Source organism: Tauraco erythrolophus, chromosome 1 (assembly GCF_009769465.1).
Source record: "Tauraco erythrolophus isolate bTauEry1 chromosome 1, bTauEry1.pri, whole genome shotgun sequence".
NCBI lineage: Eukaryota > Metazoa > Chordata > Aves > Musophagiformes > Musophagidae > Tauraco > Tauraco erythrolophus.
In genome coordinates this window covers 3,655,088-3,799,266 of record NC_141465.1, presented here as the reverse complement: position 1 = coordinate 3,799,266, position 144,179 = coordinate 3,655,088, and positions in this window count along the sequence as shown.

The window sequence follows — 144,179 nt, the reverse complement described above, 5'->3', positions numbered from 1 at the left end:
GCAGACTATGGGCAATATATCTACAGAAAGTTAGAGACCTACAGCATGCTAACATAAGAAAACAGGTTTTATTAGTTGCCTATGGATATGTTTCTTGTTCTCCTGTAGCATGAGGCAGGGTCTTTGTCTGAGAACCAACTGAGTGTCTCCTGATTTCTTCTCTGCTAAGCTTCATTTGGGACTTAAAACTTGGGCAACGCTCTCAGTCTTTAACCTTGTTTTATGTGGCTGGCTGTAGTTATTGGTGTGGTTTGGTCTTTGGTATGGCTGATCTCCTGTTTGATAAAGTCTTCTGGAGAGTTCGGAGACTGTTGTTGTTGAAGGAGTGGAAATACAGCAGGAGGATGAGAGGCTGGAGTACACGTTCTCTGCAGCCACCCATACTTGCTGCTCACCACGTGCTTTGCAGTGAGTGCAGGAGCTTTGTCAGTGGTTTAGGTCCCCCCTTTCACTCATCTGCATCTATCTGCTTTTTCCTGCTTTAGGAACTTCACAAAAACTTGGTGCTGTAAAAAAGCCTGCCCCAGCCCATCTGGGGTATACTTCTAGCCCTTAGTTTTCCTGCCAACTTTCTGCCCTTCTACCTCGTCTCCTCTTTCATCTCCCTTTTCTGCCTTTGCTCTACCTTCTGCTCTTCCAGATGACAGCAGCCATGAACAAGGTCAGTGCAGAAACCGGAGACACGTAGCTGCATCCAGGCAGCTGGGTTGGTTTAGGTCTCACTTGCTGTGTTCATCAGAGATCTCTTTATTTCCCCTCGCCAGCTCCTGAGTCTCTGGTTGGCTTTGGCCCTGGCCTTCCAGATGCAACTCCACTGAGGTGTGAGCATGCTTTCCAGAAGAGGTTGATGCTTTTCTTCCTGTTGGCTGAAGGGGTTTGCTGTAGACTGACACAAGGGCATCCTATGGAGGGGGTTGGTAACAGCTGTGCCTACTGAGTTAGTATGGTTGCACTAAATAGTCAAATAGTCTTAAGCACTGAATGGTGATGACTCCAGTCTTCCTTCACGAGTTACATATCTTGCTTCTGCTGCAAACAAGTCACCAGATTGTGGCTCTGAGCATCTGCCAGAAAAAGCACTGCTGAAGGTTCAGGGCTGCTCCTTGGGAAGTGTAGGGGGCATTAGCCACATAACAATCATTTTCAAGTGTTCTTCTCAGACAGCTGAGTCCCAGACTACTTTGGTGGTCATTACCAGTGCATGGTAGGTGCAGACAAGAGGCAGTGGGGGAGGCAGGGAGCTGCATTATTCACTGGCTGAAGGATCACTTAGGAAGTTTTGGACCTGGGATCCCAGAAGCTTTGGTAAATCCACATAACTGCTCATACAGAGGATAGTAGGAAATGGGAGCTTACCAGGCGATGAATGCACAAATCCCTTTCTCTGTTTCTGAAATCATCCATCTGCAAATAAGCACTAGCTCCGTATTAAAAAGTACACAACTTTTAGGTGTGGACTGGACCTTTTCTCCCAGTGTCCAGTGGAAATGAAGGACCATGTGGCATACGGTCTCGGAGCATGCATCTTAAGATGCAAACTTAGGTCCTCCTACCAAAGCCTTACTGGTTCCCCCAGTGGCTTTAGTCCTTGCTGATAAAAGTGCATAAAGAGATGGAACCTCCCAGAGGAGAGTGGGGAGCTGGAGGAATGGCTACGGGTACGTGATATACCATAACGTGGTACAGTAAAAGACCTCTGTGCTACCTCTAAAACCTTGGCTAACAGAAAGAACCTGCCTCCTCACTGTCTCATTTATTCCACTCACCATCGTGGGTAGACTTGCTTCTCTAACCTAAAGCAATCCCTTTCCGGCTGCTCTGTGTAGGTCTACGTTGCTGTATGTTGTAGACATACCTATGGCACTAATCTCTTATTTGTGTATAATCCTGAGTGTGGAAGTGATTTGACTCCTCAGAAAATCAATCACGGAGAGAATTGGGCAATACTGTAAGCAGACGCACCCTCTTTATTTAGTATTTTTGACCTATAAAACTGAAAATGCCATGGAAAGCCAGTGAGCTTTCACATCGGACTGCTGTGCAGGACAGAAAGGAGGCAGAGAGATGAAGTACCTTCTGCAAGGCTGGATCTCAGCTCTCTGACAAGAACAGCTCATGCAACTCAGTTCCCCTCTCTCTTGTTTTGGGCCATCACCTAGATCACACCTGCTGCTAATGATACGCAGCAAATAATAAGACAATCGCCTCTTATCATCAAATGCATCTGAAACAGAAATCGGATTCAGCAATATCAGCCTGGCTATTTTATTTTATTGGCCAGTGGCTCAAAAGAGAGCATGAACTGTTGATATAGAATCATGGAATGGTTAGGGTTGGAAGGGACCTCAAAGATCATCTGGTTCCAACCCCCTGCCATGGGCAGGGACACCCTCCACTATGCCAGGTTGCCCAAAGCCTCATCCAGCCTGGCCTTGAACACTTCCAGGGATGGGGCAGCTACAACTTCTCTGGGCAACCTGTTCCAGTGCCTCTATCACTAACACAAGGCTCAAAGGTTGAGAGATTCCTGGTGAACAAAGCTAAAAAAGAGAGAGTACCTTTCACTTGATCACCAAAGGCTTATACCACAAATAGCAGGTTGTGAATCAGTTCTCCCTGTGCACATGTGAAGGTGAAAGCAAGACAATTATTCTGGAAAATATCTCGTTTCCAGGGAAGTTTGTGTGCAACCTCCAACGTACTTTGGGAAATATTCACAAGAGATCTAAATAATAATAATGATGATAATAATAGTAGTAGTAATAATAATAAATTAATTTAGATTTTCAAAGTCATTGTAAAGTCACATGCATATGCAAATACAGGCACACAGAGGACAGCAAGTGTCTGAGGTGGAGGGACAAACAGTGATGGAAGAGCCCTTTGTCTACTCTACTATGGCAGGTTCTGATCACAGGAAGCAAATTTTAGTTGGAGAACATCTGATAATTCTTGCTTCCAGTTCAAACTTTTTCACGCTATCATGTTTGGTTCTGGCTGGAAGCAAGGAGGAAAATTGAAAAGGTGAAGAGGCCAAAGACATTTTCCACTCCCAGACTTCCAAAGCTTTCTAAAACAATTTCAGGTGGAGCACTCAGTGGTTTAGACAAAGGTTTTAGTCCAATTTAATACAAGAATTTCCTTGTGGTTCTAAAATCAGTTTAATTTGACCTTATGTCACTCCTGACGTATTTGAGGACATGCTGTTCATTTCAAGTTGGGACAGCTCTCTGCAGAATCTAGGTTTAGTTAAAAACTTCCACAGGATGCTTATGTCTCGCGGCAGGTACATCTATAGATTGTACCAACATCTCCTGCTTATGAGGAGGAGCATGGGAGAAGTGTCACCAGCAAGGGAAGAAATTAAGCAACGAAGAAAACTAACATGTGGCTGTCAGTCCAGCCACAGAAACTCATATATTTCCAGACTTAGCCTGGTTACAAATTGCTGTAAGTCTACTCTAAATTTAGAACCAGATCTGGGCCCTAGTTAGGGTGCAGCGGTGATACAGACATTTTTCTGGGTAGAATGGCAAAGCTTTTAGTGTGCAGTGTTGCCTGAAACCTTGGCTTCTTGTAGGAAACATCCAATAAAGGTGCTGCTGAGCAGATATTGCAGTGATGTGGAAGTTACATTTTGAAATTTACTTTCACTGCTCCCATCCGTGCACTCAGACTCAGAGACCAGCGTGTCTGGGAAGTGGACCTGATAGATATACGTGTTTTTCTTTGCTGATCAGGAAATAAAAAAAACAAACCCCAAACCCCACACTCCCACCCAGCATGGAAAGAAGGCAGGGATAACAGTGCGTGAGAATGGCTGCCAGAAAAAAAAACACAGTCGCAGGAAATTACCTTAATAGAGTGAAAATTAAGAAACAACCAACAACGCAGCCTGTCTCCAGGATACGAGCAGTATTTTCACGTCTTGCCAATTATTCTGTTTGCATCAATTTGGGTTTATTTTTATTAAGTTTCATGTTTCTTCTTCTGTTTTGAGAGGTGTTATAATAAAGACGAAAAAGGATGAAAGCTTAGAAAATATTTAATTTTTGTTTTAATAAGGAAATAATTATTCATTTTATTCCATGAACGGGAAAGGAACCAACCAATTGTTTTTTTCCATCTTTATCATGTTGTTTTATGCCTGTAGAAAGGTTGGGAACTCTATTTAAGTGGATTATCTTGCCACTGAAAGGAAAGTGGGAAATGAGTTAGAGAGGTAGGGTTAATTTCTTTCACGAATATCTAAGTGTGCGCATACATATATTTGCGGCGTGCTGTTTGAGAAATGCACTTATTTAGCTTTGCAAGGTCACCTTAACCTTAAGAATTAATGGAACAGACCATTAGCTATGAGAGGATACGTAGAAACAAAGTCCCCAGCAAATTGTGCGCAGATAATGCAAGCCTATTCCCCGCTGGCCTACCAGGGCCCCATTTCTAGCTCAGAAGGGAAAGCAGGAGAGGACTTGTCTGGCTTAGCATTGTGGGTATCCACAATGCAGGTGTCTGTGTCCTAGATATACCCCTGCTAGACATCTGTGTGCCATTATTGTTAATGGATGCTGAGGAGAGCGCTGCAGCAGATAAAACATAGGTGTTTATTTTAGGATGCGATGAACTGCACCCTGAACAGCATTAGTTATATTGATTAGAGCTTTGCTGGCTTAGGATGGCTTCCCCAGATGCAAATTCCTACAGCGCGTGTCCCTGTATTTACTTGGGCAAATCCCGCTGTCCATACTGCCATTAATCCTTCTCCTAGTCCAAAATGGTCAGCGAAGTGCGAGCTGTAGTGATTTCTCTGGTGGTCCACTCATTACTTACTAAACTGAAAGAGAGGAGATTTAGATTAGATCTAAGGAAGAAATTTTTCACTCTGAGGGTGATGAGGCACTGGAACAGGTTGCCCAGAGAAGTTGTGGCTGCCCCATCCCTGGAAGTGTTCAAGGCCAGGTTGAATGAGGCTTTGGCCAACCTGGTGTAGTGGAGGGTGTTCCTGTCCATGGCAGGGGGGTTGGAACTAGATGATCTTTGAAGTCCCTTCCAGCCCAAACCATTCTATGATTTCCAGCGGAGATTTCACCTCTTACAGCAAGCTCAAAGCTGGCAAACGACACTGTGTTTCACAGGTGTCTTACACTGACTCTTAAAGACAGGCTGCGGACCTGCAGCAGTCTGTAGGTCACAAGTGTGAAACCACATGAATTTTAGCATGCTCTCTTGAGGGTCTGGCCAGAGAACTGCTGAGGTTGGTGCTGCTCACACCTAGAGGGCTGGTTAGTGACACAAATGACAGTGATTGTACTTCCAGTGCTGAAGGTTAGAAACTCAATAGGAAAGTTACTTGATTTTTTTTTTTTTTGAGTATAACAATTTTACATTCATAAAGGCTCATTTTATGAAAGCTTCAGGGTCTGCAGAAATGTGCCCCATTTGATGAAATTTCACTCAGAAAACACATCAACACTTCTAGGAGGTTGATATGTTTCATTTAGGCTTTTTTATGACTTCTTGCTTGGATTCTTATTTTCTCTTTGAAACTACAGTGTAATGTAACATTAAAGTTAAAATACAGACAAAACATTCTGATTGACCTAAAATGAACGATTTTTCAGTAAGACCTCTGATGGGTTTTTTTTTGTTGGTTGTTGTTTTTTTTTTTTTAAACAAAGGCAAATTTGAAATTGCAGAACTTCATTTGGCATAGAGATTCCAAATTTTGTTCAGGTCTACTAAATTAGACATGTACACAGCTAATGTTTGTTGTACTCGCACCTTATTTGAAAAAGCTACCACCACAGAGTGGTAGAGATTCACAGTTGCCTTGTGAAATGGAAAAGATCATGGGAGCTGCAAGCACGTAGGGAGTCAAATCTGTGTAGCTTCCCACCAGGTATGGTATTTGGAAATCTCCCTTTGAGGTAGCATAATCGACTTCTGTGTCTGTCGTTCCTTGGAGACTCAGAAATTCTAAATATAATTTTAATAACACGTCTCTGGGGCCCGATCTCCCTCTGATATTTCTGCCACTCTCACTCTCCCTTTTTTTTTTTTTTTCTTTTTGGTAGATTATGGATGTCATGTTCCAGGTGCTATAGGAATATAACTTAGTTTCCTTGCTGAACTATTTTTCTAGATATTTTGTGTGATTTTTCCCTGACTTGTAATAATATCTTCATCTAATAATCTGTGAGGCTGGACATTTTGAGAGAAAAATTCTCCTCCTTTAATTCTCTCTCAATAATATTTATAATTGCTCTTAAAAATTCTTGATGTCCTAAATCTCCAAGCTTTTGGAGAAGCTCTTGAGGTGACTGCATACTTTACTCTCCAAACCATCACGAACTTCACTCCAAACCAGTTCCCCTGCCACTACCAAGCTTCACTTCCATTCAGTGAATATTTCTCCACAAGGGTAGGATATGGTTACATGGCAGTGTTCCAGATCCCTGGTACATCCAGTGGTAAATCCCATGAAAGTCTGAGGGACTGAACCCAAAGACTATCCTGTGGTTGATCTTCATGCTGGGACAAGCGTTACTGCCAGAATCTCACCAGAGAAGGTAAAAAATATCCAAGGGAAGTGCTCAGAGCAGTAAGTGAAGCTCAGGTGAACTACAGTGGGATTCTTGTGTGTACAGAAACAGCAAGAAAGGCTGTCACAGGGCTGATGTTATCGGGGAGGTTTGCAGACAGCCCAACACTGAGAGGCATTCCCAAAAGGAGGGCCATCCTCCAGGGAGAGACAACTCCTGTATGCCTGAGAGACTGATTTCTAGCATTGAAGTAGCACAGTTAGTAGCAACAGACAGAGTGGTGGTTTGGGAAGGGCTTGTTCAATATTTATCTCTCCGTTTGTTTGTTTATTACACAGAAAAAGCAACACCAGGTAAAAGAGTATATAGCAATAGGTGGATGTGTAGCAAGGAATAAAACAAAAAAGAGATGAAAATAAGAGTACAAGCGTTGACTGGAACAGTAGAGAAACTAGTGATACTGTTTGGGGAATACTTGAAGACAATTAGAAAACTGGGCAAGATTAGACTGAAACAGTCAAGGTACATTATTAGTCCAAGAAATAAAAAAAAACCACCTATTTGTTATTAACTGGTTATTTATATATAATATATTATTTATATATGGTTATTTATATATAATATTGGTTATTATATTTATATAATACTGGTTATTTTTATATAATATTTATATATTTTATATATATTATTATTGAAAACATCAGAAACATGTTAGAGTAGCAGTCATGACTGGAAATATAGGTATTGAAGAGCCCATGATTTTCGGGAAAGACAGAAACAAAGATAAAGTTGGCTGGGATTATGCACGTTAAGGGTGCGATGGGCAAATAAATAGGAGCTAAGCTAAAAGAGAATTGACTTGCGTTCAAATCGCTTTAGGGAGGAACTGGGACAATGTTACCCCTGTGTGTCTGCTCTAGCCCATGGAATCATAAAGTGCTTCAATATGTATGAGAGAGAGAGAGAGAGAAATATAAGTAGGAATCGAGTCAGTTTAGAAGTCTGTATTTTCTGAAATGTGGATTGTAAAATAAGTGCTATTAATAAAAGTAGGGCCTGGTTCTTTTTGAATGTGATCGCTAAAAGACTTCATCACCGAATAATCACTGAGCCCCATCAAAAGTGCTGCTCTTCTAGCCTTGATTTCAGTTAGAAGAGAGAATTTTACAGAGAGCTTTATGTGGGTCTTAACAATAGATTGATCATGAGTTGGATAGCAACATGGTAAATAACAGGCAATTTGATTTTGTCAGGAACAAATTGTATAAAGCCAACCTGATTTCCTACTCTGACAGGTAACAAGCCTTGTAGATAACGACAAAGCACCTTAGCTTGTTAGGTTTTGACACTGCCTCATGTGAGACTCCCATTAGCAGGCTAGAGCAATGCAACCTGGATAAAATTACTGTGATATGGATTCAAAACTGTTTAGAAAACAGTTATCGGTGATTCACTGGGTGACTAGAAGATGCATCAAGTTGGATACTATGGTCACTGATAACTTAGGTATGGAGTAACGCGTAGATGATAGACTACCCTGTTGAAAAGCACGTACATGGTACAGTGGACAGGATTCAAATTCAAAATTATCTAGGTGGATTGGAGAAGGAATCTGCAAAAAATGGGATGCAGCTCAACAAAGACGAGTACAAGGTGCTGAACTGAGGAGCCATCAATAGTACCAGCACAAAATGGGAGCAGCTGGGTATAGCTCTGTCGAGAAGGATATAGAGGGTTACAGTGGATCACAAACTGCCTGCAAGCCCATAATAGTAAATCAACTGTTGCAAAGAAAGCAAACATCATGCTGGGATGTATAAATAGGAGTGTCATGTCTGAGGTATGTGAAGTAATCCTTTTTCAATTCAGCCTCAACTGCATCAGGTTTTAGACGCTACATTTTAAGACAGATGCGGGTTTCCTGGACTTGGTCCAGAAAAGAAAAACAGGAGTGCTCAGAGATGTAGAAACCACAACCAGTGAAGAAAGATTGAATGAGCTGGGAGCTGCTTAGCCTGGGAAGAGAAGATTGAAAGGGTTTATGAGGAAGGAGGAAGCTGCCATGAAGACAATAACCTTTTCTTTGCGTCCGTGGTAGAGAGGACAAGCAATAATGGTCTTAAATTGCAGGAAAAGAGATTCAGATGAGACATCGGGGAACACTTTTTGAAGGCAGAGAGAGTGATACAAGGAACAGATTGCTTGGGGAGGTTATGGAGTCTCTGCCAGTGGAGGTTTAAAAGAACAGGTTAAACACATGCCTGTCAGGAGTGATGGAGGTCTGGGCAGCTGATCATCGCTTGGGGCAGAGATGGACTACTTGAGCTCTCCAGGTCCCTTCAAGTCCTACAGCTATATGGTTCAGTTCAAACTGAGTGGTTGGATAAATAAGGATGAATCATAACTGAGGGTTTCCTTTTATTTCCAAAGTGCAGACTTTGTGCAAGCAAAGGAAGCAGTAAGTCAGCTGGACTTGGGAACTCAGAGATTTTGAAGGAGTAGGAGGAGTGGGGGAATACATTTAAGTGGGTAGTGCAAGATAATTTGGAATTTGCACCTCGGGAAAAGGGAGCAATCTTGGAGGAGACAAATGACCAACTTCTTTTAAAAGCTTAACTTTAAAAACATCTCAGCCACAAGCAGAGAGCCTAGAAGGAACAGAGGAGGGCAGAAGCAGCACGTTGTCTACAGTATTAGCAAATTTCCAAATGCTGCCATCCCTAAATGTGAAGATCAAAGAAGCTATTTGTGGTGGCAGTGCAGAGCAGATGTGAGGTGAGCGAAGACAAGATGAGCTGTGAGGCTGCAGAGGAGTTGTGGAAGGTTTCAGGGAACTGTAGTTCAGAGAAAGGAGTCTTCCTCTCTTCCTCTGCCACTGAATACCCGTGTGACCCCTGTCCTCTCAAAACGCAGATCTGCTTCCGAAGGAGCTATGACAGTGCCCTGTTTGTACTCTGAACCCAAAGCAGCTGCCAGTCTGTGCCTCTTGGGCTACTGCTTGTGGTGGAGCATGGGAAAGCGAGATCCGTGCCTCTGGGAGGGGGAGGGAAGAACGGGGAGTGAGATGGGAGAGGAAGGTCTTCCTTACACTTCTCTGACTGCTCTCCAGAGGAGCGGAGGATAGGAGCAGCAGTTCCCGTTGCTTGGAGGGCATGTTCCAACAGTAGTAGCAGCCACCCTGACCCTGCCTGTGTTGGCAATCGCAGCAAGGTTAACTCTGCAGCGCTTGGCGTAGGGCAAGCGAGCCGTAGGTCTGTGGCCCTTTTATTACCCCCCAACAGTCTGCTGCCCTTGATAGCTGCCTAGTCCACCTGCACATCAAGGCAGCCTTGGAAAGGGGATTAAGCAACAAAGAAAGGTATGTCTTGGGAGGTCAGGAAGTGCAGGGATAAAGTGAGAATTGCCAGAAGTCAAACTGAGTTAGTCCCTGCAAAGGAAATGAAACAACAGAAGGATCCTTAACACTATAAATGGGAAAAAAAAAAGAAGTGGAGCCTCTGTATGTAGTGAGAAAAATTTGCACAGCTCTAAACTAGAAGGATACTTTGCCCCTAAGAGCAGAAACACAGAGTGTGAGGGCAAAGTCAGGTGGACTAATGGGAATAAGTGTAAGGAAAGGGCAATGATTGCATGCAAGATGGAAGCAATCCAGAGAGCTTACTGTGCGCAACCCAAGGAGGCCAGGAAATCACCCTCCCCAGCATGCTAAAAGAACTGGCCCATGAAATCACAGGTCTGGTAGATGGGATTTTTAATAAATCTGTCCAATCACTGGGGGTTCCTCCACCTGGATAATAGCAAATGTAGTAACCATATTTAAGAAAGGGAGGAAGAGCGATCAAGGCAGCTGCGGGCTTGCTATTTTGGCCTCAAGGGCATAGATGGATTCAAAGCAAATTATGTCGGAAAGAATAATTGAAGACATGGAATAGAAAATGGGATATAGTGCAATATGCCATTATCAAAAAGAGATTGTGCCAGACTAACTCAATATCTGTCTTTGATAAGGTAACTGATGTTCTAGACAAGGGAAAAGTAGTAGATCTCTTCTATCTGTACTTCATTAAAATTTGGTATGCTGCCACCTGGGAAATTATTAGTTAAATGAGAGAAGATGAGAATTAGCACAAGAATTGTGAGGTGAGGAAGGAACTGGTGAAAGAGGGAAAGGAAGGTTGCTAGGTAACTTCTTAAGCCTTGGTCTTGGGAACAATGTTTTCAACAATGACTTTTGGCCTAAAATTAGGAGTGGGTTAACAGGCAGCTTCATCAACGCCTGGAATTACCAGAGAATCCCACAAGGTTTTGTGGGGATTGGGCTAACAGGGAATGCCTCAGCATGAAATGCAGGGCCACAGATTTGGGCACTGTGAGCAAGAGTTTCACCTGTCCACTGAAAGCTTATCAGATTGAAACAAGAAAACAGAAGACGGTTGTAGCAGTCAGTCACGGTACAACTATGAGCTCACAACTTGAAGTGGTCATGCGAGAGGTAAATGAGACCTTAGGATGTGCCAGGGGAGGAGCACATGCTAGACATAGGGGACTACCATGGTGGTTGTACCAAGGTGTAGACATTACCTGGAACAGTTGGTGTCGTTCTCGTCAATCATTTTCGAGAGAGAAGAATTAAAACTGGAGCAGATATCAGCATAGAAAACCCATATGATCAGGCGAGCCCCTCGTGTCGGAGGAGATGAGCCTGCCATGTTCAGGCCCTTAAAGGTTGCTTACAACCCAAACCATTCAATGGTTCTATGAAATGGATACTGGGACAGGGACACACAATTACTCTCTGTAAACATGTAATTGGATCAAACATGAGGGAAGGAGAAACATGCTTAAACTGAAGTTTAAGCCTTCCAGTACCTAAAGGGGGCCTACAGGAAAGCTGGAGAGGGACTTTTTACGAGGGCGTGTAGTGATAGGACAAGAGGCAATGGATTTAAACTGAAAGAGGGGAGATTTAGATTGGATCTAAGGAAGAAGTTTTTCACTCTGAGGGTGGTGAGGCACTGGAACAGGTTGCCCAGAGGATTTGCAGATGTCCCATCCCTGGAAGTGTTCAAGGCCAGGTTGGATGAGGCTTTGAGCAGCCTGGTGTAGTGGAGGGTTTCCCTGCCCATGGCAGGGGGGTTGGAACTAGATGATCTTTGAGGTCCCTTCCAACCCAAACCATTCTATGATTCTGTGAAATTCATCGTTTCCATAAAACTGGTCAGCTTGTACCTGGGAATAGGTGGCTTCTGTCCATCAGAGGAGAGTAGTTCAAGCACGGCTTTTTCAGGGGCTACAGTAGGGGCAGACGGTATAAGGTACTATGAGCATGCTGTGTTGAGGGATGAGATCGTATGACATGGCTTTCTGTGAAACCAAGAGGCTGAGCTTAGTGCCTCGGGAGGTCACCTTCTGCTGTTGTATCTCATAGAGGCTGGCGAGCAATTTCAGGGCAGTTGTAATTAACGCTTGGATCCTGAGGAGCTGTAACGTTGTCAGTAATATCTAGTGGCATATACAAAGGTGCTGTTTCCCTGTCTTATCTCCTCAGGCTGCAGCCCTCTTCCCCTTGCCTGAGTGTACAGTATAGATTTGTAGGGACAGTGGAATGGGTGGTGGTCTGAAGCAGTGCCAGTGGGGTGGGCACAACAAAGCAGACACCCCAGACAAGCTCAGAGACCCTCCTGACCATACCAGAAGGAAGAGGCAGCAGGATCCACCTCCTGGGATCTCCATGACACCTCTTCCTCATCCCAGTAGTGAAAAGAATTTCCTCCTCATGGGAGGGGAGTGGAGGGTGAGGTTGCAGCCCTCCCAGCTGGTTGAGTAAATTCTCCTAAAAACTGTGCTGGTTCCCTGGGATGTGCTGTGCTTGAGGAGTTGCACGCCTGTGATGGTATGAATGGCTGCGTAGAGACCGGGGTGGTGTGAGCAGGTCAGATTTCTAAAAAGGACCAGGAGCAGAGATTGAGGCCTCCTTCTCTCCTGAAATCAGGCTCTGCATGTGTGTGGAGCAAGGTTATAGTGATAAGAGGGCTGTTGATGGAAAGAGATCCACCATCCCTTGTGGGGATGGCGGGGACAATATCCACACTATTGCCTTGTGCACTCGGAGGGAAATCCCACCTCAGAAAACCTGTCACTGCCAATAGTGACTGATGGCTCTCCAGTACTGGTTGGTGGCTCTTTGCTGAAACCAGTGTAAACATCACAGGTGCCATCGCTGAGAGCAGTCGCTCCTTCTCTCCTTCATCCCCCCGGGATTTGCTCCTGTCATCCCCTTGTTTTAAGCTGGTGAAGAGAGTATCACAGCCGCTCTTAGTCAAAAGAGGAGGGGGTGGAGGCCCATCTGGGCCCTTGGTTTGATTTCATATTTATGAAACAGCTTAAATGTCAGCTTGAGTGAAAAACGACACCTTCCCAAGCTTCTCATATTAATGCCCGTGGCTGCCACTGGTTTCTTTAGGAAGGCAGCTTGTGGTTTTTCCTCTCGCTCTCCCCCAAAGGCTGCAGGGAAAGATGAATTGGACTGATAGATGAGACTGCAACTGCCGATAAACTGCTTTGCTGACAGGAGAGGGAGATGGGGGATGGCCTGTGCTGAGGAAGAAGAGAGGGAGGGAGAAAGGGAAGGAGATGGAGGGAGGAAAGAGAGACAGGGGAGGATGGCCTGTATTGCAGAGAGGTGGAAGAGTGGTCTGAACTGAAGGGGGAGAGAGATGGGGAGGTAAGATGGTTGACTGCGAGGAGAAAAATAAGAAATCAACTGTCACATGCTAAGGGGAGGGAGATGAGATGGGGGGAACAAAAAAAATCACGCACAAGATCACCACTGCAGAAGCATTAATTATACATGGCAATGTATATATGCAACAAGGAGTTAATAAATATACACCCACCACCAGCAGAGGAACCTTCTCTTGGGTCTCTGCTGAGCTGCACGGGGTTACTGGAGGCTGTAGATCGTCAGAGGGTCTTCTTCTGCAGGTGCGTTGGCATGACACTGCTGAATCCTGAAAGAGATGCCCAAGGCAGAGTCAAGCCAGCTAATTCTGGAAGGTGGCAAGCCCCCTGGGTGCTGCACTGTAAGCAGGGTTAGCTAGCCAGGGCTCGTCTCCCAAAAGTGCCTCTCTATGTGGCTATGCACTGATACAGATACCTGGGCTTGCTTGGATCTAACTTGAGCATCTGCACATAACATGGTGCAGCTGCACTCCCAGAGGTCTGATAGAGCTGGTTTATCTTCTTCTTTGTCTGCCTGAAGGGGCTGGGACAGAAGATGCCCCCACCAGGACTAGGTTAGGAGGCTTCTGCCTGAAGCCAGCTGGACAAGCAGGTTATATGGGCCAGCAAAAGGTGGGGGCTGAACCTCTCCAGAAAGTTAAGTGAAGAATTAGGAAAGAGCCTTGAGTTCCTTGGAAAAAGAAAATTACCTGTTATTCTCTCCAGGAGAAGTCTGATACAGGTTTCTTTTAGTAACAAACCCAGAACCTGTGGGGTTGTCTCTGAACAACATTGTTGGAAATGACAAGGATACTGGAGCAGAGAAACAGTGGGAAAGCAGAGAGAGAACACCCTCTCTCTTGCATGGGTATGAGGGGCCAGGAAGAGAAAGAGATTTTTTTTGGCCCTTCTGGGCTAGTTCTTGAGGGACATCACTGGTCCTAGATAAGAATAGAGAAAGGTGAGGGCTCCTTGTGTGTATGCTGGGGTAAGGACAGGCTCTACTACATTTGCATTCCGGCGGAGAGACGCACATGCCTTTTTCACCGGGAGTCGCTGACGGCAGCCTCCACAGTTGCCTGTGGAATTTAGTGCGCTCGGTGTTAACATCTGCTTCCTTTTCTGCTGCTGAAGGCTTTCACTTAGTTTGTTGGTTGTTTTTTTCCTTTAACCGAGAGATGTCTCTGAAGTCTTATTCTGTCTGGGTTCATGACGCTCAGTACCTCTATCAGCTGTTACAGTGTTTTGAGCATTATTCTTGGCAATAGCGTATCACTCACTTTTCAGCATCTCAGTCAGGTCTTGTCACTTTTTTCTCCCTGATTGAGATAGTAAAAAAGTCTGTTTCCATTTCATCTTTATCCCCCATGGTCAGCTCTGTTTACAGACTCACTTCTTGCTTTTTTTCCTTGGCAAAGGTTTTTCCTGTGCTCTAAAGCCCCTGTGCTGCTGGGGATCTGAGTCCCTCTGTGCTGACTCTTTTGTGACATTACTCGGCTCTGTTTCATTTCCCTGTTTAATCATCCTCCTTCTTGCCGTGGGTCGTGCTAGATTGGTTCCTGACATCACATTTATATACCATCTGCTGACTAATGGCATGCAAGGGCTTGGTTTCCACTAATAACAAGCCAGGCCAGTTTAAGACTGTTAAGAGATACTGAACCTTGCTCCCCAGACAAGGGCATGTAAGCCAGACCTCAATCCTTCTCTTGCCTCCTCGTTCTTTCCACCAAGGCTCTACAGCACCCACGTTTTAAGAACATAAAGGACTTTTCCCCTGTCTTCTAGATTCTTTGTTCTACTGTTAAACTCAAGTAGATCTGTTTATTCCCTCCCAGCTTGAAAGTCTGTATCCAAGTCCAGGAGACTCAGCCCAGCTGGGGAAAGTCTACCTCGGAAGGGGATTGCCCTTTTCTCTATTGAGTAGTGCTGAGTAGACTTTTGGTGAAAAAGCCTACTTTTGTACCAGGGAATTAGATATGTCTCAGAAAAGTTCCCGAATATTGAGGCTGCTTGGCCTGCAGTGCCCTGCTTTCATGCAACAAAGCTCTCCTTCCCTCCGGACCAAGGCGGCTGTGTGCAAGCTGCCTACGGGGAAGGATCCCTGGCCCATGCTAAATCACAGGCTGTGCCCAGGAGTCCTCTGGGATGCTGCTGGTTGGCCTGGACCAAAACCATGCCAGGGGCCATGCCAGCAATTCGTCAATGTGAATGGCTGAGTTCCATTTACCGGGAGCACACTCTGTGCCTATTTAAGTCAGTAGCCAGAAAGAAGATAATCCATTTGCTTCACGGCACCCAGAACCCTAAGGTTTAATACTAGTTTACACCTCAATCCTGGAACTAAAGCATTACATCAAGCTACAAACTTCTACTCGGGATCAAGATTTCGAAGTCCAACCCAGACAAGGACAGGTGAGAGGTTCTCAGGAGCTATGTCTCACCTCCTTGTTCATCCTGCTGTACCAGTGACCTCAGCAGCTTTCTTGGGAAAGCAGTAGTTGAGATGATGCAAATCAGACAGAGGAGTTGGAAAAGGAGTCAAAGCAGAGAATCACATCTAGTTTTATTTCCTCAGAAAAGCCTCTCTTGTGACTGCAGGGAAGAGTGGGATCCTCTGCTTGGAGACAGCATCATGTTGGCTACTAATGGATTGTAACACGAGGAAAGGGCACACTGTACATGGAGATGGCTGCCTAATCCCATGACACGGAGAAACCGGCAGCGAGGCTGCACGTGGTCCATATCCAAATGTAGCTCTGAGGCACCAGCCTTCTCCCATGGATGCTGGCCAGGGGGAGGCAGGAGGTTTTGGCTCCAGTTTTCTTTCTTTCCTTAGCTTCGCTCTCCTCTGTACCCCTGCTACAGACCTGCAATTACTCACTGTTCCCGCACAGCATGTGCCGGGCTCCCCGTGGGACTGGGGAATTAGAGACACTAAATGCTGGAGGGATGAGAATTGCCGGGGCTGCGGCCAGGGAGCGAGCGAGGAGCTAATTCCGGGGATGAGTGCTCCGGGACCCCCTGCTCTCCCAGCAGATCCTTGCCAGCAGCCTCCGCCTGCGAGTAGCCGGGGAAGCAGGCGGGCTCCGGCTGTCTCCAGGTGGAGCTTTTCCTACAGTTCCCGCAAGGCGCTGGCTGAGCTCGGAGAAGGACGCAAGCAAAGCACAATGTGAAATTACCTCGGCACTTGAGCACACATGAGCCCTGAACAAACCTCAGCCTAATGCTCAATCCCCATCGCTCAAATCCTAATTAAACATCCGCCAGTAATTCTGCTGTTAACCCTCTCCGGTCAGGGCCGAGTCAGGATCTTTTGAATCGGGCCTTTGGGCTCTTTAGGCTTCTGCTCCGGATCCCCAACCTGCAGGATTTAATTAAAGTGACCCAGTTTATGGCGAGGAAGGCAATAAAGGAGTAACTTTCTGCTCTTTCCCACATCGGCCCTTCTAATAACATTTGGCAGCACTGGCAATATTGCTCTGCACTTTGGGGAGGTGAGGAGAGGCACTAGAAGTTCTGCAGGTGGACCTTTTCCCCTCACCTTGTGCATATTGCTCTCTTTTTTTAAAAAAAAAAGTTGCTATGTGGCTTCTTACTCTCAGGGCAAGTTGGAGCTGGGATGGGAACTCATGGGAAAGAGTGAGGCAGCACCTGCTGTCTAAAAATTGGTTTACAGATGGGGAGGCCCCCAGGGTATCAGCTGCCTCCTGTTTCCTCTAGGTAAGCGAAGGAACACGGGTGCCTTGTGACGAGAAGCAGGTCGGGTATTTTTGTTACGATAGCCCTCTGTCAGAAATGAGCTTTCATGTGTTTCCTGGAAATTATGATGTCAACAATGATGTTTTTATTTTGTTGATCGGGGGAAGGGACATGGATGAAAGTGCCAGCAGAACAGACCCAGGACGGAGGAAAGAGGTAAGACAATGTTTAAATGGTACACATGATGGTTTTCCTTTTTTAAAATCACTCAGACATTGAGAAATAAACCTTTTTTAATAAAAATAATCAAACTGAAATATAGCTATAATTCCATTATAACTTGTGCTCTTATTGACCCAAAACATTATGTCTGCATTTTTCTGCTCTACTTAAAACCAGATTAGATTATGTTTTTCCCCAACACCGATCAACTTCTTCTTGGTGGACCTTCTTTTGTGGTGTTCATTCCTTCTCCTCTTTCTGTGGCACTTGGCTCTGGAACTGTTTGTTGTAGGAAGCCATTCCCCTGCTGTAGAGAACAGACCATGTTTAAAGATGTGTTTGTTAGGACATTTGCAGCAGCTAGAAAAACATATAAATTAACAAGGGTGTTGTACTAAAGCCTGGGCTGGATTAGCCCCTTGCAAGCACAGGGGAGAGAAGAACACGGTTGTGTTGGGAAAGGAGCAAAGAAACAGCCTGTAATTTTGTGGCCTGTAGGAAGGATCCAGGAACACCAAGTCTCTGACAAGGAGATTTTTGGGATCTTTTGGGATCGCTGTTCAGCCCTGGCTGTAAGTCTAGCTACGATCCAGCATGTTCGCTAGGTTGAGAGCCTGTCCTCTGCCAGCCTCGGCACTGCTTCCTTGCACACAGGGATGGGGCTGCAGGGTGTGTAATTTCATTTGACTTGCTCTAGGATTAATATCTCCATGTGCAGCAGTCTTTGCAGTGAGAATAAACGGTTATTTTTTATTTTAAATGGTTAATATTCATCAAATGTTTATGAAAATACTTAACCCATAATGATGACAAACACAGTGCCTAATAAAGATGGAAGTGAAGATCCTCTTTGTGAATATGTAATCAGAAGAGTAAAGAAAATTATATTAAAAAGACTTCATTATGCCATTAAATGTGCGAAATGACTTTTTCTTCTCCATTTTAATTTTAGCATTTTTCTTTTTTTTTTTTTTTCCTTTTTAAATATCTCTGACACTTTCATGAGACGGGTACATAAAGAGACATCGGCTGCTGTAACAAGAACGCTGACTGGCGGCATCCATCATTCTCATACGAATTTTCATTTCATTCATCATTAAGAAAAATCAACACCATTTCTACCAATGATTGTCATTTTTTTTCCTTTATTTTCCTTAGGGAGAGAGAAAGATTCTTATTACTGCTCAGAATGCAACACGTTGTTTCAAAACCTTCTGTAGAGCTGCAGGCCCAGAATCGTTCCCCCCAAAGCAGGGGCTTACTGGTGTGCAGGTACGTGTGTGTCTATTTTTGTCTAACACTCCAGGGCTTGTAACTGGCACCTCTGGAACTAATAGGGTGAATCTCTGCTGCTTGAAATAAAAAAAGTAAGGGCTCTTGACTCCTTTAGGGCTGTGTACCGATACATGCAGGCAAAAATGGGTCAGACTGTAGGTGGCATGTGTTTCACCACCTGGGAAGCTGCTCAAAACTTTACCATCCTAAATGATGTGCAAGCTCCCGTTGTGATTGATAACATAAACTGAATTTCACTATGATGGTAAGTCCTTGCAGCTTGAAGGAGGGAACGTGGTTACCTAGATAGGGGCTGTGACGGACTTCTTTGCGGAGAAAGGGCAGTAGATGCCCCTGAGCACAACCCTGGTGACAAAAAGTGTTGATGAGAAAGCACAAAGCTAGGTGCACCCGAAGCACCCAGGCACTGCCCAGCCTCAACAATCAGCCGGGTAGACGAGGCTGCGCGGCTCCGTTTCGAAGGGCAGCACAGCACGTGTGCTCCCAGGCGAGGCTCGCGGAGCGATCAGTTATGGCTTGCTTTTAAGAAACTAGGAAAAGAAAAAAGAAAGTATTTATTTTAGTTGCGTGTTAATTGCAGTGTTAATTTAAACAATTAATGTTAGCTTTTGGCAAGAAACTCTAGCGGCTCTGTATTTAACGGGCACCTTTATTGCAACAGCACTTCAAAACAAAACATGTTCTCTTCTATTTAGGCTCTTCTGCCGTACTTGTCTCCATAGCAGCCAAGTTAACATACTTCTGCATCACCCGAGGCATGTCCCATATGCAGATGTCTAACGAGTAAGTAAGTCTGCTCTTACCAGGACTTTTTTCGGAGAATTATCACAGCTGACTCTGGACCTCTTCCCCTCCACGGAAGAGATGTCTCTTTAGTAAGCTAGGCTTACCCAATGCCAAATCCAGTGGCTCCCAATTTGGGGAAGATTTGAAGACCACCGCAGTTTTTGTCAGCTGTGTATTTTCAGAAACATGGCCTCAGTTGTGTGGGGACATTGTGTCCTTTCACAGCGTTGTCCTCAGGAGGGACTTCGATGGGAGGAGAGTCAAGCACAGGTATTCTTTTGATAAAGCTTGTGAAGAGGGCTTGAAGAGTTATGAGGGGGAGGAGGGTCCACGAACCAAACCTGTAATGAAGAGACTTCCCAATCAAAATGTGATCAAAGAGGCTGCTGCCTTCTCTCAGCCTACTCCTTTCCATCTGAAGCAGCTGACAAATGGTTGTGTTGTGTTTGCAATTACAGTTCTCTGAAAGTGATAAATTATTGCGATTATTCCTAAATACAGAACTTTTACGTGTATAATTAATACATAGAAGAAAATATCTGATAAGTGGTAGGGCATGTTCCAGTTCCATTTACACCATAATAGATCTAGAGTAGCTCCAGCTGTCCTCGTTCATGGAAAGCTGCTGTTAATTTGGGCTTGCACACTTGGAGTACCTTGGAGAAATCTTCCCTGTCGTAGCAACAGAGAACATAGCGTGGCTCATACATTTTAGTCCCCACATCTAAAAATCTCGGTTCTAAGATCTCTCTTTCCCACTGATCTGCTGACAGCCTTCTGCAGCAATCAGAGGGGGCTCATCTCTTACATACTGCACTGATATGTCCAAGAGCAAGTCCTAACCTCCCAGCTTCAGGCTCTGAGTGCAGTCTAGCCCTGAAGTCACCTTATTGCAGATGAAAAACCTAGGTGTGGAACACCTACAGAAAGCCTGTTGGTTGTGCTAAGGACAAGACGCACAGGCTCCATCAGGAGAACCTGCTTGCTCTCCCGTTGTCTGTCGGCAGAGAGGGAAAGCCAGTCCTGCATTTTTTCCAGCCGAGTGCTTCCCTAGAGAACAAGTACTGTGCTCAGAGCTCAAAGTCTGTGATGTAAGGCTGGCACTCAGCAGCAAAAAATACTCCAAAGACGGAGCCAGCATCAGAATAGGAAAAGGAAATGGTACAGTAATATAGTGTCCTGACACGGTTGCCCATTAATGCCAGCTTTAAAGGTTAATGCAATTTAACTCGCTCTCGGCTATTACTCTGAAATAACATACCAAAGCCTCCTCTGTAAGCAGATAACAGATAAGGATGCTTTATGATAAACACCCACAATAAAACTGCAGAACTTTACAGCGTTCTGCTTGCAGGAGTGGCAGATTTGCCTTTATTTGTGCGTGCGTGTATACGGAGGAAAGCGGAGAGGAGAGGAAAGAGCTGGAAGAAGAATTCTCAGCTCTTTCAGACTTTGAGATAGCTTGATAAATCTGTCTTGTGTGTGTTGCTTCTTGCCAGTGCGGTGGAAACAAATTGACATATCGCGTGTCTGCTGCAAGTTGAGTTTCCTTCTGCATTGACAGAAGCAAAGGTGCTGCTACACAAACCACCCATGAGAAAATTTGTTGAGTTTTATTCATTTATTTATTTATTTGTCTTTTGACAGGGCAAATCCCATCAGCTCAGCTGTGTAACAGCAAATGTAGAGCTTTTTCTCCCCTCCCATTTTCTGTTCTAAAGTTCTGCAAAATATTCCGTGTTGAAGTTTTTCTTCAAAATAATAACTGAAAAAAGGCATAATCGCGTTTCACTATGGAAAGTGTGAGGTAACTTAGTGCAGGACTGGCTCTGTCTCCTTGTGGAATACACGGAAGGTACATAAACCTACACTGCCTGGGGATTATTTGAACTTCTCATTAATATTCGTAAAGCACTTTGAGATCTTTCATTATATTCTTTCGCAGGTTAAAGGACAATATTTACATGTCTATGGGACAGTGAAATATTTTTATTAAAAAATAGTAGCCTTAAAATTTTAGGGCTCAAGAAAGGGAGCTGGAGCACCTCTCCTATGAAGACAGGCTGAGAGAGTTGGGGCTGTTCAGCCTGGAGAAGAGAAAGCTCCAGGGTGATCTTATTGCAGCCTTCCAGTACTTAAAGGGGGCCTACAGGAAAGCTGGAGAGGGACTTTTTACAAGGGCATCTAGTGATAAGACCAGGGGCAATGGATTTAAACTGAAAGAGGGCAGATTTAGATTGGATATAAGAAAGAAATTTTTCACTCTGAGGGTGGTGAGGCACTGGAACAGGTTGCCTAGAGAAGTTGTGGCTGCCCCATCCCTGGAAGTGTTCAAGGCCAGGTTGGATGAGGCTTTGGGCAACCTGGTGTAGTGGAAGGTGTCCCTGCCCATGGCAGGGGGCTTGGAACTGGATGATCTTTGAGGTCCCTTCCAACCCGAACCATTCTATGATTGTATAAAGACACCGTAGGTTTTCTATGTGAAACACATACACACACAAACATAAAGCACACACAAGCACACAGGGAGTGCTGATTCTTGAATGACTAGGCAAAAAAGCACTGCACCCTGGAGAGACAATCTACAAGCTCTGCTGTTCAGGACTCATGGGACAGATCCACTCGCCTCAGCCTTCGCGCTCCATGTCCCCTCCTCACCGGCAGCCCTGCTTTTGCTGGAACGCTGACGTTAGCAAGCAGTGTCAGGGACTCGGCATGAAGCTGAGAGGTCGTGCAAAGCTAGAGCGCCGTGATTTTGTACAGATGTGCCTTGCCTCAGCTTTCTGACTTCCCATTATTCCTTTGAATTACCTTTTCTACAAAGCTGATTATGTCTTTACGCTTGCAAGGTAGTCAGGGATTTTTTTACTCCCTCCAGAATTGTCTGTTGTTCCTCGGGATGCTTTCATTTCTCTGTTCAGCATCTCTCTTTTCTGCTTCGCATATTCTTTGCCTTTTTGCTGGAATATGACATTGCCTTGAAAAGGATTAATGCAATTCGAGGATGTATCAGGCAAGGGTATTTGCAGGAAGGGAAGTATTTCAGTAGTATACTGATATGAGGGACTGAGGAGGCCTCGCTTAAAATATTGTGGCCAATTTGGGTCGCTTCTGATCAGAAAATGGAAAATGACATATAGTAAAGAGTTGTGGGAATGATTAGGGGAAGTGACAGACCTTTAAAAAGTGTGTGTGGGAGGGTCGGTTAGACTAGCAAAAGAAAGATGGGAAGGAGCACAGTTTTTCTTCATGAACATGCTCTTTGTAGATACCAGGATGGAGAATTGTTTCGGCTGAAGAAGAGCAGTGCTAAAAGATCAGATGAGTATAAATTAGCTTAGAAATCAGGAGAAGGTTTCTAAACTTCAAAGGAGAGAAGTTCTGGTCTTCCATACAGGATAACAAGGGCAAGGAACTTAAATAATTAAAAAGTAGAGCTTGCTGAGTTCATAGAAGGAATTACACTGCATTTATATTTTAATTAATTAATTTCATGCTTCAGAGCTCCCACTGACCACTATTGGGTTAAAGAAGGAAGTCCCTTCATTTCCTAGTCTTTTATTCTCTTGGATATGTATGTAAGGGTGGGAGGAATGAGGACTGGGGAGAGGGCAAATTGATCTTCCTTTGAAGCATTAAATTACCCACACAAGAAATTGGCCAAGGCTAAAGACAGGATAGTAGGTGCATTATGCTGGTGCTCCTAGTGGTACTGCCTGACTGATGTGTCTTGAATTAAAAGCATCGATTGGATGTGAGATCGAGAAAGAATTTTCTTCTGGACTGAAGAGCAAGGACTGTTTAGAGTGATTGCTCATCTGGTCGTCTTCTATAGCCATGTGGAGCGTGATCCACTCTCAAGAAATAGCTGCATGTGCCCACCTGCATCCAATTGCATGAGTCTAAGATCTTCTCAAGGACCTTCATCCATCCCATCATCTTGGTTGGACGTGTTATAGTCACTGCAGCATTTGCTCTTTTGCATCAAGTGTTGTGAGGTTGCAGTGTCTTCTGACTTAGAATTGGAACAGGGATTGAAGGAGAGGTTATGGATGTTTCTCAACTTAATGTCTCTTCCATTGTTGCCTGTAATATTTGCAGGCTGGAATTGATAACCTATATGGTTGCCTTCTGTTCAGTGAGTATTTTCTCTCCTCTTTATTTTTGCCACTACTTTAGAATTATTTATGTTATTTCCCTCTGTTTTCATTCTTTCTCCTCTTTCTCTTTCCTGCTTTGTTGACCTTCCTCTTTTGATTTCTTCACCCGTTCTCTGTGGGTTAATCTTGTCTTGTCCTACTATTCCTCCTTCTCTCCTTCTGCCTGTCAGCCCATTTCTCTAGAGTTGTCTCAGTGGCAGCTAAAACATAGCTTCTGGCACCCAGTAGAAAGAAAAAAGACATAACTTTCATTTCCCTTTTTTTTTCCCATCCCTATGGAATAAGCCTTTTAATGTGCGCCCACTGAGTGGAGGCATGCCACACCACTGCCACGTCACTCCTTTGACCTTCACATCTGTCTTGACAGTTATGAAACAGGGAAACAAGAAGTAACCCTTGTACATGTGTCCTGGCTAATGACAAGCATCAGACAGAGAAGACTCTGGATCTCCTGCTTGATCTTCCTATGTCAAGAAGTTCTGCTGAGTAGCAGCAGGCTGGTATATTTATTCATCTCGCATCTGTCAAAGTGGTAGAGCTGTGGGCTTAGATATACTAGGCTTCTGATGATGCCCATGAACTCTGCTTTTCCATGCTAACCTTTTATTTTGGGAATAAATCCTCCTTCTGCAGTGCCTTTTCTAGAGAGCAGCAATGCAAGAAGTATCCAAAGGACCTGCTGGTTATCTTGGCATCCCATTGCAAAGACCTTATCAGTAGAACCAGTTCTGAATTATTCCACAAAAATCTTTCTATTATATTCTATGGGAAGTTTTGAGTTTGTAAACACCAGGTGGGTTTTTTTTGTAATAAATAGGGTTCAATGAAACTTCTGTTTAGAAGTTTTCTCAGGAAAGAGCTCTGCTGCAGAATATCTATTAACCAAGCCCTCATTTTATGAGAGAGAGACGACCTCAAGTCCCCATTCTTCTTCATTCAGACCAAGGGCTCAAACCCTACGTGAGCTGCATCTCACATAAGTTCCCCAATTACACTTATCTGTGAGTAGCTAAACTCTTGCTCAGAATGACAAAACACGTCATACAGCAAGAAACTAAAGATGTCATAAAACACAGACATCTACTTTAACCGTAGGACTGTGCATGTTGTGTCAGAAGCAGTACTGAGGAAAGAATGAGTGAGACACATACTGTTTCGACAAGAGAGAAAAGGAAAAGGGAGAATAAAAGCACTTTCGCTCAGACAATGCCAAGACCTAGCAGCATAACAGCCAGCAAAAGGATATGAAAATGCAGTCGCTTTCTGATGGGAATCCAGGCTACAAGCAATGGTGAAGGTAGATGAGTAAGAGATGCTGAAACAAAGTAGAGCCTTCGTTCCTTGATGGATAATACTTCCTTTCACCACAGAAATCTGAATGAAAAAGACGGGGAAAATAGAGCAGTACCTGAAGTAAGTTGGGTCCTATATCTAGTCTCACCACTCCATCCCTTCTTTCTTTTCGAATGAGAGTTTCAGTCTTGTGAAAGGCTGGCTGCTTTAGGAAAGTTGTTTCCAGAGTTTTTATCTGACTTAATTTAAGCAACCAGAGGAGAAATGCCCTGCGAGATCCCACACTGCGTGCAGCAGAAGCCTTGGAGCTACTCAGCTGAAACAGTTCAATTCAGCAGCCGAAGGAATGGAGGAGAATCTCACACCATCCTTCAGGGTGATGGTTCATAAAGTGGATTTTTGAGCTGGCCCAACTTCACATGTGCAAATAAGCGACGAGTGAGTCAGTGCGTGATTTCTCAGTGCTCCTGCACAGCCTGTGCCAGCTCTGGCTATGGAGAGCAGGGTGAGAAACGTCCTCTGGCTCTTTGTATTGCTGAGAGGCAGCATATCCTCAGAGGGACTCCGAATCTAACGAGACAGCCCAAAGCAATGTCTAGGGAAAAGGCAAGTGCAGGCAGTGCACTAAGCTCTGGAGTCAACTCGAGAAGGGATGAAATCACATAATTTCTGTCCCTTCACTGGAACGTTTATGCCTTCGAACGTCAACGTCAACGTGGCTGCTGAGCCTTCAGCTTGCACATCCCTCAGGCTACAGCAACCACCCCTCCAGAGACTCTTTAAAGAGCTGAGTGATTTCTTAGGGCTGTTCTGAAGCAAATTGATTTAACTCCTTTGTGTCTGAAACTGAGACCCCGTAATTGATGAAGCAGCAGGAAAAAATGTTAGGTCAACAGAAAATTCTGTCATTCTCTGGCTGCCCAATGCCAAAAGTGCAAAAACGATGACAAGAAAGTAAACGCCAGGCATATAACCCATTCCACCATATTTCTGTCTCTTTGTCAGACCTTTTTCCTGTGTAATGTCATGAATTAGAAGAGAAAATATTCTGGAGGAGCTAGGGCATAGAGAATCAGAGGAGGATGGGCATAACTGGCAGATAAGCATCAGGACAGACAGCCTTTTAGAGATCCTCTTTTAATATTTTTTAAAGACCCTGGCTTGCTTTGCCTTCAGTCTTTGTGACAATTTCATACCTGATCTGTGATGACTGCTTTCTCTGTCCTCTAAATCCTGTTGATGACAGGACACTGCGTATTGCATTTCCACTGTGAATCAGGAGCTTAATGCCCTGGTGAATGAACTTGGGAATTGTTCTCTCTATATAACTTTTCTTCTCCTGCGTGGCCTCAGGTGAATTTAAATTTTTTTTTAAGTCCTAGAAATTGCCTGCTTACAGACTTGTAGCTTCCAACCACCAAAGTCCCGTGTGGCTCTTCTTAATTGTCCATATAAATTGCTTTCTATTTTGGACACCATGAATGTCTCAACAGCATCTGCTTCTCCCTTCTGGGCACCACCAACTGTGCATGAACCTCCCCCCAAAGAGGCCAGGTAAGAACTCTTTCCCATTGTTGAAAAAATAAAGAAATAAAGGAAGTTACACAAAGGACGAGCTGACTTCCCAGCACGCTAAGCAGGTGAAAATGCAATAGGGTCTGGTATTAAGCCAAGAGAAAGAAGATGCCAAACAGGAGTAATCCATCTGTTCATAGCCACCTTCCAGCCAGAATGAGGACCATCGGGCTCAACAGATTTCTTCTCCAGGAGCTGTTTTGGTACATTGCTTAGCAGCAGCAACTCTGCACAAGACATAGACAGGAAATGAATGGCTGTAGAGGCTGACACTGGGAGAGGACTCCAAAGGATGGCTAGGGAACCTATCTCTTCAACTCTATTTTAGGACCTTCTGCTCTGCGAGCTCAAAGCACATTTACAATTGACATTGACTAGTCTAGAGTCTGCTGCCTGGGAGAGTTGGATATTATTCACTTTATTTCACTGATGAAGAAAATGAAGCAGAGAGGGGGAGATTAAGTGATGGCTTTGGTATCTCATAGCAAGTCAGAGGCAAAGCCAAGAATAATCCTGACTTGCCAAATTAAGCAGAAGACCACCTTTCCTAATGGAAAGTCTGCTGAGAGTCTCTGCCAGAAGGCCTGGAATAGACAATGCTTCTGGTTTTAAAGTCGTTGAAAATGGCCTCTGAGCACACTTGCCACCATCAGGCACTCTAAAGCACCATAGGACTAGGTCTGCACTGGAAAAGGTCGAACTTACCAGTGGGCTTGTGTGAACCAGAGATTTCTGCTCCAAGCAAGAATGAAGACAGAGCAATTTGGATTAGCAAACAGAGTGAAAAGCACGTCTTGTTTTTTTCTTCAACATAGGCATCTCTTTGAGAAAGTGCCTTCTGCCATATCCCTTTCTGGAGATTGCTGAGTATCTCTCAAGGTTTCCTACTCCAATATTACATCTCCCTCAGTCTTCCCCTTCTATCTGCCAGCCTGACATTTTTTTAGGAGATATGGCAAAATCATTGCCCAACTGATGTGGCTGCAGGCATGAAAACGAAGTGTGAAGAACTGCCAGACACAGCGCCAATCTTATTATTATGAGTCAAAGCTGCATTTTCCACTCAGCATATAATTGTGCTTTGGACTAGATGGGTATAAATTGAAGATTGGCTACAGCATAAATGTTCATTATATTGAAACTAAAACAAAGCTAAATTATTGGAGTCAGGGAGGGAATGTGTGTTCCTATGCACTGTGTTGGCAGTGCCATCTGAGTGCCTCTGCATTATGCTGTTTTCATGTCTCGGTTTGGAAGGGAAGGAAAAAAAAAAAGACGTGACATGGAAGAAAGACATGCTCAAAAGGTGATGTTGATTTTCTTTTCATTGGCCACACTGTTCTCTCCTTGCACTCTCTCTTGCTATCTGTTCAAGCTCTGAGTGTTAAAGAAATTGCTGAGGTTGTGGGTTTGGGACCACAAGTGCCAGAAGAGGGAAAATCGGGTGACTTGCTGAAGATGATGGAGAGAAGTTGTGTTCACTGTTTGTCTGCTAAGAACCCCTCAATGCCACTTTTTTTTCCATTATAGCTTGATATTAGCCAAGGAGGTCATCTTAGCTTCCTTTGCTGCTCCTGCTTATGACATGGACAGCTTTTCTCTCTATTTCTGACCAGGTAGTCATCTCCCCACAGTTACCTAGCATAACTTAACTCTCAACATGCAGCACAGCTGCTCCTGCTTCCTACTTTTGACATCTTCTTGGTTTTTCACATGACACAAGATGCAGTGCCTCGTATCCCTTCACCTTGCTAGATTTGCTGTTCAGTGTGCTGAGAACCTTTTTCCTGTTCCCTTTGCCCTCACCCTTCCCATCATCTGGCTTGGTTCAGTCCAGCAGCTGACAGTAGGCCACATTTGGAAAAAAGCATGTTTTCTTTCCTCTGTCTCCCTTACAGCTTGAAGGTCCCCACCCTGAGCACTGCATCTGAGGCTCTTTTGGAGGCTGCTGTGTTTTTGAAAGCATTGTGTGCTACAGCTGTTGTGCTCAGCCAGGCATTCGACTAAGCATTATTTGGGGTTGGAAAGGGGCTATACTTTCTTTTCTTGCTTTCATTGGATACTGTGAGTCAGAGAAGCTTTTATGAAGGGTTGGACGTGGTGAGTCATTTCAACTTCTATGTCTGCAAGTATTATTTTATAGCATCTAGTTACTTTTGTTATAGGTATTATGAGATAATAAATAAATAAAATATTATGACTTAGTGACTGCAATGCTGATTCCGTTAACAGGCTTATTCTCCCTCTGTTACCTGTATTTGTTTAAAGTGGCTTCATTTAACATTTATGTAGGCTTTGGTGCTGAGAAAATGTGTTACAACAGGAGTTTGTCCTAAGGGATCCTTACAGTACTAACAGCTACATCATCTGCGGAGGCAGATATTGCTGAGCACTGATATGAAAAGACATCATCTAGGTCACTTACAATCATTTTTTACACACTTGTTTTGCAACAAAACCCTGTGAAAGTTAATCTGAGCTTATCCTTTTGCCTTTCTGTTGAAGGCGAAGAGGTACGGGCATTACCTGGGCACTGGGTGGAAGATGAATGCCATCACGTTGCTCTGATACAGCTCCAGCAGAATAGATTGCATTACTCCAGTCATGGTGCATGAAGAAAATTCACTTTCTTTGCTCATCTGACTTCTCTGTCCTGCTCAATCAGTGGATTCCAGCCTGAACCTGGGCTTAATCATCTTCCCCTAAGGTCAGAGAAAAATTCAGTGCCCGAGTCTGCAGCCGGAGGGAGAAAAGAAAAAAAAGGAAAATAGGGAAATCTTCTTTTCTAGTCTGCCTTATGTTTATTTCTCGTTATGTGGCTTTGGGCTTCATCCTATTATTTCTTTGTACTGTGCTTTTCCCATCTGATAAGTAAGGTTGATGCTAATAATAACCTCCTGCATAATGCTAAGAGCCTGCAACATGAAATTCCTAATACTACAAAATGTTTATTTTCTGCTAGATGCTTCAGAACTGTTCCCTTTAATGGAACCCTGCCTTAGTCTGCTGTAACTACTAAGGCTCTTGGGATCAAAAGAAAAATCCCAAAGAGAAAAGCATGTATATTCACCTCAAGTTTGGCTTCCAACATGCTGTTGTGATCTAGGGGTATTAACTTGAGGCAGGAAAGGTCACTTGTTTCTGAAAGAGTGAAATCAGTCTCTATGCTCACTCTGTTTTGGAATCATGCTCCATATTCCATACTGGTGAGTAAATAATACTTGGGGATATCCAGAAAAATTCAGAACAAACACAGTCTATAGGACAGCAACAGAAATCATTAGGAATGCATAAAAGTCGGAGTCAGAAATAGACTTGAGAAAAAGACCAGTGAGATAGTTACAGGAGAACTGGGTTTGTTTAACTTAAAAAAGGGGGAACTGAGAGGATAGCAACAGTCTTGAAGACAAAGCAAGGAAGTGATTCCCCATGGCCAAGATGGATAGGACAAAGAAGTAATGGGTTTAAAATGCAGTAAGAAAGGTTCAGGTAAGAGAAAGATTGCTTCAGGAGGTCGTGCAGCCTCTGTCATTAGAGGTCTTTAAGAACACATCAGATAAATAAGTTTCAAGAATGACATAGTTGTATTTGATTCTGATCTGAAGGCAGAAAGATGGACTAGATGACCTGTCGTGGTCCCTTCGAGCCCTCTGAATAAGACAAAAGAATTTGATACCCGACATAGTAAGAATGTTGTTGCAGCTGGGATGGCCTAAAGATATCAGCAAGGCAAAGTTTTATCAGGCAGACTGAAACAGGTCTTTTATTAGACTGATTTTAGACCTAAGAGAGACAATATAGCTTGAAATTTTCTGCTTCCAACCTGAAAAAAAAAGAACTCTTATGTGTTTTTTTCCCCCCATTTTTCTCTATTCGCCTATTAAAATACGGTAACTTTCCCTACAAGTTTTGCCTTGCTTAGTCCATCCTTTGCAAAGACCGAAGGATATCTGGGAAAAGCTTTGACATTTCTACAGTGTCTTTGTTCTTCAGAATGGATTGTAGGAATTATTTTGGATGCTACTTTGAACAATAACTACTGGTCAAAATGGTCTTTTCAAAATATTCTGTTTTCATTTCAGCTTTGATTATTTGCAGTTGTTCCAATGAAGCATGTGATATTTCATCCATTTCCAGTTTGCACAAATATACAGGTATGTCTCTCATGATGTGAAAGACTTTGAAAGGCATTGAAATACACTTGGTCTTTTAAGTATTCAGGACAGGGGAGGAATGAAAAAAAAACTGACACCAAAGAAGTGATCACACCAGCATTCTTGGAAAGTGTGTTTGCAAAGTGCCTATGTTGAAAGACAGAGTTTGTAAGAAAAAAATCAGGTATCTATCAGTGGCTATCTTTTTCTGCAGTATTATCCAAGCTTTAAGGGTCTGCTTAACTGTGTCATTCCTGTTCTGGGGACATCACTTTTCTCTACGCTGGAAGAGGACCTCACTTGTCATTTTTATTCGAGGCCATTCTGTCAGGATATATTCCCTTCCTGCCATGCAAAGATCCATCTCTCTTAGAGTTTCTCAATGCCCAGCATTGCTGTGAACACCTATTCCTACCTACAGAATATATATCTTTTAGCTCTTCAGAAAGACATTTCATAATACAGGAGTGGAAAGAGAGAATGAGCTGTCACTGGAAGGAGTCAGAGATGGTTTATTGTTTTCTACCAGTTCCCCAAATTCTAAGACTGGAAGGTTGGTGGATTGGACTGTTACATCTACCACAGTTCCATGCCTCAAAAACAAGGAGTTTGTGCTCTTATGAAATGATCTGATGTGCCTGGAAACCTGGCAGTGGTTCGACATAATTCAAAACAGTCTGTGGCCAGAAAAGCTAGGACCAGAGAGAGAAGACCATGACAAAGAGACAATTCACACTGCTCAGAAATACAAATTTCTTCAAGCAAAAGTATCTCTCATCCACCTCACAGTCAGAACTTCTTTAAATTTTAGGAAAGGGACAGGACATGTTCCTGAAAAAGTGAGAGAAAAGCACCCTCTGTATGTTATACTAAAAGTGGTTTTGGGCATGAGCAAATCCTACGTGTTATGAGAAGGGACCATTTGTGTAGATGCAGTTGTCTGTGGACTTCCCTGGGCAGTCATAAAACATGGGTTTCTCAAGTTGTGCTTACTAACTGAATCGTGATAACTAACTGTGAGCTCTCTGATGTCCAACAAGTGCCAGGTGAAGCAGAAATCTTTAAGCCTCCATCAGAGTGGACTGAGCTAATGTGTTTTCCTTGCTCCAATGAGCTTCCAGTCAAGAAGAGATACTGTGGAAGCACAGATGTGTGTCTGAGAGCTTACACAAATATCAGCCTGGTATCCAAACATCTGTTCTACGCTGGTCTTCTGCTTCCATCCTCGTTGTGCGATTTAGGCACTTCCCAGAGGAGCACGCACTGGCTTATTCTTGTGGACAGAACAGTGTGTTCGATAGTATTCCAGCTGATTTTAGGACTTAAAGATTCTTTGACATAAGTATGTTTTTCACTTTGCTTTTTTTCCCTCCTTTTTTAGTACATACAGGCAATAAATTCACATTTTTGATAAAGACTAGCACCGTTAAAGAAATAAAGCTGGTACCAGGAATGAAAAGTCGTAATGCTTGGTGTAGCCTGTGGAAGAACCACTCCTAGAAATCATAATATCAATACTTGTCGCCGTATCAACACTTGGCACCAAGAAAACTCCATCACTTGACCAGGGAAGTATTCCCTTAATGATAGACTCTCACTATAGCAAAGAACAGTGTCTGCAACCAAGATCCTTCTGCAGTGTTTTTAATATCTTGAGCCTAGGCTATGAAGATAAAGAACAAGACCATGAATTTTGCTGTGAGTTCTGTGGGGAGCCAACATAGGCAGCAGAGGACAAGTAAGATGTGCTCAGAGCTGTTCATATGTTGCTGCAGGGAGCTGTATCAGCTGGACTCTCCAAAGGGTCATTGCAGTCCTGTAATCCAAACAGAAGGTGACACAAGCTTGGCTCCTCACAGCCAGGACGTGATATGCCAGAATGGAGTGGAGTCTTCTAGCCAAATGGGGAAGGCAGAGATCTCTGCCTTGGCATGCTCTGCCCAGGACAGAGGGCTTTGGGGCCTTTCCTAGAGCACTGCCTGAACAGACCATTTGTGGCTGTTCACAATATGTAAAGGCTGCCACAGAGGGACCATAAACTACTCAAAGTGCTTTCTTTGCCTGCCAGCATAATCTCCATCTTCACTGGGTTCAGCCTGCACAATCTGTTCTTCATCCACAGAGCCCATCATGTCCAAGAGATGAGCCACCTCGATCTAGTGAGCTCATCATAAGCAGTGAAATTAAAGCAGACTTCTCTCGGTCTAAAACTGAGGCACCTGAGTTCACACTCTCCCACCAGATGTTCGACAGGAGTGGACTGAGAACTGCTCCTATGAGTCTCTGAGAGTGGAGACATGAAGGCTGGAAACACGCTGGTACTGCCAAAAGTTTTGGTATAGGTCTATAGGCTAATTCCCAGTGCTTTGTCAAGGCTACATATTCCACACAATGGGACAGATTATTCCCAAGCCGAACACACTTCTTTATTTTCTGATATTTAGGTTGTGTTCTGTCTATTCTAATGTCTCTACGTTTCTTTTTAGCTGTATGCTGCTTCTTCTATGACTTATGCTATAGAACCTTGAATTAATGTAATTGCATTTGTTGCATAAGCCTTGGTGGCTTTTGTGAGAGAAAAGGGTGGGATTCAGGTGCAGGTATAGAAGTGGCACACTGCAACACTTCACAAGTTGCAACAAGCAGATCCTTTAGGACTGAAATATGTGACTCTTCTGCCTTCGAGGTGCAGCAATCCGCAGATTTCAGATCCAGATCTGACCTGTCAGTGTAATTTTAGGACAGCAAGTTTGATACCAGCTTTCAGTTTAAACTGCCATGAAGAAAGAGACTTCCTACGAAACATGTGGACATGGCAGAACAGTGTTTGAAGGGTTAAAATTGAGTTTAAAAGAAGTCAGCTGAGTGAAAAGAAAATCGTTTTCTGGTTTGGTGGCCAAGCCAGAAGTGCAGGGAAATAAAGTTCTGGTTTGGATCAAACCAGAAATTTTGGCATGGATTGGGAAATAAGCTGTTCATTTCACTGTGGCTTGAGAAAATAAATTTAGGTGGCCAGTGTTTCCTTTGAATGTCAATGTCATGTTTTGCTTTGAGTTATTTAATTCTGTTTTAAAATATATACACATATTTTCTTGTTTTCTCTGCAGGGTTGATCAATTCTTAAAAGAGTATGAAAAGGTTAAGGTTTGTTTAGGAAATGTCAAAGTGAAACATTTCAGTGTTTAAAAAACTTTTTTTTATGAAAATATCTCATTAGAAATCCTCCATTACCCAGCTTTTCTGTTTATTTATTGCACGGATTTTCCCCTAAGGACAGGGTAGAATACTAAAAAAGGTGGGTTAGTCAAAACTATTTGCTAAATGAAGATGAAAAAGGAAAGTATTCTGCTCCTCCTCGTCTCTATTTTTGAAGGCCATTTTACCGTTCCTCACGGTGTTATTCTTTTAAGGTGGACTATCAGTTCGGCATTTGGGTCATCACTTTTAAAGCACTAAATCCTAGTTACATTTCTGCCATGCATACCACAATTTAGTCCAGCCTAAGACTTCTTTTGTATGGATCTCCTGTAGCTCTAGGCAACCAGGTGAAATCTGACTGCAGGTTGTAAAGTCTTCAAAAGCCAGTTGCAGTACTTGCGAGTTTTGCTTTGGCCTACAGCCTCTTTTTCAGAGGGGGAAAAAAAAAAAAACAAACAAGAAATAAATAGTGGAAGCACAAGATTTTGAAGCTTTGCCACAAACTCCTTGAGTGACCTTAGGGAGAGCACTGGAAGTTTTTTTACATTGGTTCCCCATCTGTAAAATGGAGAGAAATGACACTGAACCACACCACTAGGGGGTATTTTGAGGCTAAATTATTTAACGTTTCCAAAGCTCTCAAAGCCTATAGTGGTGAGCTCAATAGAAAAGCCTACATGTTACATCAACCCATTATAGAGGCCTATGCAATTAGAAGTGATAATAAACTTTCTCTATTCATGTGCAGGAGACAGTTTTTAAATATTAATAATGTGGGGGTTTTGTTGATGCTGTTGTTTTTCCAAATGCCAGATGTGCTGCCTCTGCCTCCAAAATAAAGAAGGGCAGTGGGAGTTCATCTGAAAAAGCAAAGCCACTCAAATATTTACATGTTATGTCAGTACAGTGAGGACTTCAGCTCACCATGAGTAGAACCAGCAACCCTCATTATCAACTTTGCAGAGACAAAGCAGCCATTGTTAACCTGTACTGGCTTTTGGAGGTCCCAGAAGAACGTTGTTCGCATGTGAGTTTCTTTGTTACCAAGCTGAAAAATCAAAATCCAAGAATGAGTTTTCCTGAAGACGAATGCCTCATCTCAGTTTAGTGCTAAGTTTCTCCAAGGATCCTCTCTCTCCCAGGGATTTTATTTTCTCTTTCAGAGCACAAAGCTGCAGCCAGGAGTTTGGCTGCCAGCAGCATCCCTTCCTCCCCAGGATGCTGCTGTGTACTTCACAGTTGAAAGCTGTAGCCAGAAGAAACTCATAGCTCAATCTGAGGTTACCCTCACGATAGACTTCTGTTGTGTCCTCTTCCCGCATCTGTGGCCAATCCTTTGATTCACTGTAGAAAGCACATTTTCGTTCATGGACTTTACATGAGCGTGTTCTCATGCAAAATGGGGATGGATGATGCTGGTGGACACTCAGGAGGAGGACGACAAAGGGACAGGAGTGGTGCAGGATGCACGTGCAGCGAATTGTTTGGCTGCAGACTGGGGAACTCAATCATTGGCCAGGAACGGAGCTGCACGTTTCATGTTTAGCCACCTCATATGGGCAGCGAACAATGAACTTGCCTCACTGGCCATGTCCTCTCTGTTGATCAGCCATGAAAGGAGATAAATACCCTCCAAGCTGAACATTTGCCCAGAAGGTCTAAAGACTTGCAGGATTGCAAAGGCTGTGCAGTGCTCAGTCCATAATGAGTCCGTTGTCAAGTGTTTACAGACAATGCGGACACTGCCAGGACTAAAACTCAGACTGACTTGGTCCAAAGTCTACTAAAGTAAATGGCTGTTCCTCAAGGACTAGAGCAAGAGCCCTGTTTACGAGCACACTGGGGAAAGGCGAGCAGGAGTGGGAAGTGCACTGTTTCCCCTGGGGCATACCATTTGCAAGAGAACGAGACAATCACAGACAGCCAAATTATTACACATGTTTTTGAGTAGCTGGTGAACATGAGCAGACCATGTCTTCTATGCTTCAGTGGAGCTGACTGAGTAGAAGTCTCATCGTCTTCCAGTTTCAGTAGGTGGAAGTGCTCACACTGATTTCAAAATGACTAGAGGTTTGGCTCGGAGTGACTACTGAGTGTCAGAAAGGTGCAGCTTTAGCTTGCCTTAAGCGAGGGTGAACGGAGCAGAAAAGAAAGGGGTGGTGGTAGGGGACGAAAGGACAGAGCTTAAAGTCAGTTCCTGCTGAAAGGACCTGTGATGACTGCACTTGGATGAGCTTTTCCAAAGCACAGAAACAAAATCTCCACCCAGCTGAAACAACATAAGCTGTGCTCGTCCTGTAAATAGGAAGGCAGGACGAGCAGCAGGCTCTACTTGTCTTGCAATGGTCCTCCCTGAAGCTGCCGCATCCTTCACCTGTAGCCAAGCAGCTCCTGTAAAAGCCTCAGCACTTTCCCGCATTGGCACACATCAAAGAAACGACTCCCAGTATGATCCTCGCAAGCAAAGCGTCCCAGTGATCAATGCAAGAGAATGGCAAATGGGCTCGGCACTGCTGTGTAAAGTCGGGTTTGATCCATGGAGCCATTCAAACCAGTGCTGGTAATTCGTAAACCGTATTCCGTGGTGCATGGCATAAGCTTTCTCCAGTCGAAGAAAGGACTTAGTTGTGTCTCTGGAACAAATGCCTCCACGAATTCTCCAAGCTATCCATAAACCAGATTCCGTGATGAAATTTCTGCCTTAATTCCAGCCTCTGTGGGAATACAAAAAGGGCATAGAGGTATGTGTTAAACCTGTGCATGTCTGTCTTTGCTCCTGCATCCCAGGTTTTTACAGGCTGTGGCATACAGTCTGTACCTTTTAAGACAGCAGGGCTGGCAATACGTATGCTGGGAGAGCTGTCAGCAGCCCAGTTTTGGACTAATAAAGCCGTGTCTTTCATCTGGCATTCTGCAAGGATCTGGAGCACGTTTTAAAGGCACTGAGAGAGGCTGCATCTGGTCTCAGCCAAACTTTACGGAAGATAATTGCCAAATCACTATCGTAATTAATTAGTGTAATGAAAGATTAATTTTAATAAATTAATAATTTAATTTACTACCTTTAGCGTATTGATATGTCAATAAACTAAAGGTATAATATGCTGTGTAACTTGAAATATTTACAAGGTTAATAATTGGCCACGGCTCCTGCAATAAGATACTAGTCCCGTCGTCTGGAAGAAGTTCTCAGCATAGCTGTTCTGGGATGAAGATCTGCACTGTAGGTGTAGCCTCCACAGGCCTTTTTTGTTTGTTTTTCTTGAGGGATCTTGGACTTTTCAGCCCATCTCCCCACTGTGTGGTTTGTGACAGGGTGAACGGGCACTCTGGAGACAGGGGAGGGAGCCCAAGTTGGCAGCTCCAGTGGCTCCTGAACCCACCTGGAGACAGCTGAGTGGGAACATGGAGGGGTATGGAGGAGTTCCTCTGAGGAACTGACTGGGGAGGCTTTGCAGGAAGGCAGTATGTGCATAGCCAGCTGAGTTATGGAAGGAAAAGAGTAATGAGGCTGTGAGATTAGTTTGGGGCTGGCATCTTCAGGAAACTTTCTCCTGCTTGTGGGGGCAGTGGGGCAGAGGGAGGAGAGAGCACTTCAGGAAAGGGTGAGAAAAGAGGCTTAGCAGATATGTCTTTCCTCTCTAAAAATATTGCTGTGTTTATTCTAACTTCATTCTTTTTTCTCATTGTCAAGTCATCTTTTCTGGTTTAGCAGACAGAAGTCGCCAAGAATATACATGGGCTTCTGTCAGTAGCTGCTGTCCCAGCTGTGATGTTTTCCAGAGGGGACTGACAAAAACAGTTAACAGAGAAGAAGGGTGCTTTGAGCTTGTCCTTTTCTAGGTTATACTTCCCTTTCTGTGGGTGTTTATCATGGCCTCGAGGTTGGGGAAGGGGCTCTATCAGGAGTACTATACAGTCTGACCTTTCAGCTGCAAGGTATAAATGAGAAAGTGAATGGCAAGAATCTCAAAACCTCTTTATGGCAAGAGTCTCAAAGGTTATTTATGATCAAGGCTGTGATTCCAATCTCTGTATTCTGGCATGGCTTCTCATGGAGATGGAGAAAAAAGGCAATAGGATTTTGAGCCCTCTCATGCCTTTTCTAACCCTGCTGTGGCTTCCTTGCAGGAACTAGACTTTAGTGACTTTCAGCCACTTCTGTACCAGGTGTGGCTTGTGCCCAGGACATTACAGGCTCTACTATCCCATTAGCCATCCCCTAATGGGGGGATTTAAACTATCATTAAAAGTAACAACAATAATAGAGCTCAATATCTTCAGTTACAGGCTATGCATAGGAAATATCTGTGAATTAGCACCAAATCGAGATGGAGCTGTGGTATTTGGGGTTTAATGCTTTAGCTATGCTTTAAGTCTGTGTAGATCTTGTCTGAGGATTTGGTTCTACCTTCAAGTATTGCCAACACTTACAGAAGAAAACACAGAAAAATCAAACTCAAAACCAAACAAATCTCTTTGGTATATCTTGGAAACAATATTAGAATGATGTTTTAATTTTTTAAAATTATTGTTTGTAAGTAGGATAGGCAAAATAAAAGAGGAGCAAAGAGTCTCCTCTGTTATATCTGATATGGCAAGGACACCTTTCACACAGAGTAGGGTGACTGCCTTCAGCCTGCTCCTTGGGGATGGTCCCCAGCCTGAGCTCATGTCCTGCTTTCAGCTTACTTCTTAGTAGCTAGAGGAGCGCTGTGTTCTGGATTTAGTATGGCATTTGGTGTGAGAAGAATGTTGATAATGTATCGATGGTTTTAGTTGTTGCTAAGAAATCAAGGACTTTTCAACTTCCCATGCTTTGATGGTGCACAGGAAGCTGGGAGGGAGCATAGCTAGAGCAACTAATCCAAACTGGCCAGTAGGATATTCCATACCATGTGAAATCCTGCACAATGTATAAAGGAAGGTTGGCCAGGAATTTCTCTCTCTCTCTCTTCCAGGATTTCAGTTTCGGGATTTCTCTCCTCCGGGATTGCTAGCCAGGGATGGACTGGGCATTGGTCAGCAAGTGGTGAGCAATTCCACTGTGCATCACTCGTTTGTATATTCTATTACTATTATTATTATAATTTTCTTTCAATTATTAAATTGTTCTTATCTCAACCCACCAATCTCCTTGCCTCTGCCCCTCCGATTCTCTTCCCCATCCCCTGGGAGCGAGGAAGGGTGAGTGAGCGGCAGCGTGGTGCTTGCCAGCCAGGTTGAAACCATGACAGGCCTTTTTGGCACCCAACGTGAGGCTCAAAGGGTTCACGATAACGACAGATTTGGTTGGAATATGCCAGATCAAATTTATAGCTGTTATTGCTGTTTGGCTGTTAATGGACAGGCTTCTGTGCTTGCCAAGGGGCTCGCTTGCCTTACTGTGTATTAGAGTCTAGTGCTCGTTAGTGGCTGCTTTTTGCTTTCGCTGCTTGCTGCACTGCTGATCATCTTCCTCTGCTGTGCCTGGGAACGTTCTGATAACGGCAATGGCCACTCGCCGGGGCTGGCAGGTGGCCAGGGCATCGCTGCTGTTTTGGTGGAACTCCAGTGTGAACTCAAGTCGAAGGGACTGGGACCTGTGGATGAGTCCACCTGGGAGAAGGACACCCCAAAGCATCTGTGGCCATCGTTATGCCTGTGCCTCAGCTGATCAAACCTTAAAAAAAAACCCAACCAAACTTCAAAACCTCTTTGAAGGGATTGTGGTCCAAGGATAAGTCCACGCTGAAGAAGGTACATCTCGAAGCATCTGTGGCTGTGGATAAGTCCATGCTGCAGCAGGTACACCTTGCCTTGAAGTGTCAACAGCTGTGCATGAGGTCATGCTGGAGCACCTCAAAGCATGTGGATATTTGTGGATATGCACATGACAGAACAGGAAGTCCTTGTTGCTAGCCAGGCTAGGAGCAAGAGGAGGAGTTCATTGCAACGTTAAACCCTATAACCTGGCCCAAAGGGACCATGAGGGGAAACTCTAATGGATATACCTTTAAATCCTTGTAACCCATAATTTGAGTTGCATGTTATAGGAATAACTATAGCAGAAACCACCTGAACCAATGGAGGAGAAGCCTTACGAGAAGCAGTGCAAGTGCAGCAGTGACCTGACCTGAGCTGGCTTTGATGCCCAATGGCTCCATGCAACACACCGCCTCTCCTGACCTGAGTGACCACCATAACAGATGGAGGCCAAAGTCATGGACTAAATGAACTCAATAGATGTTTGTGGACACTTATGGACATTTTACAGACATTTCGCAGGGGAGGTCCGTAGACTAAGGGAATGATATTTGTGTGTTCCATCAAAGTATGGGAATAGGGGTGGTGGTTAATTGGAATGTATTGGAAAGTATGGGACATGAGCATGATATAAATCGTATGGAAATTTTGTGGCTCTCTGTGAAGCCACAGTGTTGGTGGATAAGGGAAGAGCAACTGATGTCATCTACCTGGACTTATGCAAAGCATTTGGCACAGTCTCACATGACCTCCTTGTCTCTAAATTGGAGATTTGATGGATTTGACAGGTGAACCACCCCGTGGATAAGGAACTGGCCAGATGGTCACAGTCAAAGAGTTGTGGTCAATGGCTCGATGTCCTAGTGGAGACAAGTGATGAGTGGTGTTCCTCAGAGGTTGGTATTGGGCCCTGTGCCGTTTAATGTGTGCCGGCAGCCCAGATAGTCAACCTGGGCTGCATCAAAAGAAGTGTGGCAAGCAGATCAAGGGAGGTGATTCTCCTCTGCCCTGCTCTTGTGAGACCCCACCTGCAGTACTGCGTTCAGCTCTGGAGTCCCCAGCACAAGAAGGACATGGAGTTGCTGGAGTGGGTCCAGAGGAGGGCCATGAAGATAATCCGAGGGCTGGAGCACCTGTGCTATGGAGACAGGCTGAGAGACTTGGGGCTGTTCAGCTTGGAGAAGAGAAGCCTCTGGGGTGATCTTATTGCAGCCTTCCAGTACCTAAAGGGGGCCTACAGGAAAGCTGGGAAGGGACTTTTTACAAAGGCATGTAGTGATAGGACAAGGGGCAATGGCTTTGAACTGAAAGAGGGGAGATTTAGATTAGATATAAGGAAGAAATTTTTCACTCTGAGGGTGGTGAGGCACTGAAACAGGTTGCCCAGAGGAGTTGTGGCTGCCCCATCCCTGGAAGTGTTCAAGGTCAGTCTGGATGAGGCTTTGAGCAACCTGGTCTAGTGGAGGGTGTCCCTGCCCATGGCACAGGGGTTGGAACTAGATGATCTTTAAGGTTCCTTCTAACTCAAACCATTCTGTGATTCTATGGTTCCATGATGAGGAGTGGATACTGTCCTGGTTTTGGCTGGGATAAAGATAGTTTTCTTAGTAGCTAGAATAGCGCTGTGTTTTGGATTTAGTATGGGATTTGGTATGGGAAGAATGTTGATAATGGTTCAAGAAGGCAAGTCCTAGAGCACACCAACAGTTCAGCACCATCAGCCACTGCATGTCCTGGGCTACGAGCTTTGTAGTGTAGTTCACTAGCATAAGTGTGGCCACCTCGTCAGTACAAAATGGTTTTTTTGCTTCTGTGGTCTAGCAAGCATTTGCAGAACCAAGGTCACCTCTTATGGCTTTCTAGCTGCTGTAGCTGCACCAGCCTTTAACTGGTTTCAAAGGGTTTATAATCAAGGTCCTGATTTTAACAATTAGTCTGATTTTCTTGGGAGTGACTGTCTGGCTCAGTGGCATAAGTCAGACACACTCTCAAAGGGTGGCCTAGGACTCTAGTTAAGTTTGCACTGGATGACAAGTCTATCTAGACAAGTTACTTTTCTCCTTGCCTCTGTTCCCAGAGCATCTTCTCTGTATTCAGAGCTAATGTGAAATCTCACCTCAGAACGTGATAGTGCTACGTGGACTTGAAATCAGCTTTAGATAACTCAGTCTTGTAAATGGCCCTTGTGATCAATGAACTGAGCAGAAAAACCTCTAATCAGCAGAAAAACGTCTCTGAGGCTTGGGCTTCTAAAAATAGAGAAGTATGGAACCTCAGCTATTTCACTGTGGATTTTGACACATTCATGAAAATAATTGTGACAGCACAGGTGTAAACCTGGAGTTAAAACTAGTGATGTGAAGACTGCAGTGTCAGGTACGCTAATTTCTGGAAGGGGTCTGAAGGGACACTTTGCTGAACTGTACTTACTGCATTTAATCTGCACTTCTCCTGAAAAAGAAAAAATTTTATTTTTAATTTTTCTCCTTGGCTTTTGAGTTAGATTTGAGGGTTTGGGGCTTATTTGGGGCACATGAATGTTTCTTGAAAAAAAATCTTCGGTTCTTACAATCTTGCTTCAGAGCTGGAGTAACAATTAGAGGCTGAAAGAAAAATTTAATCCATCTAGGGCCTAGGAGGGGCTTTTGTCACCCCTTTTCTCTTTTTGCCGTATCGGGTGAGATGGATTTTTAGGATGATGCCTTGGGGAGGTGCCTTGAGGAGGTCTTGACCTGAGAAACCTCAGTGATGGAGATCTGTGAACTACGTTTGAAAGATTTGCAAAAAGTGACTGAGAAACGCAAACCCATATCAGTAGACTTGCTACACAGGGGTCACACATCTACTGCAAGACACTGAAAATGCTTGTTGGAAACCTCTACAGTTTATGTATCTAGCTGTTGCGAAGGTCCAAGTTGCTGGCACCTTTGGTTCCATGTTTTCTTTACATATTTTTGAGGGGAATGGGAGTTACGCTTCAGGGCTATCAGTGCATAGGGTAGTATACTAAGAAAATACTAATTCTCTTTCTAAGTTTGGTATCTGATGCCTGGTTGTCTTTGTTTGCACGTCTTGAAGGACTTGAAGTTCTGCAGCGTATAATCCTGTACTATTCACTGTCTTGCACATAGTGTCCCAAAGTGTCATACATACACAAGATGCCTGGCATTGTAAAGGATAGTAAAGATTTGGACTTGGGACAGTCACCTACACTTGAAAGCATCCCATTTCATCTGGGAAGAAAATTCCATAAGCATAATTCCTCGCTGGGAGCCGTGTAGGCTGTCAGGATGGTAACTAATGGCTAAAGAGTTAATGCTTTACTAGCGAAAGGAGATACTCCTTGCATTCATTTGCATGGTTGGGAGCAAGCCTGGACTATTCATATGAAATCACTCAAGCTTTTGACTTCTTGCTCTTATCTGTTCCACCAGACTTTCTCTCATGACCCCATCTTTTCCTACTCATTTGAATTTCCTGCCAAAAGGAGCGTGTGTAAGGGAATGCTGTCTGCTGCTTCTTGTGCTCTTCCTCCTTTGTTGAAATAATGGTTTGCCTTCAGGCTGGAGACTAGCAGTAAACTGACACAGGAAGAGTATCAGGATTTTTGTTCCTTGTGTTCTCTGCTGTCCATACTTGTGATGTTCCATTGATGATAGCAGCAGCCAGAACTCTAAAATAGACAAGAATTCTCAAGCTGGGGAGTGTGCTTTGAAGTGGCTGGTGGCCTTGGCTGAATTGTCTGCGGTTAAGCTCTTAATGTTGCCATGGATGCAGCAGTGGGAGCAATACGGGAGCGGGGGGGAATGGATCTCTGGTCCAAAGTAGCTTAATATTGTAGGCAAAAACCAGCAGCAGAGGGGAGTTGATCCAATTTATCTGAGCCGGGAGTGGAGCTGCTTAGTTCTGCCGCCTGTCCTTGATAGCAGAGGACAGTTGGTGTACTCGCTAGATACATACAGAGCCATGTCTGCCGCCTCTGCCTGAGGGCAGGTGGAGTGGCAATATACTTGACAACACGCAAGGTGTCATATCATTAGCCTGTGATCTGCAGTGACTTACTGCGTGTCTTCTGTGCTGTGCCGAGTGACGCTCCCCGAGTGGTCCAGGCAAAGCGAGAGCGCTTTTGGGGCAGCCAGGGCTCTCATCACTGTCTCCTGTTGATCTTAAATCAGCACAGTACCTGAAGGGGGCCTACAGGAAAGCTGGAGAGGGGCTTTTTACAAGGGCATGTAGTGATAGGACAAGGGGCAATGGATTTAAATTGAAAGAGGGGAGATTTAGATTAGATATAAGGAAGAAATTTTTCACTCTCAAGGTGGTGAGGCACTGGACCAGGTTGCCCAGAGAAGTTGTAGATGCCTCATCCCTGGAAGTGTTCAAGGTCAAGTTGGATGAGGCTTTGAGCAACCTGGTGTAGTGGAAGGTGTCCCTGCCCATGGCAGGGGGGTTGGAACTCGATGATCTTTGAGGTCCCTTTCAACCCTAACCATTCTGTGATTCTTTGCATCTTGTAAATAGGGCAAACACGGCAGGTTGGCCACCATCCCCCTCCTCGTTACAACAGGCAACTCTGGGAATCACTGAGTGTCTTTCGCAGCTCTCTCTTCTTGGATGCTCAAAGCTATACTAGATGCAAAGGCCGTTGGTGGCCTCTTCGCCCGTTCACCCTGGCCTGCCAGCGTGTCCCATGGAGAGGCAGGGAGAGAAGGTGCAACTCCAATCTTTCGTGCCATGTCCCTCCTCTCACGTCAGAGAAGTTCTGCAGAGCCCAGCCACTCCTGCTCACCTTCTGCACAGGGCTTCCTCTGCTCTCCCACCCACAGCTCCCTGTGCCATGGCTCAGGAGAGGGCTTCTGCAGCACACGAAACAGTAGCTCTTCAGAAAGTACCCAGAGAGGACTGATGCATCTGAGTTTCCACAGCAAAGAGAGGAAATCCGTATAGGCTTATCCTCAGCTCTTTTCCATCTCCTCTGCAGTGTAAGAACGTGGTCCTGCCCGGTGGTAACCCAGCATGGGCCATCACCAAAGCTCTGGCTCTCTGAGAACTGGCCAGTAAGCATGGCTTTGCCAAAGTCCTCTAAATCTAGTGAGAGGCTCCTTTAGTCCCACTGATCCTGCCCGTGTCTCCTCCAGTGACTGTGAGGAGAGAGATTTCACAGCTGGCATGGAAAATATATTTCCCAGTGGTGCGGGGCTATTCACTGATGTTCTGGTCCTTTGCCTCCTGTGCCTTTTCCACACACTCATGGGAAAATGGGCATATACCCATTTCCCTGGAGGAATGAGATCTCTAGCAAGATACTAAACAGTATTTCCAGTTCTTGCTAGTGCTTGCTACTATATGGGAAGAACAGCAACCAGTGGGAGCGAGGATGCTGAATTTCCACGTGGCTCCACTAAGTGAATGGTTTCAGAACAAGTTGTTCCCGAGTTGTTGCATCAAAGGCTTCAAACTATCTGCAGCACAAATACGCCCACTTTAGGCAAATGAGCCTTTTGTTCACTCAAAACCAAGCACTTCATTCAAGTATCAGCTCTTCCACATCCTACAGTCCCTGAAGCTGTGGATGTAAAGAATAATCCTGCAATGAATGCTGAAAAGGCCTCAGATAAGCGCTGAATTCCTCTCTCGAGCCATGTCTTAACACGGGTGGGATGTTTGTTGCAACCTCAGATGCTCAGATCTGCAATTTGGGGATAGGAAAAACGGAGGTGTCCAGATTTGATGGAGTGGGGGCTGGCTCCAAACCTGTTATACACCGAGCAGCTTTCTGGACTTGCTTGTACTGGAGAGGCTTGAAGAATCTAACTCTTGACACTTGCCCGGCAACAGCTCACGCAAAAACCTCCATGCTTAAAGTTAAGAGCATAGCTTATAAGAAAAGCCATGGGGTTTGTGATAATCAAGATCCACTAGTCTGGAGAACCAGGAGGAAGTTTATCTGGGCTTCTGAGATAATCGGATGTTACAGAGCAGGCTTTGCACATAACACGCTGAATGGCTGCAGCTGTCCCTTCGAGATCTTCCCAGGCTTGAAATCTTTCATAGTTGGACAGTGAGAGGCATGTGCTAAGCACAGACCTCTTCACACAACCGTGCGGCTGCAGAGAGCTAGCTGCTTCGCAATCTCTCATTTCCATCTCCCTTCAAACTTAATCTGAAAACACCTGCTCAGATAACCCTCTCTTCCCCCCTGCTCTTGTTTGCTTGATATATGAAGGCTTCAAGTAATTCTTTGTGTGAGGTTTCAACGGCACTGACTTCCTGCTTTCTGTCACTTGCTTAGCACTGGTTGTAGTACATCACTGGGCCATCTACAGGAGACCCATTATTCAGTGTAGTACAAAATTGAACTGTGCCGCAGCGTGTTTTGTTTGCGGGTGTTGTGGATGAGTCATGCCAAGGCAGGTGGAGAAAACAGAGGAAGAAAGGAAAACCCTGCCCGAAGTAACTGTGTCCGCTCACACCGAGAGTTTGTAGGTACTTCTCGGAGAAAACCAGTCTGATGACCAGCAGCCGTCCAGGCGATGGGCTTGGATCTTTCACCACACACCTGCAATGCTTCGTGGAGATGTCTTTGGTGAAAGCATCCCTACAGAACTGGGGCTCCCGGGTCAGCCAGTCCCCATTCCTGGGGAACTGCCGGCTGCGGGGCGAGTGAGCCAGCCTCTCTGCACGCCCATGCAGGCTCGCTTCTGACACTCCATCTTCTTTTGAGTGGGACTGACAACTCTGGAAACAAAATCCCATCCCCTGATAACGGGCCAATTCAGCTGCAGATTCCTTTGTGCCTCTGCCAGCAGCGCGCACCAAGTGCAGAGCTTGAAACGGTGGCAGCGTCCAAGCCTCTGCTTCCATTTCCTCTGAACTCTCCCAGTGATTCTTCTTTCAGGATGAAATTGCTCACGCTTCGTCTAAGCCCAAAGGATTTGTTTAGGAGCTGTTGGATTTTTTTGACGAAGTTGATCTGGCTATTTCTGGCTTATGCAGGGGGAGAAATATTCTTTAAAACGAGGCTGAATGCTTTTTAAAGGAGTGTTTTAAAAATCAAGCTTGCCACAGATTTACGAAATGAGATGTTATTTTCATATGTGTTTGAATCTGTTAGTAGCCATGTTTTTTGGAAGCGTTGACTGCCCTTAACGAGTGAACTCAAAAGGAACTGCAAGCACCAGCATCTCAGGAAAGCCGATTTTTGCTTCACAAACTCGGGGGGAGTGAGGAATTGCAAAGAGGAATCGAGCCATACAGCTGCAAGCCATATCTCAGAAGCATTTTCCACTAGCCATCATTTCATCAGCATAATTTCCAGCTTAGCTTCAGTCCCCCTGTCCACCAGCCCACATGTGTACATGACAAACTCAACTGTGCCTCTTCCCCCAGCACCCATGTTCTGCCCTTTCCTGCCCTCACACCTCCCCCCCCCAACATTCCCACTGAAACCACATGCCTTAGCAGCAGGGAAAAAACACAGGTACACCTTCTTTCCAGGAACTTTCTGCTCCAGTGTTCAGCCATAGGCTGCAAAGAAGCCAGTGCACATCAGGCCTGCATGAACGATTTCCAAAGCAAGGTGTTCACTCACAACGTAACTAAGAGTGCTGGGTCAAGCTAGAAATTTATGGAAGGTTGGAAATTAACGTGAATCTTTTTCCACTGGAAAATATCAACTTAGAAGAAGCTTTGCCCGAGGGATTGGTTTGGTATGTTTAAAAATTTCAAGGAAAAACGTGTTTTCGAAAAGACTTTTAGAAGCTTTTTGTCAAAGTGAAAATGTACGCTAACTACAGCAAAGGACTGATTTTTTTTTTTTCATACAGGTTTTAAAAATGATTAAAATAAAATGTGTTCAGCAAAATTTATTTTGGATTTTTAAATTCTCCAATTTAATTTGAGAATTAAATTCCTATTCATTTTGCGCTGAGGAAAAAAAAAATTAATCAGCATGACATTTATCTTGCATGCTTAGAATATAAGACAAACGGAGCATGCTCCATCTGCAGAAACTTTCCTTCCTCTCATTCGCCAAGAACTTTTGAACTAGTCCAATTTTAGCAAAACAGTATGGAGAGAAGAGAAAATTTTGCTTTCTTTTGATACAAGGGCTGCGATGTGAAGCCCCTGCTACTAGAAGTTGGGGAAGCTGCTTGCAGCTGAGCGTAGCCCAGAGGAAACCAGGCTTGGCTAATCCTCATGAAACGCGTGAACGTGGTGTTCTGGGGCTGCAAGAAAGACTTTGCACCCAGCTCCGATTTCATATGTTTATATTGGGATTGGAGTCTAGGAGTTACAGGTAAGGATGACACTGCTGAAGGGATCCATCGGGAGTAACGCAGTAACCAGGAAATGCATCTCCGCTTGACGCTAGCAGCACGAGGGGAGTGCCCTTGTCTGAAGGCATCCATTTACAAAGAAGTTACAACCTCAGTCTTCCACAAAGTAGTAGACATGACTAAGGAGTCTGTGCTGTTTTCTGTCTCTGCTTTGCTTCATGATCTTGGACAAGCTGTTCCGTTTCTTTCCTTTTGGATATCTTTGTTAGGTGGCGTGGACTTCTCACTTGCATGTTTATTCAGCATCTATCACAGTGGGAGGCCCTGGATGTGACTGTAATACAAACAACGCTGACAAATCCGTGTTTCCATGGTAGGCTCAAAATCTCTTCCTTCTGTACCAAATAATGGCAAGGGTAAAAAGTACTTACTTTACATCCATAGATCAAAAGCCTTCCTGAGCACTTCCTGTAAAAGCCTTCCTGTAAAGCGGCACCGACTTAAATTGTGCTGTGTGAACTGGCAGCCGGTTGTGGTCTGAACTTTTATCTCCTGGATGCTAATTTTGTGAACACTGTCAGTTTCTGTGGGAGGAAAGACGGTAAATCTTCTGTACACTTTTCCAAAAAAATAAGGATACATCTGTCGGTTGCTCTGTCCAAAGATAAAGAGTTGCGCTCATTTTTACCCATTCCGGATTACCAAAATCCAGCTTCTGCATCCCAAAATTCAGAGGAACTGTACCACAGTGGAAGACCAACCTTTTGTAGTACGTGAATGAGCCAAGGTTTGTTAAGAAAAAGAGAAGGTATCCACCTCCTTGCAGATATGAAATGGCTTTTCCTTTCACTGCATTTTAGAGCAGTGCACATACATACTGCATGTCCAGATGTTCTGTGCTCAGCTGGAAAAACACAGGTACAGCTCATATCATGCCTCTAAATCTGGTGTCCTGGTGTTCTCAGGAGGGACTCCAGACTGTGGCGTGGGTCTGCTTCCACTCAACGTGCAGAGGTGCCTTCCAGAAGGGCTGCCCCTTGGTGCTGGACTCCGCACGCATCTGCGCTGGTCTTCACGCAATACCTGTCTCTTCCTCTGGTTTCAGTTGCTCTCTGTGAAAAATATTCTGCAGCTTTTTCCTCATCGAAGTCCAGGTTTTTCGATTCCAAATAGAAAGCAAGAATTCCCAAGAGAGTCCTTAGGCATGAATACCAACATGACAGGTAGAAGAGCTTTGCAAGACCAGCGAGAAAGCTGTTAAGTCTCACCTTTCCTTGGCTTGGTTAAGAGCAATTTATTTCTCTGCTGTGACGCTTGTTTGGGGCACATAGTGCTTTTTAAGCACTGCCATCAAGTTTTCTTAGTTTGATGCACCTGAGTCTTGAGGGAAACATCAGTCTTCCAGGACTGCTACTGTCTCTCTTCCAAACACAGTTCGGAAAATGGATTTTTTTCATGATAATCTTCAGTAGTGTTGGAATGAATATACTGCAGCAGCCTTTAAGCATAAACTTCGACCTCATCTTCTGTTCAGCAAATTGAAACTCTCTTCTCATGCACTGTCACCTGTATATTACCTCTTGATCCTGATACTGTTGCCTCTAGGCTGGATGTCTTTTTAGACCCTACCAAGAGTCCCAGCCACCTGACTCCATCCTTCTTCAATGGCAGGGCTTGCCTTGTTTCCAGACCAATGTAATTCAACACTGTCTTTTTATAGGACTTGACTACCACCACTCCACAATCACAGAGCACGTCCTCTTTCCAAAGGCATGGTTATCTCCATTCCCCAATTCCATGTCTGAAGACTTCTCACATGCTGACTCTGCCCCACGAGCTGTTGCAGATCTTCAGATATGGGACAGCAGGTCTTAAAGCTCTGTGCGTCCATAAAAACAGTGGTGCTCCCTCTGGACACAGGAAGAACTTGTGTTGTTCCCCATGCTTTCTCTTCCTAAATGTCACAGCTCAAGCACATCTCTGATCTTCCCAGGGAGCATAGGATGATCCTTTTGCAAGCTTTGCTTTCTCTTAGGATGACCTGTGACTGTAGATGGCCCTGCAACATCTCCCTGCAATGTTCCTGAGAAGGGAACCATGTGCTACTTTGACACTTGGATTCTAGCTTAGAGTTGCAGGAAAGGGCTGAAAGATCCATCTCCCTCTTGAAGCTGGATGGATGAACTGAAGCAGCAGACAGAGCCTGGAGGGAGAAAGGAAAGAACCGGTATGAATATTAATACATATAAAATATATACTATGTGATGCATCTCTCTTCTCACACATCCAATGATCATCTATCCTCCCTCACTCCCCTCCCCTCTGCTCTGCCTCACTGTCTATGGAGTAAATGTTGGATTTACATTTTCAGTCTATTTAAATCTCTCATTTTTGCTGCAGTGTAGCAGGGGAAAAGCCTTAACTCTCTGTTTGCTGTGCTGCATCTGTCAAAGAGCAGAAGAGAGCAGAGCTTTTCTCCAAAACCATCTAACTGTTCCTGCAAACTTTTGGTCTTTATTCCCTATAATCCTGGCTGAGCAAGGGCCACTGAATCCATCTGCAAAGATACTGTACTTCTATGAATCCAAGGCCTCTTTTCCACTCCTTTAGGTTTTTAAAATCTAATGTTTAGAATACTGCAAAATTACGAGTTACCAGTTCTTGGAAGCTCTGCAACAAAAGTCCATCTGCATCTATTGGCCTTCTGCAAAGCTAAAGAGAGTTAACATGCTCAAGCACACGTTTGAAGAGGTTCGGTGGTGCTGTAGCTAGGCTTGCCACCTGCTTGTCTGGGAGATCCCAGGTGGAAACAATACGAATGTCTTTTGCATTGAGCCTTCTTCCATGAGTTGCCAGGGCTAGGGTGCATGAACTGCAGACCTGCATCTGCTCTGTAACTGTTCATGCACTTGTAAATTCTGGATAAATGCACAAAGTCTTCAAATTCTGCCTGAACAGAAATTTTTGGGCAAAAATGCTCGTATATCTGAATAGAGGAACGCATCATAAATCTGACAGTTATCTTGTTCTGTGTGGGTGTGCAGGAGACCTCTTCTTTGTCTTGCAGCAGGACATTTGTGAGTTCTCAGGAACAGCTAAAGGAACAGCACGGAAGAAGGCTGGGGCTAAAATAGTCTGTAGTATTCAGGTTATCCTGGATTCAGGGCCTCTTTTAGATTTGACTAAGCAGAAGATTAATCTAGTGAGAATGTTGACATTGGTTTCCATCCTTTTCTCTTTGCAGCCTTCCTTAGAAGCAACTGCATGCAAAAGGGAAGAGGACATGGATGCTGTCAGGCAGTAGTGTCTTTGAAGCCATGCTGCAAGCTCTTACTGGGATCTGAGGGGACATTCTATCAAGAAACCAGCAAGAGATATGATGGGTTAAATTATCAAGCATGCAATATCAAGTCTTGAATAGAGCATGTGTCATTCAACACTGGAAAGCATCTCATGGGCCTGAAGGATATGGTCAGCCACCAACATCGAACATGGATCCAACGGTTAACAGCGATGCTTCAGGTATGGGTAATCTGCCATTTGTCCCTTTTCCATTTGGTATAGAAACAGGAGCAACTAAACCAGCCCTCTGGTCCCAGCTTGGCGGGCAGGGTGCTGTGAAGGTAAGGCTAAAGGGTGGCTAATACTCTGACAACTACAACTTCCACAGTACTGTGTCACGTGGTCACAACTGGTTATATGGCTCAGTGGGAGTGGGTGGCAGGGGAATAAGAGGAAAACAGGGACCTTGGGCTGCTACAGAGCAGATCCTGCAGGCCTCTTTAAACGCTACTGTTGCATTTCCCCACATATAGAGATCAAATCAAGTCAACTGCCTTGACTCTGCATCTCAGTTTAGGACCTCAGTTTAGGACCTTGGGATCTGCACTGCTGCCTCCTTTGCCAGCCAGGGCACATAGAGATCCACCCTTCCCAGGCAATTCCCTGAGCCATCTGCTCTCTGTACCAGCCTGAAAGCAGAAGAAGGTGGAGATGAAGTATAAAGGCTATTGTCTAATCATCTGAGAGGCAGGGTCTTTGGGCTGAAGGGAAACAGGAGAAGCTCTTAAATTTGTCTCAAACCTCCATCTTCCTCATCTGCCATAGTTTGCAGTGAACACTTCCAGCAGGTGCTGGTTTTTTAAGATGGGATTTCAGTGTGCTGAGTTACTTTTCACTATGATTCTTGTATTGTGGCTGTACCCAGCCTTTGCTTGCTGCTTTGCAATAATCTCTTTTGCAGACATGTGATAGCAAGTAGGTGGCAAGTAAAGTCGCAAGGCAACTGAAAAATAAAATAGTGGCTAGTTCATGGATCATCACAGATCACTGCCCAGTATGTGAGCTGAGCGTGGAATGGGCTCTCTGTACGCCGCTGCAGGATAGGGTTATTAAAGGCCTTGGTAAAATACACATGCAAGGTAAATTGTGGGGAGGCAGGAAGAGGAAGAGGGTGAATTAAGGTTCCCCAAACAGACTTACGTCTAAGTGTTTGCTAACAAGCAAGCGCTTGACTTGGCAACATTAATAATATTCTTTTATGGTGGGTTTATATACGAGCAAGAGGGAAGATGAATCACACTGCAGAAATAAAGTCAAGCACTCGCGATGTTGAGAATTGGCTTGGCTGGTTAGGGAAATAAAGGGCTCTTCAATCAGGGAGCGGAGAGCTAATTGTCTCATTAGCTTATCTGCCTGGGTTGTATTCCCCTGGGAAGAGGGTGGGAGATGGAAAGGAGACAAATGAAACAAATGAAGCAGTCCTCTGGGAGGAGGATTTTCCCTGAGAAGAGCAAGGGGCTAGTGGCTGTACGGCAACAACTCCAGTGCTCGGCTGCTTGAAGATGAACCACTTGGAAAGTGGTGGGAAATACTCCCGAATAAAAGGGCTGGGGAGGGGTAAAGGAGTATGACTGGGGAGATCTCTGCTCTCTCTGCTTCAGAGTTCCCTGCCCCACTCCCTCTTCACATGTTTTTTGCATTTTCACATCATGGTACTGTGGCTTTCATATTGAGAAATATTTAGCAGACTTGAGAGACCAAACTAAAAGTAATACCTCTGGAATAAGCCCAGAACCTCTTGGCAAAGCCACTGGGGATCAACTTGCACTGCTACATTGGCATTTCTCCCCAAAATATAGCATCCTGGGAACAATATTACCAGTGTGGTATTTCCATACTTATATATATAGCTCCAGGATTTACCATTCATATTGTGCTTGATCCTGCAAGGTGTTCTAACACCACTTTAATGCAAGGAAGCAATGTAACACAAGAGGCCTTTCCATCAACTTTAGACTAAGATCTTTGCACCAGCAAGTTTATATTCAGCAAGACATATCCTCTGTATTTTTTTTCAGATCTACAGATCTACTTGCATGCTTCAAATGACTTCTTGCCTTTTTTTTTTTTCCTTTTCTTTTTCTTTTTTCTTTTTGGAAAGGGACTGTTTCTAGAGTTGCTTCAGAGCTTCCAGAGAAGGTGTTGAATGCTGAATCACAAGATCTATTCTGCCACCAGAACTAGCAGCAGTGTCTTTTGGAATAGCTGCTCTTGTGAAACTTCCTTGCAGATGCTCTGTTAAACTGGAAGGCAGTGAATTTCAAGGGCTATGTGGCTCAGCCCGCAATCCCTGGAGCTGTGGGCAGAGGAGCTATCAGGAGATGTGTTCTAATCCAGACCTTCACCCAGCTTTGGTGGTTTGCTGGATACCAGCCTGCAGAAGTTAAGCTTCCTCCTGAGATATTAGGTCTCAGTCCCTGTGGTTATCACCTTATAAGCTTATAGGGAAATACAGAGATAAAAGGAGCTTTGGCAGATACCGTTTAACATGAATGGCTGTGAGTCAGGTTGCCTATGAGTCAATGGATGCTGACTGCTGAGATAATTATCCAATCTACATGTTTGCTGTGGAACCTGGAACTGCATCCCAGCCGAGCGTTTCCAGACAGTTTCTTGATATTATCCAGCACAATCATTAAATAGCCCAAGATCATCCTGAAATGAATGAGGATGTGGTTTCCTAAAACTTGGACTCAGTGACATCTTGCAGTGTTGCATTGCTGGCGTATCACGTGGAGGAGGATTGGCTTCAAAAAATGACCCGATTGCAAAAAAAACCACAATACGTATTTGAAAAAATTTAAAGTCATAGAATCATAGAATCATAGAATGGTTTGGGTTGGAAGGGACCTCAAAGATCATCCAGTTCCAACCCCCCTGCCATGGGCAGGGACACCCTCCACTACGCCAGGTTGCTCAAAGACTCATCCAACCTGGCCTTGAACACTTCCAGGGATGAGGCATCTATAACTTCTCTGGTATGCTATTTCTGGCTTGAAATACTTTCCTCTTTTGACTTTTAAAAAGCTAAGAAACCAACCAACTTCCCTTGATAAAACTTGATAAACTGCTTATTTGATGGGAAATTTGATGTGTTTCAGGATGGGAGGGATAAGGCGGGAATCCATTCAAATCTGAGGCTGCTCACAGCAGGAAGTCATTTGCTGTCTGATTCCACTGATTTCATCAAGTCTGGGAAAGCCTTTTAAGAGCTGCTCACAAAAAATCCAGCCAGAGGATCATTCTAACTAACAGTGGCCAGTGTTCAAAAATGTGACCATGGTATCGAAGGAAAAATCCCTCGGGAAAGGGTTTCTTGGGAGATTTTCTCAGAGACACCATCCTCGGTGATTTTGATTTCTGGGATCTGATACTTAGGAAAGTTATGTTCTGCAAACTGAGGTGTCCCATCCTGTGGATGTCCACGGGCTGGAAGGGATGTCCACAAGGCAAGCTAGTGAGCAATAACTGCTCCACCCTCTCGTCCCATGCTGACAGCCTCTCAGAGGGATACATACCTGTTTCTATGCCATCTGCCATTTTTCTGGTTTCTCCCTACCCGTGCATGTGTCTGTGTCTGTCTCTCGAAATCCCTTTGCATTCTCAAAAGAGGAAAATGTCATGATAACAGGGTGTGTGGGGGTAATACAGGCTTTTGGAGTCTGCAGCCATATTGGGCTGTCATCCAGCCCACCACTGATCTCGGAGGGAACAAATTCACCATCTGTAGAGAGTCCATGTCTCACTGCAGCCATCTGTTAAGCTCCTCAGCCCACTTGCACTTTGAACAATGGCAGTGCCTTCCAGAAATCCTGTAGGAGAGCATCCCTCCCTCCTTTGGGTGACACTCAGCGCACAGTGCTGCCTCTGCACACAAGTATCTGTGGTTCTGCCAGAGAGGAACCTTTTCGAGGCAAAACTATTTGTGCTGCTAATCTGAGCATCTTAAAGAGCATGAAGACCTGGGAATCGCTACCTTGAGGTTCCTGAGACTCTGTGACTCCTAATTTTCTCATTATCTTTGGAACATGGAGGATCTTGTAAGCTGCTCGGCTTACCGTAGATAGATGGTTCTTCTCCACCCTCTGTTTGAGCAGGACAAAACAACGTGAGTACCACCGGCATCAGCAAAGGTCCTGCTCTCCTTTACACGGAGAAGACACTGCATAAGAAATCTTGGCAACACCACACCATCGACTTCAAAGAGAACCTGATGCACAGGCTGTCCCTGCCAACCCTGTTACATTCTGGTCCATGCTCCAGCGGGAATCATCTATTAATCAATCTCTTTGCTCCTGCAAGCATTCCTATTTACCACTCGTGCTGTAAACTGCCAGGCACTGGTAGAGCAGGGTTTAAGCACTCAATGATTTCCAATGTCACAAAGGCAATCTGGATATTTTTCTTATTAAAAGGCTTAGTCTACCGCAAGCTCACGAAACCAGGCTATTCTTTCAGAGACTCTTTGGGGATGACTTAATTCAGACATCTCTCTTAAAATTCGTTACTGCACTGACCAGTCAACCACATCGCCTTGATAGAGCTAAGTCAGAAACTGATCTAATGGACTGGTGATGGCTTCTCTCCAAAGGCAAGGACTTCAGCTGGACCTGACACCAGAAAGCTGAAACAGCATCAGACAGGGCTGGCTAATTCCTCTCCTCCCACACGTCATCTTGGCTTACTTCGTCCGCCTCTTCCAAAACCGCGTGATCCCTGGGATTGCAGGGTGTTCCCAGATATTGCTAGGTAATTCCTGTCTTCCTCCCACCCTCACACGTATCACTTGCCAGACTCTGAAGGAAGGAAAACTTCCCAATTAACATTGCAGAGAGACGTTTGCCTTTATTTCACAAGATCAAGGGTTTCCTCTTTTTGCTGTTATTCCACCACCTTCGTCCTTTGGTGGAGCCAACGTGGGAAAAACTTCTCTTTTTTACCATCTAATCTGCTGCTGCCTAACCTTTGCAATCTCCGTACCAGCCCTGGGGCAGCTGTCTCTGCAAATTCTGGCTTGGGAAATGAGGCCTTCACAGAAGATAACGCAGGGGACAAAACTCAGATGTGAGCTGAAAAAGGGAAGGAAGATTTGTTGCCAGCTGGGAATAAGGCTTTGCTTGCAAAGGAGAGGGTGCCCTGATAGAGATGTCTTCTGCCACTGAATGCTACTGTAAACAGGGGAGTGGATGTTCTGTCAAAAAGCTGTCAGGGAGTCAGACAAACATTTAAAGAAGCAGATTTCCTCCTGAGGGTGAAGAAATACTGCTCAGCACTTGACAGTGCAGCCTGGTAGCTCCCAGCCCCAGGGACAAATATGCTGGCAGCCCCTGTATCCAAAGGACAGTGAGAGAGGGCAAGAAGATGAAAACAGAAGGAAAACAGCCAAGTAATTCCTACCTACAAGCAATCACGCACAGATGAGAGTCCTATAGCTATGGGGTGTCTGCATAGAATTAGACCCTTCTCTCTGGAGTCTTCCTGGGGAAATGGGGTGTGTGCCTGGAAAGGGATGGTCCCCTCTGCCAGCTGCCATCTGCAGGGAGGCAAAGGCACATGCAGAGATGAACCAGAGGGCTGTTGGACATGCACCACCACCTCGGGAAATACACAAGGATGTTCCCATCAATCTGCATGCAGGTTTTTCCCAAGCCAGACACTGAAACTGGCTCATACACACGAACTTGGGCTCTGAAGGGGTCTCTTCCTGCAGAGGAAGGAACTGTGTATAAATGAGAGGGCAGCATTTAATGTCTCCAAAAGAAATGGGTTTCTAAACTTATCTGGGCAAATAGGACAAAACAATCGGTCTCAACAGACCTGCTGTATTTGATAAGCAGCTCATGCAGCCTGAGCCGCTGAAATCCAGGTCAAAGCTACACCTTGCTCAGAGATGCTGGTCTAGCTCTTGTCTACCCGGGACAAAGTGTGTGACCTGACCAACTGGCTGTCCAGGGAGGTGAGGAAAGGATGTTCACACGCTCCACAAATGCCTTTCTGCATGAGATATCCCTTCCCCCAGACACTTAACTGAACCTCACGCTTCCCCCAGTCCCTGCAAGAGAAACACCGTTGTAAGCCTGGGCTCTCTCCTCCGCCAGCATCCGCTGTGGGAAATTTAAATATTGTCCCCTTTGGCTATGCTGTCTGCAGAGATTAGTAATCTTCTCCCTTCCCCGCCTCCCCCCATGCCTGGCGCTCCAGCTCCTTCCAAGCCACTGACCCAGTTCTCTCTGTCCCCAGGGCCAGGCTCTGCATCCAGGTCCCTGCCATGCCAAAGGCCGGGCGGGCACAGGGGCAGGACGGCCGCTGCCTGCGGGTCGGCAACGCGGGCAGCAGCGGAAGCACCGTGCATGCAGGTTGGAAGTGGATTTGAATATGGGCTCTTGAAAAATACGAGATAGTGCACAATATGTTTTCCTCGGTGCTGTAATGTATTTCAAACAGCTCCCTTCCATCTCCTGCACTTTAATTAGCATGAAAATTGGCCAGTTCCACAATCCCTTTAAATACATTCGGTGTGTTACCAAATATATTTCGAAAGCAGTTACAGGCAGGGAGGCCAGGGCCTGGGGGTGGGATCCAAAGCACTTCCCATTTTGATGCAACTCATTACTAACCTGTCTCGTGGCCTCTGTGGGTTCAGGTTCAGGTTTTAGTGGGCAAATGTCACCAGGGAAAACCTTAGCACATCAAACAGTACCTTTGGTTTTTGGGCTGAGGGGCTGCAATGGGAAGGAAGGGAAAAGAACAAAACCCTCAGCTCCTCATGCTCTCCCCAAGGTCCTAACCTGAGGGAGGACTGTGGAGGAAGCTGTCTGTTCTGGATGCTTGCTGGTCCTGGGGATAGGTTACTCCATGATCCCCCAGCTGTCAGTCCAGCCAGAAGGAGGGTCTCCAGAATACATCTATCTAGATGCTAGAAACACAACTGGAGACTGTCGCAGGAAGGAATTGCTCCTCAAACTTATCCTTGGTTTTTGTTTGGTAGTGAAAAACAACATATCTTATCTAAGCCCAGACTCAGACTGTCTTTAAGGTTGCGATTTCCTGTTGCACTAAGGTTTCTGGCAGGTGGTTCCCCCCTTCCCCCCTGCCCACATCATGCCCACGACCTTGCTTGCTTCCTCAGTGTGGGCGACACAATATGAACTGGAGTTCCTGGGCTCACCTCACAAATACAGCTGCTCTGACACTACCCAGGGGAGCAGCGCAGGGGTGATGGGACAGGAAGGTATGGCAGCCATCACGGACTCTGGGAAGGGATGTGCTTAAATGTTTTGTGACGGCAGTCCTTCAATCAAATCATAGAATCATAGAATCATAGAATCGTTAGGGCTGGAAGGGACCTTCAAAGGTCATCTAGTCCAACCCCCCTGCAAGGAACAGGGATATCTCCAACTAGATCAGGTTGCTCAGGGCCTCATCCAACCGGGCCTTGAACGTCTCCAGGGATGGAGCATCCACCACCTCTCTGGGCAACCTGTTCCAGTGTTCTACAACTCTCATGGTAAAAAATTTTTTCCTAATATCCAACCTGAATCTACCTCCCTCTATTTTAAAACCATTACCCCTTGTCCTATCACAACTGGCCCTCCTGAACAGCCTCTCCCCATCTTTCTTGTAGGCCCCCTTGAGGTACTGGAAGACCGCTATAAGGTCACCCCGGAGCCTCCTCTTCTCCAGGCTGAACAGCCCCAACTCTTTCAGCCTGTCCTCATAGGAAAGGTGCTCCAGCCCTCTTATCATCTTTGTGGCCCTCCTCTGGACCCTCTCCAACTGGTCCATGTCCTTCTTATGTTGGGGACTCCAGAACTGGACGCAATACTCCAAGTGAGGTCTCACGAGGGCAGAGTAGAGGGGGAGAATCACCTCCCTCGACCTGCTGGCCACGCTCCTCTTGATGCAGCCCAGGATGCGGTTGGCCTTCTGGGCCGCAAGAGCACATTGCCGGCTCATATTGAGCTTCTCGTCCACCAGTACTCCCAAGTCCTTCTCCTCAGGGCTGCTCACGATCCATTCTCCGCCCAGTCTGTATTTGTGCCTGGGATTGCCATGACCCAGATGTAGGACCTTGCACTTGGCCTGGTTAAACTTCATGAGGTTGGTACGGGCCCACCTCTCCAGCCTGTCGAGGTCCCTCTGGATGGCAAATGATTTGTAGCTGGGGTTCCCCTTTGTTTGTGATACTCTAGAGACACTTCTTCTGCCTGGGATTAAAAGCCAGTATTGCCTGTGCCTTTTCAAACTCGTCCTCTGCTCCAGTTGCAGACATTCCCCATTTCTGGACCAGTCTTTTCCCCTTCCATGCACTCCGAAAACCCCTAGATTGGGTAATTTTTACCACCAGACACAGTTTCCCTCATTCTCTAACCCATGATGTTGCATAGAGTGCTAATGGGTTTCCTTGCCCCAGCTTGTGAGGGGCTGATGGGAATCCCTGATCCCCGCAAGGACTGGAGCCAACAACTAGCTGGTGATGCTATGGGCACCATCCCCTTGTTGTCTGTGGTGAGGAACAGGGACAGGAAGGAGGAGGACAGGCTTCCTTCTACCTGCCTGAAGTTGTCCTCCCCAGCCTTGTCCTGGACTGCCAAGGAGGAGAGGAAGAGATGGGGAAGGGGAAAGGGAGAGAGGTCTCAGGAAGACTTCCTGAAGCTGCTGGCTCCCGTCCCTAGTCAGACAGGAATTTCCACTGAGCTGCGGAAATGCCCCAGAAATTCCCTCATGGATTTTCCTGGTTCCTTCAGAGCACAAGGATGGCAGAATTGATGCACTGCTGGGCCGGTGGGAGAAGCCAGGGTTTGGGGAGTCTTGGGGAGTTGCTGCAAGTCCCTTGTAACATCAAGCATCACTATATGCAAATGCAGGTAATTTCATGGAAATGTATGTAATTTTATGCAGATTTAAAAGCTATTGACTTTCTGTCACAAGATGTTGGCAGCTATGGTATTTGTTTGAGTCTTCTTCTTTCCCTATTTAAGCCTTTCTTTTCCTTTTGGAACTTAAAAAAATTAAATATTCATGGAAACATTTCTATGAGTCACAGGGAGAGACTACATCAAGCTGAAAAGTTCAGATGTGTATCCAAACTTCCTCAAAGTGCTTTGGGATAGGAAGTGGGATTTGAGAGTGGGCAGTTTTCAGACACGGTCTTTAGAAAAGCCTTTTCCACCAGAACTTAAATTTGGGCTTATGGGTGACCCAGCAACTTCTCTAAGAATAAATGAGGCTTGTTCTTGTTTAGCCAAAAAGCATCAGAGAAACTCCAAATGGAAAAGCAGAGGAGAGACTGCTCCAGCTTTTAGCACAGAAGCCAGTCCCAGGCAGCAAGTGGGGGTTTTGCTGTTGCTTTCTGCAGCTTTCTTTGTGTTGCCTGGAGCTGTAGGTGCTCGTTATCGAGGCACAGCACGGTGGATAAAGGAACAGAAAGGATTTGATCACCCATGATGATTCTATGATTCTATGAACAAAGTGGGTGTCAAAGCAGAGGCTGCATTCCTTGTTTATTTTATGCCCTGGTGTGTTTGTGGGAGTAAGTGCCCTTCTCTGGAAGCTGTTGAGTAAGACCTGGACCTCTAAATATTTTAGTGCAGGTTACTTTGTGCCGTTTTAAGTGACCTATAGAGCTATGACAGCAGCTTGTTGGATCACCGCTCACCCACTGCCACCTCTGTGGCAGGGAGAGGTGGACTAGATGGTCCCCCCACTTGCAGGGCTTTCTCCAAGAACACCCAGGGACCTCGGGGGGTGACTTGCTTACGGGGATGGAAGGGCTTGAATTTCATGGCCTTGCAGGCTGGATGCAAAATTTGCGTGTTTTAAAGAGGTGGCTTGGAAACGGCTGGCACCATTTTTCTGAAATGACAGTAGGTCTTTGCAGCTGGCTGAACTAAGGTGAGTTAATTTGTTCCTGTCTGAATGTTTGTTTTTAATGATGCTGGAGATATTAGTCTGTTGTAAGACTAAAGTATTAAACACAGCTAGAACTCTCGCCCGAATTACTATTTAGCTGCTGACTAAATCTAATGAAAAGTGAATCATGTACACCCAGACCTTAATAAAGGCTGGGTTTGCTCTATCCTTCTCTCCTTGGTTGGAATATCATGTACTGTCTGGCATAAACCTGGAGCTTAAATAACAGGAAAAATTGGCTAATGAAGTTGTGTTTCTTTTTTTACCCTCTTGATTCAAGAGGTGTCTAAGCCCACACTCTGTAACGTTTGTCCTCTTTTGACTTCCTAACTGGTGAGACTTTTTAACAAGTGAAGGAATTTGCATCTGGATCTGAGCTCGAGACACGCAGATGCCTGGGGGAGAGAGGTCTGTGGTGAATGGTGTTGGAGGTGGAATTAACTGCAAAGTTTGGACTGAAATTTTTCCTTATATTTCAGACATCCTGAGTCCGGAGTGATTCAGCCTCTGCTTTCTGATTGAGGAAATTCTTATTTTTTAACTTTATAATAGACAGAAAATGTTACAGCCATGAAAAAGCTACCTTTTATAAAAGCTCTTTGGGTTTTATTTTTTTGCCTCCATTGCCATGGAGGTTGCCACAGAAATGACCCCCTGTCTCTGAATTGTTCTTTGGTTCAGTTCCTTTTTTTTTTAAGACTTTTTCTGCCATCAAAAAAAGCTAAAAACAACTATCAGAATATTAGTTGAGAATAATTCTCTGCTTCAGTGTTTTCCAGAATATGGCTCAAAACCAGTAGTTCTGAATGGTGTGAATCTCATCACCTACACTAATAAAGGGCTAATCCTGAAACCTACTGATGTCATCTTCAAAAGCTGGTTTGCTTCTGCTTTTTTGTTGCTGTAAATGTCGTGAAATTCTTTCTTTTCTGTTTGAGGCTAGCTGCAGCTGCCTGTTTCCATGTGCTGAAACTCCTCAGTTTCTACCATCCTGTCACACAACTCAAAAAATAAAATAAATCCGGTGTCATATTGAAAATGTAAAGACTATGTGTACCAATTATCTAGCCAGACTATCATAATGGACCTTATATGTCCCGAAGGCTTTCAGAGGTGTTTTCCTTCATATGATTAACAAACAGAATCTCCCATATAATAATAAATATGATTGCTAATGACGTCCCCTTGAAAAACCTCCTTTGTTTTCTTCTCAAAACATTTATAAGTTGTCATAGTTCTATAAATGCAGCAGCATGACAAGCATCTCTGTCTTGTCTTCCTGATATAAGTCAAATTCGAGATCTTTTGCCAGAGCTCTGCTGAGGACACAGAATGCCTTCCAGGAGCAGAAAAGCCTTTTACACCTTTACGGCTGGTCATTGCTTGGGGTAGGCGAACACAGATGCATCTGCAAGAGACAGGATCCCCCAACACCACGGAGTACTTGTGGGGAAGTGGAGAAACGTCTGTTTGAGACGTGATTCAGAAGAGACTATCAAAAGGAAAGGTAACAGCCAACGTAAAAACTGCACACTCTGTGATAAAGGCTGCTTGAAGCAGAAATGTCAGGGGTTTGGGGTTTTTTTACCACTGTTCCTCTTGTCTGTGTTTGAATACATGTTAGTGAATGTGGGTTATTTGTTTTAAAGTCTCTTTCTTCCTTATCAAAGGCTGTCTTCTGACTTCACTTTGTGTTTTTGCTGGAAAGCTGCATTTAGTAATGTAAATGTGATTCTTCCCTGAAGCAGCTGCAAAGAGTGGCACAATTCTGTCTGTGCTGGGATCAGTAGCACACGTCAGCACAGGAAGACAGCGATGGATGGATGGAAGGGATGGCTCAGAGGATTTGTACCAAGACCCCATCCTTTCAGCTCTAGGACATCAGCTTGCACCCAGCCCTGGGTGAATTCCAGTGCCGCAGCTAGAGGAGTAGAGCAGGACAAACCAAAACTAGCACGAGTGGGTGAGAACAACACAAAGACAGAATCAGAAGTTGATGGGTCTACTGTAGCCTTAACAACCCTTTACAATACAGCACTCCTCTTTTCTAGGTCCTGCTATGAACACAATTAAATGCAATGCCAAGTTCCCCCCTTGCACATAGTTCCTTGACGTACAACGGGATAATGGCATTTACATGATGGACCTAGCCTATCAGTCAGTTTTTGAAGCCTTGCTTATTTGTCCTCTGGAGTGATTCTTTAAAAAGCAGACCTGTCAGGTGTCAGAAATTTGAAGACGACTCCTCTGTCCACCTTAATCCCCGTGCACTCTCCAACTGGTCCCATACCTTACACGCATCCAGCATCCTGCAACCTCTCCATGGGTGTTTTCTTGCCGTAGCCTGAGGTGAGCTGATTTCACTGCACAGGGCCAGGGAGCACGAAGGGGTGTTACATGTCGTGCCATTAGGATGCACGTTCCTAAATACGTGGCCCTGCTGCGCCACTGCAAGACCTTGTACAGAGACCACGTGAAACTGGAACTGTAGGTGCAACGAAAGATGTGGGAAAGCCTGAGAGAACCAGAGACTAAAAGGGTTAAAATTCCTTGGTCTAATTTCCCTGCTCCTTTTTCCCAAGGGAAATGAAAGCCCCAGGGTTTTTCAAGGCCTACACCTGACTGTAAGAATTACAGGGGTTTTGTTTTCCCTCCAGTGGGGGAATGGAAACCATACTATGAACCTATGATTAATCACAACAAACCAGCAGCTCATGGCTAGAATGCTAACTATGGAATACACAAGTAATGCTTTTGTGATCAATCTGCAAGGGTTTTGTGGTTTTTTTTTTCAAGGGGGAAAAAAAAAGCCCTGCCAAAAATGTGTTGAGTATTTTCAAATAATGAGTACATTCGAGGAAATTTTGATTTTGCTCAGGGACCATCTGCGAGCAGAGAAAGGGACTAAATTCTTTCAGCAAATTACTGGCTGCAAATTATTTTCTCAGCACTAGTTATGAATATTGGAACTGCACAGCTGAATATGTATTATTAAGCTGAGAACTTGGGATTTGGAGACCATAGATTGTGAATTCTTTTCTTTTAGGTGTTTTCTTTAACAGTCCCAGGGTACAAGAGGCACCTTTAATTGGAAATATCAGGAGGTTCAAAGGAGCACCACAAGCTAAAGTACCCCAATATGATGGACAAGGATAAATTTTACAGCATATTCATGTGGGAGCATCTGCAGATGTGTAAGGGGGGAGGGGTTTAGTTACAAAAATGAACTATCTGCGCTGCTGACGTAGAAAGAAACTTTATTATTGTAAATAAAATCTGCTTAATGGATTTGAAGTGAAATAATTTGATGTTTAGGAGCTCAGCTGGTTGTTCAGCTCTGGGGCTGCCATGGCTAGCAAAGCCCTCAGATGGGCACTTAATCAAGGACAGAGCGAAGTGGATGTTTCCTCACTGGTCCCTGTTGAGGGCAACCATCTCATTTCACCAAGGCCTGGGAGCAAGATGAATGGTGGAATTTCAACATGTTCTCCATGGACATACCGTTGGAAGTCACTCCTAGGCTGGATGTAGGTGCATCACAGGCCTGCACCTGGCTTTGGTGCTGACCATCGTTCCCAGAGGCAGTATCTGGCAAAATAAACGCCGTGATCATCCTCACCCAGGATTCAGGTTTTTGAAATATGGGCTTGACATGGAACTGGAATTAAAGGCCTAATATTTGAAAGATGTTTTCTATTAGAGAGTATTCTGGGGAAACGATTTTGTGTGTGTATTTAACACTTGATTCAATGTGCATTTTATTTTGATGAAAATGAAGTGTCTTTCCTTTAAACCGTTTCTTCTTCTGTTATGTAATGTGCCATGGAATACATTTTCTAGAATTATCTAATGAAAAATAATCTTATGAAGGAAAACCAAAGATATTTTTCCCCCTCTCCTAGTGTCCCCCAAGAAATTCTGGCTGAATTGACCTAATTTCATGTCGCTTTTTGATTCCAGTGGAACAGCAAGGCCTGCTGTATTAAGCCCTGTAATCACCGCTTGCTCACTTTACTGTAACCAAAAAAAATCAGATTGCATGTTATGAAATAATCTCATTATATCTCAGTTAATTGAATCCAGGAATACTTTAATCAAGCTGGGTGTAGACTAAAATGCCTGCTTGAAGACCTCAGAGATGTTCAGATCTGAACACAAATTTTGCAGATTAGTTCGAGCCTTGGAACATCATTTCCAACTTCGGCTGAGCCCTAATGGGTAGGGAAGTGGAGGCAATATTGTCTCACCTGTCTCACATGTGATTCCTATGCCTTTCTGTGATGTATGTGGTCGGTCTACCATCAGGGACAAGAGCCTGAGCTTGCCAAAAGGGATCAGACTCAACACTCATTTCCTGACCTAAACAGGTCTGAACTTATCTCCTTCTCAATTTGGAGTGACAGCTGGTTGCAGACTGAAATATTGAAATGTGAGCCCAGATAGAGAATTAAGACTAATTTGTAGTCCTGTGCAGGTGATGGAGAGAATTACCAGCGACATTCCAAGGATTGCTAGTTCCACCTGAGATGCAAGAGTTATTTGAGGATTACGTTAAAATGGAATTCAGCGTTATACGAAATGTTTTCTATTTGAACTGCTTGTATTTACCGCCTGTCATCCCCACCCACCTCAAAAACCTAAAATACCTTTTTGTATTTTTCTTTTTTTGTTTGCTCTTTTCTCTTTGTCTCCTCTCTTCCATGCTCTCTCTCTTTCTCTCTTTCTTCCCTTCCTTCCTTCCTTCCTTCCTTGCTTGCTTGCAGGAATGGACCTCTGAATTTCTTTCTTCTCTACGCTGGATTTCAAGTGCAGAAAGGCTTCTGATCCATGAAAGATTTCATGGTAGGAGGTCATTTTCTGATTCAAGGGACATGTATAAATATAATATTGATACTACTAATAGTCTACTCACAACTTTGAAGGAAACAATACCCCTTCTGGGACCTTACTTCCACACCCCAAAAAATGACTTCACTCCTGTGAAACAATATAGAGACTCTAAAAGAGTGAGGAAGAGGCAGAAGCTGAAGCAATGAAATAAAACAGTGTGAACATGCTGGGAAGAGGAGGAGGAGAGAGGAGGAAGGAATGAGAGCAGTTGTGAAGACAGAGGGACTTTGGAGGCAAGGGGAAAAAGGGGAAAAGTGATGAGAGAGATCAAGATAGGAAGGGAAAAAGGTGACAGCATGTGGGCGCGGGAAATGAATGTAGAGGACGAAGAGAAAGAAAAACGGGGTGTGTATATGTGGAGGGAGAGATTAAAAGAGGCAGTAACAGAAAGAAGTGAAGTTGTCTAATATACAGAGATGGGAAGTGACATGTTTGTTTGAATTCCGGGGCTGCTCAGCCCGGCTGCACTCTGGTTTCTGCCTTTGATCAGCTGCATGGCAGGCTGGTGTCAGATCAGAAAGCAAATGAGATGATAAAGCAGCTGAAGCTGCAGCGAGTTTAACAGCAGCAGAGTGGCAGGGGGTGGGAGGAACGAATGCTCCCTGTGCTTTAATTTGTGGAGTCGTTTAATTTGGTGGCTGCAGCAGCCTCCCCCGCTGGGAGGTTGCGACTGGCCGGAGCAAGAAGCTCCGTGGCACTGGGCACATACAGAAAAAGGACCCGTCTCTACATGCCCGTGCCGTTGTCAGCAACGCTCTTGCCAATCGTAAGTCCGGTTGGAGCATCAAAGGAGGGTTAGTGGGCTGATGGAGTGATTAAAAAATATCAATGCCTGCTTTAGCTCTGCTTGCTTTCCAGCTTTCCGGTTTGCTGTGGCTAGCAGAAATGCAGGCAACTGGGAGCAGCTTTCCTGCAGCTGGCACTTACCAGCTATGGGTTAGGGGCAAACGGGCAGAAAAGGGAGGCTTGGCTCTGGGGAGAAACAGTGACCATCTCATCGGCTGCCTCGGGCAGTCACTGGGGTTGGCACTGTCTTGGGAAACCCATGTTGCCTTGCAAGAGGGGAGTGGGAATGATTGATCTATGGGTGGAAATCCAGGACTGTGGAAGGAAAACAGAAAAGGCAAGGATCCCCAGCAGGCAGCTGAATTCAGCCACAGGTTGATCGCATTGCTGGTTTTGGTAACTCCTGGTGCAGTGTCCAAGGAGAAGCCTTGGAGACAGGGCCCAGGTCTGGGATGGGGTCGGTGAAGCTAATGGGAATTGCGTGAAGCTGGAGGTGGTGTTTTCTGCAGGGTGAAGCAGTGGGGTTTGTTGATCAGGGTCCTGAGCACTCTCACTTGACAAAGAGTACAGTGCCCAGAAGGCATTACCGTACTGGTCCCTACAACCCCTTTCCCTTCAGTGTTAAGTTACTCTGCCTTTTCTGTTCAGTGCCCTTGGACTGAGTACCTAAAGGTGATCCGTGAGAATATAAGCCCTGTTGCAATGAGACTCACGGAGTCCTTCTCACAGCTGGCACAGGGATGCACGGCTGTGAAAAGGAGATGCTAGGAATTAGGACTGCTTGTCCCACAAGATTCCTCCTCACCTTGGAAAACCCTTGTCTCCTTCCAGCAGGGGAGAGCAAGCTCCTGGCCTGGCCTGGCTACCGATATGCTAGACAGATGCTCTGAGAGCTGGTAGCTTCATATCTCTGCCTCATTTCTCCCAGCTTATAAAACGGGGTTGAGATTTCCTATCTTTGTTCCTCTGCAGAGCGTTATGTTGCTTCATTATCCTGGTAGAGAAGTATATTCCAGGCTAGTCGTGTCCCGATTGAGGAATCCAAGTGCTCTAAACACTTCCTGGCACAGATGCTGGGTTTCTGACAGCTCCGTCATGCCATTCCCGGAGTGAGGATTTCTACAGCGATGTTCTGGGGGCGGAGGTTGAAAGAAGTTTAGGATATCACAGAACTAATTAAATGCAAACTAGGCTGCCTGCAGAAAGCCGTGCGTGCTGGTTGCTATGTTTCTGGCAGGAACAGACTGGGAGAAGGGGGGGCTGAGGGGGTGCTGTTTGTTTTTTCAGTTTAAAATGAAGATGCCGACAAAGTTCTGGTTACTCACCAGCCTTTGAAACGTGGATGAAACATGAATTCTTGCAGCCATGAAAATAAGAGGAGTGATGAGAGGAGGTAGAGTTAGAATGGATGAATGGATGGATAGATTAGATAGAAAAGGGGAGTAGGGGGTTGCTTCTGTTTGTATTCATACATTGTTATCTCTGCGTTGACAGATGCTTTGCCTTCTAGATCACCCCCAATTAATATGGAGGTTTTGTGCTCTCCTTTCAAAACATTTCCTCATAAATTACCTTGAATTAGAAACCTTCAGAGCATTAAGGCTTGACAGAAACGTACGCTGCGCCCATGTCAGCTCCCCAAAAGCAGTGGAGAAGATCACGGGGGCCAGCAGGATTTGGTTTCCCGTGTGAGGGGAGAACTAAATGAGCATGCAAACACGTGTGCATCCAGACTCACTAAATCTGTCCTTATTTCATTAGTCCTCAGTGGGTAATCAGAGGACATGTTAAGCACAGCTTTCAGCTGCTTCACCTGAGCAACACTTGGGGGGATAATTAAGCACTTGCCTGAGAGAGGAAAGAGAGACAGAAGAAAGACTGAAGGACTTTGAGAAAGGAATGAATAAGCTAACTGGGATCACTTCAAGAGTGAGGCTGGCTTTGAAGAATATTCACTGAAGGTATTCAACCTGCTGGAACCAACGCGTTTCTTACACACCTATGTGGAAATCAATATTGAGCTACCTGGGGCTGCTTTCGTGTAAATCCCTAGGAAAAAAAGAATAGAGTAGTTCAAAGAATGGGGCTTCACTGATGACATGCCATGCTTTAAACATTGTTCTGGATCTTGGCACAACCTGGCCAGAGAGAATAACAACCAGAAGAGGCAGCATGGGACAGGGGAAGTTGCTGGCACCACTTGGTCAAGTATTACGCTCAGGAAATCCAGTCAAGCACAGGAGAAGTTAGAGCTGTACCAGATGGTTTGAGATCTATGAGACTGGCAGCTATGAATGTGGGGGACAAGGTGCCAGGTGCATGGAATAAGGATGGCCGGGATGATTTAGAGACAACATGCCACCTGTCGCAAGCAAGGAGTGTCCAGCCAGCTGGCAACCTCTGCCATGACATCCCAATGCCCGTGTCCCTGACCGCAGCCCTTTGCTGAGAACGTGAGAGGTGGCTGTGTCCCAGCAGGGAGCTTGGAGCTCAGAAGAGGTAGAGAATAAAGCATTTAAATTCATGGCTGGCTTGTCCAAAAAAATCCAGGGCATATACGTAGCTGCAAAGGGCTCCTTGCCACATGGAGAAGAAGTTGCGCTGGCAAAAGACATTACAGAGGGTGGGAACATTTCAGAAAAGCACAATGTCTTCTGCCTTCCCCAAAGTCCCTAGCAGAGAAGGAAGGCAGGAAACTCTCTGTCGCTCACCATCTTGCAAAGGCTGTACCCATTGCGCCGCCTGGAGCCAGCCCCTCCCTGCTGGAACCCTCTTCCCTTTAACGATAGCGCCCTGCTCTAACGAACGACAATTTCTGTGACAGCACAAAATAAATGGGGAACACTCTCAATCTGAAGTTTGTATTGAATTAAATATTACAGCATTGATTGGGTTATTCATTTAGCATCTCACTCAATAAACATCTCTTGCAGCGCGTGTTTCTCCATTTATCTTACCTTGTCGTGGAACCTGCGCTCACCCACCGCACTCGGCACTGCTGCCCGGCGGAGGCGAGGAGGAGGGAGGATGCACGGTCTGGGAAAGCTGCGTTCAGCATTTCTTCCAAAGAGCGAGAGCGAGAGCTCTGCTCAAGAGTCACAGGGTAGACCCGAGCTCTGGTCCATGGAGGAGAGGTGCTCGCTTCTCTCAGAGCTGGCTAAAGACAGCACAGACATCCAGAGTCTCTGCTGAGCTGTGGCCTGAGCTCCAAACCCAGGACAACCAGGACACAGAGAGAGCAAATAACAAGGAAAGCTAATGCAGCACTGGGGGCTTATCTATAACCTGCGCACGTGTTTCTCCAGAGGCTCTTACTTTAATGCCCCCAGTAAGTCATTTCTGCGGCTGAAAGGATGCAAAACCTAGTCTGATCCTGTTACTTGATCAGCAATATTACAAGAGGACCAGAGCTGTTTCAAACTTCACTCCTTAGAAAACACTTGCGAAGCCAGAAAGCTCCATAAAAATGTCAACGCAAATGCAAGGGCTCAGTGATTTGGGTGCAGGCAGTGAATCCACTCTCGTAGGCACAGAATGGACATAGCCTGTGAAATGCTCGGCAGGCTTTTGGGCTCCGGAAGAAATCCAGGAGCCATTCTGGAAGACGGAATGCAATTACTAAAACTAGTTGATACCAATTTATTTAGCGAATTTGCTTTATTCTGCTCAAGATCTGATCGCGGCTGCCCAAATTCGTTTGTTGTTTGTATTTGTTCATTGAACTATTTGTGCAGGTAAATTATAGCCTATTAATCATGTTTATTATGACAGTGCCTAGGGATTGACCAAGAACGCACCCCCTCTGCCTGTTTTCTGGGTAGTGTGCAAAGACAGAATAATAGGCAATCCTTGGCCTCATTTATGTTTGAATTGAGTGCTTTGATTATTTGCTATTTGTCAGTTGTTGGCCGTTTAAGTTGTTTAGCATTCTTTGTTTTCCTTAAACCTGGTAACATAAGCTCTTCAAGTAAGAATTAAATGTTACAAACAAATCACTGGAGCTTTGGTATTCTCGTAAGGTGGGTGGTGGGTTGGGACAGTGGAGGTGAGAAAATTCACTAAAAAGAGAGAAAGAACAGTCAGACCCCAATTTTTCCAAACCGCTGCGTGCCTTGCTAGCTGAGGGAGTGGGAGAGCTGTGTGCAGTAATGACCTTGTGTTCCTTTCTCTCCCATCATGCTGCTTTGTTGCATGCACCTGTATAGGAACAATCCAGTATGTTGTAGCTTCAGCTGGATTCTTCCTTATTTGGTTGTTTAACTGAAGGGACTCAAAGTTGGTGTCTCATCCTGAGCTCTGCTCTCACTGGTTCAGCTACGACACGCTGCTCTCCAGTCATCAGCATCGCTCTTTGGTGGTACATGTTTTCTGGAACACTCTTTGATGAAAAACCTAGGGTTGCTCTAAGGGTCAGAAGATGTGCCTTTCCCAGCTGGTAAGACACATGTTCCTACGACATCTGAAGGTCTGATAAAGCCATTCCTTTGTCTCTTGTCTCCCCTGCTTCCGACATGGGTTGCAACTGATTCTTTTCCTCAACTCTACTCTCTGAAGTGAGCCTTCACTTTGCGTCGTGTTAGACCCTTTGCCTTCTCTGTTGTCTGCCTCTCTTCTCCTCCCTGTTTTCATCCTTTTCCATGCCTTGTCTTCTATTCAGTTCTCAGCACCTTTCAAACAGGGACATACAAATCTGTGCCCAAAACTTTGTTAAAGGTTGTTTTCTTTTTTTTTCAGTGGGTAATTTGATCTTATTTCCTCTTGTCCGGATGAAATTCTTGAGTTGGAATTCTCCTGAATGTCAAAGAAGCCCGAATGGATTAAACAAATTAATAATTAATGTCCAGCGAGTTCCTGTTCACCATAGTTTTTCACATAAAGCTGACACCAAACAAAAAGATTTTTTATCAAAAAAGGATAAACATGAAAATCTTCCCTTAAAATTTTAAACTGGAGCTCCACTTTCCACTTAAAACACCACACACAAATATTTTACTTCAGCCTTGCAAAGTTAGAACTTAACATGGCACCACAGTTGCAAGTTCAGTTCTTCAGACCTTCGTTATGACTCACCTCTAGGCAAGAACCTCTCCCAGAGAAGAGTAGAGGAAAGCTCAAGCCTTGTAAGGCCCTGCAGCAGCTTTGAAGACATAACACTGCTTTTTGTCTTTTTTTTCCTTCTTAAATTTTAGTTAATGAAGATCCTGGGATCCAGTTCAAGGGAAACATACACAATCCCAATGGGTGCTTTTTGACCCAACTGTTATTAAGACCTTTGACAACCTCTTGTATTCAACACTAGAATTCTGCTGGGTATAAAGGTCATCTGACCTTAAAGCTTGTGTTGTCCTTCGCTTTCCTCCTGCTCTTCCTCTCCTTTTCTCTTTCTCCAACATACAACTGACCTCAGTGAAGCTTTCCTTGACAGTTTGCTGATGTGTGTTATTTATCTCCCCTCCTATGCCTTTCATCACCCTGGCTTCTTTTCCAGATAAAGAGTGATCCTCAGGGAAAACAGAGAGTTGGAGTCAAGAGATGCAGAGGGAGGGTTAGTCCCAGAGGATGCCATGATCAAACGAGTTCTCAGTTTGAAGTTCTGGAGCTGGAGGGCTGTATTCCCCAGTGGACTAGAAATAACTGCAGGTACGAAGCTTGACATTAATGCATTGTGGTTTAAAGCCTTTTGTGTTCACAAACCAAGAGTCACCGTAGCTACACGGCACAATGAAGTGTGCACACTGAAACAAGTAAGTGCTCTTTGTCTGGAGAGGGAATAGGAGCATTTCAAATTATCCCTTTGAAGAATAGTTACTCCTGGTGCTTATTTGATTTTTTTATACATATACGAAGTATTCAAGCTAAACGCCTCTACTGGGTCAATTGCTACAATTTACTTACCAAGGCTCTGTTAAATGCCTTCAAGCACAAGTCCCTTCTGCACCATTAAAGAAGTTTTCCATTTCTGTGATACTGTGTTAAGCTTCACACTTCCACTCCATAGTGGACTTTGGCTTGTAACTGGATCCTAATGCACCCTATGATTCTATTGTACAAACCAAAGTGATGGGGCAGGGTTGTGCTACAGAAGGATTTGTAGGATCAGCTGTTCTAAATTTCTTGAAGCAGTCAATTTTGTGCCACTCCTCATCTCCAAAGTCAGCCATAAGCCCGGTTGTTTTGCCTGACACCACGTTTTCCACTTGTTTACTGCATCCCGGTTGACATGATGGTTGGGATGAGGAGAAACACAGCACGGTCTCCTCTAAGGAGACTCTCTGACCCAGTTACTGTGCAAGCTTTAGATCCTGCAGTCTAGAGTGATAGCACAGGCAGCCAAGTGGACAGCGAGACGTAGTTGTGAGGGAATATTGAACTCTGAATTCTTCTGCTAAATCTGTGACAGAGAGCCCTCCCACAACATCCATGGCCAGTTCTCCCCCGTGTGAAGAAGAATGAAGCTATATTTCCCCTGTCGCCCAACAAATCTCTGGCATAGCTCCCCTGTGCCCCAGGACCCGCTTTTCCATCGGCTGGTGTCTCGGAGCGGGAGCTGTTTGGAAACATGCTGCTACCCACGTGTTTATTCACAATCGTCCCAAAGGCATATTCACATATCCCACAGGCGCTTCATGTTTTAGGTTAAAAAAAATCATATGGAAATTTATGCAGGTAAAGACACTAGTCACTGTGCTGTGTTTAAAAAAAAAAAAAATCCGTTGATGAAGAACTGGGTTGCAATATTTCTTAAATGACTAACCACGATGGAGGGAAACCGATAGACACCGTAAAGGTGAATAGCTTAGTCTGTGCTTCCAAAAATAAAGTTTTCCTTTGTGGGGGCCCTCAACATTTTCTAAAGCATGGGCCACCTCCTGTTTGAGAATCTGCCTTGCAGATGCCTCCCCTTCCATTCAGAGCCAGGGAGGGGGTGTTTCTTCCCCTTGGCAATTTAATAATACCCCATGACTGCTCCAGAGATCACTTGCACAGAGAAGTCATACGCTGAGGTTATTTTGTGTATTGTTAACGTCTTTAAATGTGATTTAGCAGCTGGAAACAAGGAGAAGCTGGAACCACAAGACCACCAGGTCTGCATTGCCTGTGTGTAACATCTGTGAGCTCAGAAATAGAAGGAAGAAAGATTCTCAGAGATTCTTACTGCTAAAAATCTGCCGCAAGACAAATGAGGGGCTGTGGTAGGACTGCTTGGATGAAGCTACCCTTTTCTGCATGCAACTGAATCCTACCTGCCTGGGCAGAGGTATCCCCATGGCGCCAAATAAATAAAAAAATAAGTCAACAAGATAATGTCTACTTGGAAAAAGAGAAATATGTCCTGTTTATAATGCAGACTAGATGCATTTGCCATGTAAGTTCCTCTGAAACATTCCCTGAGGCAAAGAGATTCCAAGTGAACAACAAACTCTGGACTACACCTCAGACAGTAGAAGGCAGACTATGGTCTCCTTTTCAGGGAGGTCCAGGGACAAAATAGAAATCTTCCCTGAAAAGTTCAGGCAAAAAGTCCAGTTTGACCAGAAAATCATACCCTCTATCAAGGGACAAGCAGAAAAGGTGAACTTCTTGATATGGAGCTCAGGCCACCTTAATAATATCCTCTGTTCTGGAAAACAAAGGATAATCCAGTGGGTGGAGAATGTTTTGAGGGAGTGTCCACTTTAAATTGCTGGTAGGGGTCCCCTTACCTCTGAGACCTTCCTACCCGCACTCCATGTGTCCCAGCACAGTGTTACCCAGATGCCTTCAGGAGCAGGGCACAACTGCCCCCCTGCTTTGATGCAGTGAGTGAGATATGAGCATCACAAAGGAGTGCCCCAGCTGCAAATGGTCTAACACACAGCAGGGCTGGGTTCCACAGTAGGCTGGAAAAGCATCTGGGGGCACCTGAATGGCACAAATGCCCATCACAGTGGCAAGCTGCTGGTACAGTGCCAAAACTCACAATGATCACCAGAGCATCTTGATGGGGAAAATGTTTCCACAGGCTTCGCACTGGAATGGGGATTACCTCTGTGTGTTCTTTTAATGTTAAACCAGATCATTTGATGTCCTGTTTTTTCCTAACTGGCAAAAGGCAGGCATGGACTCCTCATTGCCTGCACAAGAGACATGGCACCATGGGCCAGTGCCTGTTTCAGATCACATTTACACAACTGGGTTGAGTGGTACTGTATGGATATGGTACTGAAAGGCCTGCAGGTGCACGACTTGAAATACTGCAATATTATCCCTGCTGTCGACTAACACAGCATTCTGGAAATCCTAAATTTGAGGGACAGGGAGACAGTTTTTATTTTTACTGGTACAGTAACATGAAGCCATTTGTGGCGATGGGTAATCCCTACCTTAGGTATGCTCAGGCTTTATGGCATTGCATCAGTAGAATAAGCCTATGCTAGTGGAGTAGTAATCTGTAGTGGTTGAACTGGTATAAATCACCCAGGCAGAGGCAAAATTTCACTTGTTCATGCTTCCTTCAAATTACACCCCCAATTTCCAACTTTGGTCTTCCTATCTGCTATTTGATATGCCCAAAGTTCTTGGCTTTTGCAACCCATCGTCAAGTAGGAACACTCAGGGAAAAGGCACGAATTCATCTCCCACCCGAGGTTTTTCTCCCCGCGGTGGGAAGGGCAGGATGGGCTGCATTCCCAGGCAAGCCATGAGCAGGGCAGGGAGGCACCATGTCCACGTGAGTTCCGGTGCCCAAGCCCTCCCCTCCCCGCCAAGGGCCCATCAGTAAGGAGGCCGTTTAACCAATACATATTTTCCTCTTCGGTACATAATGGTAACCTGAATAAAAGGTTTGAATTACAAAGCAGGCTCACCCGGCACATTCCCTGAGCAATGACTGCCATTTGTGTCAAGAAAATAAAGAAGGAGAGAGCGGGCTGGCGCACATGGGCAGGAGTGACTGAGAGTCAGGCAGAGCAGCGGTTGGGGCGGTAAGCTGGAAGTGAGAGGCTTACCCTGCCGAAACGAAATTAAAGAAAGCCACCACGACAAAGGAAATTTGATTAAAAAAAAAAAAAGTAGATTGTTATTGTAGGAGAGTCGAGTGCTTTGTTCCCGCAACAAAGCAATATCGTTCACAAAAGCCTAATAACGATTGCTTCTCTTCCTCTTTCCCATGGCTTCTCTCCTGCCTCCCCATTCCCCCCAGGCAGCCAGTGAGCCAGGGCCAGTGGCGGGGTGGGGGGCACGGGAGCCCCTTAGGTGTGGGAGCCCAGGCTGTGGAGTGGGAAAGCCGTGGGGCTGAGGCATCCGGTATCCCTCTGTAACTCGTGGAGGACTTCATCCTTCCTCTCCTGCCTCCTCTCCTCTTGCATCTCTCACTCAGCCCCTTTGCTTTTCTCTTTCCGTGCTCTGCTGGTGCCCTTCTCTGTCCCCCTCTCCATCCTTCCCTCTCTCTCCGCCTGCCTTTCCCTGTTTTTCTCTTTCTCTGCCCCTTCTCTCTCCTCTCCCTTTCCCTCTTCCCTGTCACTCTGCTGTGCCTCTCCTTTCCCGCTTCCCTCTCCCCCTCTCTCTCCCCAGCTGCACCATGTTACTAATGTGCAGTAATGGTATGGCTGGAAAGTCATTTGCGCTCCCCTTCTCGTTATTTTTTTTTTTTTTTTCCTGCGGTATTATTAAAACTGCTCCATCACTGGCTGTAATGGGAGCGCCTGTATTTTCTCCCTCGCCCGTATCCCTGACATGACATAATGCCTGCCCTCACCAAGACGCTATAACACCGAGGTAATTGAAACATAACTCACTGTAAATTACAGGCCGTTGTTCCAGGCAGGGTCCCGGCCATGCTTCCTGGAGCTCATTCCAACTGGAAGCTAAACATTGCTTTAAAAAGGGATGCTTAAGCAAAACAAAGCCATTTAAAGAGCAAGGCAAACACTGTGAGGGAGGGGAGCACGGGGCTTGGGCTCTCCCGGAGATGTGGGCTCCCTCCGGCGTGGCAGCCAGTGCGGGGCAGGGACTGAGCATCAAGGGGTGCTCCCGATCACTTCTGTGCGTGTCCAGAGCTGGGGGACTGGGGCCGAGGTGTCCTTGCAGAAGCCAGCGTCGGCATCAAATAAGCATCTCTGTTAGCAGAGAGGCTGAGAACTTCTTAGCTAGAAGGAGAACTCGACAGGTCAGTTGGGAGGCTGTGGTGGGATGCTTGCAGAGTCCATGTGCTCTAACTACCATTGCAGACGTGGCAACCTGAGGCTTTATCCATCCCTGTGGGATCTGAGCTCTTCTTGTTGGAAGTGGCGAGGCTGCAGCCTCCAAAAGGTCCATATCAATGTGGGCCGCAGAGTCCGAAATGCTGCAAGAGACACCTCTCCTTCCCCATTCATAAAACTAGCAACAGATGTCTAGTTCAGAGCTGAACATTTGCTGACCCTGAGGCTTGAAAGACCTTGGGCTCTTGAAAGTTCATCATTTTAATCCCAGGCATCCCACTCGTCTGCTGAATAACCTCAGGTAAGTCACTGCACCTTCCTCTGTGCCTCAGTTTCCCTCTCTGTGACGCAGGGGGGAAAAAAAAATCAGTTTACTTTGTCAAGCAGCTGGTGACCCAGCAATATATCAAAAGTATATGAGGGTGAGGCAGGGGTAATCACCCCACTGCTGGTGACAAGAGTGTGAGCACTAGGAAAAATCATTCCACAGTCAGAAAGCAACCCTGGAAATCAGGACCCCTGAGCTTTGATTTCAACTCTCACTTTGGCTGGTTCCATGCCCTTCAGCACCCTGTGGCTCAGCCACCCGCACCCTGCAGCATCGCCCAGAGATGGTGGGATTCGGTTTGGTCCGTCATCCGTTGAATTCTGGGAAAATTTTGAGCAAACGCACAAAAAATGAAATGTGCACTGATTTTTTTCTCTCGTAGTGGAAGTGAGTATTTGGAAACTTTGAAAAGGTCAGGGTTAGACAGAAGAGCCTGTCTCTCACAAGCACGGACTGGAGTCTGTCCAGGGCCTTTTCCATTTATTGTCAGCCGACACCATGGCCCAAATTTGTGCCTTGGTGTCATGTGGCCGGTGTTATAGGAATAACAGGGTCTCGTGAGAAACGGCCCTTCATGAAATACAAAGGGCTTTATTTTAGGGAATGAGATTTACTATTTGTCAGGGACAAAATGGCAAAAACTCAGGGAACTGTGACCCTGTGACTGCTCCGGTTTTCCCTGGAGCTCTTCACAGTCAAAACTATTGCAGTCAAGAACGTAGCAACTGCTGGAAATTGCCCTGGAAGAGCCCGCGGACCCCTTGGAAGGGTTGACTTTCTGGCAGCCAGAGAAAAGCTCCTTTGGTGTGATGCCACGCGGTGGGTGGGTCCGTCAAGGCTGGACGCCATAGGTGTGTGCTCTCCCACCCTTTGCTGTCCCTGGTGCCTGGTTGGAGTTGATTGCTTTCTGCAAGGCCTGCCACATGCCCCTTGAAAGTGTTTCCATCAACACTCTTACCGTAGCTAAGGTTTCAGCGATCTCACCCCTCCTCTCCTTGACATTATTAGTTTATCTTTGTCCACTGGCAAAGCTCCCGAGCAATTCAACAATAACAGTTGTTTTTCTGTGGCTGAAAAAGTCATCTCTAGCACTGGCTGTTATTGATCATCTTACAGGAACTGCACATTTTCTTTTCCTTTCACATTTTTTAAAATACATATTTTGAGTGAGTTTCAGTCAATTTTAGCTCATGAAAGTGAAAGACCGATGGTGTTCAGTTGTGCTAAACTGAGTTCTATATGCACACCTCTCTGCCAATGCACCACAATACCAACTTGCAGGAACTTCTGGCTCTGACAGCCTGGGGCTCCCCTCACCAGCTCTGCTAGTGCTTTCTTCTGCTTTGCATCCCCCTCTGGCTCCACCAGTCCAGGTCCCTTCACATCATAGAATCACAGAATCATAGAATGGTTTGGGTTGGAAGGGACCTCAAAGATCATCTAGTTCCAACCCCCTGCCATGGGCAGGGACACCTTCCACTAGAGCAGGTTGCCCAAAGCCTCATCCAGCCTGGCCTTGAACACTTCCAGGGATGGGACATCTACAACTTCTCTGGAAAACCTGTTCCAGTGTTTCATTACCCTCATTGTAAAAAATTTCTTCCTTAGATCTAAATCTCTCCTCTTCTAGTTTAAAGCCATTACCCCTTGTCCTGTGACTACAAGCCCTTGTGAAAAGTCCCTCTCCAGCTTTCTTTCCAGTACCCCTTTAGGTACTGGAAGGCTGCTAGAAGGTCTCCCTGGAGGCTTCTCTTCTCCAGGCTGAACAAGCCCAACTCTCTCAGCCTGTCTGCATAGCAGAGGTGCTCCAGCCCTCAGATCATCTTCATGGCCCTCCTCTGGACCTGCTCCAACAGCTCCATGTCCTTCTTCTGTTGGGGGCCCCAGAGCTGAATGCAGCACTGCAGGTGGGGTCTCACAAGAGCAGAGCAGAGGGGCAGAATCACCTCCCTTGACCTGCTGGCCACGCTACTTTGGATGCAGCCCAGGATATGGTGTGCATCCCCTCACTACTGCCCTGTGCAGTGTGGATCTGCTGGCTTTTGGTTAGATGGAGGCATCGAGCTTCAGTAGTTGCTGTGCCCCAGCTGACTGTGGGAGATACAGTCAGACTTGCCCAGAGTGACAGGTCACCAACCACTCTTTCCCAGTGGTCTATGGGGACAAAGACAGAGTATGCTGTGGCATCCTGCTCTGCTCTCAGGCAGAGGTGTGCTCTATCAGGATAAATCCAACAGAACCTATGGGACAACAGGACAACATAGGACAGGGAAGGGAGATATGTTTTTCCCACTGCGCTCTTCCAATAGCTCCAGGCTCATACCGAAATCAGACTGAGCTCTTACTCATCTCATGACACTGATTTCTGCTCTTTCACCTTCTGCAGTTCTCTTCTTAGCTGAAGACAGACAGTGTGAAGCAACTCATGTCTAGGATGCCTCCTGTCCTTTTGCCCCACCATGGGGACAAATAGCCATCTAGCTACAAGCTGTCCAAGCAAAAGGAGTGGCAGAGCCAAACAATCTGCTTCTTGAGAAGTCCCGGTACATCAGCATCCTCTCTTTCCATCAACCCTCTAGAAATCAGGTGCTCAGCTCCCCTAGGAAAGTACTGAATTGTAGCTCTCATTTCAAATCACTGTTTCTAAATGAAATACTAAAAAGTCTTAACGTGTCATTTCATTTTCAGGATATTGTTCCTTCTTAAAAAAAAAATAAATAAAAAATCCGAACATTTATTGTAGCTTGTTTGGTGGGGGAAAAAAAAAGGCATTTGAGGCTAAAACAAAAATTGAGCTTTTGATTTTGAAGTATTGATTCAAAATAGAGGGGAGGAATTAATTTTGAATCAATTCAGAATTTCTGATGAGAACATACCCATTTTCCCCTTGTCTTCTTTTCCCTTTCCTCCCTCCCCCTTCTGTAGTCTATCAGGTAAATTAGGTAAGGAAAAATAACAGCAAGCAAGGACACACATCAGCGATGCCAGGTTTTTCATTAAAATGTTTTAAGTTGGGGCAATGACTCTTTCACCCTCCACGGGAGAGCGTGGCACACATGTCTCTCCTGCAGCAAGCCTGGGATCAAAACAGCTGTTGCCTCATCAAACCAATGGAGATCCTAAGTATTTAGTGGGCAGAAAGGTCTCCCTTTGGCAGTTGCATGGACAGACACATGCAGGACAATTAGTACCATCGTGCCCTCTCCCTGCTCCGCCAGGAGCTTTGCCACCAGTATCCCACCTGGTGGCTCTGTAAGGGCCGAGCTGCAGGCAATGGGCTCCCCTGAGGTCCCTGTTCCCCAGAAGCCCTGCCCCGAGGTGGTGGAGCCAAGTCGCCTTGCGTTTAACTGCTTTGCCTTCCTCGGCTTGTTTTCGGCCCGGATCCCGTTCATCCCGGGTCCCTAAGGAGAGCTCTGGGCTGCTCAGTTAATTGGAAGTGGTTAAAACCGTGGAAGGTAGCTATGGAGGTGGAGGAGGCCTTGTTGGGTTCAATTTGCGGAGACTGTTGAAAATCTTCTTGCTTAGTTTAACAGTCGTTCGCTATTAGGGTGAGATGCTTGTCTGGGTACCCGGGGGAGATTCCTGAGATGTCCCGGGGGACTGAGGGAGTGACGGCAATTATCTTCATCAGCGCTGTGTTTTATTAAGTAACGGTGAAGGCCACGAGAGTTGGGAAGGAGGAAAGGGGGTACGGCTGAGTGAAAGGACGTGGGAACGAAGTGTATGTTGGAAAACGAAGAAGTAAGGAGCATGCTCATGCGGCCAGGTATATAGAAGAGGGAATGATTAAAAGGAACGGAGCAGGGAGAATTACAAGCGTGCTGGCTTAGTCTGCAACAGACAAAGGGTAACGACCAGGGAGGCTGGGGTTAGAAGGAAGGATGAGATGGGATAGCAGTGGGATGGGACTCAGTCCCCAGCGTGAGAAAGACACGCTGGAAAACATGGATGTGCGAGGCGTGTGCATGTAACACAAGGGAAGGGGATGTGCTTAATGACAAGTCCGTGGTAATCGGCTCTGCTGGAAGAAGGGAAGGGGCCGAAGCGGACCGAAGGCACATGTGCCAGTGAGGCAGTTCCCAGTCCCGGAGTCCAGGAATGCTGCAACATTTAGGTTTATGCTGATGACACATCTTTCCACTTGGGCAAATGGACGGATTCCCTCTCTAAATCACTCCAACGTGATTTTAATAGCAGGCAGAGGTGGCTTTTGGATAATAAATGGGTACTAAACCCTAAAGAGGCGCAGGCTGTGTCATACAGAACAGATGGTAAATTAAAAAGAATGGAAGCCCGCAACTTCGCTCAGCTCCGCTGCAAGCCGGGGAGCTCTCACTCTTGTTCTGCTGAGTATTTAGTATTTACACCGCAAGGTTGCTTCCTCACCTCCCCTGACTTGGGAGATCACAATTATGTATAATAGCGGTGAGATCACGCTGATTAGAGAGGTGGCAGGAATGGCAAGGCTGGGTGACGGTGATGATAATCATCATTCTTATTAGCGATCATCAATAATTAATAATTTCATTGTTTACTCTTCATCAGCGGCGGCAAAGACATCCAGACATGCCAAAAGGTTTAAAAATCAGCTTGCTTTGTTTTGTTTACTGACAGAGGAAGTCTTGCTTTGCATTTGCATTTCTCTTGGAGTTGCCAGGGTCCCCGTTCACCTTCCAGAGGGTATTTAAGCCAGTGCTTAGTGCCTTTTGGCTTCAAGGAGATGAAAGCATGTGTTAAGGGCTAAGCACATGCTTAAACACAATGCAGAGCAGCGACCGAAGCGAGCTTGCCTTCGGAGTCACGGGACACTGGGGCCAGAAGTTGTACTAATGAGCAGTGACAGAGCAGAAGTGAAGCAGCAGTAGAAAAACCCTCACTGTGAACGCCACGGAGTGCGACGTGGTCCTCAGAGGATGCTCAGGTGGTTTGGATTTGGCAGTTACTGCCTGCTTTCCCTTCCCTTTCCACCCTGCTCGTAGACCAAGGCTGACCCCTCACGCCTCCCGAGCCGAGGTGCCGCAGGAGGCAGCGCGGGAGGGTGGGCACAGACCCCCAACCAGCTGGGATTTGCCTCCCGAGGGAGAGGGGCAGCAAGCAAGCTGTTGGACTCGCTCTGGCTTCGGCGGCGGTACTGCAGAGACCATGATGTGATTGTCACGGCGTCAGCGCGAATGGGTGCATATTCATAAGAGAAATGTGTGTCATGGTGCTTCTCGGGCTATTTCACGGCCCTGTGAACCAGGATAACTGGGATTGCGTGATCAAATCTAGCGAGGGACCTCTGTAAGAAAGCATGGAAATGCATGAGCCCAAGAAATCATTGCTTTAAACACAAAAGCAGCCAGTTAAGGCAACACTGTTATTGCTTCGCTGTCTGATATACATGAGAGGGAGCAAAGCCAAAAAGCAGCTGAAGCCATAAAGGCGATCGCTTACCAAGGCCATAAAATATTGATCCTCCCCCATCTGAGCCCTGTCAGGCTGGCATACTGGAAGATGGTTGTACCTTTTAGACAGGTAGATGATGAAGAAAGAGTGAAGACAGCACTATTAACCTAGAATGTTGCTTGGAAGATCTAAGAAAAAAATCCTTCATCTTCTGCGACCTGAGTTCTCTTACAGCCTTACTGGAAAGGAGCTTAAAAGCCAAGGACTCCTGGCTCTGCTGAGCCCTCAGAGGGGGAGGAAAAGGAGGAAGATGAGTGCATTTATGTTTTGTTTATAATTCTACACAAAAGGCATTTTAGGCCCTAACTTCCCTATAGTGCAGGCTCCAAATCCTCACTAATTCAGGGCAGTGTTCTCAAATTTGCCCTCCTACTGGCAGATGCACAAACCCACCTACAGTTAAACTACCAGAGAAGCCAATGAATACTAAGAGGAGGAACTGGAAAAAAGAATAAATTAGGCTGAATGTCTTTTTTTTAAGAAGTGAGTTAATTCTCATCCCCCTCAATATATGCGCTTCTTTTAAACTTTGGTGATTATATAATATGTATATGTTTTCCAAACAAAATAATGTTCATAAAGCAAAATGTTCTTTAATAGTTTGAAGGGAAAAGAACCCCAATAGGTGAAGGAGTCCCTGATGCTTAAGTCAAGTTATTATATTCTATTATTAATGATGAAGATCATAGCCACTGGTGGTGGCCAATGAAGAAGATATCTTCAGTGTCTTCTGCACTTCACAAATGTGGAGAGCAGATGTTCCTTTCCCCTACAAGCTCATCAGCCAAACAGACAGGACATTCAGAGTGTGAAATGGATCAGTCACACACACTACTCTGAAGTGAGAGATCCAGGCACACTTGCAGGAAGCTGAACATCCAACTAACCTGCTAATGGAACAGTTCAGTTTTATAGGATGATTGATGAAATCAGAATATAATGACATGTTTGTTTATTAAGTCCTCACAACCACCACTATAAAAAGACCAGGCTTTTAAACAGGAAAAAACAGCAACAACAACAACAACTAGGAGTGATCCGATGAGTGGAAAAGAAAGTATGACAACAAACAGAGAAAAAAACAAATGCAAAAAACCAAAAACAAACACCTTGAAAGTAAGAACATTTGGGTTTTGTGTGGGCTTGTACTGTGGGAAGGTTGATAGCAACTCAACTATGCAAAATTAGTTTGATTTGCCAGTGTTTACATTCATAATTTTCCACAATTTAGATTTACCAATTTTCATGAAAACCATTAAAGCAAAACTGTACTTTCTCACCAATAAACAATTTCAGCAGGTTTTCCACTAGTAGGAAATGATAGGTTTGACAATGAAAACAGATTCAACAAACAGATGAGAGAGCTGCAAAGAAAAGAGAGGACACATTTATAAAAAAAAAAAAAAAAAAAAAAAAAAGAATTAAGATCAAAACTGGAAAACAAAAAAAAAGTTACAATCTTCAACTTTAAATTTTTCACAACTCCTGATTAATTTGGTAAGCTGTTCCTACCAGCTGTGCTCTTTAGGCCTTTGGGAAGGTACGTTGTGGTTATACTGAAGTAGCCACCAGTGTCTCAGGACAGACGAATAGAGATGTTTCAATGCAGGCTGAAGCACCTCACCATGGTTTTCAATCCTATTTGTGAGCCTCTAAAAACTGACTAGTAGTGGCACAGATCCCTTTATCAACTTAGTTTTAAAGGTATTGGGGTGATTTTCTTTACCTTTTGTGTTTCCCTTCAACACAGCCCGTAAGCCATTAGCAGGGTTGAATAAGTTGAAAACCAGTGTGTTGGATAACTGTGCTTGAACAGAGCCTTTCGAGGCCAGTTCTGCACGGGAGTGGCAACTTCCAGCTTTAGCAGCACGCACGTTGCCCGTGAGGTTACATCCCAGGGTCTGTTTGTAGAGACAGATTGCTGTGTTGGTGGAGCAAGATGTTAGTCAAAGCCGGGGAGAGCGTTAGAGTCAGCTGAGAAGGTTAAAAAGGCAATGCCTTTAATGATTAGAAGTATTTTTGGGTTGTAACAGCACTCAAGCTTTTCTGAACTTCCCTAACATGTTTTTTCCCCTGAGGCTGTTAAAAATATCTCTCTCCTTTTAAGACTATGACAGAGGTGTACAGATAGCTCTGTGAAGAATTTCTTTCAAATTTTCGACTTTCAGTGTCATTTCAAATTCCAGAAAATAAGTGTGGAAAACAGTCTGGTGACAGCTTTATGACATCCACCCCTCTACCTCCATGTGCCTTTTATCCAACAAGAAAACAAAAAATTCAGTAAAGAAAGACTGAAAAAATTAAAATGTGTCATCACCCTTTTTCCTCCATTCATTTCTCAACCACCTACGTTTATGATCGATGCAACGACTGGAATTTGTCACATTTTCTTCACTTCACATAGGTCTTAATCCCAGACTGTTTTCTTGTCCCCTGCTGGACGTGTGACCCCGTAAACTAGGATGCAGGGTGGAGGGGATGGGAGTACTGGAGGCATGGGACACAAGAAGGAAAAGACCATTGCATGAAGCTGCAGGGGGAAATGCACTCAGCTATATTGAATTGTGTTCAGCTCTGGGGCCTCCAACATAAGAAGGACATGGAGCTGCCGGAGCAGGTCCAGAGGAGGCCACAAAGATGATCCGAGGGCTGGAGCACCTCTGCTATGAAGACAGGCTGAGAGAGTTGAGGTTGTTCAGCCTGGAGAAGAGAAGGCTCCGGGGTGATCTTATTGCAGCCTTCCAGTACTTAAAGGGGGCCTACAGGAAAACTGGAGAGGGACTTTTTACAAAGGCATGTAGTGATAGGACAAGGGGAAATGGCTTTAAACTGAAAGAGGGGAGATTTAGATTAGATATAAGGAAGAAATTCTTCACTCAGAGGGTGGTGAGGCACTGGAACAGGTTGCTCAGAGAAGTTGTGGCTGCCCCACCCCTGAAAGTGTTCAAGGCCAGGTTGGATGAGGCTTTGAGCAACCTGGTGTAGTGGAAAATGTCCCTGCCCATGGCAGGGAGGTTGGAACTTGATGATCTTTAAGGTCCCTTTAAACCCAAACCATTCCATGATTCTATGAAATGGCTGAAGACCATTCAAGGAGATGAGTACTCAGCGCAGCACTCACTCATCTGTGCTGTGAATCCACCCAAGCCCTTAGATGGCCCGTTGCTTCGAGGTGAGGAAGAGGTGACGATGCTGCACTGCAAAGAAATCTTTTGACATTGCTTTGGGGAACACATAAAGTAGATGGAGTTCTGGACATTATAGGTGAAATTTCATCTCACAAACTCCATCTCACCTCCTACCTGTTTCCTGGAGAGCATTGAAACTCAGGCACCAGCCCCATTAAAATAAGGATGAGTGCCTGTTACATTACAAGCAGCCTTGATTAGTGACAATGGTATTTTTGCATCAGCAACAGCAGGTTCAAGGCAACTGCTGCTCGTGTTAAAGTGAACACAGCTTTGCAGCGGTATTCAGGAGCATAGAAAGCATCCTGCCATCTGTGCGTAATTACATTTGTATGGGGTCTCGCTCTTCAAGTCATTTCGTAGAGTCCAGTACTATTGATTCCATAAAAGTTACATAAATCTGACTGCCATTGCTGTTATTAAATTTCACTACTCGTTTCACTGTGGGACCTTGAGATTTCTCTCTTCCTGGGCGCTGGTGCTGGAATACACCGGGGCGTTTTCGTGATTTTATTTGAGGTACACCTCAGCAGGCCATTTTTAGACCTGAGTTAGAATGATTGCAAGGCAATTAGGATAGACAAACATAGCTGCTCTCAGCGCAGGAAGAAGGGGAACTCGTCTCAGTCTAAATAAAGGGGAATTTTGCTGTCTGAGAGACAGAAGAGGTGCCCTGGCTTCGCTGAATTGCATCAGACGGCCCAGCTGTATTGATCTGGACAGACGGCTGCCCTGTGCTTCAAGCAGTAATCTACTGGATTTCTGTGCAAACGGCCGCTGTGGCTGCGACACGGAATTGCTACACAAGGAGCCTGTTTGTGCAGATCAGTCTGTGCACACACAGGGGGCCAACGTGCAGTGGATGTGACCTACTGCTTTTGCATCTGCCAGTATTTCACCCTTCAGCATCCCCGGTCGCTGGCTGTCCTCATCCATTAGTGACCCTGTTCTGCAAAGGGAAAGAGAACACGAGGGTGTGAAGTGATATTTGGCATTTTTGGGGCTGGTTCGTGAAGACTGGTGAAAGGAAACCCGGCTGTCTTAAGATACTCAGCCTTCCTCGTGTCACACCAGGTCCATTCAGCAGAGAGGAGTTAGACGTAGTGTCTTGAACTCCAGCGTCAACAGCAGTGCACAACCTCCATCGTCATCTGCTGGTGCTTGTTCTTGCACGTTCAGTGGCCTCGGACAGATTTGTAACAGGAGAAATACTGGAGGGCTTTTTGCTTTCTACTTCTGGTTTGAGGGCTTTGGCGATGATCCTGAACTGCTTTCGGAAGCTTTTCCTCATAAACTTATCAGCTAAATACCTCCAATTTTTTCATATGTGTCTGTTGCAGGCAAAACAGTCTCAGTTCAGGGAATTTTACTGAATTTGATTTATTTCCAATTAACATAAACTCTTATTTACTAATTTGGGTGTTGGAAAACAAAGACTTAGATAATTAAACACCGAGGGAAGCCTCTTTCTTCCCCATTCCCCAGGCTCAGCTTCAGACCGACATCTCTCCCTCACCAACCCCCCCACCTCCATTTTCACTGTGTTTTTGACTCGTTCCATGCCAGTCACTTGGGTAAGACAATGGGCAACGCAGGAGGTCACTAACTTGTGAAAAGAAAGGTCACTCCTCTGTGTTTTTTTTCTCTTTTCTTCCCCTGCACTTGCTTTCTTGCTAATACCCTGCTTCAGCCTGGGTTACCCACGGGCTGTGGTCTCTTTGGGGTGTCCCTGCTCCAGCGTGGGTTAGCTATGGCCATAGTCCCTTCAGGGGTGTCCCTGCTCCAGCGTGGGTCCCCCACAGGCACAGTTCCCTGCCAAGGTTCTCCCCAGCATGGAGTTCCTCCCTCCAAGAGCCATTCACAGCCCCGTCCCCTTCCATGTGCCTCCTCCTGTATCTGCCTCTGTATCCCTTCCTCTGTCTCCTTTCGTGCATCCTCACATCTCCTCCTGTGTCTCCTCTCATTTCTTCTCTCTTGTGACCCCAGATGTCCCCCCCAGAGCCCTCTGCCCTATTCGTGCTGCCCTCCCCTAAGCTTGCAGGAGCAGCAGGGCCAGGAAGACAAGAAATCTCACATTCTGTGGTGCAAGGTTTAAGGTACTTTTCCAAGAGCGGTTCTGGGCTGGAGCAAGGGGTGTCGGAGCCTTCGGTATCGGAGAGGTTGTTGTTGGTTTCTGCACAGAGATGCCAATGAGAAGGAGTCACAGGCAAACTTCTGATGGATGTGCCCCCCTGCACCCCAATGGAACCTTTTTTTCCTCTATCTGTGTGCATCCTGGCCTTCCTGCACGTGGGTTTATTCAGAGAGAGGGATCAGAGGGAATTTCCATCTTGCAAAATATCTCACCCTTTTTCTTCCCCAAAAGAAGTCGAAGTTGCCAAGTTTTCAGTACTGGAGAAGACTAATGGGAAGAGTGTTGGATAGGAAGTCATCATGAGCCGAGGTCTGCTTCCAGCTCTGCCACTGGCTTGCTGAACCCAGCACTTCATTTTCAAATTTTTTTTTTTCTTAGGCACCCTACACTTTGCCTGTCATGGTGTGTTTAGCCTGGAAGCTGTGCAGAACAGGGTCTGCCTCTCCCCACGTGTGTGACACCCGGCACAACGGGGACCTGGTCCCTGCAGAAGCCTTGAGGCACGACAGTAACACAAATAATAAATAATAATACCATTAGAAAGCGAACATACATATTTATATGAAGCTGTACTGATGCAAAGCACCGTTGATTGACAGCAGTGCTCAGCACCGACAGAGTGACGGGATTACGTTCTATCCGTGGCCGTACCTTTATGCACAAAGCGCAGCATTTATAAATTTAAGTTTATAAATTAAACTGGAGGTGATCTCTGCCAACAGCACTGGCATCCTCACTCATTGCCCTCACAGAGGGTCACACCAGTAGCTTCTCACCAACACATAGCCCCAGGGCCACCTGGCCTGGGCAAGGGGCAGGTAGAAGGAGAGTCAGGACACGAGCTTTTCTCTCCTGTGCATCTGACTTCACCATGCAAAGTCTGGGAATGCTGCCCCGATATGTTGCTAAGTATATATGACAGTGCAGTGGGGAACAGCCCTTCCTCTTCCCTCCTTTCTTCTCCTTGTCTCCTGTCCTCCTGTCCTCAGTCTGTGCAGCAGAGATGGCGATGCTGTGCTCCAGACATGGGATGGTGTGTTTTCCAACAATATCTGGCATTGTGTGCAGACCTATTCATTCCCCACCCATTTAAACCCTCTTGCTCCAGCCAGGTGCCCACTGGCTTGGGGTCAGGGACCTGGGCACTGGTGCAGAGGAAGCTCTGAAGAACATAGAATCATAGAATCATAGAATGGTTAGAGTTGGAAGGGACCTCAAAGGTCATCTAGTTCCAACCCCCCTGTCATGGGCAGGGAAACCCTCCACTGCACCAGGTTGCCCAAAGCCTCATCCAACCTGGCATGGAACACTTCCAGGGATGGGGCATCTACAACTTCTCTGGGCAACCTGTTCCAGTGCCTCACCACCCTCAGAGTGAAAAATTTCTTCCTTAGATCTAATCTAAATCTCCCCTCTTTCAGTTTAAAGCCATTGCCCCTTGTCCTGTCACTACATGCCCTTGTAAAAAGCCCCTCTCCCACTTTCCTGTAGGCCCCCTTTAGGTACTGGAAAGCTGCTATAAGATCACCCCGGAGCCTTCTCTTCTCCAGGCTGAACAGCCCCAACATACACCAGCACCCGGCCGTGCTGGCAGATCTTCCACACCGGTGGTAGTGTCTCCTTGAGTCATCTGCTCCAAGCAGCTCCGCGTAAACACCGCCTTCAGACAGCGGAGGGAAGTATTTTAACTCACTCACATCCCATAAATGCGACTACAGATCTCTTGATGGCAGCAACAGAACTGTCATCACCCTCGATAAATAGACAGGGTGTCGCTTGTTTTTCCCTTATTTCTTCCCCGTAACCACCTTCTGTGTAGCATGGGGGTATGTCAGGTAAACCTATGCCTTTTCCCGCACTCCAGGAAGTGTGGATACGTGGTGGGGGAGATGGTCTGCCCCTGCACAGACATCTCCGTGGCTCCTGTTGCCTTCTAAGGGAGATTCACACAGGCAGGCAGGGGAGCGATCGGGTCCCAGATGCTCAAGAGAAAATGGCAGAGTAATTCTCCACTGCTGCTTCCATGTGCTTCAAAAGACATTAGAAAAGAGAGAAATGCATAACTGAAAGGTGCTGAATAATTTGGGAAAATGGGGTCACGCCCACCCACCCATTTGTAGAGCTTAGAGATCTGTATAAAGATGCAAATGAATACATCTGTTGTGTCATTAAATGCAACTGCAGCAACCTAGATGAAAGGGAAAGGGAGTGAGGGAGAAGCGCTGACTGGTAATAGCACCACAAAGTTGTCTTCTGTGATGAGGATCTGCCAAGTGCAAAGCCCTAGGCTAGTACTCTGGGTCCCGGTTCAGCACCCGTTTATTCTCTCTCTCCTTCCCTGCTGCTTCTCTTAGTCTCAAGGCCTGGCATGCAGCACCATGCAGCATCCATCCAGAGTCCTTTGTGCGCTTCCTACGAAGGCTGTGGGAGCTGATGGACATGGTCCCAGTGGTTTAATCCCCTGTTTCACCTCCCTGCTGAGCCTGGGTACCTCCGCCGGTGATTTGGAGGGAAGGGAGAGGATGGAGGCACCTGCATCTCTGCAGGACAGCAGCTCTCCGCTGCTGGAAGCATCTCTGTTTCCGGGAAGGTACAAGGGGATGAGGTCAAGTGCCAACGTGTGTTCACAGGCTGCCGTGAGTAATTGAACGTGGTAGTGATCCTGACAGCATCTCTGGCTTCGCTGGCCGCTTGGGCGCAAGTCATCTGTGACACCAGGGTCTGAATAGACACTTCAGAAATGTCACGGCTGGAACGGCTGGTTAGTGGGACACCCAGCATCGGGCTGGCACTGCCACCCAGCCACGCCGGCTCAGCAAGGCGAGGGGGCACAAACTTGCTCCTCTGTGGCAAGGCTTTGTACAGCCCTGGCATTATAATCCCTCTTCTTCTCCTGAGGGGCTTGCAGGGGCTTGCAGGGCTCCGTGTCCCTTTCTCCTGGCTTGCTGAGGCTGGAGCTATTGTCACTAAGTTCAGATCCCGTGTCTGATTTCCCCCGATACCTATGCTTGCCAGTGGGAAGCTGGCTGGGCAGCTGCGCATGCCCTCAGATTTCCTCATCGCTTACCTGCTTGCTTATTTGCTTTTCCTTTTCAGAGCTACCTAACAACATAAAGGAGGAATGCCCCAGCTCCGACAAAATGACTTTTATGTACACATGTTTTCTCTTGGGGCAAGCACAGAGGGAAAAGCACAGACCCAGAGAAAACCAGTAAAAAACCCACACACATCATTCATTCCTGCAGTATAATCACTGCTCGAGAAAGCCAAGTTGCACACGTCAGTCATTCCTGCAGCAACTTCATTCCCACTGCTCTAGAAAGCCCTTTGCATCTGGTCAGGCCCCTTGTGGGTCCTTCCAGCCCAGTCTGGGCTTCTGGTGGCTGCGACAGATGTGGCGAGCGCAATCCTTGTCCTTCTATGACTTCAGCTCTTCTTTTTATTGTCTATACATAGGCGAGTGGATTAAATATAGAGTGATCTTTAGGTTCCCGCGTAGCTACTTTGAACTTTTATCTTCTAGTTAATACTGGTTTCCATTTCCCCTTTCTTCTCCCAACATGGTACATAAGCACTCTGAATTTCACACTACCTCTCTCACTGCTCAGTCTTGCTGAGTTTTACTCCCTAGTCATCTTCTTACGTGACTGTGCCGTAGAGGGCTCTGATAAACTTTGCTGAAGGAGCTCCCAATTCTCATTCATACACAAATGGGTATTTATACAAATATATACATATATGTCGTGTGCTCTCTCCTAATAAATTTTACTTTTGACATTTTGGGAAGTCAGCTTTTTCAGAGGGTCAGGTATATATGTCTCTCTATATATTATTGCTCGGCATCACGCTCCCTGTGCTCATATGCAGTCTAATCAAATCATGATCACTGGTCCCTGTAGCTGCTTCCAGGGGTTGACAGCTCCTGCTGCAACAGGTTTGAATAAGCATCCGGTGAGTATAAACCTTTTATTAACTCTATCAGTCAGGAGATCCGTTGGACAGACATGTGCAAGCCCTTTTGTGAGTGCGTGTGCGTGCATACAGGTGCAGGGACACTTGCAAATGCAAAAGCAATCCTTTTTTCTACCATTTTTATACCTGTTTTTACAGTTAATTTTGGCCAAAAGCTTATGCAGGTGCACATGTCTGCTTTTCCCAGTGACGTTTCTCCGCACTGTTATTAACCAGTCATACACTAATCATGCTGTTAAGCACGGATCATTAAATAGTTTCTCATGCCAATTTGCAGTCCAGGAGCTTATCATTCTTTTAAGTTATTTATAATCGTCCTAAATGTTTCTCTTTCTGTATTTATGGCTCCCAGGCTGCTTCCTATCAAGCCTGCCCCTATTGGTGCAATGTGTTCTTGAATACATTCTGTAAGTCTGAATTTTTTTACTTTACACTGATTTCCACATCTGTCTATCTCAGCCCCTCTCGTTGACTTGAGACCGACCTTCCAGAGGCATCCAACAGCTTCCAGACCAGCAGTTCATTCTTCTTTGTCCTTCCTAATTAGAACAACTGTAGACTTTTACCTCAACTTGAATGTAATGTTTCACAGTAGAAAATTATCATCTCTACACTTCAGAAACATCAGTGATGTTTCCTGTTGACAGCATAAAACCTCTAACATCTTTTCAAATTGGAATCCTTCCGTAATAACTGTATTTTGTATTTCCATATACTAGAGAGATGAGCAGAATCGTCATTAAATTGTTAATTCAGTGGTGTCTGAAAGACCCCAATGGTCCACCCTCTGAAAGGTTTTACAAGTAAACATAAGGATCCGTCTCTGCTCTAAAGAATCGAGTATCTGGAAAAACACAGTGGCATTTTTAATGCAGAGCATCACCTCTATGCCTTTACATGCTCTGTTTTTTCTTAAATTTACAGAAATTTCCTCAAATTTCCATAAATTTTTCACTCTGAGGGTTGTGAGACACTGGAACAGGTTGCCCAGAGAAGTTGTAGAGGCTCCATTCCTGGCGGTGTTCAAGGCCAGGTTGGATGAGGCTTTGGGCAACCTGGTGTAGTGGAGGGTGTCCCTGCCCATGGCAGGGGGGTTGGAACTGGATGATCTTTGAGGTCCCTTCCAACCCAAACCATTCTATGATTCTATGAAATGTTTGTAACTACGCTGTTAAAAATTCCAAGTAATGTGACCAGTAACGTAACTAATCCCTGTTTCCGCAATGACAATAATTTGAGGTTTCTCCTTGTCGATAGGCATTTCTGTTTCCAGCTTGCTCGTTCCCCTGATGTCTAGGGCTGCTGTATAAGTAATAGGAGAATCTCTTTTCTCCACAACCCCAGCACAGCAGTTCAATTTGTTTGCAGCATGCTGAGCTCGAGTTCATATTGCATTTGCCTTCTTAGCACCTTCCCTCTGTGTCATTAGTCAAGAGACCGCCTGGCTGCTCCAGCTTGCTTCTGACAGAACGAAGTAGCTCTGAGATGGAGGCCGTTCTGCTCGTACGTGGTTGTATATATATACATAAAAGACTGAAGGCAGCGTTATGAAACCTCCAGCAACTCGACTACACACTGCAGCCACTTATTTTCCACTGACACCAGAACGCTCTTTTTTTTCCTACTCACCAGCTGGTGAGAAGTGTCAAGCGATGGTGCCAGCAGATCGCAGGAGGAATCACCGCCTTCGAACACCAGACTTCATTAGCATGGGGACAACTGCATCAACCCTGCTGTTTCTGGTCCTTGAAGGTTCTTACTCCTGGAGCACCCCCGTTGCTCCGTTCATTCCCTGGTAGTCAGTGGGAGGTGGGAGAAGGGACGTGCATAAACCTCTGAGTAATCAGCCGTTGCAACAGAGGATCTGCCGAATCAGGTATCGTCTGGGAATTTCTTCCTCAGCAGTAACACCTTGCATGCCAGGGAATCTTATAGACCAACTAGCACTCCTCCTCCTCCTCCATCGCACTTACAGCCATTGCGCTGACCCGGCTGTTTGTCATCTGTCCTGTTGACACAGCGCCGGGACAAACCAGCAGCGTTGGAACTTCTGCCGCCCGGTCTGGTCAGCCAAGAAAGTTTATATCCTCTTTACAGGAGGATATAAACTGAAATTCGATGACTACATGGGGAAGAAAAAAAAAAAAGATTTCTGTTGGTAGCCCTGGACTGGAAGTGAGTGATGATCAAATGGAGAGTACATTCAATTTAAGAAATTACTTGAATATGTAGTTTCCTCTAATCATGTCTCTAAGATGTTTCTTGTCTGGCAAAGGATGTAAATACGGGCAGCCTCCAGCATGTGCTGAGGTACTCCGAGGTAGCGACCTCGACCGCATGAAAAAATGGTTGCTGTATTGTAGAGGAAAACGACGACATAAAGCATTTCTCCAGGGCTGCCTGGCACTAATGACTTTAATACAGCGAGTTGAACAAACTTATGTGGCAGCAGTGACTGTGAAGGAGGACTTTTAACTTGCCTACAATAACTACCTTGCTAGGAGCTGAGTGTTTCAGTCAGCGTGATGGATAGCGCGCAGGAGCCGCAGGAAGGCCGGTGCGCGGAGACAGCGCGGAGGTTGGATGTGGATGGGGCAGGGTGCAGGACGGAGCCGTAGGAAAGCACCTCTGGCAGTGGCACAGTGACGTGGTAAAGCACGCGCTTCATTCCTAAAGCTGGCATCAAAAAACCTTGGCTGCACAGGGAAAGATCTGCCAAATCAGGACTTGGGATGCAGAAGTCGTATAGATAAAGGTGCGTGCGTGAGTGCTCGCTTCCCCCAAGGAGCGCACGCGCGGATAATGGCGGGGTGGTGCCGGCAAAGGGCCCACGGCCTCACATGAGTCTGGAGCAGGTTAAAGCCATACAGGAGTGTAAGTATGAAACACTGTGATGATGCTCTGGGTCGGCATCCTAACGCTCCTAATGCCACGGTCGTTCCTGTGCGACACAAGAAGCAGCGCGGGCACAGGGAGCAGCACTTGCAGTGCTGATGGAGGGCTGAGAGCAGAAACTCTCTTGCTTTGCCTCTGTGCATCCATCCCGGGCTGATGTTCCAGTGCCTGTAGGTCTCCTCCTGCAATCAGTCTCGGTACCGTTCACCAGACTGAGCCGTACTTCCGATTATATTTATAGGCCTATTAGTAAAACTGGTGATCTATTCATAGACAAGCCATGAACATAAGAAGAGAGTCAAACGCAGCCAATAAATTGCCTGCAAGAAGTAAACTGTGCCATCAGCAAAATTTTGTATCTCTGTTGTTCTCCTCTTTCTCTTAGATCGTTAATAAACATATTGAACATCCCCGGTCCTGATGCTGATCCCTGGAGCATCTTGCTATTAACCTCCTTTCAGGCGGAGAATTGGATGCTTATTCCTTTCCTTTGTTTCTTACCTCTTATCTAAGTTTTAATCCATGTCAGGACTTTGCCTCCCACCCTACGGGTAACAAATTTCTTTAATAGTCTCTTGTGAAAGACTTTATCAAAAGGCTTTTGAAAAGTTTAAATAAATTATACCCCCCACCCACCCCTTCTCCTCAGTCCAGTATTTCATTAACTCTTCCCCAGAATCCTAATAGGCTAGAGAAGCACAAGTCACACTTACAGAAACTGGCAGACAGGTTTGTCTCTATCACGTTAGACTCATCTAGAAGCTTTCTAACTCTATCTCTAATGATTTTTTCCAGGGCTTTCTCCTTGTTCCGAGGTAAGGCACTCCATTTTATAATTGGATCATCTTTAGCTTCTCTGTAAAACATGGTTACAATAATTGCCCCCCTCCCAGCCCCTCGGCCCCACAGGCGTTTGTACAAAAAGCTATTTGAATGATCCACTGCCTGCTTTAGTCAATAGCTCAACTACTCTGAATTCCTGTTCCTTGGGCATTCGCAGACCCTTGCCATCCACTTGGAAGTTCACTTCTTTACCTGCTGCACCATCTTCTCATGTCTCTGACCCTTCTCAGCCTGGGACTTTCACAAACATCCAAGAGTTACTCTCTCCTCTCACTCTTCTCCTCACCTCCCCAGGTGAAAAAGCCCAGAGAAGAGAAATCCATTGTTTTCCATGTGCCTGGTCCCACTCTAGCCATGGATGAAGTGGCAAGTTGCCTAAGGCAGCGAGTGGATGGGTTTGGTGAACCGATGTTGCCTTTTCCACCTTTTCAGCTACTAAGACAGTTTGTGCTGTTGGCACTTCAGCCTTCTGGTTAGCCAGGCAGTCCTAAAGACAGTACTGATGGCCATTATCCACTTGCCTGTGGGACAGCTGACATCCACCAATGTAAGAGAAGACGACGGCATCCCCAAAGTAGCTTTTTTCATGGCAGGGGGGCACGTTTTGCTTCTCCCTGCACATGGGCAACTCTCCTGCTGTGAGGAGATGTTTTCAGTTTCAAAGTGCAAGCGATTCACCCGGCCCCCAGACAGGAAAACATGTGGCCAAGCTGTGGCTGTCACAAGAGAGGAAAATCAGACCTGCAAAATGTCCATTTGGTGTTACGGACAGCGAGGTCTCTCTGCTGACCTTCCCAGCTGCTGCACACATGCCCGGCAGCAGCTCAGCATACTGCTCCGTGGTGTTAGCCCCAAAGGTTGGCATATGCAATGAATGACATGTACAGCTCCCCACTATGCGCAGGGACTCAGTTAAAGCCTGGAAGGCACTACAAGTTACAGCAGGACCTGGACCAGGCCCAGGGAGGATGAGGACTTGCAAGGGTAGCTGAGCATCCTCAGCCTGCCTGTGCTCACCAAACCAAGACCCCTCTGTCCTTCCCCCTACCAGAGTCTACTACTCCCCTGGCACCCCCAGGTGCTGTGTCCCCTGCCTCTGAGGGCCACCCTCCTGCAGGGCTCTCATGCCTGAGCTGCTTTGGACTGGCAGCTGCATGTCGCTCCGGCGCAGATGGACAAGCTGCTGCACATCAGCTGGTGCAAGGCAACGCGCTCCTGTGAGGTGCACTGGCTCCCGGTTCTTACCCTTGCTCGTTTTGTTTCCCTGCAATTTATCTCCAACAAGCTTCTTCCACAACACTAAAACGTGATGCAGTCTAAAACCAAAGTTGATACTTTTGGAAAGCAGGCAATGTTTGGCCTCCTCTTGGGCTACGCATGGCTCTCTAACCACAGAGTCACTAGCCCTGCCGTATCTTTTTCATCTCCTCCATCACCCCAAGCAGAAGCTGGAGTCGCAGAGGAGGCCGAGGAGCTTTGCAAGAGGAATCTCCTCACGTCCCCACTCTTACAGAGCTGCAACGCTGTCATTCCAAGGAGGTTGTTCTACTTGAACAGCTGAGGAAACTTTTTATGTATCCTGAATGCTCCCTGGGGTGAGCCAGCCGATGGCTCACCATGCTTATGTCCAACGCATTGTTATGAAGGCCACCTCCATGGGACAGCTCCTGTGCCGTGGGAGGTATGGCTCCCTACCCTGAGCTCTCCTTTGCAACCAGCTCTTGTCTTCTAACTCGGCAGAATTGCACTGTTTTGCTCCCAGGGGGAAGTCAGGTGCCTACAGAGTTTGGGCATGGATTTGCCACGGTATGATTTGTTCAGCAAAGCTCCTTATACCCTCCTTAATCTCCATTTTATATCTCCCCTGCTGCACTTTACAATCTCTTATATTACTGTAATTTGGGCTGGATTTCCATATTTTAGAAAATGCCTCACTAAATGACTATATCTTTCGCTTCATCCATGGTGTTACTCCTCAGCATTACTTCCCACCTACGGGGAGAATGTATATGCATCATATGGAAGTATGTTATGGCTGTAGTAAATGACCTCATATCATCTGTCTGTTCCCCACTCTCCTACCCACGTTGAGCGTAAATTGGCTTTAGAGATACCACTACAGAGTTTCTTCCTGCAAGCCCGGAGGCCACTCTCAAACCAGACTAGCTTATTGTACCTACAGGGATCTCCTGCTGGAGCGTGTCCTCCACACCTTGAGTGCTTGAGCCCACCCATCACCATGCTGCCAGGCTTTCTTGCACCGGCTGGCTGCCCCATAGGCCCCGTGTGAACCAGCCAGTGGGGACAGACACCGTGGGCAGTGCTCACAAATTCCCTGGAGGCTGCTTTTCCACTAAGCTCATGAATCCCTGGGATCCAGGACCCAGAACTTGTGTTGTTCCTGTGGTTTTTACACCTTGAAGTTTCACATATTTCCTGTTCCACATGAGTCATTAGGAAGAGTTATTGACAAACAGGAGCTGTTCAAAGGAGAGCAACTGAAATGATCAAGGGAGTGGAGGAATTGATTTAGAAAGAAAGATTAAAAGGATAAAGTCTGGAGAGATTGGTTAAACAGCAACTACTGTGAGCATGATAACCTACACATACTTAAAAAGTATTTCAGAAAAAGGAAAACACTTGTAGCATGATACATGGGGAGACAAGTGGAAACAGGCAGAAATTGAGAGTAACTTGAATCTTCCCTTTGAGATTAGCTTTCAGACAATAGGAAAGGAAATGTTCTCTGTCACTACCCTAACCTGATGGCAGCATGTAAGAAACTCAATTGCTCTCAATTTTATAAACCCTAGGACAAAAAATACTAGTAAACACAATGCAAGGTGAGATGTCCAGAGATGGCACTGGGTCAGCGAATGGTGTGGGCATCTTGAGAAGGAGGCAGATTTGGGAGAAGGTGTGGGCAAAGCATCACTCTTTCCAGAACCCCACACAACCTGGGAGAGCCCACCTTGGACAGCAGAGCTTGCAACGTACCTCCCCAGGGGTCTGCTCTCCTTGGTCTGCAAGTGGAATGGCTTGTGGGTGAAACCAAGACTTCTTCTGTCAGGGCCATGTGCACGAGTGAGGTTCCTGCAATCCCCACTCACCATCTGGTCCATGAGCTCTGATGCGCTACAGTCATTTGTTAGTTTTAAACTTGACTACGCCGCATGCCAGAGTGTGCAGCTGAGCAAGCCTGACCAGATGCTTACCAAGTGTAAATTGGTGCGAATGTCTATTTATATCAGCTGAGGCTGTGTGCCAGTCATTATAACGAACCATGTGGCCCTCGTACATTCATGGACTCACAGAGTTGAAGGCTAAAGGGACTACTAGATCATCTGGTTTGACCTTTCAAGTATCACAGGCCATTAATTTTCACCCATTTACCCCTGGATTAAGCCCAATAATTTGTCTTTGACTAAAACATAGTACATGTTCAGCTAACAAGTAACTCTTTGAATGTGGTCTGTTGTTGATCTCAAGACATTCAAACATGGCTAATCCTTTCCTTCAGGTGGGAATTTCTTGTTGTGGCTAATCACCTTTGCTCTTTCATAAAAAGCACACCGTTTCCCTTTGAACGTGCCCTGCTCCATCAGATGTTATCTGCTATTGAAGCGACAGTTTGTTCATGCTCAAACCGCAATGTCCAGTAATTTGTAATCATTTTTATGTCTGCTCAGAATTCTCGGGTAAAAATATTTTGTGGTGTGGGTTGAAAATAGTTCATTGTGAGAGTCACACAGAGTATTTTATATTCTCCCTGAAAATCATCGTATGTTAAAAGCATGTGTATATTCCTTGACTTAGATGAGATTGACTAATCAATCAACCTGCTTGTCTGATCAATCGTGGTATCACATTTACCTGAATATTTGAATGCCTCCCTGGGATATGAGTAGCAACAGCAAAGTCCCTAATGGGTTTGTACAGTGGCATGCTTGTTTTGGGGAAAGTAGTTTCTCTGTTCACACGTCTCCTTGAATTTCTTCTTGTGGTTGTTGCGGGAGACAGTACGCTGCGGTAGATGGACTTGTGGTCTGAACCGGCACAGCTGCTCTTGTAGCCAAAACCATGCTTAAGAAAGGATGTGGAAGGGTTTTGCTTGCTATTGGTTTTCTCCTTCCAGCCTCTAGGGGTTTTGGGATACAAACGTGAGCCTGAATTCCTCTAGTGAGAATGTTTTTTAAGGGAAACGGTGAAGAGACCTGTAATAACACATTCAAAATGCACTTTCTGCAAATAGTACGCAACACTGACTTAAAATTTGCCATGTCTACAAACATCCCTGCCAGTAAACTGATTTGTGAGATTGTTCGTGGAAACGCAGCAAAAAAGGGGAGTAAACTCAGCAGAAAGGAATTAATTAAAAATTGGAAAGAAGATTTGTGGGTCATTCCTCAGGACCTGCTAGCAGATAAGTCAGCTTAGCAGAGAGCTGATTTGGGGTATGGTTTCACAACCCCAAGCAGTGCTGTGCAAAGGTATCTTTGGTTGCATGGCTGAGGGTTGCTTGGGAATCTCTCCCAGTGCTCCTAGGAATGCCCTGGGTGACTTATATAATGCTTCTGACCACAACAACTTTCATGTTCATTTAGGCATTTTCAAAGGCAAATTGTCTGAGAGTGATCCAAGTATTGGAAAATAGAAACAAAAATAACAAGCTTTCTGTCTTTTTCCCTCCTCTGCCCTGCAGAGGAAAGAGCCTGAGTAGTTTATAGGGTGATTTGTTTGTTTAGACTCTTGTGTGTGCTAATGAGTGGGCGTGTGGATGTGTTTTGCACCCAGTGGGTGCAAAAAGCTCATTGTTGCACTGCTACGTTGGGAAACTGAGTTCTCCATGGAGAGGACAGAAACTACCACGAAGGTTCTCACTACTCCTGGAAAAATTCAATGCACCCAAAGCCCAGGGAAATCCTGTCTCCAGCATACACAGACCTCATCTTCAGAGTCGACAGTCTACTTGTTCCTGCATGGTGTAGTTATCATGGGGTTATGCAGAAAGGTGAATTTCTTTGGCAACTCAGACAAAACCCGTGGCAGGGATGGAGTATTGGGGTAGAGACCTTGAGGGTGACTCTGTCTTCACTGGTGGCCAGTACAAACGAGGGAGCAGCAGGGTGATGTTCTCACAGTAATTGGTGTTGCTAGGGAGACCAAAGACTGTGTTTTGTCAACTGGAGCTTTTCCAGGATGCCTGGCTTCTTCACTAGATATTAGCTGCAATAATCAGTCACGAATGCCTGGATCACTGTGCTGAGACCTGTGTCTGATAGGATAGGACACCATCTTCTGGCAGGTTGCAACTGGAAGTGGGAGTGTTTTAATAATACGGTTATCTGGGAGTTACGTAGCAGTAAGGCATCCAAAGGGACTTCAAAGCTACAGACAGACTTAATAGTCCGGGGCTGGTGCCCTCAGTTGCAGGTGGTGCTATGGAAATGCATAAGTGCTTTGAAGTGTTTCGCTTCTTTTTGCAAGCATCAATTTGGTTGCCACTTTCCTGCTTTCTCCTGCCACAGCTCTTTCTTCAAAGGCTCCTTTAATGGAGGCACAGTGTGCAGCACCTCATCACATAATATACCGTTCCCTGCTGATGGACGCATTTCCCCAAGAATAGCTGTTCCTGCAGTATAGCACCAAACTGATCTGGAACCTCTTTGTGCTACTTGGGTTTGCTTAACTAATCAGGGACCTCTTCTTCCCTGAATTTAAACCTTCCCTCAAAATGAATGCACTTCAGTAATAAATAAAAGAAAAAAAAAAAAAGGAAGGATTTTTCCTAACACTAGCGTTTACTTCCTAAACAACTGACAGAAAACCTGAAACGCATGAACTGCAAAATGAAATTCCATATAAAACCATGGATCTAAGGCTGCAAGGGAAGAAAAATAAAATTCAGGTAAACAAAAATAATCACGTAGAAATATCTTTCCAGAATGATATGCTTCTCTAAAAAAAACTTCCAAACCCATCAGTCACTGAAAGCGTACGAAATTCAAAGTGAGTGTGAAGATATGAGAATCTCTAATAACGGTAAATACGGAATTGCACGGTGAAGCAACCTTAAGTCTGACTCCAGCAATGATTTGAGAAAAATCAGACATTCTAAGACTAACCTTGTCCATCCATTACCCACAGTGTCATCAGATCAATGGCCACAAAACTAGAATGCTTTATTCTCCATCGCTCTGAGGTTGTGCTGACTCTGGCCCTTCTTTACAGCCGTGCACTCTCTACAGAAAAACACATATTTCACAAATTCCTCACCAGACAAATAGCACATCGAAGCCATCACTCTGCACTTGTCATTCTGATTCTATTTACCCCAATTAAAAAAAGGGCTGCGAAACACAGGGCTAGCAGAAATGAATCTCCTCGGCTCCAATCCCTGCTTACGCTTCTTGCCATGCGAAGAAGCCCTTCATTGGAAAAGCAGAGCTTGGCTTTTTGGGAAATGCCAGGCAGAGTGGTGACTCTCACTGCCCAGCACTTCCCCAGTACAGGGAGCCACACGCCAGCAGAGATACTGCTCAAGCCCCACAAAATGGGGAAAGCCCACTTGCCCAACTGGTGCTGTCCTTCATGCTCCCTTGCCTGCCCAGGGAATCCCTGCCTGTGTTGCAGTGTGCTCTGCAGACTCTGAGTTTCACAGCAGAGAGGATGTTTAAAGAAGGCACTGGTGCTGCTTTGAAACTTCTGTCTCTTACTAGATTACTATAAAGAATACCTGAGTACCAGGACAATAAGCACTTTTACATATTCGTAGCATCAGGACCGAATTTTCTGCTAGGCATCATTTATATTTTTAATACCCTGCAGTAACCACAGCTTCTCTCTCTCATTTGCAGGCACGGCGACAGAGGGGAACAGAGGGGTGAATGGACAGAAGCTGAGAACCTGGGCTTTGAGGCACCCAGAGGATGCCCTGAGGTCCGAGGGATCCGATCTCTCCTTCCAGACAGCTGTGTAGTGGCATTGCACGTAACGGAGAGATCTGTGCTGCGGATCTGAGCCAGCTCTGCACGTGTCAGTGAGCAGCTAGGAACAGAGCAGAAAGTCCAACGTTGGCCTTGATGCCTAAGACTATGGCTGGATCCAAAAGACACACTGCATTACTTCTTGGAGATCCCAAGCAAAGCGGAGCTGAAGTATCTGTTGGTTTAACCAACTCTCGGCCAAAGGAAGGCTGCAACACAACGCAAACACAAGATCACTAGACTGCACATCGCTGGGAACGACCCTTCATACTAGAAAACACTTTTCTAGTATCCCTGTTTTTCTGACTGAGCCTGATGACGGCACTGGTTGTTTTCTTCACAGTTCACAGAGAGGGACGTCAAAAAATAGCCAACTTTTCCCTTCTCTCTGTTGAAAGTCTCCATAACCTTGGTGTGAATTTATAGTCCATCATTGCCTTTTGAGATGCTGTATGTGTCAGGGACTAAGAGGGAGGGAGGGAGACACTTTGTTTCTGAAAATGATGCCATGCTTAGCACTATTACAGCATTGTGGACAATGTGTATCAATTAAAGCAGCAAGAAGAGGTCTGAGGTGAAGGAAGACCTTGTGGCAAGCACAAATGTCTCTTGTCCTTGGGGGCAAAGGAAAAAAAAAACCAAACCAACCCCCCACCCTCTGCTGATTAATGTAATATAATCCATTCCAAGAGGAGGAAAGTTCTGAATTGTTTTTTAATTATTTCCCATGGATAAATCTTCTCTGACAGGAAAGATTCAGCAGTACCCAGTGAAGGGCAACTATTTCTAAGGGTAGGAATTCATTGCAAGCTTCTATTAAGCCTGAGGGTGACATCCTAGCTGGGAGATTTATGGAGAAACTACCATCACACCTGATTTTTTTGAGTTCCTTTACTTTGGTTGACTCTAATGATTGGGTGTCACTTTGTGGATTTTGCTAGTCCTGTCTTCTCTTGCTCAAAAAACAAAGTCCAAAAGAACCTACAAACACCTCTGCCTCTGCTTTGGCTATTCCTCTGACTATTAACTGTTGTTATTATTATTGCTAGCATTAAAATAGAAGCTCTCTGACTAGAGCTACTCTAAACAAACACAGAAGAAAAATGCACATTTTTTGACGTGTAAGTTTTAGGATTTGGACATCATTTGGACATCCATATGACCCATGGCAAAGTGGCTTAGCCTTCCCAGACACTGAAGCTGGTTTACACCTCTGAGATCCATTTCCTTGTGCCTGCAAATTGCATCACCATGGAGGCAGTGTCTGGCTGTGTGTGCAGGTGATGTACCCCCTGCTCTCCCACTCCTTCAAGTAGAAGCAGTGGGGAAGGCAGCACACACAGATGGAGGTGTTCCAGGCTGTGTCGGTGACAGAAGAGTCTTCAGCCACTAGCCGAACTCACTTGTTTGTTATTGTCCTATTAGGAAGAGGATGAGGGACATGTGGAGTCATCTGGAAGTCTAAATCTGTGATGGGAGGAATTAGGATGTGTGGAACACTGCTGGTCCAGGCAGTCAAGCAAACTGTTTTGATTGCACCCAGGTCCTGAACCACAGGAAACGTGCTGTTTCCCATGATTCTTGATCCAGGAGCTCTGAACTGATTTGAAGCTGCATTTGTGTGCCCATGGGACTCACTGTCAAGTCACAGATCTCTGCTCCATGACAGGGCAGATGAGCTCTGACTCTGTACTGTGACGAAGCCATTGATTCTGCATTAGCTTGTTTGTTTTCTACCTGTCCCACTCACGAGACAGCATCCAACTACGTGATTAGGTGATCAGACCTACAGCGCAGAGTGAAAATGGATGAAAAAAATAAAAACGCAACCAAGACAAAAAAATCATGACATGGTGATAAGTGTCTAAAGGAAAATAACAGTAATCAGTAAGGGTAGGAATAATATTTAGTTCTCATAATTTCCTGAAATGTTCTCAACCATCAACGTGCTGGCAATACTTTACCTTAGTATTAGCATTACCAGCTAATTGCAGCTTTGAAAGAACATGTTTTTCCAAGAATCTGAATGCTGATATAAATGGTCAAGTTACTGTGACTCTTCTTTAGAGTCTTGGCAAGCAACTACAGGTCAATTACGACATTATTATTACCATTACTATTAATCGTGGTATTATTTACTGTTGCAAAACAATTGTGGGTTCTGTCCCCAAGGTTTTTATGATTTTTTGTTCCTCTCTTTTTAAAAAAATAAAGTTTTTAATTTTCCTCCCAATGAGATTCAAGCCCTCCAAAGAGACTCTAACCTACCAGTTTGGGGCTTTTAGACACTTTTGATGGAACTCTTAAAAGTAGTGCCTGGACTATTCACTGAAAGCTGCTGGAATAAAACTCAAAAGAACTCCAGAAACAGTCATCATTGCCCATGTGTAAATATGAATATCTGTGTGTTTTGTATTGTGCTCAACACAGTAGGAAGCTAGTCCCAGTCTAGGGCTTTGAGGTGTTATCATGAAGACCATAATGTCCAAACAAATAAAAATAAGACAAGGGGGGCGGGGAAAGAAGCAGACACAAGTGAACAGGGGGAATACAAAGTAAAACCAAGATTAATTATGAAAAGCTCAATAAGCAAGAAGTTCATCTCCTCTTCCAGGCTGTTAGAAAATGACGTCATCAGTGGTTGTTCATTTTTTCAGGGTACTACTGTGAGGTCATCCTCCCTTCATGCTGGCCATTGACCAGTGACTTGTATTTAGATATACAGAACATATAAACAGCAAGACACAAGAATTCCTCTTTAACAAATGCATGTATAAGTCTAAATCAATCCATTTGGTGAAACAATAAATAAACATAGTCAAATCTGAACGAAATAGACCTGAGAAAGGGTCACTGCCTATACAAATGGGGTTTGCAGTCTTCACCACTAGATTGGTGATGCCACAAATTTTTGCAGGACTATGACATTATGGCTGAGGCTGCAATTGCTATGCAGATAGTACAAGATCAAACTTTGTGGGAGCTTCTCGCTTGCCTTTAAGCAAGCAAAATGCCTAATTAATTATAGGTGTGGTAGGACTTCCTCCCGCTGTGCTAGAAACAGCAGGAGCCCTTTGACCGTGCAAGGAAGAGGTTAAGGCTAATCTCTGTCAGGTGCTTGTCTAGAGAGTAGGACCAAAGCAACCCACTTGGCAGCCCTCAGGACCTCAAAAGGCCTGGCAGGGGCAGTCTGTTGGGTTTGTTGGATTTTGGTGTCTGTGGGAAGGGTTGTGGTGAGCTACAAGGGTGGATAGGGGAGTGAGCTGGTTATTGTGCTGATGCCTCCTGCCCTTTGGTGTTTGGTTGTTGTGTTAGGGAGGTGGAAAGAACCAGCTTGTCTTTCCTGGGCTGTAGTCAGCTACAGAAATGTGAAGGATCCAGCTTGCAGCAGCTGTGTCAGATGCTTTTGGAGATGCTTATAGGCTAGATTCCAAAAGTGAGCTAGGGAAACAGAATGAAAAGACACAAACCCCTAGATTTCAGGCACCAGGCTTGTGGAGTGGAAGCAAAGCGTTTCAGCTGTTGGTGCCCTGTGTGGAATAAATCAAATGTTTCAGAAGAATAATGATCTGCAACTTTGTACCAGTGCCCCTGGAGAAAGAAGACAATGACCTACTAAAGGTAATGTGTGGGGTGGGAAAGTCCCCTTGATGAGCTGTGTGAAGAAGTTGTGAGCTTGGTGTGAAAAGTGCCAGTTTGCCTCCCTGCTTGCAGGGGGTGTGTGTGTGCAAGTACAGTGAAGATCATGGAGTGCTCAGACCTTGAGATGGTGGGGACAACCCCTATATAACAGCTGGCTTTGCCAGCCAGTCAGAAGGAAGGTGTTTTTAGCGCCTCACACGTGTGCAGTATGTAACTGCTACAGCCCTGTGGAAGAGGAACAGAGGGTGGACCCTGCACACTATTGCTGCAGCCTGAGCTGTGTGTATTGATTGAGGGAGCAGGTTTCTTCCATATATTCATAGAGGCTGGTTTAGCCTGAGCTGGGACTCAGAGACTGTGTCTTTCTTTCTCTGGTTATGATTTATGACTTCAATCCAATTTATGGCCATTTACAAGAATGCTGAACTGGCTGTAAATCAGTAAAAGACCATAAAATACTCATGAGAACTGCTGAAATCCATCTGGGTGAGCTTCCTTCCCTCCCAAGAGCAGCCAGCTGAGGGCAGGAAGATGTAGCCCTCTTGTCGAGCCCGCTGGTAGTCACAGAGGGTGGGGGTGAGATGATGTGCTGGGCTGGAGGGAAAGGTGAAGGCTAAGGAGGCTTGCTTTCTGAGAGCGTAGAGGAGTCAGATGAGCCATTTCCTGAGGAGCACGATGGTGACAGCAGCAGCTCTGTAGGGCTTCCTTGGAAGAGCTTCACCTGAGCGTGGGGCTTAGGTGAAATCCATGGCTTCAGCCACCCAAGGGGAAGTAGTGAGTGCAGTCACCTTTAGTGGTCTATGATTGTCTTTCAGTGGGTTAGTGTTTTATTAAGCCACTGATTCTTGTGGGCAGCTTGTGGGGAACAGAGACATAAACTTCCTGGCTGTTTTTATTCCTACCAGCTACTCCAATGACATATTTGTGTGGCATGTTGGTTTCGCTGTCGTCAGTTAGACTCATGGTTCTCAGGGATTTTGTAAGGTAAGCCTTTACCTTCCTATCTTACCTGAAAATCTTATCTTGCTCTTCAGCAAGGAGATCAGGTCATGCTGAGAGTCTAAGGAAGCTCTCCAAGGAAGGGGTCAGATTGTGCCAAACTGCATGCCTACCCCAGCAGCGAGGGATGCTGCAGTGTGCTGCAGAGCCACTGGGATACATCTATTGGGATTCAAATTCTCTCTTTGCCTTGTTTGCAGTGCAGACTCCACCACCACCCCCCTGAAAATGCCTTAATTGCCAGGCAGCAGATGGAACTCAATGAGTAAGTTTGAGGTTTCCTTCTTCCCTTTTTACCCTATTGTTAATTGATGATCAGGCAACAGTGGAGCACCAGGCTAGAAGGCACTGCAAGGGTCAGCTGGTCTCATTCTGTTCTTGCTCTCTCTAGCAGCAATAGGGTTGTAAATAGAACAGTAGAAAATAACTGAAGGATCTAGAAGTATCCCCAAACTCTTGCTCTGTAGCAGAACACTTCCTAGAGCGTGGTGATGTTCAGTTCTGTAACAAATGACCAAAAGCCAGAAACTCCAGCATGCCAGAAGGCGACTAAACACTCCCCAGACTTCTGTGCTCTGAATCACAAAGAAAGGAAAGCTGTTGCTAAATCCTCCACCTTCCCAGTGAGGACACCAGAGGTTTGGGTGGAAGGGCAGCTGTGATGATGCTCTGCTTTCCTTTCCACCCATGTCTTGGTGAGAAGGGGAGTAAGGTAACTCAGGGGCCTAGGCAGTGAAATCCAGAAGGGGGCACAATCTTACTCCTCCTAAACAGTGGGTTTTAAGTCATTGGGCTCATCTACTGAATGTCTGAGAAGTCTCAGTACAACAGCCAGTTGTGATAGGTTGATTTGTGCTGGTTTTTACAACACTGGAAGACCATAGAGAGGACAAGAGTGCCTAAGACACACTGCTGGCTCGAACATAGAGGAAGAATACAGAAAGCCCTCACAAAATGCACAGTAGGGACAGTCCTGTATATTCATCACCCACCCTCCTGGACTTTCTTACACCCTGGTCACTGTGTGATGAGGATCCCCACGTCAGGGGACTGTCTGACGCAGGATACTTGACAAGAAGAGTTAAGGAAGACCGTGTATTCATCAACCCCAGTGTTCTGTGTGACACAGTGCTTATGGGGTGGCTCTGTGACAACTCCTGCCTCAAGTCCTGGGTGCTGCGTTTGGACCACAGCTCAGAACAATCTAGGCTTGATGTAAAGAAATCCGTTCAAGAAAGCCTCCCCACAAGCCTTGGCACGCAGTCCCAGGAGGTAATTACCCTTACTGTTAAACATTACGAGTCTGAATGTGCCTAGCTGTAGATCTGCAGCTGTCTTGCCCATCGTGCGTGTGCCAAAGCGTTGTGGTGCTTCACCTCCGAGCCGGTGTTTCCGACTGGGCTGGCTCAGGAAGCCACTCACCTCCGAGATGCTGCTGCAGTTTGCCAAGAGCAATGAACTCTGGCCAGTGCTGTGTGTCTCTTTTCTTTCTTGTATGCGATGCCTTGGGGAGAGATAAACGATTGTGCTGTCTACGCACCGCCTGTGACCCTGTAGTGCCCTGAGAATGAAATCCAGGCTCCGCTCCACTTCACATTCAAAACAACAGCAGAAAATAACTTCCACTTTCTTCATTTCTGTGGGCTCAGGCTCATGGACAAGGATAACGAGAAATGGCTACAGCTGAGTGGTGAGTGAGCGAGCAAGCCTGAAGAACATCTCCCTTATCCCTCTGGCCAGCACAGGCTTAAAAAGCTGTGCTGATCACCTGGATGCTTGGATAGGGCTAAATCCATGCCAGGGGAAACCCTACTGAGAGGGAGGGAAGGAAGATAACTTGCAATAAGCTGCTGAAAAGCTGGGAGGAACTTACACCTCCAAGTTGAATAGGCTATCCTTTGCCCATCTGATGTAGGATGCAGGCCCTGGGTTGGTGCCTGCCGTTCTGCACATCACTCAGCTACTGTGGATGCAGGACTTCTGGGAAAGGAGAGGCAAATTAAGTCGGCCCCTCTGAGCTGTGCAGATTTTTTGCTGCTGTGCTCTTGACTGGACTCCTTCCAGGGTGTCATCCAAAGACCGGGTCCCATTTTCTCAGCAGTCTTACGCCTTTCTGGCAAGTAAGCAGTCTTCTCCTGTTATAACTTTTTTCCTAAGGAGAATTGCCTCATGAGGTACTCTTTAGAGACAAGCCAGCAATGTCACTGTCCCATGCCGAAAGCTCCCAGGGTTGCAAGTTTCCCTCTTGCTGACAGATGTTTTCCTTTTTTTCATTACAGGAATTAGATAACCGTCATCTCATAGACCTACTGCTCACCGCGGGTGCTCTCAATGCTCTGTGGGGAGTTCAGTTTAGGATCAGCATACCTGAAAGCCAGTGATGTTATGAGTACATGGAACTACTGCTAAAGGTTTGGTTATAATTATGGAATTATATACTGTGTGATTCTCTGACAATGGAATATTCTACCATGTCTCCCATAGCTTGACATTTTAATTCAGAATCTAAGGAGTCTACAGCTGGTTTGCTCTCTTATTTATTTCAGATTGAGTTGTGTGAATAATGGATTTTTCAATTCTATGGCTGGACAAAAATATAAAGTAAGCTGAAGGAAAAAGAATGGTGGGTTCCATTGAACAGAAGTACCTTGTTCAATCCAAAATGGAAAAAGAAAAGTTTCGTTTAATTGTGGGGAGGATGATAACTCGTTTCTTGTGAAAGTTTTCCTTTTTTAACACTGGACCGTTTTAAAAAAGGGTAACATAATTTCAACAGTTTAAAAGAAAATAATAAATCTGACTCTCCTGAGATTTCTTTTCCCCATCTTTCCCCACACCTCACTTTTTTCTTTTACACAGAAGCGTCTGTCAAAATTGACCCAAATTCACCCAGATACTCACAAGCGGAATTTTTGTTCTGCTCAAAAACGTTATGCACAGCCTCTCCTGGCAGCCTTGGTTTTGCAGTGTGGCAGTTTCATTGAGTTTGCAGAGTTCTGCATGCATTTCCTTCTGGTAACATGATAGCATACAGTCTCCACTTGAGTGAAATGCAGTTCCTAACAAGCTCTGCAGAGCTTAACCATAGTTTCAAAGTCAAGCCTCGCATAAAATAAAAGTTTCTGGAAGCCAAAACAAGGTACACTGGTAGGCTGAAAGCTTCTTTGCTTCAGCTGCTTCACAGAGATGTAGTGGATTTGAACACAGTAAATAATTTCTTGTAGAAGAAGGTGTAAGCTCCTCTTCCTCCTCCCAGAGTTGAGCTGGCTGTGTAGGACAAGAAAAGTTACTTTGGTAAGTGAATGCACCATGTCTGATTGCGATGCGTACACAGGGAACAGATTTGTTGAATGTGAAAAAGCAAACCTGCCATCTGATAGTAACCAGGCAGGTGGTGATTTGTGATTACTGTTCCTGAGTAGCTGAGAATTATGCACATCCTATTATGTTTAACCCATCTGTCCCGCTTTCCCCCCCACGTACTTTTATCTTGTTCTTGTTCTCAAAGCTGTTAGCTCTTTCTGTAAGAGGTTGTCATTTAGTCGGCGTTTGTACAAATAATCCTGCTGAATCGTGTCACCGGTGTGTCCCCAGGTACGTCCTATCTTTATGTATGTCCTTCTTGGCCCTGACTGACTGTGAGCAGATAATCAGTCTTTGGAAGAGATTATGTTGCTGTTGCTTTGGTTATAATGACTTGAAGAAACGATCTGAGTAGCTCAATTGGTGTCCAGGTAAAGGCAATTTTGGGGTCACGGTTCCTCCTCACGAGCCAGGCTTTGGGGTTTGGTGGAGATTTCTAAGGAGGAGATGACTTTGCACGCTGTTGGTGACTGATGTGTACAGTGTGTAAGATGGGGGAAATGTGTGTGGGCAGCCATTTGTTTGGAATATGCTCAGGCAACCAGTTTTACTTCCACTGGAAACCAATCTTTAAGGTCCCATATATTGACTACCTGTGGGCAATACTAACAATATACACCTATTGCAGTCTTTTGTTAGTGATTTTCAACAAGACTATGGCAGCAGACCTGTCTGTGATCGGAAAAAATATGTGGAGGCAGCCCTGTATCCCTCATCTTCTGGAAACTTTGAGGTGATCACTCAAGTCAATGTGGATGTGGAGGCCCAGGAGTGAGTAAGGCCAAAGCTTATTCAAAACCGAAGGGGAACATCGGTGTAAGATACCGGAAACCGCAAAGCCCAGGCTATAGCCAGAATTAAACAGGCCAACTTTGTGCACAGTGTCTAAGCCATTAGTAACCAGCAGGGAAGAGCTCCTGAGGTCGCTTCAGACCTGGCATGCAGCAGCTCTGGATTGGCTCAGCTGTGTGCCGGTGCAGATGGCAGCAGCTGCTGTGGTCCCAGGTTTCCCCAGCCCGATGTTATTACCTGTTGCCAAGTAGAGGGGAGGGGAAGAGAGGCAGAAAGTGGTGTGGCTTTTCCAAGCCTCAGCCTTAACCTGACTTCATCCACTCATGATGCAGAAATTGGGAAATGGCACTCAGGGCAGAGCATGCAAATCATCCAAAGGGGGATCAGCTCTTTTACATCCTGCTTTTTTGCTTTGATTTCCATGTTAGCTCTCATTTTTCCCTTGCCTGTGTTTTCCTTCAGTGTTTGACCTTTCCTCCCCGGTCCCCTGGCCTTTTCTATTCTAAGCTGATAAGAGGGAGCTCAGAGTTGATATGCAGGAATCCCTGGACACAGCTATTTTTTTTTTCATCAGTAGTTAATTTTCCACTTCTTTTATTTCCTTTGAGATTCAATACATCTACTTTCATGCTTCTGTGATTCAGTTTGTGGAGGAGACAGACGAGGAAATGCTGAAGAAATCTCTTGCCTTCTCTCTCTGTGCTTTACTCCCATCTTTGCATTGCTCCCTCTCCCTTTCTTCCTACACCACAGTTTTCACACCTGGGTGTTTTTAGCTCCCTAGGACTCTGGCTTAGGAGAATTACAGATGCTAAGAGGGAAGTCAGATAGTCATGTTCGCTTGACTAGAAGCCATTGTGACTCCAGCCCTCCCAGACTTTCACTGTGTGCATTTTAGAAAGCTGCCACATGGCTTCGCTCAGAAGCTTCATTGGTCCTGCACCATGCCAGATCCTGAGAAGTCTGCAGCGAAGGTTAGAGTGTTCTCCATAAATATCATCCTTTTCAAGGCTTTCATCTTGATCATAGGACAAAATTTTACTAGAGAGGAAAGGCTGCGTGCTATGGAAATACACCTCCACCAGTAAGAAAACAGGAGGAGGGAGATGGGAGTGAAAGGGAGGGGCAGAAGAGGAGAAAGAGCAAAATGTCTCTCCTGCAACATTAAGCTCAACCCTTTATGTCTAATTTATTGCCTTCTCATATGCCCTGAAACTGAGTAAATACAGCTCCTTGGGCTACTACATCCCTACTATGTTCCCTGCTGTTCTTTTGCTTGGTGCAACGGCACCAGCTTTCTATTAGGAAATAGCTGGTTTATACTAGACTCGTGTTTGTAGCATCTGACTACGTTAAAATAGCTGAAGTCACAGGGTAACAGTACCTGTCATGTCTGAGGGGGAAACACGTGTTGATTTCTGAGCAACTGTTTTGTTGTGTGATTTTTTTTTTTTTTAGGAGGCATGTCTGAGGGAGCACATATGGGCAAAGAACTGCCAAACGCGTTTCAAACTTGTCTGGGAGCAGCAGCCAGACAGGACTCAGACATTGCATCCAAATAAAAGCAAGTAAATATCATTCGGATTAACAGAGCACAAGAGGATACAGGATTGTTTCACACATGCACCAGAAAGACTGGGTTTTTTTTGGATACAGTAGTCCAAATGTCCCTCTTTGTACAATGGAGGCGATGATGATGAAGTCCAAAGGGATGGTATGGTATGACAAGGATTAGCATTTGTGCTGTTCAAGGCTAGAAACTCTTCTCATATGTCTCTGATTTCTTTGGTGGTCAGATGAGCTAAGAGGTCAAAACGTAGTTGTTGAAGTGTTTGACTCAAGCTAACACAAACTTTGTTGCTCTTTTAAGAGCACAGAAAGGAAATTGGTCTTACTCACCAATTAAGCACTGGTAGGAACATTCACAGCAGTTTCCAATCTACTGTAGTGGGACACTAGTACTGGGGTATTACAGTATGAAGTGATCTCTGATCTGTAGTCTCTTTCCTTAACCCTCCATTTTCACCTAACTAAAGAGATAAAACGCCTTCCCCAGATCATCTCTCTATAACAACAAGAAAAATCTTTCTTCAGTCTTGCTTATTTTTTTAATAAACTGACTGAACTACAAAGAATAAGTCTGTGCAGCTGATCTGATGCATAGATCCCTCACGATGTTTAATGCTGTGGCAAAGTCTCAGGAAGGCATCTCATTATCTGGCATCACAAGTCATTATTGGCTTGGTTTGACTGCAGGTGCTCCTTGTTCCTAAAGGGAAAGGGTCTTCAGTGCGGATTGGTGAACAACCCTGGCAAGTCAAAGGACTGTACTGATCCCAAAAGGTCCAGCAATGAGCTAGGTAGTTGCTTAAGGAGGCCTCAGGAGGAATTGATTCTCCATTGCTTTCTACTGCTGAAAAGTAGGAGATTTATGGCATTTTTATTCAACTGTGCAAACGTGATCTGAGCTCCAGGGAAAGGTGTGTTCTATAAATCCTGAAAAAGATCAGTCAATGAAGCAAAATGTTTATATGTCTCAGAGGGGAGTCCTTGCTCCGTGGTGAAGTGTCAGTTATCTTGACCTGAGGATCTTCTGATGCAAGTTTGAGCCAAGAAACAAGTAATTCATTTTGGGCTCCAAACAGACCTAGCAGAGTAATGGATTATTTAGTATTGTGATTGGGCCAGAAAGTTAGCAGAAACAGTTGGGTTTTAGCCAGAACAGAATGTTTTGTGGTAGTGTTGCCAAAGCAAGAAATCTATGCCTTCCCCTTTGGTACCATCTTGGTCAAACCCAAAATGCCTTTTTTAATTCCCCTCAAAACTTCAGCTGCGTTTTCAAGATAACCACTCTTAAAACGTTTTTGTTATGTGGGGCACCAGGCATTTTTGCAGCACCAGAACACAAAGATTCTTACTTGAAGGAAGTGGGACCTCAATATCTGCTGAGCTTTCCCAAAGAGCATCTGTGTATGTTGGGGTGGTTTTTAAACCAGATACAAGCACTGCTATTCGTTTGCTTGGCTGGAGATCAGTCATGACTGATGTCCACAAGATAACTTTTGGTCCTGAAAGCATCTCAGGAGATCTCTTCCAATCTCAAAGATCCTGTGATTCTGTAATTAAGCTGCCATTGATGGCAGCTTGAACTGAGTGACAAGTTTGGTATCTTGCAAATGGATCCTTTTCACCCCCAGAAGAAGACTGCATTAAAGCCACCTTTGGCAGGTTCAGAGAGTCTAAATAAATGGGTGCAAAGCTGGGCCATGCTTTCTGGTCATCCCCTTGCCTGAAAGAAAGCAAGATTCTGTCTGCAATATGGACAGTGTCAAAATAAGAGACCTGCTTATAGCTACATTTATTCTTCTAGCAGAGAGGATTTGGTAATCTCAGCTATCTCCAAACTAGGCAAGGGCCTTAGATGTGTCCAAAGCTTTGGCACATCTAAAATGCCATTGACAGTACCAGCTGGATTGGTCTTGTATCTTTGCACAAGCTTCTGCTTGAAGTACAGATGGGAGTCCATAAGATTCATCAATAGTGCCCTGGATTAAAAACAAAAATCCCAAACTCAAAACTCAACTGATGCACTACTTTTGTTCCATAGCTGAAGAAGCTGTTTGTCCTACTGCATGCTTGCTTATCCTGCAGCTAACACCAATCATTGAGCACTTTGGTTATTTGCATTTTCCATCCTCTGTTTGCTACACTTACTCTGAAGATAACTTCATCTCTGGTTTAAGTAGAATTTAACTGTGATTGCCTTTGCAGGACAAAATCAATTTTTATATATATAATGGAAATGGATATCACTTGAGATTGTGTGAGCTTCATAAGAAGAGGTAGCAAGTCCTGGACTGGCAAGATGAAGCCTACTATGATTGGCAGTAGTGATGCCTCAGTTCAGACAGATCTGGGATATCTCACTGCTAGATGAGTTTCAGAGATTAAAGAAATGCAAAGAATCAACTGCAAGGTTTCACTGACAGTGACGTATGGAAACTGAAAGTAAGCAAGTATAAGCTGACCAACCCACCTAGGGTGTTAGGATTCTTTAAAAGCATTTAAAGGATTGGACACATTAAAGAGACATGCAGGCTTGCTTAAGCATGTAGGAGTAACAAAGGGATGTTAGTTAGGGTGGCTTAGGGATGTAGGAATAATAGGATGTAATTTATATTGCTTAAGGTTGTAGAAGAAAGAAGATTTACATAGCGTGGTTTAAGGCTGTAAAAGAAATGGGATTAAATTAACCACACGAAAAAATTTAGGTGGTAGGAAAGATTTCCCTTAGCAAATCTTGCATGATGGTTTTCCAAAGGAAGGAACAATAGTAGCATCAGGCCAATTTTCCCTAAACTAGACAAGTCGTCAGGGAAGGTGCCTTAAGCTCCTGTGGCATCTTGCATGCAGAGGTAGAAACAGGAAAAAATCATAATTAATAGGTTTTGATTTGTTTATCTGGTATATATTTTCTACTTTATCTCCTGACCTTTAAAAGTCTCCTGTGTGTGATGTTTTTTTTACCACATACAGTATGTAGTTATGCGTAATGTTACGGGTGAGAAATCAAGCACACAAAAGCCTAAAAAGTAAAAAAAGCAATGATTTTTCCTGCAACATTAACTTAACTGTGTTAAACAAAAAAAAAAAAAAGTATCAAAGGCCTGTTAACAAATTGGAAAAGGGTTCAGATAAGAGCCCACTGGAATGATGCAAAGTTTGGAAATCTGCCCCAGAACAAAAGACCTAGGAAACTCCATCTATTTAGACAAGACTGAGAAGGATCATCACCACAGGCCCTGCTTAGCTCCTTGGGAAGAAGATTTCAGCAATTCTGGCAGCGAAAAGGCTGGCAAGACCTAGCAGTCGCAAGCTGAATTACACAAAAGGGAGGAGGGTGGTGTAGATGAGGAAGTAAGGCACTTTTAAGGGTGAGGATAACTTTCCATTGGGATGAAACAACTGAAGAAATGGTAACTTTCCTATATATCAGATTTTCGTCGGGACTGGCCTGTCTAAAAGAGTGATTCTAGCTCAAACACAAGCACTTCGATACAGAAATTTTTTTATTGAAGTTCAGTAGTCAGTGCTAGGAAATCAAGCAAAGTCCTAATCTTGCCTTCTGCTCTTGATACATGGATTTGTGCTTTATACTGTGCATTTGATATCGCAGGAATAATGTGGGTAGCTATAAAATTGGGAAGTCTTCTATTTGTGGTAGAACACTGGAACAGGTTGCCCAGAGAGGTGGTGGATGCTCCATCCCTGGAGATGTTCAAGGCCAGGTTGGACAAGGCCCTGAGCAACCTGATCTAGTTGGAGATATCCCTGTTCCTTGCAGGGGGGTTGGACTAGATGACCTTTGAAGGTCCCTTCCAGCCCTAACCATTCTATGATTCTATGATTCTATGATTTTTTTGTAGAGCTTGGTGACTCTCTTGCTCTCAGGGGTTACCAAGAGACTGCACACACAAGTGTGCTCTTCCCTAGAGCGCTGTTGCCAGCACACCACTGCTTCCAGAACCCAACATCGATATTTTTCTCACCAGAAATGTCCGTTTGGTCTGTGTGCAAGGATGGGCATCATCCTTACTGGAACTGAAAGCCCATGCTTGCAGGACTCCCAAGAACATACCTTAAAACAGAAATAGTGATACCAATAGTACCTGGGCTTTAAAGACTCTTCCACTGGGAACAGGGCAAGACAAAGGTGTTGTGATGTTTGGAGTGTGCTGTGCCCTGGACGCAGGGGCTACAGCTCTTGTGAAACGGGCTACTGCATCTCTATGGAATGGCTGCCACAGAGGGTAGGAAGGAAAGATGGTAAGAAAATGAGGTTTGTTGTGTGGAACTAAGCACAGGTACCCAGTGTTCCTGCCAAGGTGAGCAAAGTCAGACAAGTGGAGCTGGAGGTGAGGTAGGGTACCACAAAGGAAGGGTGTAGAATTTGAGTGGTTGAGAAATGATGGGGAAATACATTTTACATGAAGAAGTAGAAGGCTAAGTGAATGAGTGGGGAAAAGTAAGAGGCTGTAGAAGAGTGTTATTAAGGGAGTCAAGTTTTTCTACACAGAATTTGTCACTGAATTTAAAACATACTACTCTCTCATTTCTCTCCCTCTGGGTCCTGTGTGCTTCAGAGGTCTCAGCTGTACCTCAGCAGGCACCTTTCCAAATGCAGTTCGTGCACTAAGCCTTCAGAGGAGAGCCATACTTTGCAAAATGTTCTTCTGGTATTAAAGAGCTGGCTTTTCTCAAGGTCTTTTACCTAGAAGTTTCTCCTTTATTATTTTTTTTCAAGGTGCTTAGCCTCCTTCTCCCATTCATATCAGATGATAAAGTTGACCTGTACTGGAAAAAAAGTGAGTTTGTAAAAAGACATCCAGCAGCAGAGAGAAAGTGAGAAGTCTGGAGATGTGCCTGTCAACAGGAGAAGTGGAAGTTCACTTGTGAACGAAAGGCAAGTGCTTCCAAAATAAGGGCTGTGCTTCTTAAAAAATGAGATGAATTGGACACACAGTCCTTGCAGCCTTCCTTAAGGGCTAAATTCTTGGGCTAAGAGAAAATGGAAATTACCTTTCCCTGTTTCAGATATTTCTCTATTTTGTGTTGGAATAAAAGGTTAAAATACAATTTTCACAGCAGCAGCTTGAGGCACTACAGGGGTTCATGGGAACTGTGGTTGGGGCATCATTTTTTTCCCACCTGCCATTCTGTCTGCTGATGCCTGTCCCATAACTCCAAAGACCAGCAGTTGATGTTGCTCTTGGGCTGAAATCTGATCAGTGTGGCTGTCTTTACTCTAATGGATGAGTCCTGGACACATTTAAACCAGTTACTGTTAATGCTTTGAACTTATTATATACATGCACAGTGATTTGAGGAACAGGGAGCTTCTATCTCCCTGGATTTATTTTTTTTTTTAAAGCAGAATCCTTAATCTCCTAAAAGAAACCAGAACTGCCTGCCACATTTATTGTTTCTGGTGGTGTTTTTAGCCACTGGCCTGTAAGTTAACCCTTAAGGGTGTGATCTCTTATCCCAAGGCCATTTCTACTTTCCTTACAAGTTTTATCTGCTGCAGAGGGACAGAACATGCCCAGCAGAAGCAGCTGAGCCAAGAGGGATGAAGCGATTCCCTCCCCTGCGTAGGAAAGAAACAAAAGACAGACGGTCGGGGTCCAGAGAAGGAGCGGGAAGGCTCTTTTTCGCTAGGACAGAAGGATTGGGGTGTAGAAATAAGCTGCCAGGGCGAAAGCCGCTGCTTCTGGGTGATAAGCCACTCAGTGTCAGCTGGGAGGGGTGTCCTGGAGAACAAAGGCTTTTCTGGTTTTGCATGCTGAGAGTAAGAGCGATGAAGCAGCTGGCAGAGTAAATAACAAGCCCATGCCATTCCCAAGCAGAACTGGCAGAGCTGTAAGAAGTGGAGACTGGTGTGTTTGAGAAGTATAGGTACTTGTGTAGGGAAAAGAGCACTGGGAAGAAGCTGGGTAGGACCTGATGGAGTACAGAGCTGAGGGCAGGAAAGCTGGACTGAATGCAGCTGGGTGTACTTATGGGGAGGTGAGTGGGAGAGGAGAGGAAGAATGTGGTAAGATGGGGTGAACCTTTTCTGCAAGTGCAGGTGATGTCAGTGTAAAAGGAAAAATAGAAAGTGTTCCCCTAGCTGGGACTAAATATTCTCAATAAGGTACTGAGTTTCATTCCTTGCTTCCTTAGTTACTCATCAGTACCACCTCCACATGCCTCTGCTTGGCTCACGGGACTCTCTTCCCTGGCGGAGAGGAGGCAAAGGAGGATCTCTCTGTCCTTGCCCTCGCACTGCTGTCACCTTCCCTAACTGGATCTCATTCGAGCACAGATATAGGACAGATCCTGCAAATGGAAATACTGCCCATAGGCTCTCCTGCAGTGTAAAGCTCCCACCGTAGAAAGGAACAAGTGTTTCAGACTCAGTCTTTCCCATGTGGAAGCAAGACTGGGGAATGCTGAAATACTGAAGGATGAAAAGACAACCTCTGCAGAGCCTGATCAATGAGGTAAATGTTCCGTCAGTTCATTTCTCAGCCGCTGCCTGCTGCAGTCCTCCTTTCAGGACTGCAGCCAGTGACAGGTTGTTGCTGGTATGATGTGGGACTGGACTGTAAGAGCATCCTGTGTCACAACCCCTTGTAAGGAGATACTTAATGTTCCTGCTTCAAAATTACTACCATTGGACCAAACTCTAAAGCCTTTATTCATTCCAAATTTTCAGCATCCTGGAATGATGTTTTGCCTGAGTAACAACTTCAGGATTTTGCCCATTCATCAGCTTAAGTAATTCTACAGAAATTACATTATTTAGAGTGCTTGTGATTTTTTTTTTTAGCCACTTTTACAGAGGAGTCATATCAGAGGCTGGTAAACTTGTGGAGGGGAAGTCTCCATGGGAAAACAGAAGCTGCAGAGAATGGCGATGGTTTTTCCTCCCTTCCAGTGGGCATGTAATCTGTGAGGCAGTCAGGCAAATAGCAACTTGAACATAAATTTGAATGTATTTTTTCTTCTTTGCTTTTGACAGGAGTCCTTGTATTTACAATATTAGATGTGTTTTCTGAATGCAGTTAAGTTGGAAGGGATCTGCAGTGCTTTCCTTAGCTGAATGGATGTGTAGCTTAAGTCCCTGAGTCAGCTGGAGAATTACCAAAGGAAGTGAGACAAGGATTTTGATAGCTCTGTATCCTGCCTTGAAGAGAGGGCAACACCAACTATTTCAGTAGAAATTGCAAAGTGCAAGAACATGGAATAATCTACCAAAGAGACAGTTGCTGCTTGACTGGTGTGAATGAGTGAAAAAACATCATATCCTCTCTAACCTGAATACTTTTACTGGCAGCATCTAATGCCCTTGTAATTTACTTGGTCCTTGGCTTTATCTGCCTCAGCAGTGAGTTCCACAGATAATAAGTGATTTTTTTTAATATCAGCTAAAAATCTTTTGGTAGTTGCAAACTACTGAGAGTGGCAAGGGATTTGTGGAAGATGAAGGCTGCCATACTGTGATAGTTTGATGTGTGGGGGGGTGTTCTGGTGGCAGCGGAGGGGATTTGCTCCCTGTGCCACCAGATCTGAGTCCCATCCCCCCCGGGGGGTTGCGCAAAATCGACGCCTCTGCGAATTGCCCTATTTAAGTTGGGACAAAGGGACGGGAGGGTGGTCTTTTTGCCCAGGAGCGAGGAGAGAGCAGGAGGGCGCTGCCCTCGCTCCCGGCCGGGCGGCTGCCCGGGCCCGGGCCGGCGCCATGTGCTCAAGATGGCGCCGGGGGAGCCGCATGGGGGGCTCGGGAAGCGCCCCGCTCCCGGGGTGCCCGCCGGGCCGAGCTCCTCCAGAGAGGGTTAAGATCTAAGAGAAAACAACCACAACGACCAGGTCAGTCAGGATGGAGCAGGAGGAGGTGTACTGGAGCTGAGGTTTCCCTTGCAATCGGTGTGAGATGGCAGGCGGCCCCCTGCAGCCAGGGTGCACTCGGCGGAGCAGCGACCCACTCGTGGCCCGTGGAGAAACCCACATCGGGGAGGAGATGCCTGAGCCCAGGAGAGGTCGTGGAGCAGGGGATGCACGACGAGGTACTGTTAATAATGGGCGTGGAGTGCACGACGAGGTCGTGGAGGCATCTGGAATCCGTGGGACGACCCACGCCGACGCGAGTGGCAGCAGCTCCCTGAGGGGCCGAGACTGGTACAGCCCGAACTGGTGCGATCCATGGGGAAGGATTGCAATCCTGCGGGCAGGACTCACGCTGGAAAAGTTTGGGGACTTTTTCCTCGTGAGTAGGGGATCCACCGAAGCAAGGGAAAAATGGTGTAAAGACTCCTCCTCCTTTAAGAAAGGAGCGGCAGTTAACAACATGGATGAACTGACCTGCACTCCCCCATTCCCTGTCCCCCTGCGCCGCCGGGGGGGAGGTAGAGCCGGGAACGAAAGGAAATAGGGGGGTGGGGAGGTGTTGTTTTAAGATCTCGCCTTGTTTTCTCTTTCCGCTCTCAAGTAACCGGTTTCGTTCCCTTGTGTCTCCTGTTAAGTAACTGTTCATAAATTGTTTTGTTTTAAGAAGAAAGCCTGAGTCCTGTTTTGCCCGGGACCATGGTTGGTGAGTGCTCCCTCTCGGTTCTTGTCTCGACCCTCAGTCCAAAAAACCACGACACATACGCTAGTTTGTTATCGTTTTATTTCTTAGTGACTAGACCCAGAAAAGGTGAGAGGTGGCTGGTTATTCCTTTAGCTCTAGTGGTGAAGGGCTCGGGATAGAAGATTCAGCCTCCGGCAGGCAAACGCTGCATTTTATGGCTGCATCCCACAATAGCTGCACTTGGGCGAGTGGGAAGTCTGGCAGCGCTCGACGTGGGCTGCAACGAGAGAGCTGGCAACTGGGGAGGCCCGGTAAAGCAGGAACCTTCATATTATACTGATTTACTGCAAACTACCAGGATGCAACAGTAAACTCTTCCACTCTCTTCACATTACTCTTATTTATACTTAACATCCAATACTTTGGCTGTCATTCTTTAATCAAGATTTCTTCCAAACCTGTCCGAGTTGCTTGGGGAAAACCCTGGGTAAATATTGTTATTAGTTAAGTAATAAGACACAACAGGGTGTGAAATATTACCCTATAACTCATGCCTGCTCTATAGCGGTGCATTGAGTGGCACAAGGCCAAATGGCTTTGTGTGTTATTTTTTTAGTTAAATCAAATTAAAAAGACACCAGCAAAGTGTCTGCGGCTGTTAAAACATGGCCATGGTGGTAGGGAGAAGAAGGGAGAACTGTCATTTAATAAGGTGTGCTGTCAATTGCTCACTTTTTAATTTACTGAATGGCAAAAAGTACTAAGTGGAGAGCCCTGGAGATAGGTGTCCTTCACTTATCTAAAGGACAGATTGGACAGAAGCAGCAGCAGCAGGAGCTCTGCCATCACTCTGTGGCAGCAGACTTCCAAGTTCCACCTCTGGTGCGTTAAAAGGATCCATTTGTAAGATCCCATTCAAACTTTTGTCACTCCGTGTGAGCTTCCATTAACTGTGGCTTAATAAGGTGCTTCCAGGACCATAAATTGCCTTGGGGGCATCTGTCGAATTGGAAGACCGATTGAGGCTACCACTTACAAAAACCATCAGATAGGTTTTTGCTGATGACTTGAGATTCCAACGGGTTCCCTGGGACAAAACTCAGCCTCTGCCTAAGTCAGATGGTGCTGTCTCGTTTGTGCTCAGATGGCAGGGAAAAGGCATCCTTAATGAGTAAGCAGGGAGACCTGTGTTGACTGCTTTCTCACTTGTTGAGCGTTAGGAGTCACATCTACAAACCTCTTTTCTAATTCAGCTTTATGTACCGCCGCGTGCAATCTCGGCCGCACAGGGTGGGTGCGTTGGCTGGGATGGTCGGGGCTGCGCTTTGGCTGCAGAGATGAGCTGACCTCCTCTGAGCTCTCACTTCTGTTTTAGTTTAGAATGACCTTTTTATAAGGAAATGGATCCTGATCTCTTGCTCGATTTAATAGCCCATTTGCTAGTGGCAGGAGTCTGTGTGCATCCAGGAGGGGACAAATGCCTCTTGAGTTGGCTAAATTGTGTATGGGCTTTTCAGGAATGAACCCCTTGCACTGCAAGGAAAATGTTAAATTTTCCTACAGTCTTTTTTTTTTTTTTTGCTTTGTACAGATAGCTACTGTTGTGTCCCTCACCCAAGGCCCATTAGCTACCCAGCAGCTTCTGATTCAGACAATCAGGCTAGAAATGTAGAGAACCATATAAAAAGATGCTCATTAATCCTTATTTGGTTCCTCCCATAGGTGTTTTCCTTACATGTCCAGTGTTTCTCACATGCTGGACTCCCTATGCAACAGGAGGCTTCCGTTTTCTTTAGTCTTTAAAGATCCAAGCAGTTTATTCGTGGAGCTTGTTGTGCTGCTTATACTCTGAAGCGAGGTGGGGAGGAGGGAGGGAAGGGGGGAAATCCAGTAAGACTAGGGAAGGGGAGGATCCTTTACTTTCCCTTTCCCTATAGAAAATACTGCCTCTCTGTGCAGAAGAACACGACGGCTGTCAAAGTGTTCTCTCACTGTTGTTTGAGGCTGGGACAATTCCCAGAGCAACATCATGTCCTTTGCATGTACTCATGTGTGTATATTGGCTTGCAGTTAGCACAGATATATCAATATTCCCGATGACAATAAATACAGCTATTAGGATGAGTCGAGAGCTTATCTTAATTGGGTAACAGATGAGCAGGCGTATGTTGCTGTTGAATCCATCAGCATTAACTGGGCAGAGGTAAGTTTGATCAATACTGACACTTGAGTGCATGGGTAGCCACTGGAAAATATTAATTTACAATCATGACCGGCACCTCTCATTAACCAGAAATGTGTTAACCCTAATTGGTTCAACAGGGCCTTGCTGTACCGCGCTGTGCTGCTCACAGTCTGTCTTCTGGTGCCTGAGCCAGAGTTTTCTGCTGATGGGAATTCGATGGTGCTCAAGCCTGTGCTTTGGGTGGCCAGGCTGGCAGCTGTACCGCAGCATCCATCAGTCCAAGAAGGTGTGCAACACGCACCCACCTGGGTATACAGCCCATATGGCCGTGTAGACGTGGGGATCTACGTATTTGTCTCTTCGTACCTTATGGCCAACTTAGGCTGAGTAGGAGCGACGCTGATTTATACCATCTGCAAGTCCGTGCCACAGATCCGTAAGCATTCGTCTGCCTTTGTGTCTGTGCGTGCACTTGGGTGCTTGCATGCAGAGATGGACTGAGTACGCTTGTGGGTAGCATTAGGCTGCCCTCAGAACCGTCAGGGTATGTAAACAACGCTGCTCTTAATGGAAAAGCTGTATATATGTGTGTGTGTATGGAATACTTATGAGGCGGTGTGAAAAATGTTTCTTGTGCTATAATGCCAGCAATGGCAATTTGTTTTCTCTACCACAACAAAATCCTCGCAGCAATCCATTCAAAGCAGTAGTCTTTGGTATGTGCCATAAATACACATAGTGTATATACAAACATGAGCTGTGAGGGTTGAAATCATCTTGTAATTAAGGTCCACGCCTGACAGGGAAGCTGAATTTGCTGTTAGACCTTCAGTATCTGTGGAGATAAGGCTGCTACCCATGCCCACTGAGGAGAGAGTGAGAAGTTATGAGCTCAAATTGCAGCAAAAAGATCTAGGTTACACATTAGGAATAACTTTCTAGCAGTAAGAATAGTTAAGCACCAAAATAGACTGCCCGAGAAGGGTATCGAATCTCCTTTTTGAAGTTTTCTTCACAAAAAGCTCAAGTTGGATAAATATCTGTTGGGACTAGTTAAAGCCAGAAAAAGGTCTTTCTCTTGGAATGCTTTTCATCCTAGTTTCCCAGGACTTTCGGAACATAGATGTCTCTGCTTCTTCACCTGAACGTGTTTGGTTGTCGGTGCTGCTTGTGCTTAAGGCAGCCCCATTTGCTACAAATTTATCTGTAAACTCAGCCCGCCTTAATCTCTGTCCTGTTTCAATGGCCCAGTTTAGATAATGGCCTTTGCCAGTCATCACTACCTGACCACCCTCCTTTGATATTCTGGGAGCTACAATGAAAGACACTGGACAGAAGGAAGCAATTTCTGACCCAAACCAGTTTCAAGATCAAGAAAGCTTTTCTTGTACTTGTGACTTCTCAACTACTTCAACTTTTTTTCTTGTTTTCTCATAGTAGTGAAGGGTGCTATGAAGCTTTTAGTAAAAATTCAATCCAAATAAGTCAACGGATGAAAATATTCAGTTCTTGCCTTGCTATGTGGACCGTGCTCTAGATGCTTTGCTTCTAGTGTGCTTTTGCTGATTGCCCAGTCCCTCCAGAGTCCCCAGCATTTTTTTTTTTTGGTCTGATTAGCCCTCCCATCAGCCCAATGATTTATTTTTGGCACTCAGATGTCTATATCATAATTAAGTGATTTCCAGAGCATATGGCTTTAAAAGAAAGAAGCTATTACTTCTATATGATTCCACAGGATAGTAAACAGTTCTCTTCTCCCTTGTGTGTATCAAAAAAATATTTATGCCCTTATCTGAAGTAAAAAAGCTGATTTTGCCTTCCTCTATACCATCAAAGAGGAAGGGATGCCTGAAACCCAGGGAATATGAAGGAGAGCAACTACTGGTAAAGCGACATATTCCAGTAGCTGATCGCTTGTGTGTATGAATAATTCCAGTGAGGCTGTCTGAAAGATTTATTATTTGGCAAAAAGATTAAATGAAAAGGAACAACTGTTGGCTTGTTTGAATGCTTCCATAGTGAATGAGTACAGCATATGGAGATTGAGAAACAAGGTCAGACTCTTTCATATCTAACTCTTGCTGACCTGTAGCCTGGGTACTCGGTATTTATAAGATTTGTACCAACACTGTTTCTTGGAGCATCCTTCACAAAAGCTCAATAGGGAATTTTCAGACAGTTTTGTGTCAGAGACTTTCGAATTGTTGAAATATGAGAATGAACTGGTTGGTTTAAAATGTAACATGTTTGGAAGGAATTTTTGGTTTCAGCTGGGAATTTTTGATGAAAGAGGCTAGCTGGACCTGAGTACCAAACAGCATGGTGGCCAAGGGTTTATTCAAGGAAGCTGGAAGTCACATAAAAGCCCTCTTTCTGCCTCTCTTCCCCAAAATCATCGTTTTTCTCAGGTGTTTGGTTTGTTGTTTGGTTCCCCCCCTCGACTGAAGCTTGCTCTCAGTCTTGCCTGAGGAAGTCCTTACACTTTGTATTAGCTGTCTTCATAGTTGTCAAGTGGGGAGGGAGTTGGCTGTGTAGACCTGCTACAACACTCACCTGGGATCCAGGAGATGGAAAAAAGAGGAACAAGAACTAGGACTACCCAAATCCAGCCAAATTCCTCCCTATTTGTTATGCTTGAATCATTCACTCTGGTTTTTGAAAAACAAATTTGACAGGCCTTGTTGGTTTTTTTTTACTCCTGGTGGACTATGACTCATTGGTGACTGACTGACTCAGAAGCTAAGCAGTCTCACGAATGCTTGCTGGGGAATTTATGCTAAGGTGCCTTCCCTGGTTGGCTCTTGCAGCTCTGGAAGTGGAGAGTTGCTAAATGTGCAAAAGACATAAAGCCTGCAGAGAGCATCTGCTCAGCTTCACTCCACCAGCACCCTACTATGCCTTACGCTGACCGAAAAGGTGTTGGTAGACACTGTGCATGACAGGGCAGTGGTGGGAGGGTGATGATGTAGCTCATCTACAGCTTTCTGGTATATGTTCTTGCAAAACTGAGTTCCTATAGAAGGAAATAGCCTGTAACGAGGACCATCCACACTCTTTCAGGGCCACTCCACAGGTGCTTAAGGGTCTGGGAGTGCTGCATTGTTTCTTTTTGGTGTGTTGATGGGAACACTCTCGTGATGCCCCGCGGGTGTTTTAAGACAAGCTAGGCAGTCGGAGAATTTGACCTCAGAGACATTGACAGAAAGGACTGAGAAGAATATTTATATAGGCACTGTGGCTTTGTCCTGAGCCTGCCCTGCCTCCAACTGTATTATACTCAGTGTGGAACCAGATTTTTTTTGGCAATCTGAGAAAATAGTATGGAAATAGCATTTTCTGGCCATTTCTAGCCTGATGTCCTCTTTGCAGAGCAACGTTTACTTCGGAGACAGTTAAAGCAGATGAGGCATTGGTATTGGGGATAGCGAGAAGGAAAGAGATAAAATCTCATGCAAACAAGTGTTGGCAGTCAATGGAATTGTACTTCCTTTTCCAAGGGCTGGATCTGGCATCATGTCTTACAAGCTTTGAGAGATTTATTACCATTTTACTTGATCTGTGACACAAGATTTATGGCCAGGCTGAAACTGCCCAGAAATAGTACTTCTCTCACTTTGTACCAGCGTTCGATCTGCCCAACAGAGAGATGTCCACTAAGTCAGGAATGCTCTAATGGTGGACATCACTCAAGCCAGAGAGCTCAACTATCTCTATGGTGGAGGTACAAGGTTTAAAAGGAGGCCCTGTGTCCACACAAGGGTCCAGTCAATGGGTCCCTGAAGGAGCTGCGGAGTGGGAGTGGTCCCAGGTTCTGAGAGACAGATTGAAGCATTGCAAGGGTGTTCATACCTTCCCCTCACATGAAAGGGCTGTGGGATGGCAGATCTCAGGAGGCAGGGGACTTGCCTTTCTGGGTCTTCTGATAAGCTTATTAACTGGTCACCTGAAAGAATTTATGGTGGAGACATCAGAGCGGCTCTTCCATTGGCCACACAATGAATTGAAAGCTCATCTCCAGTGAACGCTACTCCTTTTTTTTTTTAATCTTCACTTTAATTCCTCTCCACACAGGCTCAGAACTTTAATTCAGATGTGATTCTCCCGATAACTGGCATTTCTGTATTTTACGGTGCTTTTATTAGTCCTAGAGACACAGAATCATGGGTGCTTTCTTGATCAGCCCTGAAGTCCTTGTACACATCAGCCTTTCCTCTCTGATTCCCAGTCTTCTGTTCAAGGCAAAAATTGCCTTAATATGTAGTGCTAAGAGTCTAATGTGATTGACCTCTCTCCTCTCCCCTGGGACTCAAGGTGCTCTGGTAAAACTGTGTAGTCACAGATAGAGACCTGTGACCATTTCTCCAAGTCAAGGAGGTAAGTCATTCCCTCTAAACCTGACAGTGGGAGATATTGGACCTGAGGTTTTGTTTTCTGACTAGTTTAGGTAGCTACAGGCTACTCTTTGATGAGAAGATAGGAGCCAGGGCATGTGAAGGACAGTGGAGGTGTTGTGTAGAGACCATCTCATTTGAATTTCCTGAGCTGCTGTACTCTAAGTCCACCTGAGCTGAAGGCTGCATTTCCACTCACCATGTGGCTTAACTGAGTGGAATTTTGTTTCCTGAGTGCACAATAAAAAGCACAAAGGTTACCACATCTGTTAAATCCCAGGAAGAAGGGAGAGGATGGGGTAGGGGGAGAGAGAAAGAAACTCCAATGTACACAGTTCATCTCCAGGGTGACAGAGAATAAAGAAAGGATCATAGAGGGCTTCCAAGCAATTTATTGCCTCCTCTTTGTCGTTACTGATATTTCCAGAGCACACAAGCAACAAATGCAACGAATCCAACCCCACTGCTTGCCTTTTGTTGTTTTTCTGTTGGCTTCACCACTTCTTTCATGTGCCTTTTGTGTGATTTTTTCCAGTGTATTATTTTTCGTCACTTTGGATTGCCAGAGACCCACTGGATGCTATAGAAGGTGACAGTTCCTGAGCAGCTAGGAAGAAGAGTCAAATAGGATGACGGAAGCACAAAAAAGGAGGTAAGAGAAGCCCTCCAGAGCTGTAATTTCTCTTTCTTTATTTCGCCTAGTTGCAGGGGCAATATAAACAGGAGAAAAATGACAATAGACTGCTCCACTTCTAATGACATCAAATGGTTTGAGTCTAACATTGATGGGATACTTCGAGAAGCCACCATCAATTCTCTCAATTCTTCCTTTCCCCTTGCCCTCCCTCTGGACTCTAAGCACAGGACTGAAGGAAAGATGCCGCAGCAGACAGCTATTGCCCAGGAACACGGCGGTAAATTCATTATCTCCATCCATAGTCCTAGAACATTGTCTGACAGGCACAAGAAAAATATGAGGCGAGTTAACATTCCTGCTATATTGAATAACTAGCATAAGGACTCACATTTTTCGAGGTTACGTACTCCACATGACCTCCAGCAAGTCTGTAAACCCGTTGGAGAGATTCCATGTTTTCCAAGGTCAACTGAAGCGCTGCCTCCGTTAAGGAAGTTGGCACCAATGTAATTACATCAATACAGAGCAAGTTTTCTTAATGTAGAAAGGGCTTTGCTGTCCTTTCAGGAATGAATCTTGCATATAGATCTTCCTGAAGGGAAAACAATGAATAAAACAAATGTGGAGTTCAGACATAGTTTGTTTTCTCCTGTTTTGTGAAGAAATCTTTTAAGGTTTTGAAGCTAGAAAATTCTTTTTTTGTTGTTAGTGTTGATTTTTTATTTTTTTTTTACCTTTGCAAGACTTCTATTTCTAAAAAATGTTTTGCAAATGACATATAATTTTTCCCCAGAAGCATTTTCTTCTGACAAGTGATCTAGTCGTGCTGAATTTCAGGAAGAAAAGATGTTTATTGAGAAACTTAGACACAATTAAAAACCAAGATGTGAATGGAAATTCACTGTTCTACCTTGAATGTTCTGACTCACCAAATGTGTAGATTCTCCATATTACCTGCTGTGTACAGAAGATCTTGCTTGCTGCTTTTGCAGAGGTCATAAGGGAGGATTCAGAAATAGCAAGCGTTAGAATCTGAGGATGCTATCTTTATAAATCTCAGCTTCACTTCTCCCCAGGATTTAGTCTTCAAATGGGATGTGCAGCCCCACTGTGGGCCTGCCAGGGGTCTGCTGTCTCTTATTGCAGTGGATGAGGATTGTCCTTCTCCTTTACCAGCTTCAAAACTCTTTACTCCACAGCAGGATTCAGCTCCATATTCAGCCACTTGAACGTGGCTGGTGCCTAGATTGACAAGCAAGAGTAGGCTTTGGTTAAGTGACTACATTTTTGCTAATCATCTGATCCTGAAAATACCATGTACTTGCATTCACACAGCACGAACCAGAGGATGATGAAACATGTTACTATTGTCATTCTTTTGTAGGCAGGGCAGCACTGTCAATGAAACAGTTTCAACAGTAATGATAATTGGAATTTAAGGATCAAGAAGCTGGAGGTTATTTTTCCAATAATCCTAAAAAGTGGTGTTGACTGTGGTGAAAACACCCTGGCAAGTCTTCTCATGCACCTCTTGTTCATTTCCCATTTTGCAGGTCCCCATCAGCTTGTCTTTGCTTAGAGAAGAGTCAATGAAGTTTGCATTCTTCCAAAAGAATCTCTTTTCAGTTGCATTCAAGTTGTTTGATATTCCCTTGCTCTTTTTTCTCAATAGCAACAGAACTAACTGAACACCATACTCTTAAACCTACTGACAACGACAGCTTCAGCTGAAGTTCTTTTTATGGGCCTGGGTAGACTCTTTTTGCTGGTCATTCATAGCTGTCAACTTGAATAACAATACCAAAATATTCTCAAATGGTCTCTTTGATTGGAGCAACCAAAGAGTGCTATATGTCAGGTGTTAATCCAGGAGGGAAGGCCAATGTGAGTCCTGCTTGCCTTAGCTGATCCCTGACTTTGTGCCTCTTGAAACTAGCAAGCCTCTCCTGAAACATCCTTGCTCTGCAGAGTCAGTCATGAGACTGGACTGTCATTCATCTCTCTCATCTAAATGGCCTTTACAATAATTCTGTCTTTTTAGGAACGGCTGTATTTTCTGTTGTAGACCACATATAGCGACAACCTGAACCCGTCTAATACAACTGTGCTATTGCTACTTTGCCCTCCTTGTGTATATGCCATTGTGATTATTTTTTTCCTCCGTAATGTGGAAATTTCTGGCCAACAAACCCATGAAGGATTTGGTCAATGTTAGTTGTAGCCTGATTTCTGTCACAATAACATTAGTTTGTCCCTCCACTCATGATAACTTTACCACTATCTCTCATGTTCTTAACAATCCCTCTGTTTCTCCAAGTTTGGAAGCTGATGCAAAAGGATAACTAAGGATCTCTTTAGTGGAGGTGTATAAGCTAGTTTCTGGCTGGCTAGAGGCTGTCTGAGCTTTGCTCGCTTCCTCTGAGGCAATTTTGAAATTAGAGTGACTGAGTACCTTCTTCCTGTCTCTATGATCTCAGTGTGTAGGATGGTTCTGAAGAAGATGATCTTCTGCAATTTAATTTATCTCCTACTAAAGCAGACTATATGCCAGGTAACTACTTTTCACAATGCCAATCAGTCACATTGGTACCATGATGTCACCTTTGTGACAGCTACTTCATAGAGATAACAGGATGCTGGTAACCAATTAGATTTTGCTGATAGCAACACCACAGAGTCTGTCCAACGGGGAGAAGATGCACACCCACGGCTTGACAATAATAATATAATTGAAATGGCAAAACCCACAGAGGCTTCCGTAGCATCTTCTTATAGGCAGCTGCATATGCTCAGCCCTATGGGAGGGTACTGACATGCAAGGAGCTAGATGATCTTTGAAGATCCCTTCCAACCCAAGCCATTCTACGTACCAACAAATTTACAAAGTGTTAATCTGGCCACAAACTATTTTCAGAAAATTAAGGGAGAACAGGCTGCACGGCTGCCATCTCTTCCCTCTCCGGAGGTAGGGGAGCAGCTATTCTGTCCATGTTGCACCTGCCTTTACTGTGACAGAGAAACATGAACTGTTCTGTGCCATGTGCCCGTATGGCAAGCAGGTAACTTTCTCTCGCGTGCCTCTCATAAAGACAGCAGGGAAGTGAAAGAAGCTGCAAGCAGCACAATTTTTCCGGCCACTGCGAGAGCCCTGTGTGCAGAGTCACCTCACACGTACTCGGAGAACAGCCAAGCGTGGCCGCTCAGACTGGGTGTTCTAAATCATTCTAACCTTTCGCAATGTTTTAAGTTTGCTACTTAAAAAAAAAAAAAAAAAAAAATCTATTTTGCTTCTACTTCTGAATTTCTGTCTTTACACTCTGGTGCGCTCTTTGCAGAAGCAGGGAGTATACGTGCACGTGCTGGGGACAGGTCATTTTCTCTGGAATAAAATGAAAAGTATTCCCCGTAGTTTTTCCAGAACAGGGAGGCAAAACCGCCAGTCCTCTGTCTTTGCTATTCTCTTCCCACTCCTTTCTCTGCAATGAGGAATGTCCCCTGTCTTGCGATTAATCCTCATGATTCTAATGCTAGGTGAAGGTATTTCCAGTTATTTGTTCTTAGCTTGAGAAAGCCTGGAATTAACTGTTCAAATCAGGTCATCTGTCTAGAAACGCTTTCCTAAACCCTACCTGTGTTAAGTGCTTTATATCCAACAACAGACAGGGAAAAAGTTTCATATACTTCTTCATGTGTACATACACCTCCTTTGCTCTCTGCAGTGCTTCTGCGTGCACAGCTGCCATGGGTGTAGTTGCACGTAAGAATATGAACAGTATGGGTGGTTTCCCCTCCCCCAGATTCGCCCAAGCAAGTTTTTATCCTGGCTTCTGAAACAGCACCACAGCTGGTTTGTCTTCATCAGCCCTGGCAGGTAAATCATATTCACAGCAGTACAGCTGCACTCATGGCTGACAATGGGGTATATTTTTCATAGCGTGGTGAAGGCAGCAGGCCTCCTGCTTCCCTGTGAATTGAATAGTGTGCCTGTTTCAAACGATGAGACAAGCAAATAGACACGGTGATCCGGGGCACGTGCTAGATGGAGCTGGTGTTCGTGCTCAAGGTAAATCGTGCGATGCCTCTGCCTGCAAAGTCTCTCTCTTTGCTGCCTGAAAGACTTGTGACTCCAAGCCCATCGCTCTCGGAGCCTTGACCTATCTTGTGCTGCTGCCAGCTGATGTTTCGAGGTTCTCATTTGAAACTCAAAATAAAGTTAATATTTTTCCCCAACTGGAAAAAGAAAGCATCGCTTCTGGGTTTGTACGGAGCTTTCGAAGGTGTTGCTTGGTTGTTTAGGGGACAAGGGCAAGTGAGTCCTCCCTCCTGTTTTCCTTTTGGGGCTGGAATGACTCAGGACACAGCCCTGTGAGGCCATCTAGAGAACGGCTCAGCACAGAGTTGTGGTTACAGTCATCCCGCAGCCACGCGGCGTCAGCTTTGACCTCACAGTTGCTTCACTCCTGCCCTGAGGAGCGGTTTGTGTCTTGCAGGGCACCTGCTTATCGAGCAGAGCTGAGTAAAGGGACGTGTTCTCCTGGCTTTAACTGCGTCTCAGGGAATTTCAATGGAACGTGGGGTTTAGAGCTGTAAGCTCACAAGCAGGTGAGAGACTGCCAGAGTCCCATTATCCAAGCAGGAAGGATGAGTGGCTTTGAGATGTGCTTTTCCTGGTCCTGGCAGATGCTGCAGTGTCTCCCAGATACCTCTCACCTGTGCCATACCTCTGTTCCCTATACCAAGCCTTTCCATATAGGATAAAGCCAGAATGCACATTGCAGGCTTGTGCAGGGCTGCTTGTAACACAAAAGGCACATGAGCTCAAACCAACCTTGCCAAGGAATGTACGTTTTTCCAGGCATATAATGAATGCAAGAAGAGATGGACTGCTGTCAGTGATGGCTGTTGCTGTCAGATATAAGGTGCTGGGATTGGCACATGGGGGTAACTGTGAAATCCTGTGTTAGGCGTGAAGGCAGAGTCCAGATGGGTGGTTGCTGTTGGGCTATTGAACTCTCTGAGATGCTCCTGCGCTGTTGTTTCCATCGCTGTGTGTGTCTGGGAAAGTTGGAGGAAGACTAAGATCCAGGCTGTCCTTGGTCAGTCAGGGACAGAGGGATGCAGAGATAGCTGGTCCCAAAGTGGGCCGGGGCAAGGGGGAAAAGGGGTGAAGCAAGAGTGGAGGAGAGAGAAAGTTGCCCCCTCCCCGCCAAATTGGGGATGGAGGACAGCTGAGCATCAGAAACCTGTCAAGATAGTAACTAATAACAATTAATAATTTATTGTACATCAAATAGCTCTTTTCCTTATGGTTTCCAAAAGCTCTTTACAGACTATATATAGCGACTGCATTACAGTGTGGTATGCACTTTTCAGCAGCATGGTTTAGGAACAGCCCTACCCCTGAGGCACAGTGGAGCCCAGTCAGCCCAGAGGAACGCTGGAAAAAGATTTGCACCATCTCAATCCTACCTGCATGTTTCACTATTTAAAAAAAAAAATTATATATATATATGAAGAGTGCACTGGAACAATAATTTGAGAAGTAGTGAGAAGGCAGAGCATTGTACAGGTGTTATTTCTTCTTGCCTATTAAGACAGGCTGTCCCAATAAATTTAATTGCATAGACCTTGAGAGGAGGAGGACAGGGTTTGGAAGGAAATAAATGCATTTTAGAAAGCCTATGATAATGACTTAAAATTGTATTTCTTCATAATTGCAATTTTAAGAGCTGACATCTAGTGATAAGCCAAGTGCCAGATGCTGATGGCTCATAGAACATGGAGTCTTAAACCGTGACTTACACACTGGTTCTTTCCTATCCTTGGACCTATTTAATTGAGAAAGAGGATGATGATGCTGCTTATGAGGCAGTTGCAGCAGGATGAATTAGTGGAAGCACCAAATGCAAACACCTAAAAAGAGCCCGTCAGCTGATGGACACACTGCCACGCAATCTACCCTTTTCCTATAGCTCCTGGATCTGCTCATCTCTGTCCCAAAATGCCACCTTCGCCTCTGGGAGGGAACGCACACAGCAGGCATCCAGAGGGCAGAGCTCAGCACTATGGGCAGGAGATGAAGGAGCGTATGGCTCACTGAGAAGACCGCGGGGAGTGTAGTGCTGGTAAGAAAGCAATTAAAAGAGCTGAGCAAACAAACGATAAATAATGTAGTAGGAGTTGGTGTAATGAACCTCCTTAGGAAAGCTGGCCCACAGGCCAGCCTCGAGTTCCCCGAATCCAAGCAGAGAAACCCCACCTCATACAACCACCCAGGGCATAAAGTCACTTTGGAGGAGCAATTAGGGAAGAAGTTGCTTACTCCATCGCTCTTCAGTCATGTGCTGTTAAATTTAGGGGGTGATGGGAAAACCCCAGTGGATTGGCTGAGGCTGCCTTTCCAAAGTGAAAGCTTACTTATGTAAATGTGTTTAAGAGGTGCCTCTCAGTGAAACTCTTTGCTACATTTCCTGCAAAGAGCTAATGGAAACCACCCCACTTAGAGATGATGCAGTCAGAGCTGCCTTATAGATTTCACCTGCGGATGCCTGAAACTCAGGTGACCAGCTACAGAGATTATCTGCTCAGGGTATGGTCTCACTTTTCCTGCTGATGGATAGAAACGCTGAACTGGCAGGGGACCTCCCGTTTCCTGCTCATTTTAGTAGGCTTTGATAGACATGTAGTGCTTGGAATGCATTTTGGGTTGTACTTCTTGCCAAAGACACTTGCAGCTCTGAGGTCTTGGGACTTTCCTGTTGTTTTTTTTTTTTTTTTCCCACTCCTGCCTATCCTTATATTTGTAATTATAAAGTATTTCCGTTCGTACAAAGGGCCTGATTTTGACATGGAGCCCGCAGTTACCGTTAGCAATAAATGGTCTCCACAGCTTTGTGCCAAGGGGAATAAGAATGAACCACTGGTGGAAAAAGATGCCTGAAAAATAATGGCCTGGCTTGGAAACCTCACCTAAACTCTTGTTCGGTTTGTGTTTGGGAGGGGAATGATGAAATTTGAACTTGCATGTTGCAGTCCTTGTGTACTGTGCTCACAGCAGCCTTGAGGTTTTAAAAAGAGGATTGATTTCCCCATGCCCCCGGGGAACATGAAGCCAACAGGAGTGGTTTGCTCCAACTTTTCCTGGCAGGCCTCATGCCTCAGGAAAGGATGGGAAATGTCTCAGGGTATTGGAAAGGAGGCTCTGGGATGCTGCAGTAAGGTGAAACAGCAGCTTCTGTTTGATCCAGCTAGTGAAAAGGATGGCACAAACCCAGCTCATTCCCAGGAAACTGTCCTCCTGGATCACTTGTGCCAGCTCTGTGCTTTTGAGAAGTTGCCCTGTGGAATTGGGCAGTCCCCTGTTTCCCTAGTTAATTACAGCTTTTTTTTTTTTTCTCCAGCACATTCAAACAGGCTTAAACTATCAGCTTGAGTGTGGATTGAGATCTCTTGTGCCATGTAGCCAAAAAGATCCCCAAATTAAGGAGCCCTTTTCACTAGCAATGGGGACTGCTAGTTGACTCTTCCATGGTGCTGGTACCTCCCCCCAGATATTGATATACCCTAACACATAACGATGGTGTTAGATGTCAGTGGGGTGTGCAGGTTAGGGTGGGGTTTCTGTGTCTTGCTCTACCCTCATTAGATTCCCACCATCCCTCTCGATCTCGCTGTGGGACTGAAATCTCCTTCTGGGTGAATTCATCCCTCAGTGGAGGCAGCATCCCTTGGGCTGTGGTCTTCTATGTCACTTCATGGCACCCTCCTTGCTCATCTGTAACCTGCAGGACCCCCATTGACACATCTTGTGGCATCTGCTATCTGCTGCAGCTCTTTCCTGGTGATCAGAGGAGTGCCCTTCCCCTCCAATGGAGCAGAGTCCCAGGAGGGTGGAGAGGGAGGGAAACAGAGGCAGACAAGGAGGAGGCTGTTTCAGAGGGGTAGGCAGTGCAAAGCAGGATACCAGCTGGATGGAGCAGATGCTGTAATGTTGCAGTAGGGCTGGTCTAGTGGTAGTGTTGGTATCTTCTGTGGCTGTATTCAGTGAGAAGTACGTGGCTGTTGTGTCCAAATATTGGCTGCTGCTTCTTGAGCTTCTCTGTGTCTTGTAGGTAACATGGGGATAAGGGTACGGTCTGAGCTCACAGAAGGGCTGTGAAATTTGTAGTGTGCTTAGATTCCTCCTGTGAGAACCATCGCCGGTAAATGGAATTTCAATAGCAAACCTCGTTGCTGGATTTCCTTTCCCTTTGTGGTGCTCAGCACACCTATTGCCGTCACTCCTGAGACGTTACTCCTTACTTTGGGGCCTCCACTGCCAGTTTCATAGTTTGCTCTAGGCCTGCCTCTGGTCCTAGCTCTTGCCTTTCTCCTAGAACCCCGCCTTGATGGTCAGGTCATCCTCCCCATGCTCCTTCTCAGGGATCTGGCTTTCCTCCAGGCATTCTGTATAGGGAGAGTGGACTGTTTAAGCCAGTCCAACACTCTGGCTGTTGGGCTGATTCTCATTGTATCCCTCCTTGGCCTCTGGGATCAGTTTGTCTTTTAATCTTGTAACTGGCAGCGATCCGACCTAGGCTTCAGCAATCCTGGGGATTTCTGCTTGTTCTCTACCACACCTGCCTGGTATATTGTTGGCCAGTCAACCACAGCTTCTGATCCATGTGCATACTTAGGGGTCAAATAGGCATTTTCTCAGTTGAAGAGCATCAATTCCTATCTTTCGAGTGGTTGACATTGTGACCTTGAGCAGTTTGTTAACAAATGTCTTGCTATCTCTTAAATGCACAAACAGAAAAATGAAACTGTCATGATGTTGCCATCTGGACGTTTGTTTAGCAGAGCTTTAACCACTTCACGGACCTCTTCCTCTTCAGTAGTACCAGTCTAACAGCATTGTCTGTGGCTCAGCAATCATAGGATTTGGGAACTTAGCTAGAGGCTTGTGTAGGTAACTGTGACCAGAGATCTGTGTCTCTTGGGAGCTCTTCCAGGGTCTAGAGGGGTGTTCTGCAGTGAGCGAAGACTCTTCCAATGTTAGTACTACTTCCTTGAATAAGACCTATTTGGTCTTATATTTTGTCTACCTCATTTTTGCCCATCACTCTTTCCCTCACTTACCGTTTCCTTGTACCACTGCCAGGCTCTTCACCCCATCAGTCCTTGTCCCTGTTGGACTTATCCAAGCCCTGGACTCCTTGGTGAACAGGACTAACTCATGCTCTCTCTCCTCCTTACACTCATCCCCTTACGTTGTACTATTTCTCTTGCCCAACTGTTGCCGTTTCTCTCTTCTGACTATTTATTCATCTCTTGTTTTTCCTCAGTCCAGCCTCCAGTCTTTCACACTTCCTCCACACTGATTCACAGCCCCAATATCCCCTCACACTCTACGTCCAACGTGATTCTTCATGTACAACCTGTGGATTTTTATTTCCTAGGCTTCCGTCACGGTAAATTTATCTACATTTTCCTTAGCTGTACTGATGACACGTTTCTGGCATGAAGCCCATTATCTTGCCAGATTTCAAGTTCTTGCTCCCTATTTGAGACCACTAGAACTTTTCCAGAAGAAGTTGCAACTTTCCTTCCATTTCCCTACTTTTCCTCTCAAACAGTAGTTAAACTCCTGCAGATGAAATTGAAGATGGAAAAAAACCCCAAACCAACAACAACACACAGCAAACCCAATATTCACTGCAGGTATCCATTCCTACAATTAAAGTCTGGAAAAGTTCTAAGGAACTAAAGAAATGATGCATCAGACATTACATGTACAGGTTTGTCTGTAACAATTTTGATACTGACTTTTTTTTTGAGCACATGGTCTTTACAAGGGTTGTGGGACTGATTGTGTCCTAGAAGCAGAAGATCCCAAATCCTTTGAGAACTTTCTGGCTTGTTGTCCTGACAGCAGAAACGTGTCTCCCTGCAGTGATGGGGAGGTGAGATACTGAGAGGGAGAGGGAAAATACAGAATTTAAGGGAAGTGGGAGTGCTGGGTGGGAAGAGTCCATTCAGAGATTTCAGTCGTATTGCTCCAGCCCCATCTTTGTTTGAATTCTTGACTTTTCTTCTTGTGTCTTCAAAGAGATTTTATTTTTGTCTCTCCCGTTCCTCCTGTGAAACAGCCTGCGAGGGGCTGCGAGCAGCACACGAGGGTGGCACAATGCCTCGAGCTCTCCATGTGGACCAGCGTCTTCTCCTTTATCGCTGCTCCATACGTCTTCCTCCAGAGGTTTGATGCCTTCGTGCGCTTCTTGTACACAGCTCTGGGCAGGGAGCTGGCAGGATGGGACAGGGAAGATGGTGGCAGCAGGATGGGAGGGGGGAATGGGGAAGGAGGGAAGAAATGGTGGGGGCCTGAAGAGAAAGGATCATTGCCTCTGATCTGTTATGAATTCTTCTGGGAGACAGCCAGTAGGCTGGAAAGTGAATGATGGCCAAACCAGATGAAGAATTGTTCTGTGTCCCTGATGTATTTTATCCTCGACAGGGATTTAGTTTCTTTAACTATCAAACTAACTATGTCTCATATATATATTACATAAGCTGTGAAAGATAAAGCACACACAGCATCAATCATATCTCTTGTCAGAATCTCTTTACCTCTTCCCTTCTCTTTATTTTTTTTCTTTTTACACCTTCTGCTTTTCTTTAACTTCTACTCAAAACAAGGGAATTGTTATAGGAAGTTGATGAAAATGTAACTGAAGGATCATTCGACCACTTCACAATTCAGGAAAAAAATTAAAAGGACAGGCTGTAGTATGGTTTTGAAGCTGGATACTGAAAAGAACAGAGCACTGGTGTATGCTTCCCCCCCGCTTTTGTCAGCTGAGAGAACTCCTTCCATATGAAACAGGTTTGGCTGAGATCCTCAGAAATCCAGCACAGGGTACGTGCTGGAGTACCAGCTCTTCAGGGTTACAATAACTGCTAATTCCTCAAAAAACCTTCACTTTTGAGGAGAGAATTGGTTGGATTTTTTTCAATTTTCACGTTCACCAAATTATGACATCTGCACCCACAGGCAAGATGGACTCATGGAATCAATCATTTAGGTTCAAAGCATCAAGTCTGGGTAGACACATTGCTGTTGTGTGTCTGACTGGACCTACCAGTTGAATTGAGTGGAGAAAGAGAACTGTGGATGAACACACAGAGATGCTGGTAAAACATCTCGTCAGGTCCACATATTCCCAAGGGTGTGTTCCTTCTGCCCCTACCAGCCTGACCCAACCTCCAGTCCGAGTGCTGCAGGGTCCTGATGTGATCTTGCCTTAGCCCTGACTCTCTCATGAGGTACCCTAGTGAAGAATGTGGTCAGATGCCTCTTTATTAATGTTTCTGTCTTTCTGGCACATTGATTAAAGGTGGGGGGGGAGTGGGAAGCAATAAGACTAGTGGACAACTTTGTAATCTCTAAATGCATTTGCATTCGCTGCTTAGTACGCGTGCCCACCAGAATGTGTGCAACACAGGATGCGCCCGTGGTGTTCCCTGCAACCTCCTGAAGCAGCTGCACTGTAATTGTAGATTACTCGAGATTCAATATGGCACTTCTCATGTGGTAAGAAGGAACAATGTGGTCCCATTCAATTTTTGGATCTCAATTTCAGAGATGCCGGGTATCCAGTGTACTGTCTAAAATCAGCAAGAGCGATGACGCTCTGAGAACCAGGCAGGGCCTTGTATTTTTTCTTTTCTGATTTCACCTTAAATTAACCAGACATTTTTTTTCTGTGCTTCTTAACTCAGCCTTTTATTATGTTTGATAGAGTGAAAGAATGTTTTTTTCCTCCCCTTGTATCTTGCACAATGGAGAACATAATGCCTTCGCTTTGAAGTCTTTGCTGTTATCCTGCCTACAAAGTCAGGCCTCTCTTTTGGTTTCCAGTTTAATTAAATGCGTCTACATTGAACAACAAAGCTGTCATGGAGAGCCTGAAATGGCCTCTTCTTCTTACGATAGCGTGCAGCCTCTGACCATTTTAGAATAAGTTCGTCTTGTACCAGTGCATGCTGGATGCTGTAGCATGCCTAGCCTGTTGTAAGAGCAGGGAACAGTGGGGCAGGATTGTGGCTACTTTCCGGGTTAAGGTCCTTTGCTGTCAGCCTGGGGGCTGCTAGGTTGGCACAGCAACTCTTTGGCTTCCTAGCTACACTAGAAGAACTAGCTGACATTAACCAATCTTAGCTGAAGGTGTTTTCTTCAGTCAAGTCTTGCAAGTAATAGTCCGGCATACTTGGGTCACTCTGAACCAGGTGTTCTTTGAAATTATATCAGAGCTGTAGAAGCTGAAGTCATAGAATCATAGAATGGTTAGGGCTGGAAGGGACCTTCAAAGGTCATCTAGTCCAACCCCCCTGTAAGGAACAGGGATATCTCCAACTAGATCAGGTTGCTCAGGGCCTCGTCCAACCTGGTCTTGAACGTCTCCAGGGATGGAGCATCCACCACCTCTCTGGGCAACCTGTTCCAGTGTTCTACAACTCTCATGGTAAAAAATTTTTTCCTAATATCCAAAGTCTTCTAAAGTCTTCTAAGTAATCCTAAGTAACAGGATGTTGTAATGTTTTTCTCCATCCACTTAGTTTAGAGCAATCATTTGTGTCTCCAGTATTTCTCAATGGAGCGTTTTCTGTGGCCACTTGCTGGACAGTGTCCAGGTGGCATAAAAAGACTAATAACCTGGCAGTACACTGGGTCTTCAACAGGTTTTGTGGTAGAAGCTTTTTGGTGTTTAATTCTGAAAGAAATATTTATCTCACTAGCAAATGTTGGGTTTATCCTGTTCAATGTTGCATTATACCTGTGGAGAGGCAGGAGGAATCACCCAAGCTCCACTTGACAGCCATTTGCTGGAGGATATCTACTTGAACGATGCTTGTCAATACAGCTACCTTGGAATTAATTTTAGCGCACAGTATATCTACTAGGATTGCATTTTCTTAATAACTTACATTGATTGCTGAACCTTAGTTTTTACCTCCTTGTAGTTAGAAATGGGCCCAATTAGCCACATCCAGCGTTGGACCTTTAGTGCTCAACGTTAGGATACCGAAGAGGACTTCCAGCCATTGATTTTGTCCCAACCACTTGAAGACGAGTGCCACATAATCCCTCTTAGAGAGCTTTTTGCAACCCTTTGAGAATTACAACTTACATCAAACACATGAGACAGCCCTCATCAATGCTGTCTATATGAGCACTGATAAGACAGGTTTAACATCACTACAGCAATTACCTTTGCCCCAAGAAACACGGCTAATTTAGAAGTGACTCTTTACAGATTTCCATTGCTAATTGTGCATTTTTTAGGATGCCAAGCCTGGCACAGACTGAATACTCTTACTCCTCTTATTTAGGGAAAACTGTCCCGTGTGTGCCATGGCAGGCAGGAAAACCAGTCATCAGTATTACGCCAGTCAATAAGTCTGTGATATTATGCCGATAGTGCTGACGAGGACCTTGTTTCTGCAATTTTCTCTGTTGCCATGAGATATCTTGCTTTGGAAGTAGGAAGAGAGTGGCTGGCCCATGCTGTTCTATCCATTATGAGCATAAGATCTCACGTGTAAGGGTCTTACTTTGTTACCCCAGCTTCAGTGCTTCCCAGACAGCAAGGCCAAAGTGGGTTTCCTCTTGCACAAAGCCTCTTTGATTCATAAACAACAGGCAATTAATTGCCATCGGTCCTTGTGAAAAGGATAACGGTGTCAGTCTCATGTGTGTTGACATCACAGGTTGTTCCTACTGGTAACTTCCATTTAAATTGCACTGGAATATCTGCCAGTGCTAATATATAGAAGACTCAGCTGTGTACAGCTGGTAAATATTAGATTTGGCAAACACATTGCAGCTTTTTCAAGCATTTGGCTTCTTCAGCTCAGGATGTACCCTCAGAATTGCCCAGTCAATATCAAGCTGCTCCTATTTCTGGTTAAAATATGAATAGGGATCAGCATCTTGGAAAGAATTACCTGCTTATTTTGAAGCACAGCTGGATGCCAAGTTCCTCTGAAAACCTGGCTCACAGTGCCCTTGACTTTGCCTCAGTCCAGTTGAATACGATGTCCAAGAGGAGGCGTTCCTCCGTATTCCACACAGTTAGTTACCATATGCCCTTTGAACATCACATTTACTTTGACAGTGCCCTGTATACCACTATTGCAAGCCTATTTCTGGTCAATTTGCATTTGCTTTGGAAGCACTGAATAAAGGCCTTGAGCGGCAATGGAGGACTTGGATCTTGTTATAAATTCTAAGGAACTTGTGGGCCTGTCACTCTGTCCTCTGTTAGCACATCTTTACCCTGTTTGTCCAGCTCTGTAGTACATTTTTCATTTTCATGAGAAGTCACGTCAATTACTACAGTATAAAATCAATATAACAAAAAGTTCCTGTCGCAGAAAATGGACCCAAGATGATGATCTCTTCAGTTCCTTTCCCACCTTGTTTATCATGATTCTTCTATGAATCCAGCTCTAGGAAACTTGCCAAGCACTCACTATATAGCTAGTGATCTTATATATGCTGTGACCTCTCTCTGGTGCAGATCCCAGCTGGCACGGAATAGCCAATTTCCATAGCATTAAGCTTTCTTAACCTCCGAAACAGGGAGCCACATCCAAACTGCAAACTGGGAATGGTCCCTGGACCCTATGAGTTCCCACCCTGTGCCCAAGAATTTAGGAGAATGCTGCTTGGGCTGAGTCTAAACCATGCCAGGAATTGCTCTAACAATTGAAAAATGCAGGTTATGAGGTTCAAGTGCCTGAGAATGTTTCCTGACACTGTTGTTTATTCAAATAGATGAAGCCATGATGTTCACATACCTTTTGATGTTGCCCTTGTGTTTATAGGAGCCCTTCAAGCAGAAAGAGGTCTCTCTCATAATGATTTACCTTATTACTCATTAAGCATGGTCACTACTTAATATATTACACTCAGATTCTCCTTAACATCTTTAGCTGCTTTTTTCATTGGCACAGCAATACCAACTGCTTTCTGAAAGGTCAGGGCTTTTTCAGACAACAGCATCATTTGGATGCTTTCCTTATGTAACTGATATACTAGCTGGTCCTTTTAATGAATACTTAAATTTACTCAAAGATCATAAACTTTGGTGAGCATCTTCAGTTTGGGTACATAATGACCAGCGTATTCAGTGGGATTTTGATCACAGTTATTAAATCAAAATCTCTTCATGCTAATGAAGAGCTTAGGACTGAGAAAGGCTCCCATAGCATCCTCATGGTCTTAGGCAGCGCAGTCATGTGCCTTTCACTTATAATATAATCTGCAATATAACAGAGTTTGTTCTAGTGCAATAACTTTCCCCTCTCCTCTTCATTCTCATTACCTTCTGTCACGTGGCCCAGTGTTGCCATAATGGTAGTTACTGAGAAGACTGTTAATGACAAACAAAAGATGAGAAAAAAATTACTTATTTCCAAGACTCGCTGTTTTGTCTAAT